Source organism: Amphibalanus amphitrite, unplaced genomic scaffold (genome assembly GCF_019059575.1).
Source record: "Amphibalanus amphitrite isolate SeventyFive unplaced genomic scaffold, NRLGWU_Aamphi_draft 000958F_arrow, whole genome shotgun sequence".
Taxonomy (NCBI): Eukaryota; Metazoa; Arthropoda; class Thecostraca; order Balanomorpha; family Balanidae; genus Amphibalanus; species Amphibalanus amphitrite.
Window position 1 is genome coordinate 1 of NW_024882452.1, and position 111361 is coordinate 111361.

At 48.4% G+C, this 111361-nt stretch overlaps 5 protein-coding genes across 13 annotated transcripts; 4 read left to right on the plus strand and 1 right to left on the minus strand.

Moving 5' to 3' along the window:
• Positions 1-37: 37 nt before the first annotated feature.
• On the plus strand, positions 38-9522 carry LOC122368575 (GMP synthase [glutamine-hydrolyzing]-like). Its single transcript, XM_043342637.1, has 12 exons — positions 38-282; positions 516-669; positions 851-994; positions 1270-1435; positions 3848-3999; positions 5538-5753; positions 6433-6612; positions 6905-7030; positions 7426-7541; positions 8224-8338; positions 8672-8860; positions 9099-9522. Exons 1-12 carry the CDS (start codon positions 38-40, stop codon positions 9198-9200), a joined length of 1905 nt encoding a protein of 634 aa, XP_043198572.1. The 3' UTR covers positions 9201-9522.
• A 333-nt stretch (positions 9523-9855) lies between these two features.
• Positions 9856-15792, plus strand: LOC122368572 (leucine-rich melanocyte differentiation-associated protein-like). Its single transcript, XM_043342627.1, has 7 exons — positions 9856-10060; positions 10387-10487; positions 11298-11421; positions 11655-11794; positions 12042-12162; positions 13027-13129; positions 14657-15792. Exons 1-7 carry the CDS (start codon positions 10019-10021, stop codon positions 14734-14736), a joined length of 711 nt encoding a protein of 236 aa, XP_043198562.1. The 5' UTR covers positions 9856-10018; the 3' UTR covers positions 14737-15792.
• Positions 15793-15995: 203 nt separating this feature from the next.
• Positions 15996-31356, minus strand: LOC122368571 (divergent protein kinase domain 2A-like). 3 transcript variants are annotated; one of them, XM_043342626.1, is made up of 6 exons: positions 31151-31356; positions 20195-21002; positions 19822-19962; positions 19300-19459; positions 18750-18874; positions 15996-18429 (listed from the first exon to the last, which is right to left on the minus strand). In XM_043342626.1, exons 2-6 carry the CDS (start codon positions 20849-20851, stop codon positions 18220-18222), a joined length of 1293 nt encoding a protein of 430 aa, XP_043198561.1. In that variant the 5' UTR covers positions 20852-21002; positions 31151-31356; the 3' UTR covers positions 15996-18219. The 3 variants fall into 3 exon arrangements, with proteins under 3 accessions (XP_043198561.1, XP_043198559.1, XP_043198560.1); XM_043342624.1 differs by having other exon boundaries at positions 30994-31352; XM_043342625.1 differs by lacking the exon at positions 31151-31356 and adding an exon at positions 27888-28108.
• Positions 31357-40624: 9268 nt separating this feature from the next.
• LOC122368573 (lysophospholipid acyltransferase 5-like) lies at positions 40625-56679 on the plus strand. 7 transcript variants are annotated; one of them, XM_043342628.1, is made up of 11 exons: positions 40625-40841; positions 45135-45235; positions 45497-45604; positions 45957-46079; positions 46434-46549; positions 47967-48125; positions 52042-52179; positions 52967-53075; positions 53517-53661; positions 54058-54205; positions 54540-56679. In XM_043342628.1, the coding sequence occupies exons 2-11, from the start codon at positions 45157-45159 to the stop codon at positions 54933-54935; spliced, it is 1521 nt and encodes a 506-aa protein (XP_043198563.1). In that variant the 5' UTR covers positions 40625-40841; positions 45135-45156; the 3' UTR covers positions 54936-56679. The 7 variants fall into 7 exon arrangements, with proteins under 7 accessions (XP_043198563.1, XP_043198564.1, XP_043198569.1 ...); XM_043342629.1 differs by having other exon boundaries at positions 40823-40910; XM_043342634.1 differs by lacking the exon at positions 40625-40841 and adding an exon at positions 41486-41549.
• A 688-nt stretch (positions 56680-57367) lies between these two features.
• On the plus strand, positions 57368-62275 carry LOC122368574 (segmentation protein paired-like). Its single transcript, XM_043342636.1, has 6 exons — positions 57368-57668; positions 58807-58978; positions 59360-59483; positions 59813-59978; positions 60273-60356; positions 60735-62275. Exons 1-6 carry the CDS (start codon positions 57581-57583, stop codon positions 61532-61534), a joined length of 1434 nt encoding a protein of 477 aa, XP_043198571.1. The 5' UTR covers positions 57368-57580; the 3' UTR covers positions 61535-62275.
• The last annotated feature ends 49086 nt before the right edge of the window (positions 62276-111361 follow it).

The window sequence follows — 111361 nt, forward strand, 5'->3', positions numbered from 1 at the left end:
ATTCACTTTCATTCACCAATGATCGCTTCGATATCCGATGTCACATGTCTCTCCTCTTCTCGCTACCAGGGCCATCATCATCTCGGGCGGACCAAGCTCGGTCAATGCCGAGGACTCGCCGCAGTATGACTCGGACATATTCCGGATCAACATCCCTGTGCTGGGCATCTGCTACGGCTTCCACATGATGAACAAGGAGTTCGGCGGCGTCGTGCAGGCCAAGGAGGAGCGTGAGGACGGACAGTTCGACATCGAGGTCGACAACCAGTGCGTCCTCTTCAAGTGAGTGGCGATGGAGAGAAGGGCGCATTTGTGGACGATCGACGCTGCGAATTGTCTTGACGTTCTTCATTCTAGTAAATAAGAGATGGTATGAGTTAGCAGTTTTATTGTGTCCAATTTAAAGAAGCGCGATGGCTGCCCATGACGCAACCTACAGCAGTGCAGTAATCTACATCTGTCTGCACTAGTCACCCGATCGACCCCCTCCTTCTGCCTCTCTTACGCCGCCGCAGGGACCTGGAGAAGACGCAACAGGTGCTCCTAACGCACGGCGACTCTGTGATTCGCGTGGCGGACAACTTCAAGGTGGTCGGCCGCTCCGGTAACTTGGTGGCCGCCATCGCTAATGACAAACTCCGGCTGTACGGTGTACAGTTCCACCCAGAGGTGGGTGATGGACCGGACTGGGATGAAGAGTGCTTAGGGAGTATCATGGGCATGTAGAGATATCCTTCAATGCATATAAACGACGTGTTTTAGGCGGACATGTTGGTACTGACCAGTTTCCGGCCTGTCTCATAAGTTTTTGAATACGCTCTATGTAAACTGACGTTCTGCTCTATGCCAGGTGGACCTGACGGAGCACGGCACAGCGATGCTGCGTAACTTCCTGTACAACGTGGCCGGTGTGACGGGATCGTTCACCCTGCGATCGCGGGAGGTCGAGTGTCTGGAGAACATCCGCACCGCCGTCGGCTCACAAAAAGTCCTGGTCAGTCGGTGATGCTTTGGCGGTCGGTTATGACAGTGTACTGGATTTGCATCTTATCGCTGACTGCGGATGTATTTGTCAGCGGATACTTGATTGAGAATAGATTCAATGCCTCGGTGAAAGTCCATACCCCACTTATTAACTTTTGCTGTTTCCTCGTCGACCCGCAAAGATCTATTGCCAAAGAGGAGATGAACCAATGAAGCCCCTCCATATTGTATCGTTCAAATGCCATTGTCGATATCGCGGTGTAACCGTCACCTCTCTGTCCACAGCTGCTGGTCAGCGGTGGTGTCGACTCCACCGTGTGTGCGGCGCTCCTGCACAAAGCGCTCAGCCAGGACCAGGTGATAGCCGTCCACATCGACAACGGGTTCATGCGAAAACACGAGAGTCTGCAGGTGGAACAGAGTCTCCGCAAGATCGGACTCAAACTCAGGGGTGCGTAGTATTTATGACGAACGAACTGCTCACATGCCTGTGTATTAGGGATGACCGAGATTTTCGAATTTGCAATTTCAGTTCGGCTCACCTTTTTTCCGATGTAAAATTGAATTTTAAGGTGGGATGTCCTCTTGCAATTTTTTGATAAAAACACTCCTTTCGTAGTAAATTTGCACATTTGTATTTAACCCTCGCCGGACCTATTGGTTTTCTATACGCACCCCGGCCGAGAATGAGAGGTTGGTACGACCCCCCTCGCCGTTTCGCCCCTAATTGAGCTAGAGCCTTGGAGAAAGAACGAGCGTGTACGCCGTTACGAGACGCAGCGATTGGTACCCGATTTTAAGGCCTGAGGTTATCTGGTGACCTCTGAGGTCAGGTCAAGTGGCGCTAGACCGGTTCGGTTTTTGGTGAATAACTTCGCTCAAAATGGTCGCAGAGCCGCAATTTTGTCAGCATCGTGTTTTGCTATATCAGGCGCGTCGAATGGTATACTTTTTGTTCGGGTGAGAGTAAGTTACGGTGTTGACCTCGGGTCAAGGTCAGGTCAGGTCCCCTCAGGCCACGGCCTTGATTAAAAGAGGTTATGTTGCATATCACTCGATTCGGCAGGTCTTTCCTGAGTCCATTCGTGACTTTGGCGACTCGCTAACTCAATTTGATCGGGAGTTATTGACGAAAAACCCATATCACCTTAGGTATTTCATACACCTTTATTTGGCTCATCACAAAACAGGATGGAATGAGGGCAAGTGGTGATATTACGTAGTTTATTCAGCATTTGCATAACTCTTTCCTCTCAGTTTGTTTCGCCCTTCCTACAGCAACTCCTTCGACTCTTCTCCAAAGCTTCTCCTGTTTGACCGTGAGACTCTTCTCCTAGATGATCACTGGACTGGAGGGCTGAATCTTGCATTGGATTTCAGTCACTGCGCCAGGATAAGCGGAATCAGCTCCTTCACGATGTCTCTCACACCAATCTTCTTTCTCGCTCTTTCTTTTCGATCATGAGCTGTTCCTGAATCAAAACTCCTCTTTGCAACACAGCCCTTACGGCTGGTACCTACCTACTTCATTCTGGATGCCGCCAGATGCCTTCCTGATGGTTCGTTTGGCCTAAGCATCCATCTACGTTTAGCTTTGGGCTATCTGCTTGAATTATGGGCCCTGATGGAATATAAAAAGGCATCAGAAGTCGCGGAACTCTTATCACTGGACTCGGATGAATGGAAACCGCCAAATCGCTAAACTTACTGATCCCATTGACATGTTTAATATTTATTTGTTCAGCTATATTCCTTCAGTGCACTTCGATGGTGATTGTTGGTAGACAATTGCAAACAAATTTGAATAAAATTGATTTAAATGATTTGTATCAGCTGAGAAGTCAATTGCATATGTTGATAGAGTTCTTTCAAACAGATTTGGGTACTAACCTTAACACCAGCATTGACATGTGCCTTTTCACTATATGTTACTGTATAGTAGGAAAAATTATTCAAGGGCATAGTTATTAGCTTGCATCCAACGAATTGATATCGCTTATATTTAGCTACCTGTAACGATATGTGTGAACAACCAATCAGTGCCGTTGTATTGTTCCTGCCGAGGGATAGGCTTTAGTTGTCAATGCCTCTGGCAAGATTCAGCAATTCTGGAAGAGTTTAACTTGATCTGAAGAGCAGCTTCACCTGTTTCGTAGGCTTTTGCATCCACCGGTATTCCATCCAACCTGATTCCTTAGACTCGTACGCCGTATGATGAGGTTTCGAAGCAAAAGACCATTCATCGATAAGAAAGAGGAGGTACGGAACTGATGTTGCAAATATGCCACTGACATCTGAAAACAGCTCCCATAAAACTGCATTTTTACTACGGAAGATGTATCCTGATCAATTTTTGTCTCATGTAAGACCCTATCTAAAATTCAATTTTACATAGGAAAAATAGTGAGCCGAAGCCGAAATATGAAATTCACCCAATTCGAAGTAATCTCGGTCAGCCCTACTGTGTATGCTGCGTGGATTTTCATTCACTTAATGAATATCAAATCTGTTTGTGTGTTATTTGACATCACTTGAAATGTATCGGCAGTTAAGTGAATTGGCTACACCCATATTTGTCATATAATTTGTAAAAATCACATTTTTCTTTGGATTATACGAGACCATGATTTGATATATGAAGATTGCTTGGAGACGGTTGTCTTCATTTATATCCTCGAAACATCAAACAAGTATAGCTTTAGTTTTACAAACAGTGCCTTTTGTTCATGCTGTTCGCTACGGTTTTCAGGAACTAAGATGACAGCCTCCAGATCCCCTATCTTTATGTTTATTTGTCTTATGTTACCAGCGCATGGTAATTGTATGCTATAAACTAAACTATCCGTCTGTGTGTCCCCGACAGTGATAAACGCGCGGCATAATTTCCTGAACGGCAGCACGACAATCCCGGAGACGGGAGCCAACGGCGTGCTTCGGAAACGTGCCACCGGTCTGCTCTGTCGTACCACGCACCCCGAGCAGAAACGGAAAATCATTGGCGACACATTCATCAAGGTGGGGAGAAGATGTATGGGGGGGGGGGGTGAGGGGAACGAGGAATACCTACGAGAAGTATAAGGACTTCGGTTCGTCGGGAATGCGATGACGCGATTGAAGGATTGTACCTGAACAGAGTATCGGTGTGGATGAATTTTGGGGGAAGTAAGATTGATATTAGATAGATTATATTCTTCTGTAGATTCGCCAAGGTGTTCCATGCATTAACCCGCGCACCGACGGGGGGGGGGGCAGATATCCGCCCCCCCCCCCTGAGGTTTTTCGCGAATAGCGGGAAAACCGCGGCGCGTAGCGCCGCGAAATTTGGTATGACTATTCCCTCATCAATTTTACATATGGTGTGCAAGTTTGAACCTCCTACCTTTCAAGGTCAGGTCACGAGGTCACTTTGAATGACCCAACCTCAAGTCACTTTTTTGCAACTTTGTCACCGTGCCAGAGCTACAGTAGATGTCGGAGGCATTTGAAAGTCGCAGGATGTTATTAGGTCATTAGTAGCTACAATTTGTATATCTCGGAATTTTGATATCGGTGACCTAAGGTCAGGTCAATTTCGCGACCTCCCCATTATAAGTCAATGGGGGAAAAATCAACTCCCTGTTTTTACCACTAAAACGGGTCGGAATGGCCCCATATACCATACATGACTTCATATACGATCAACCTTCACTACCTTGAGGTCTGTTTTGCTGTTGGGCAGCTGTGAGGTCATGTGACATCATCAAAGTTCACCAAAGGTTTTTGGCCAATAACTCCGTACAGGAACAAGATACAGACGCGTGGATGGTCTCATTGTGTTCAGCTCGTCAATCCGCATCGAATGATATACATGATGACCTCGAGGTCACGTGACCTGAGGTCAACCTTTGACCTTGACCTTTCGAGGTCAACATATATATATATATATATATATATATATATATATATATATATATATATATATATATATATATATATATATATATATATATATATATATATATATATATATATATATATATATATATCATTCGATGCGGATTGACGAGAGGATTACGATGATGCCCTTAGTTTGTTCCTATCTTGACTAATTCGAAAGTTATTCGAGAAAAACTCTCTCCATATCTAGCGCCGCCATTTTGACTTTTTCGACCCCTGTGACGTCATCTTTGACCTGACCTGAAAATGACCTAGTAAAAATTGTAGATCTTGACCGTGCGTATCCGATGCCGTTTACCGCTTGTCGCTATCTTGCTTCGTTCTCGAGATCTCAGGGGGGGGGGCGGTCATCCGCCCCCCCCCGTCGTTGCGAAGTTGGCGCAGACCCCCGTCGGTGCGCGGGTTAAGAGTTCAATATTAAATGCATTAGTGGGTGAGAATTGAGATTACTTGGAGCTGGAATGACGTAGGTCGGAAATTATCGCGAAAATGAATTATTTCGTTCCATGGCTCTGAGCTACCTACGTAGATAATGCACCCACATTGCCTAGTGGAGCTCACGGACACAGCTAAGCGTGACCGTGACCGGCGTGTCCCCCCCCCCCGTCCGTCGTCAGGTGGCCAATGACGTCATCAGCGAGCTGACGCTGCGTCCGGACGAGGTGCTGCTCGGCCAGGGTACGCTGCGACCCGACCTCATAGAGTCGGCGTCCCAGCTGGCCTCTGGCGCGGCGCAGTGTATAAAGACACACCATAACGACACCGACCTCGTCCGGGAGCTGCGGCAGCAGGGCCGCGTCGTCGAGCCGCTCAAGGACTTCCACAAGGATGAGGTTTGTGTGGGAGAGGATGGTGGTGATGGTGGTGTTAACGGTGATTGGTGACAGGACTGTGGTGATGTTATTAGTGTTCACATTGGCTGTGGCGAAGAATCTCCGTGAATTGTTGGGGAGAGTGGGGCAAAGCGGCCACCCTTCGTTTTAGCCCTCCTCAACAGCTGGCGTCAGCTCATTTATGGATGTCAATTATAATACTTCTCGTCGCGGTCGTTCGAATGAGCCAGACCTCGTTTTCCAACCCATCGCTATTTCTCCGTGACAGACAGAAAGGCAAAGACACTTAAGAGGACTTAAAAGTGTCCCAGTCATGTTTGCAAAGAAGTGTAAAATATCTTGATTGATTTATTAATGTAGAAGTGTTTTCAGTCACTTACGAAGGCACCCTGAGGTCGAAACGTCTGTCTATTTAGAATAGTTGCTTTTGTATGGACATCGGATATGAATAAACATACAAATTTCTGATATGCCACAGGTCGACAGGAAATGTCTGCGAGTTATGGGTTTTCGATTTCGAGCTTTAGAGGATATCGCATTACGTGGCTGACCTAATCAGCTATATCCGTCTCGATTGAGGAGATTAACTTTTCGTAACCCGACCGTAGCATCTTCTGGTACCAGGAGCAGCTGGTATGACCGGCTGACCTGACCGGCCTGGTGTTGTCCATGTTGCCAGGTCCGAGAGATGGGCCACGACCTGGGTCTACCGCCGGAGCTGGTACAGCGTCACCCGTTCCCCGGACCCGGCCTGGCCATCCGGGTCATCTGCGCAGAGGAGCCCTACATGAGCTCCGACTTTTCCGAGACGCAGGTGCTGCTGCGAATCATCGCCGACTACCACAGCTGCAAACAGCGGGTGAGTACTGACCACAGGCTGCTGCAAACCAGCTGAATTCAGTGCTGGAAACAGCCGGCGTGTAACTATTGAGGATAATATATAGCGTACTCACCGACCATGGCAGCTACAGAGGACGTGTGAGTCAATACTGACCACTGCTACATCCAGCGAGTGAATACTGACCACAGAGGCACCGCCGTCTCGCCATCTGCTGTTGTAACTTTACTCTGGATCTCTGTGACTCTAATTATATGCATCCCACCTCCTCTCGTCACCATTGTCTCGCTGACCCCGTGTCCCCTCCCGGCAGAGTCACGCCCTGTTGAACCGGATAGACGGCGCGACATCGGAGGAGGACCGCACCACCCTGCTGCGAATCTCGTCCAGGCACCGGCTGGCCACCACACTGCTGCCCATACAGACCGTCGGAGTTCAGGTCAGTGCGGATGCTTGTTACTTGAGGGAGGGGAGAGTCTTTAAATGGTGAGAAAGCAATGTATGCTTATATGTGTGCCAGTTGTTTGAAGATGGTATTAATATAATGTTTTTTTATGATTTGTCGTTTATTTAGGCTTTGTAGTGACATCTGGTGCATGGTGTGCCGTACTTGTAAAGGCCAAAACTGTTTGAAAGTCTATGCCATTTTTATAGTTATTCAAGATGCATGCTCATAATGATACAGGCTCATATTTTGATACTGTCCGGCTGGGAGTGGTCGACCTGTGGGCTTTCGTTGACCCCGCATTCCAGTGATCCTCTGACCCTGTCCCTGAATGACCCTAACCTGTTCCTTTGACTGCCAACTCGGTGCGCTCCATACCGTTCTCACAGGGTGACGGCCGGACATACAGCTACTGCGCCGGCCTGAGCAGCGACGCCGAGCCCGACTGGCACGACCTGATGCAGCTGGCGCGGCTCATACCACGCATCTGCCACAACATCAACAGGTACGCGGCGTTCATTATAGGCGGAGGATCGCTTCCTCCAATGACGTAATGGCAGAAATGGCGTCATCGATGGCATGTCTAGAGGGTGGCCATTTTACTATCGTAGCTCACCTAACGAAAGTCTTGGAAAACTCGACGAGTGAGAGACTGTAAAAACCTGTAGGGAGCCTACGTAAATGTGTTATACATACTTTTTTCAACTGTGTTCGTGTTTGACGCACGGGATTCAGCCTTGTCGCGAAGTCGAGGGGAAGAAAGGTGGCGTCACTGAGCCTGTGACGTCATCGATACTACCCTCGGACAGAAATTGTCGCTCCACAGAACAGCTGGCCGCGAGCAGAACACGCGGCTGCGTTATTGCTGGAGCGCACAGTCATTCAATCCATTCAGCCAATGAAAGATCAATGAATCGTCAATCACTTGGTCTCGAGTGAATTGGTTTGCCAATTGTTGGCCAAACTACACTGACGTGGTCATCCTAGGTCGTGTTGCCGAGATCATTTGAATTCGTCATGTCGTCACCGTCCAACTTAACCGCAATAATAGATAATGATAAACAAATGGATATATAATGCTAGCAGGTAGTGTTGCGAACATAGCTAATTTGCGTATGTTGCTCGCCCTGGTATCCAAACCTGAAACCTCATCGGCACTTCATGACAGCCGCCATGTTCTCCGGCAGGGTATGCTACATCTTCGGCGGCATGGTGAAGGCGCCGCTCACCTCCGTGACGCCCACGTTCCTGACTTCGGGCGTGCTCTCTCAGATCCGAGAGGCGGACTATGTGGCGCATCAGGTCAGTCGGTGTGGAGGGTCGATCGAGGGGGAGGAGTGCCAGGTCCCACAATGGGAGGGATAGTTTGCCGAAGGTAGGTGGTAGACCTGAGAGGCCGGCTATGTATTTGGGGATCAGTCGTGAGGAAGATAATTAGTGATATGAGCTGCTTCTATAATTTTAGCCTCTACATACATCCAGGCCGCTGTTTGAGAGGGAAATAAAATTAAGTTGTGTTTGTTGCATGCAATTTCATCCATGAGCTTCTGTTACCTGATTCATTCGAGAGTTTGTAACTCCGCTCCCGCTTGTATTCCTCCATTTGTAACCCCTCCGCTCCCGTGTCTCACCCAGGTGCTGTCGTCGTCGGGCTCCGCGTCGGTCATCAGCCAGATGCCGGTGGTGCTACTACCGCTGCACTTTGACCGTGACGCCACGTGCCACCAGCCGAGCTGCCAGCGCTCCGTGGTCATCCGCACCTTCATCACGCACGACTTTATGACGGGCGTGCCGGCCACGCCCGGTAAACAGCTGCCACTCGAGGTGAGGACAGCAACGGCGGGAGAAGTCGTCGGTGTGTAAGGTTTCGGGTGAATTCGGTTGTGATGGAAGCTTTCAATTTCGCAAAGGCAGTTTAATGTTTGTCAAATTTGGGGAAAAAATGGAGATAGAGATGTTATGGTTCATGGTTGATATCCTGGTTGAGAGCAGCCGCATGAGTCATTCTTGATAAGCTGTTCCGTTGCGCCCTCAGTAATGTGACGTTTACCCTCGTTTTCAGACGCTGAAGCGGATGGTGGCGGAAATCCAGAACGTCAGTGGCATCAGCCGGGTGTTGTACGACCTGACGGCCAAGCCGCCGGGTACTACAGAGTGGGAGTGAGCCGGCTGACCGGCGGACCCTCCTTCCCGTGTATCGTGTCGTATCGGGACGCGGCGCGCCTGCCGCCGCCGCTGTCAGACTTCTAGTATCTGCGGGTGGTTGTATCGTGAACGTGGTGCGCGCACAGGACGAGGAAGTCAGTGGCGCTCGCCGACGGGTCAGCGCTCGGCGAGTGGAGGGACGACGGACGTCACTTGGCGACCGCGCATGTGAAACTGTAACTTTGTTAATGATCCACTGTATGGCGCTATGCGGTCGTGGGCTGGCTGCTGAGACTCGGGCTCATCATAGGGGCGACTGAAATACATTCTGTAACACATGGGCTCTCAATTTGATGCAGTATGTCCAATGCTGATGCCTTGCAGAACAATGCCTGACAGGGATTAATAATATTTCGTACCGTTATAAGAGACGACTGCGCTTAGGAATGTTGGGATTCACGACTTTTTTGTAAGTGTGCAGAGAACCGGAGACGCAAAGCATATAAACGGGAATTGGCTGATTTGCCCTTACGTATTTGTATTTAGCTGATCTACCCAAGATTCTTTCAGATAGATCTGCCATCGATTGCAATGGCTTTTCCGGTGATGTTCTGTTTGTGTTATTACCTACAAAAAATAGCAGTAAAATAGAATGCAATTATTTCATTGACCGCATTCACGGCGCGGCAGTGACAAAACTGAATTTAACAGATATTCGTGGAGTGCGAAGAGCTCCTGCGGATTTCTATAGTTAGGTCACAATTAAAAGTAATTTGTTCTACTAAAGGATACCTATTTACATTTTCCGGTGTGCCCATCGTACCGTATTTCACGGCAATGCAAAATGAGCTCTATAACTTCATTGAGGAATCCAAAGAGGTCGGTGTTCCAATCCAGCCTTATCGTAATGTTTTGTGGCAGTGTCTGATATCCCAATATTAATGAAATATTGGCCGTGATAGTGTTCATTATTTGTCTTTTTGAGATTCTGTGTATTTTCACGATAATTTGTTGTTTGGACGCCTAAGTTTTAATAGTGTAGCTGATTTTGTTTTCTTTTAATGATAAACTGAGATGTGTTTGATCAACCTACTCATTTTGACAAACCATGCAGGATTCATGCTCACTTTGCATGCATCTACAAGGCATAAATGAACTTATCCATGTCACTGATGTCACTGATACTGACATTGGATGTTTTCCAGCTGCATGTGTTTGCTTCAGAAGGTGGCTATGTTCCGAGGGAAGTGTGTGGCTTGTTTGCCAAGGACACCATAAGGCTGAACCTCAGCTCCATACAACTCAGGTACTAGCATAGTGCTACTGGGCTCTGTTTTACAGCACCATGCTACAGCGTACTACGCGCAGCAGTGTATTTGAATTTTTTGGAAAGATCAATACACTCGGATGCTTGCAATGCTGGAATGTTAGGCCAAAATTGTCTCAAACACACCAATTCACCAATACAGCACCAATGCAGCAGCGCAGCATGGTGTTGGCAGCGCAGTATAGCATCTATACCGCTTACCGCTTAGCGGTAAGCGGTAAGCGGTATACTGCACTGCAGCATAGCAGCACTGCAGCATAGGGCACTGCAGTGTCAGGCCATGAAACGGCCTGGGTTGCTCATACCAATGTCCAATGCTGATATGTGTCAAGTCTGTCAGCGAGTATGCATATGTAAACATGAATGTTGCTTGATCTCCAGTGATTCTACAAGCAATGAGCAATGAGCAATGGGAATGCACTTTGATTAACACTTAATCCCGTTACCCTAAAGAAAATTCAATGGCTAGTTTAATATTGGTTTGCTATATCATGCAGAATGTAGATTGGAGCAGCTGATAGGTACACCAAAATGCCTGTGAAGTTCACCTTTCTTATGAAAATCAATTGCCTGTCACCAGTATGCTGATTAAGTTATTTTTTATTCCTTCTTTTGCACTGAAATAGGATCCTACTAGAAGACTATTCTCTCAGAACCAAGATTGATGATTTCAGCATATTTGAAGCTGTGCCCTCTGGCCTGTGTCTGATGCTGAAAATGCTATTGAATTCAGGTGTTACAAAGGCTGAAGGGTTGAGTTGAGAGACATTCTTGTTGCCCGATTTGCAGAACATCCAAGGGACTGGACATGTTCCCCAGGGTGGAGGAGGTGGTGCTGGACAACAACGAGCTCACCTGTCTTCAGCTGAACAGGATGCCGAGAATGCACACCCTGTCTTTGAACAAGAACAAGGTCAGAACTCAGACAAGATAGGTTTGAATAAAAGTACCTGGAGTGATGTCAGAACTTGAACACTGTTATTTGAGTTTTGTAATACATCTGACAAATTAAGTTTTTGGGCATTGAACTAGTTTTTTGTTGCCCCATTTTGCAAAATGCATTAGATATTCATCTTTACCATAAGATCTCGACCAGCCACTGCCATGACATGGCCTCTGGGTTACCCTGACTGCTGCTGTGGATAGATTGAGGAGCTGGAGCCGCTGCTGGTGACGCTGCAGAGGTGTGCCACCCGCCTGACGTACCTCAGCCTCCTGGGGAACCCGTGCAGCCCCGACCAGCTCACCGGAGACCGCTTCACGCCCGAGGACTACGCCCGACACAGGTCAGCGACTGACAGGGTCAGAGGACTGAGGACAGTGCGTGTCACCAGCAGACATGTGTTGGCAATATCTGTTGCTAGTGTGGAGGCTTAAAATCACCAGGACATTGCTAGAAAGAATACGCTCTAAGGATATGCTGTTCATGAGTTTCGCGGCGAAATTTTGTCGTTGCCACCCCTCTGAACACAAATTGTTTGTGAAATTCCATATTGAGACACACACTGAGTCGTTTTCTCTGCATCCTTTCAGACTGTATGTGCTCTACATGCTGCCCAACCTGCTGTTCCTGGACTCGATGGTCGTCTCGCGGAAGGAGCGTCTGGAGGCGAAGCGACGGGGCCAGTACTGCCGTACCGCGCGCCTCATCAGGGTGAGTGACCGAACAGACGGGTGGAAGCGAGGAAAAGAGCCTAACGCTATTGATTCCATGGATCGGCCCGACCGAATTTAAGTAGCTTGATTAGACAGCAGGCAAAAACGGTGTCAGAACCTTATCGGCGTAGTGGGTCATGTAAGCTTGCAATGTCTCATTTTTGCAATGACTCCACTTATCTCCTCCTGAGTGCATTGCTGCTGTCAACAAACAATCACGTCAACAAACGTAACTTTCAAACAGCTTCGGGAAATAACTGCAAACTTGCTGCCTCGTGACTAGCGTGACGGGGGCACATTCTTGGCGGACCACTTAAAACTCCTTCCAGTGCATGGCCGGCCGGAGTCGTTTGTATTGAACACACATCCAAGTCTGGCAGTGACAAACGGCCGAAGCTGTTCCGCGTTTTGGCGTGTCCATGACAGTTCTTTTTGTCGGCTTCTGCTGTGAAACTTTGATATTGGTCGTGTCTGCTGTGTTGACGTTTTGTCTGCCTTTTCCGCACATTGTCGCGTTATCTGGGGCCAATTTTCACTGTCATTCCAGCTGGTTTTGTTTGATCAAGTATATAGCATGCCCCATTGCAGGTCGCTTTAATGCGGGTTTGGAAAAAATACTATTAACTTAACAGAGGCTCACGAATTTCGTGCAAAGAAAACAACATATAACAGTTATCGACGGGGCAATAAGTCGTACCTTTAGTAGTCCATTTTGGCGCCGGATCTCCCGTGATAAGCCGAACATCCATGTGTTTTATGATGTATGCTAATGACTACCATTTCCTCCCTGCCACGTTATAAACCAGCCATCCAGCTGACAGACATCTCCCTTTGACCACGCTCCCTCCGGTCTGTTCCACAGTTCAGCGGTCCGACCGGCCCGGCGCGCACAGAGTGGGGAATGGACGCCCTCGACTCGGCTATCGCGCCGCCGCCGCCCCCGGTCGACCGACAGAAGCGAGGACGTGAGTATACAATACAGACGCACACTCAGACACGTGCGTGCCGACCGCGCGCGCAGAGGCTGATATTTATAAACGCACGGGCGGACATATACACAGTGAACGGTGGAAAATGGGGTCATATGTAACACGTGGGAATGGTAACGGGGGTCCACATTGCCTCATATGATGGTTTTACCTCGGTTTTTACAGACGGCTCGAAAACAGAACATGGTGTCGGCTGCGCTTTTGTGACTGGTCATGACACACGCACATTCTCTTTGCCAACTTCTGCCTCTGTTTTTTTCCGAGCTCGTTGCAATTGAGAAGGCTTTGTGTTTTATCGAGGTGTCTGACAGCTCCTGCTATCTGATCTTGTCAGACTCCCTTAGCAGCCTCTTATCTTTACGGAGTTTTAATCCAGACAACCCGATAGTACAAGACATTTTATCTCGTCTTACGTCGGTGGAACGAGCAGGTAAATTCATCCAGTTCTGCTGGATACCGAGCCATGTGGGCATAAGAGGCAACGAGCTTGCCGACGCGGCCGCAAGACGCGCGGCCGCGGCCCCCTGCCTCCGTCGTTTGCCTCTGCCGGCTCGCGATTTTTACCCAGCCGTTCGATCTTTTACGACGTTTAGCTGGCAGACAGAGTGGCGTCTCCATGGATCCGAGAAGCTACGAAAGGTGAAACCTACTCTGGAGCCCTGGCAGTCCTGCTTTCAAGGCAAAAGACACCATGAAGTGGTCCTCTGCAGACTACGGATAGGGCATACGTATGCAACGCATGGCTATCTCCTCCGTGGAGAATATGATCAACCAACATGTATCCATTGTGCCGTGCCGCTCACAGTCACTCACATTCTCTTAAGTTGCCCGCACCTCGAACCAAACCGGACACGCTGCCTCGGCCGCATTCCCCCAGGCACCACCATTCGCCACCTGCTGGGTGATAACTCACCCTGGGTTTTATCCGGCAGCATCTTTTCTTATATTCAATCCATCAGTTTTCCTGTGATATACTCGTTTTACTAGTATAACGTATCTCAAGTAGTTCTAGCCTTCTTCAGTTCGTCAGTTCTCTGTTGACATATCCGCTTTACCAGTACAGCGTTATGGGCGCAAAATGACCACCGCAGTCGACGCGCCCGTAAACCCCAATGAACGAACGAACGAACGGTAACGGGGGTCAATGATTCCCAAAGAACGATATAGGGCAGCAATATAACTAGAATGATAAGTTTACCTGTTCTTTGCAGTTTGACAGTTTTTTTATGCGTCTTCAACGTGTGATCTCGCCGAACAGCTAGCTGGTGCCCGTTTTTTTGCCTCCATGCCTATTTACGCTAATTTTGCTTCAAATGAAATAAGAGGAAGTTGTTCAAAATATTCTCTGGAATCAGTCACCCTTATTGGACCTCTAGTTCAGTAGCTAGCTAGACTTCGGACATCAACGACATAAGCTGATGTCACATCACATGGCACTTCAAAACTACCGTGCCTTCTCATCTCTCTCTCCGTGTGTGTAACCATCCCCCCGCGTTCCCACAGCGGTGTACGGCCAGCTGGCGTACCGGTACGTCGGAAAACACTCCGAGGGTAACCGGTTCATCAGGAATTCGGACCTCTAACCAGGAGGTACCGTCCGCATCAGTGGGGTCTTGAGGCACAATTCTACCTATATCCAGTGTCGCGGGGTGTCGCTGGGATCCAGACTAGTGTGTCCCGCCTGTGAGATGTGGTGGTGAGTTGTCGGTGAATTGTGAGACGACAGAGTGTCAGTATGCTGTAATACAGCGGCCACGGTAGCGTTTAATCCCATACTATGAGGCCACGCCACTGCTACCGTTACGCTGAGATGTTTATAGTGCTGTGTGGCTCCTCGTTGCGAGTTTTATTGCCTTTTATGACTGTTTATCGCAATCTTCCTGTGGTAGAGAGATGGATCGTGTGACTTAATAATTCGCCATAAAATGTGCATTGCAATGTTACCGAGGCTGTAGTTAATGGGAATGGAATTATCGGCGCAGGTTTCCTTCGACCTGCCGCGTTTCATCTTACCACTTTTATAAATGCGCATGATGTGAATGGGCATTGGGTCCCAACAACTATATGCAATATGCATCGTCTAGATTTGGGACGAGCGTGGATGTGTTGAGAAATGCGTCGTAATATGGATAAGGCTCAGTTCATTTCCCTTCTTGGTCTCATCTTTCCATGTTTTGATCATGTAAGGAACAAGGCTACTAGTGCCTTTCCCTCGCCGATGACTTATCTTGTGGGATATCCTATAGTTATTTGCATTCACATCGTATTTTTCATGCATTTATGCAGAGCTTACAACGCTATTTTTATAAACATTGTGCAATCACCGCGATGTAATTTCACGATGTGTATAATGCATGGGTCTTCGACATATCGTTTTGTAATTACGAGGTGAAAGATGCTGTTCTATTCTAGTGCTCTTAGCTGGATTTGGGTGTGATATTATCCACCGAATAACATACTGAGGTCCCCGTGCCTCAGTATGTCCCCGTGCCTGTACTGAGGTCCCCGTGCTGTGGTCAATTTTATGTAAACAGACGAGCTGCAATGTGAACCCCGGGCGAGAGTAAAACCCCACATTCCGCCAAGTGCAATTCTAGCTGAATAGGCAGCGTGAGGCAATACATTCCGAAAAATGTTTATTTCCTGTGCACCTCTACTTTCCCGGTAAGCTAGTGTGTCCAGCTCGATCGTTTCTGGCACGGGACAGTGCGGTAGCGATTTATTCCTGATTCGTGAATCGTGGAAGATGTGAAATGCTATGTCCTCTGGTCCATCACGGGGAGGTTATCCATCTGGCTTCTATTCAGGCTGAACGAACCCGGTAATCAAACGGATACATTGATAGGACGTTTCAGCGTTTATATTACGAAAACAACACATGCCACAGCCTCGATGTGTGATGAACACCTACAAAACACTGATGGATGGGGCCGGCCCCGGCGGGGGCCGACTATGAACACTGCTGCCAACCAGGCCAGAACGACCACATCGTTCGCCCGGTCGAACAACTGAGAAGACTGCCTTGTAAAGGAATTCTACCACCTACATACAGTACACACTTACGGCCGATGTGTGGCGCATGTCATGCAAACGGTACAACACGAAACGGCTACACAGCGGTGTAAAGCTCTGATACAATGCTAACACGTCTGTTCTACCGTTGAACACCGAACACGATCTATAGAGCGCTCTAGTGATCTCACAATATTTGTCGCAAGCGCTTGCGTAAGACCACTGGCTTCGTACAGGTGCACTGAAGTGAACACAATGTAAATACAATTAATTGCGTGAGTTGTGAATGTCTAACAGGTGCAATTAACTAATGCATGGACACAGATGACTTGAGTAATTCAGTATTACTGGCAGCTGTCAGGCACACACGGTTAACCCATATGACTGCTTCCAACCTACTGGATCCAATAAAACACAGACCCATCGAAGACATCCTATCACTAAGGTGTCCTGGAATAAACAATAAACATTCTCTTTGATACGTTCACGATATAAATGCAACACTTCCTCAGAACAACTCATAAAACGACTACACATCTACAGGTGAAGCCAGTAAACACATGCAAAAATAAATCATTTCTGCGCCTGCCTGCACACGTTTCTAACATCAATGTCACAACAACGATCTACGTCTAAGCTCGACACTGGAACATTTATCGCCACTGCTCGCTGGAAGCTGCGTGTAAGCGTCGTGGTAATCTACACACACAGAGACGGTCGCGTCTACGCCAATGCCCGTATAAAGCTAGGCGAGCTGTCGTGAGTGCTGCGCGGTAGCAACACAAGAGGCAAACACTGCGAACCGGTCACCTAAGTCCCAAACACCAGAGAGTCCTATGGCAGCTGCTCATACCATCAACGTGCCCGCCACCGACAGCACATGACCGGTACCTACAGTTTTTCATGGAAGCCCGTAGGCCAACGCACGCTTTAAGCATATCTCTGGGGTTGTCGAAAGTGATAGCCGATAGGTGCAAGCTATACGGCAAGAGTTGGGCGCTTTTATAGACTTTTTCCATTATAGACTTGAGACTACCCACGCCTTCTCAGTAAATCGAACGAAAACAATCGAAAGTATCGGCTACTCGGTTGAATGACGCATACTCGTATCCACCATTCCGCAGAAAACTCAATAAATAAGGCGAGAAACCCAAGTATGAAACTATGGCTAGACTGCCTTAGACAATGATAAAACCAAATAATGACAACGGCACAAATGTCATGGCTATCTAACTCATCAGGAAATCAATTGCAAAAGAGAAAGAACCACATGGAGGAAAAAAGACTAAAACCGGGAATCGAAGAAGCCTTAGAACCTATGTAGAGCAGCCAGACCTTAGCCATCCTGAAATCACTTATGTGAATTTACAGATGTACAGATGTATCGTTCGATGGCACACAATGGCTGTGATTCAAATTCTGGGCTAAAACCCCTCGATTATGTTTCGCGTAAGAAGTGCAAAAGTCGCACGTTAGAAAGCAGGCCTCCCAAAGGGGCACTAGTGGTCATGATCGGACACTTGAGGGACACGGCGTCACTCAAAATCGGCAAAGGTGGTAGAAATGGACGCAGTCACAGCGCTGTACGAACGCAGCCAAGACAAACCTAGAGCATAGAACACGGTGTGGTCTAGGCTGTTGCTCGTTCATGTCATGAGTCTATTGTATGCCCGTAATCGATCATAATATCCCGTTCCTTTACTGGAAGCCTCATTCCGAAGTATTCAGTCGGCATCATGCCATTCAGGTCATGATAAAGTTAATCCAGTCTTCTGCAACAGTTCTTCTCCCACAGAATGTCATTCCAAGAATATCCCAGTGGGTAGGGAAACTCTGAATCCAGTCCCCTGTCACCCGATGGTTCTCATAACCAGCCAGTCCTTCCCGTGTCAACGATTAGTGCTCATTACCAAATAAACATTTTCATCCTTCCCGTGCCTTAAAGTCCCAAATGTCACCTCTTGCCTCCCGTCCCGTATCCCACAATCCCACCTCCCACACCACAATCTCCCCGGCATCCAAAGCTCAAACCTACAATCCCTCTGCCCCCTCGGTCATTCAGTACTGGCCTCCTCGAGCACCTGGTTGAGCGTTCGCCGCAGCTCGGCGGCTGGCCCGAAGCGTGACCCGCCGTCGGGTCCCGGGTCGGCGCAGAGGCGCAGCCAGCGCTCCAACTCTGGGTGGGTGGAGGTCACCAGCGCCGGCACGCTGTGCAGCAGGCCGCCAGACATACCGCGACCGAACGCGTTCGGCGCCAGAAGGCCCTGTCGGCAGGACAGCGGGTGGGGTGGGGTCAGACCTGGGAAGGGTAAGGCAGGGAGCGAATGGGGACAGATGAAAGGTATCGCAACCACGTGAGAACATTTAATCGTTTTCCATTATCCGCAACCGCAACATATGAAAGATGCAGCCGTTGGTGTGAGCAAAGAACATAGATAAAATATATTCAATCAGCAAAAACAATATTAGTCGTCCTGTCTATAACCTGCGCCGCTTGTACTCTGCAGATGCTGTCACTCTGTAAGGTCACTAACCGAACCAACTCCGATCTTATCCACACCCACCTGGGCACACCAGGACCCACCTTGCAGATTGCGAAGTAGTTGTGATCGGAGATGTGGTGTCCGCACAGCTGGTCGGCCTCGTAACCCATGCAGTCGTCACAGAGGATGGGAGTGACGTGAGTCTTGTTCCAGTCTGCTGGCGCGTCTGCGTGCGGAGAAGGGGGGGGGGCGTCGTTCGACGTTCTATGTCGGTTGTGATTTTGCAAATTCATTTCGCAAGCATGCGCCGATAATAACATCGCACTAGCGTACCTAAACAATTAATATTCACCAGAGAGCGCAAAACGACTCTTACGACAAAACGACAAAACGACTTAGTCAAAACACCGGAAACAATCTGAGTATGAGCGTCCCTATTCAGTCAAGCCAATGTCATGCTGGTTTCTTTCAATCGCGATCGCTTAAAGGTTTTCCCCATCCGAAAACCATTTTCACATCGATTTAAATACGACATCTGTTACACATCACCCCAGCAGTCGTGCACGCCCGGTTAGACTGTAAAATCTATCCAACTTCTTCCTGCTGCACAGACAAATAGCGCGTTCACTGTAACCCTCCCTCACGACCAACCTTTCTCCAGCTGTTGCCGGTCCACGATGACCACGTCCTCCACGTCCACCAGGTGAACGCGTCCGTCCGCATCCACGGCCAGGTTGTCGGCAGTCACGTCCGTCATGTACAGGTTGAAGTCGCTGTCGTTTGTGGTCAGCATGTCGGCAATCTCCAGCAGCTGGGGACATACACAGCGAGTGGTGAGCGGGACGGTAGCGATGCACACTCAGTCGCAACGTGCGGGTTGGTTGCAGCGATGAACATATATTTAAGCGGATATCCGCTCCAAATGTAAAACATACAGCGGATATCCGGTCCAAGAAACATACACGGCACACAAAATATAGAAAGGGCGGCAGTTATAGCACTAGAAGCTTCGAGCATTGACTACAACACCGAGCGTAAAGAAAACACTTAACAGTGACAAGCCAAAGACATCAAGTACATATTTAGTAGCTTGCTATCCAAACCGTATTGAATCCCCACAAGTCCAACCGAACCCTCTGTGGTTGGGTTGGACTTGTGGCAGTGTCTCCCCACCTGCAGGGCCAGTTCGACCCGCTGCTGCCAGGGGGCGTCTCGGAAGTTGGCCAGCGTCGGTCCCACGTACTGTTCCATCACGAGCCGGCCGCACGCGCCCAGGTAGCGCGGAAACGGCCAGCCCTCCGACTGCGGAAACGCCTGGCGCGTGGACGGAGGAAACGGGCAACGTCATGGCAGGGTCGATAAGTGGAAGCTGATATTACAACACCCATCCTGTCTCAATGGAGGGAACACGTCATCAACAAGTGCGGTACGCTACATATATTCACAAAATAACACGAATGCAGAACGACATATCAGATAGATACAAATTGATTTCTTGGACATATAATGCACACCAGAATGTTGGTCTGCATTATCTATTACTTACCTGCAGCAGCAGCGGCTCGGCGTTGATGAGCAGCATCGTGGCAAAGTGAAGGAACTTCTCCTTGGACTCGTCGGCGAGCGCGTCAAACAGTCTGCGCATGAGTCGCTGCGAGGGACAGGTGAGGTGCTCGCGCAGGAAGCGGTCTCCGACACCGGCGGCGAGCGCCAGCGACTCGGAGCGGCCGTCGGAGATGTCGGGGAACACGCCGCGCAGCAGCCGCGTGAAGAGCCGACCGCGAGGCGTACAGCGCGCCGAGCCGTTACACACGCGACCGTCAAACTCGGCAAACTCCGAGTCGTGCGCCAGCTTCTTCAGCACGATCTCGTCACCCTTGTACTTGCCGAAGAACACGTTCTTGACGTTGATGTAGTTGAAGAGTGACACCTTGGACAGGCCGGTGAGCTTGACGACGTGCATGTTACTCGAGTGAAGCATGAAGCAGCTGGTGTGTCCGAAGCAGACGGGACACTTGTTTGTCTCCTGGAGGGTCTTGCTGTGCACCTGGTCCTCGCCGTACTGTATGAAGAGGAAGGTGACGAGCGCGCACCAGGCGATGGCTATGAGTACGCAGCACTCGAGCCGCACACGCGGGAACACGCGCATGTTGGCGATCTGGCGGTGCAGCACGGAGGGCCGAAGCAGCCGTCCGCGAGCCATCTCACTATCACTGGGTGACCCTGATGGATCACGTACACCTTTTGACCAATATTTATCAAAGGTTCTTCATGCTGGTACAGGTCTGCCTGACTTGGTGGGCATTTGATAAGCATGAGATGTTTTCTGGAAGAAGCGACCCAGCATCACCATTCTGCAAAAGGAAATACCCAATTTAATTTCACTTAATTTCACATACAACTGAAATAAGAGAAAAAACATAGCCCTCAGGTTTGTCAATCATATCTTTTTCCTGTTAAGTGCAAGCTCATCAGTGCAATGTTTGTGTATGTTTGAAATGATTGAACATGATTTGCTGAACCATCAGATTATTTCATCACCACTTGAAAATGCCTACATTATACAAATCAACAAGGGAATTGAGTTGGGTTAGCTTCCTGCTGAACTCAAGTCAAGGCTCAAGAGTACTGAATAAAAATGATCATAGACAAAGAAATAGGCCAAAAGAAAAAAAAAACAACTAGGTACACCTAACAAAATATCGACAAGGTACTGTAGCATGGATGCTGGAATTGGATAGGCCAAAAGATCTGGAATCTCGACTTTTTCTGGCTTGTGACTATATACATCAATCGATGACAATGAGGAATGGGCACTGGACAGTGCCACCATGAGTGGAGGCATAAACCCTGAACTGAACATTGTCAATATCACACAAACAGGATGTAGGTAGTGAGCAAAAACAAACTGCACAATACTTATTGCACCAGCAAATCCAAAGAGGACTTTCCCATCAGCCATGCACAATGGATGGATACTGCTTTGCTACTTTGAGCACTAGCAAAGCATTTAAGTGTCCTGAATTCTGATGTATCTGTCTGCCATTTGTTTGAAGCAATGAAATGACCATAAATGTAATACACCATTGGGAATTGGCAACAGCCTAAAAAGAAACTTAGATCAGTACCTATTGGTCATTAGGACATAAATATCAACCTGGTGCTTCCATTGACATCCATTAGCTTCCATAGCAAAATATTTTTCACAACATGAGCTGAGCATCATGATATCACAACATCATCATCAATTAATTGTCCTCTTGCTGAGATCTATGCGGCGGGCCCCACCAATAGCTTTCTGATGAAAACATACAAGGCCGGTACATTATGAGGCCACTATGCATAAACCATTTACTGTTGGTGATACCTGCCCCACCAGCCACCAATACCCACTTGCCTACCCTCAGTCCTCACTGGCAGATCCAAGGGGCGAGAGGCATTAGGGTCACTTGTCCCTCCCCAGCATACAAATGACAACATCTATTTGCCTTCCTCTCATTAAAGGGAAACTTAAAAATTTTGATAGCTTAAAATTTTCATCCATCAGCATAGCACCAAATAAGCAAGCAAACAAAAGCACCAGCAAAATCTTAGGAATTTCCAGAAAAACCAAAACAAAGGAGCTTATTGAGTCAGAGTAGAACCGCCGCAGCATCGAAAGCCGCCTTTCTGGATCCACCATGACCAGTGTCCACCCCTTGCTCATCAACAAAACCTTACCCGTGCTTATAAAGAACATTCTAATAATTCCTTACCTTACCTTACCTTACCAATACGGGAATTTTGATGGCCACTATGGCCTGTAGGGTCCCGCTCGCATCGAGCTCCTGAACTGAGGACTCTCGTGGATACTAATCTGGGATGAAGTATTTGATTCGGTTCCAGTGATCGTCCAATCTGGCCTTGAACTGGTTGAGAGTGGATGCCAGGATCACAGAAGGAGGAAGCGCATTCCAGTCATTCACAGCTCTTGTTGAAAGTGCGTGTCTTCTGACTCTTGATTGGGCCTGGGGCTTCCTCAACTTCTTGTTGTGACCTCTTGTACCAACTCCAGGGGCAGGTGTGAAGAATTTCTCAGGTTGGACATCTAAACCTCCACTGAAGATCTGGTACATGGCGATCATGTCACCCCTTCTCCTTCGGTAGTAGAGGGATGGCAGGCTCAGGCATTTGAGGCGCTCCTGGTATGGTAGGTGCTTGATGTCCTGAACAAGCTTTGTGGCTCTCCTCTGCACTCGCTCGATCAACTTTTGGTCGGCTCGGTTGAAGGGTCCCCATATCAGGTTGCCATACTCTAAGTGGGGTCTTACAAGTGTCTTGAACAGCAAGGGTAGGGTAACCCTGTCGATACAAAGAAAGGATCGCTTGATGAGAGCAAGTAACTGGTTTCCTTTTGAGGATGCTGCAGCGGCTTGCATGCGGAACTTCAGCTCATCATCAAGGAAGATTCCAAGATCTTTCTCTGCACGAGTATGCTCTAGTTCGGCTCCACCCATCTTGTAGGTATGGCAGGGGTTTCTCGGTCCCACATGAAGTGACCTGCATTTAGCATCGTTAAATGGGAGCTGCCACCTGTCAGACCATGTGATGACCGCCTCAAGATCCCTATGGAGTTCCTCTGACCCACTGCTGTGAGACACACTACGGTATATCTTTGTGTCGTCAGCAAAAATCTTGATGGCGCTGTCGACAACTCTGGGCAGGTCATTAATATATAACATAAACAGGGTAGGGCCGAGAACAGAGCCTTGAGGCACGCCGCTAGTGACTGGTGCCCATGGAGAGGAGCAGCCTCTCACCACAACCTGTTGCTGGCGATCTTGAAGGAATGAGGCGATCCATCTCTTGAGAGTTCCCGCGATGCCATAGCTCTCCAGCTTGCTCAGTAAACGCTGGTGGGGCACCGAATCAAATGCTTTTTTAAAATCAAGGTATATGGCATCGACCGGTTCTCCATTCTCTAAGCACAGAGACCAATCCTCGATCACTTCCAGGAGCTGAGAGGTGCATGAGCGCCTAGGCCTAAATCCATGCTGGTCGCTGTGCAGAAGTTGGTTGGCGGTGAGGTGAGTCATGATATGGTCTCTGATGAGTGACTCTAGTATCTTGCATGGTATGGCAGTCAGACTCACAGGACGGTAGTTGCCTGGTTCCTGCCTGCTACCCTTCTTGAAAATTGGGACAACAGTGCCAAGCTTCCAATCATCTGGTAATGACCCAGTGTCAATGGATTTCTGAAACAGAATAGTGAGGGGCCGAGCCAACTGTCCAGCTGCCTCCTTCAATATTCTCGGGTGGATTCCATCCGGGCCGGGAGAACTGGAGGTTTTCAAACCTTGCAGTAGTCTTTCAACCATGGTCTCGGTGATATTGAGATCCACAGCCTCAGCAGGTGAGCCCCCGGGAGACAAGACTGGGACAGCGGCTAGATCTTCGTCTGTGAATACTGAAGAGAAGAAGTTATTTAGAACTGTAGCCTTCATCGTGTCATCGGTGCACAGGTGACCATTTTCATCCTTCAGGTCCTCTATGCCAGGCTTGGTTTTCAGCCTCGAGTTTGCGTACTTCCAAAACACTTTTGGATTGGATTTCAGCTCAGAAGAGATTCTTTGTTCAAATTCAGCTCGAAGTTTCCTTGTGAGGCTGCGAAGCATGTTGCGACAGTGGCAGTATCGGGCATAATCGAAGGGATCTCCTGATTGTGCATAGGCTCGCCACAGAGAAGCCTTCTTCCTTTTGAGCTTCATTGCCCTGCCATTAATGTACAAGTTCTTGCGTGACCTGGGCCTTGCTGGTGGAATTGATTGTTTGATTGCATCTTGCAGGGATTCCTTGAAGAAGCTGTAGGCCTGGTGCACGTTGTTATCATGCATCCTCGACCAATCAACTTCCCCAACCAGGTCCCTCAAAAGGTTGTAGTTGCCCTTGTTGTAGTTTGGCACAGCATCAGGCGTCCGTCGTTCCGTGTAGCATGCTAATTCAAACCTCAGAGAAATGTGATCACTGTGACCCAAGCCTGGCATGTAAGTTAAGTTTCTCATCATGCCTTCTTCATTGGTGAGAAGCAAATCAAGGGTGCTTGGGGGCTGCCCTGGTCTAAATCTGGTGGGTCTTGCCACATGCTGGGTGAGGAAACAGTCCTGAACACACTTGATCAAGTAGTGAGAGTAGTGGCCTTCTGGTTCTGGAGAGAAAACATTGGCCCAGTCAATTTGGGGAACGTTGAAGTCGCCTCCAATCAGCATGTGTGACGGTTTTGAATGTGATGCTTTCTTCAATACTTCTGTAAGCTCCAGCATGCTTTGATGTCTGTTGGTTGAGGGGCTTATATATATGCAGCCTATCAGGAGTTTGTCGCTGTTCAGTAAGTCAACATTGACCCACAGATGCTCAATGGTTGCTATGGTGCCAAATGATGTTTCTGCACAGCGTAGAGTCTCTTTCACATAGATGCAGAGCCCACGATACCCACTGCAACCCAGCCTTGGTTGGGTAATTTCAAAGTTAGTGTACAAGTTGTACCCGGCAATAGCGAGAAGTGCAGGTGAAAGGGGGAGCAGTTGTGCTTTGGGGATTACCTCGGTTATCATGATGATGTCGGGCTCTGTACCTGCTATTTGCATGCACAAGTCATCACGCTTGTTCACTAGTTGATCTGCGTTTGTATAATAAACAGACAGCTCTCTTCTGTTAACAATCTTACCATGGCTTGTTCTCTGATAGCGTCAATCCTGAGAGCATGGGTTGCGTTCACTGTTTTCGGAGGCCTCCACTGCACCTCCAGTTTGGGTCGGTTCTTGACTCACTGTGACGGGGGTTCCCTGCGCAGCAGATGATCTGGTTACCTCAACCGAGGGTGGCACCTTGCCTGCCGTCTCCCCCTTTGAGGCCTTGCTTCTGCTGTTGCCAGCCTCTTTCCTCTGTCCAGAGGTTGTAGTGGAACCCTCATCTGGCACAGTCACTATCCTTCCCCTCTTGATCACAATGTTTGTCTCACCAGTTTGCCGTCGAGCAGTGAGTTCTTCCCTCAATCGCTTTCCTTCCTCCCGTTCCTTTTTGGATAAATCAGGTGTGACGTAGATCCTCTTCCAAGTAGTTAAATGCCGGAGTTGAGGTGCCATTTTCAGCAGTTCAGCCTTTGTTTCAACACTGTCCAGGGTGACAATCAGCAGTCTAGGTCTGTCTTCCAGCTTCTTCCCGACTCTGAATGATCTAGTAGGATGAACACTGAGGTTCATGCCTGCTTTGATGACATCTCTGAACAACTCCTGGTCTCTTACAGATCTTTCAGCCAGTGTTGCACAGTCGTCCTCAGGAAGGTTGTGGACCACCACATTTAGTTTCCGCTTCTCCCTGTCCATATAGCTGTCAAAGACACTGGACATCGCTCTGGTGGCCTCTGATGTGTCTTTGGCTCCAACCGTTGCTGGAAGAGTCTCAATCTTGGCACTTACTTCTTTGACCACCTTGTCGCAGGTGCCTCGGACCATATCTGCATATGTTGCTTTTTGGTTGTGCTGGTCCTTACATATTCTTTCTAGTAGTTTGGCACTGTCGGACACCACCTTTTCTTGCTCTTTCATTGACTGGGCAATGATCTTCATGTGGTCCCTGACCATGTCGCCTATGTTTTGGACCTTACCTTCAAGTGCCGTAAGATCCATTCCGTCCTTCGGGGTTGCAGGACTGATCTCAACATCATTGAGGATTTTTTTACACGTCTCACAGAGCCATGCCAGACATTTGTACTTGATCAATGCATCGTGAGCAAGCTTCGGTATGGCCTGGCATTTAATGTGAAACCACTGCTGACATCGGTCACACTGAACAGCCTTGTCTCCATTTACAACCTGGACTCCGCAGCTTGGGTTATTCGGGCCACCTCGGCAAATGGCTCCCTCACTGTTTCAGTCGGGCGCACTATGGTATCGGCAGTCCATTTATGGATACGTATCTATTAAAGGAAACGTTTCCAAATTTGGAAGGCACTTTGTTCCATTTATGGAAACGCCAGTTCCAAAATTAGAAACGCCAATTTTTAAGCAGGCATATTTCTGTATTTCTTAAGTTAATAGTAATCTTTTCAGCTGGCGTGTCTTTTCGTCGATATGTTTTCTCCCAAAACAGTAAAATCCAACAATATTTTCGTACGCAAATGGCGAATCTGATGCCCTGACGCAAACCCTTGTCAACGTTCCATTTTTGGAAACGGAAGGTTCCAAAAATGGAAACTATGAGCCAACACAGGAAAAAGCATAAGCACCATATTGTTGATATGTGGGCCTGTCTACCCCACGCCCTCTAAGTAATTGCCGAGCTATTGATGCCGGTACATGTTCCGATATGGGTGATTTCCCTTTGCATCTAAATTTCATATGAAGGGTCCTCCAATTGCTTGGGCATAGTGCCCGAAAGCCGATGTTGGTACAATAATGCTTACGAAAATGTGTCTTCTGGGGAAAGTCCCCAATTTCTAGGCACCTACATAAACCCCAGAACTGTCCAACCGTCTTGCCTACTAAGCTGCTACTGCTTACGAAACCCACATTATAACATATTTTAACTGTTGCAAGCATGCATGCGTGACTGCAGTAAGCGTCGCGATGTGCCCTGAATTGTGGTTAACAGACTCTGGCTTCCCAAGAAAAGCAAGGCTTTATAAGTAAGGTTGGAGTTAAACTTCGGCCTAATCAGGGCGGTTCAGAAGCTCCGGTTCGCATTTCATGCTGTCGGAGCATGCACCTTTTCCAACCTTCTCGTGGATTATTAGAAATGAGAAAGGCAGAAGGTGCTTCTAAAAACATTAAATGCAAATAAGAGTTGAAATACATATAACCTACTGCATCTGTGAGCTGTATGTACAACTTGAGTTAAAATTCGTCATTTGTTCCAAAAATGGAAACTGTGCTTCATAAAGCATTATTCAATGGGCCTTACACAGGCACTAACTGAAGTCCTACTGAACTAATACGGTGCAAAGTGGGCAATTAGCACAGTTTGAGCATCTCCCTATCCATAGAAATTGTTTATAACACCTTGTCATCGCTTTTTCATATAATTGAATCGTTTAAAACTGGACGACAGCTTGGATCGCTTCCGACAAGCAGTAACATATCAGACCTTAAATGCAATTATTTACATACATTCTACCAACTTCCACACATTCATAACTTAAATGGGTGCTAAGAAGTTCAGTTTGCCCACTTAGAAGCATCTGTACGAAATATTTTCCAACTTACCGCCTTCCAAAGCCGGAGAGACGATCTCCGCACGTGGTCACCAACACGCCATTCAGGGCTTGCTTTACAGCAATGTAGGATATTAATGAATACCAGACAGCAAGTCTGTCAATTAAAAAATTGCCATTCTTGTGAAAATAAAATTTTTCCACAAAAAAATGAGGTATATTTCATTAATGACACATAAAAGTTCACCTATCATGAAAAAATATATTGTTTACAAAAGGAAGTTTTTTTTTTTTTTTTTTTTTAGTGGCCCTTACTTACGTTACTGGCCTCGCGAGGAGGGCGGCGACCTAACTACGCCGCGCAAAAGAAACCGGCCGTCCTAACTAAGACCGGTGGCCACTTTTACTGCAAGACAACATGGGAAAACCCATATCCATGTACTATGCCATGAATATGGGGAAAAACCCATGAATTTACGTTAAGATACATAAATGACAGTGAGACTTACCGTTAAATTGATGTTTGTGAGAGGAGGGAAGGAGGAAGTTTGTGAATGGTAATTGGTAGGGTTACGATGTTACGATAAAAGTTGGATGATAGGAATGGTTTGAAGAGTGGAGGATATGTCGCTGCCGCTGTTGAGATCCGATTGTTGTACCCGGGCCTGTGGTCGTCCAAACCCGGCCGCTGCCGCTGTTCAGCGGCCGGGTCCGTGACTGAAGAATCCTTGGCCGCTGCTCGTCGTTGTGCAGTGGGTGAAGGGACAACCCCAGAGTATGTGGACAGTTCCTTGCGATGATAGCGAGAAGGATGAAAAAAAAAAAACGCTTTTTCGCATTCGTTCGGCGACTATATACCTATTCCTTGTAATGCGGTATGCCTAAGGCCAAGTAATGGTGCTTACTTTACAGTTTGTCGGAATAAGGTGAGTTTAAGACAAAATCAAGTACTAGATCAGTTAGTGCTGGATCATCTCCGAGAAGAGTCGGAAGATCGTTTCTGAGGCGATATTTTGTAAGGTAGTTGTTGATATGTTTTCGTTCGTTGCGGAGGGCTGTGCATCCGATTAGAATGTGTTCAACCGTAATGCGTGTGTTGCATGATTGGCACATTGGTGGGTCCGTCCTTTCGAAAAGATGACAGTGGGTGAAACGAGTATGTCCGCATCGTAGCCTTGCCAGTGTAACCTCGCGAATCCTATTTGGCTGGTTGCAAGTTGTCCAGGATGTAAGATTTTGCTTGATCGCATATAAATGAGGAGAGTGGGTTTGATTCCATTTGTTTTGTAGGTAAGTATTAAATTTTGTTCGGAGTTTGTGGCAGACGTCCCCAATCGAGAGAGGCACCCCACTAGGGTCTGCTCTCATTGCTCCTTCCTTAGCGAGGGTGTCTGCCAGCTCATTCCCTGCGATGCCACAATGACTTGGCACCCAAAGAAAAGTTATATGCTGACTTTCGTCTAGTTCTAGTAGCATTTTGTGGATATTTTGGATGCAGTAGTGGGTGACGTTATCAGTTCTTTCTAGAGCCTGAAGGGCAGATTTGGAATCGGTGCAGATTATTGCCTGTTCAATGTGAAGTGTTTGTATATGACGGACTACCGTTTGAATAGCGTGAACTTCTGCTGAAAAAATAGTGGCATGGTCTTGCAGGCGTATTTTGTATCTAATATTCGGGCCCACGGCTGCCGCGCCCGTTTGGTTTGAAAGACATGAGCCGTCAGTGTAGAAGAATGTGGAGTCTAGGTTTCTCTGTACATACTCATGGAACAGCAATTGGGCATCCATTGGCGAAATGTTAGATTTTGAATCGTTAAAAAGATATTCAATAGAAATGTCTCGCAGGAGCCAGAAGGGAAGCATAGGCGGTTTAGAGGCAACGTTTATTTGGCCAATGTTGAGTATCTCATGAGCCTGATTTATAATTTCTGGAAGGAAGCACGACCTGCGGAGAGGTTGCCGGGAAAAGGGTTTCCTGGCTTCCATCGCTGGAATTGCAGAATGGTTTGGAATACTTTTGGCGCGATAGTAGTATCGTAGGAAAAGGAGGAAACGGCGGTCTTCTAGTGCTGGCAGGTTTGCCTCCGTTCGCAGGGAGAGTGTCGGTGTTGTGCGGAACGCCCCGGTTATCATCCGTAGACAATTTGATTGTATGGCTTCGAGCCGTTTACAAAGAGTGGGCGAGAGTGTACTAAAAAGGTAACAGTTGTATTCGAGAGTAGATCGGATGAGTCCTATATAAAGCATTGACAACGTTTTTCTGTCCGCACCCCAGGTAAAACCTGAGATGCATCTTAGGGCGTTTATTCTTTTAAGACAACGTGTCCTGATGTGCTCTACGTGGAGTCGAAAAGTCAGATTTGAGTCCAGGATTATCCCCAAAAATTTGTGGGATGTGTAAAACGGGATTCTATTTCCATCAATCTGTGGCGATTCGTCCAAGGACGGTAGAGGTCCCCTTTTAAAGACCATCAGAGCTGACTTAGGAGCTGACAGAAAGAAGCCCCATTTCTTACACCATTGAACGCAGTGATCGATTACCTTTTGTATAATTGAAAAGGCTTGTTTATAGCTTTTGTGGGAGACCCATATTGCAATATCGTCGGCGAAAAGTGAGTAACGGACAGAGAGGGTAAGAAACCGTGGAAGTGATAAAAAGAGATCATTAATAGCGATTAGAAATAGGGTAGGTGACAATACACTTCCTTGGGGTACACCGTGCTCCATTCGGAAAGCGTCAGAGAGCGTGGTTTGACAACGAACTCTGAAGGTGCGAGGTTTGAGGAAATTACGAAGAAAGATGGCCAAATGGCCTCTAATGCCGATTGAATGCAGTTTGTTCAGAACCGTCGAGCTGTGAACTTTATTAAAGGGCTCCTTGCGTTTCCGAAAATAGAAACGGAGCGTTTCCATTATTGGAACAGTTGGTTTTTAGCGTTTCCATTTTTGGAACTTTCTTCCAAAAATAGAAACGTTTCTATAAATGGACTGCCGATACCATAGTGCGCCCGACTGGTTTGTATCGCTCGTGTCGCTGGATGATCGAGAGATTGAGATGTTAGCCTCACCAAATGGCTTAAATGCGCTCGTGTCCAGCTTACCTACTGCTTTGGCTCCAGCTGGTGCATGGGGAGTAGAAGCTGGTGGGTTTTTCTCACCTGATTCACCTCCCAGTCGACCTTCACTTCTATCTATCTTAGCACCACTTGCACCATCACCCGAATCATTTATAATTCCAGAACATTCAGTACCATCCCCACTCTCCACATGGTCGCGACGCTCTGAACAGCTCTGAATGCGGCGGTACTGACGCACCAGATGACTGTAGTGCTGAGCGTGTTCTTGTTTGCCTTATTTTCACCGGTGGAGTGCGTGTCATTGACATATCTTCATATGCTTTCCTCGTGAGAATTTCTTAACTTGCTGCTACCAACCAGTTTTACTTTAGAATAATATATCGGAAAACTTAAGCACTCGGTAGAGGAGTGGAGGATCAGTTGATGGATAGCGTATTTACAAATTGCAACCGAGCTCCGCCGTAGGGTATTTTATTTCCGCCGTAGTGTATTTCACTTGGGGGGTTTTCTACCATACATCTGCCTAAGCTTAGGGTAATTACAATTTGTGGGCGACGTTCAAAAATGATGCACCTTTTTTTCGCAGTATAGGATATCGCATGTGCATATTTCTGCCTTTTTGGGTGCGCTTTATCGGTTTTTCGTGAGTAACTCGCGTAAAAACCGTCCGATCGCGACGAAACTTTCAGTACCCCGATTTTATCAATTTTACACCTACCCTGAAAATTTCATGACCCTGACCCAAATGACCTTTGATCTGTGACCTATTTCTCGAGACCATGTTTGGCCCGAATCGCGATTCGGCGTATGTCGGCTCGCATTAGCCGCGCGGTTGCAGTCTTCACGTGGTTTCAAGCGTTGAAACATGTGATATGATGCTGGTCCCATGCATTAGGGTGGGTGTCAAGGTCACCTGAAGGTCAGGTCAGCTCAATGACCTTTGATGACCTCGGTTCACTTTTTCGAGTTTTACATGTTTCTAGGCTAGTTTTTGGAGCTGAGTTCGAATTTAGCAATCATTTGAACATCACAGGGGGTGTAACGAAATTATCCGGACACCTTTCTTCCCGCTGTAAAAACAAAACAATCTGGTACCTTTTCTTTGAACTGAGATTGTAGCCACCTTTCATAAAAAACACAGTTTACTCACCTCGTTTACTCACCTCGTTGGTTTCTGCATATCTTTGGAGTGGTTTCAAAGGACAGTCAGAGAGGAAATGAGGAAACCACACAGTGGCGAATGTTCTGGAGCATTTCAGCCAATGGATTCTCCAGCACACTGGCTTTGATGCGGACCAATGCCGTCTAAACCTGTGCCTGCGGTTGAGCAGTGCTTATGGCGGGTCATGGCGGGTGGCTCTTCATACACCTGCTAAACAAGAGCCCACAGGTTTTCGATTGAATTGGGATCGCGACTTTTTCCAAGTCATAAGCGTTAGCCCAGAATGATTGAAGGTTCTATCGGCATCACTTCCCGTTCTTTTAGGGACTTTAAATAGCGCGCCGCCACGCATGAAGACAGCGTGGCTTGAATCAGGCATCAGTGCGCGTTCAGAAACCATGCCCTCCTATGCCGGCTGGTTGAGCGCCCCCAATCATGCTCCACCACCTTCCCTGGAAAAGCTCCACCCTTGCCTATGGGGCAAAATATAAGGGACAAAAACACAAAACAAGACAGATAAAAACAAAGCAAAATTAACTCATTACCTAATGAAATTCAGGCTGGAGCAAAAACATAGGTAATAGATATCTATGTCAAATTAGAATGAAAGATTAAAATCAACCTGACCAACCCTTACGGTCTGACCGGGTCCTAACCACCTGACCTTACTTCGCCTAACTTGACCCAATTCAACCTAGCCTACCACAACACCTGCAGAGGTACCTTCCTGGAAAAATGACGCCCAGGGAGATGACTGTCCAACTTATTGGAATACTACCATAATTGCTTGTCAAAATGTGTGTCATCATGCTCTTGTTTGACAAGTGATGTATAATAAATGTGATATTTAATAATTATCTCCTGACTATTGACTGTTGAGTGATCAAAATATTCAAATAATCAGGGTACAATCCTGTGCATAGTGCACACTAATCATTGTTATGTTTTGGTTCGTTTCGAGTGAAAGAGCACACAATCAATGGAAAACGCGATTTATTGTACTGCGATACGTTCAGGCCGAAAGAGTGTCCAAAAGAGAAACAAGTATGGCGAGCGCCGCGCCTCGTCGCCCGCGCCAGTCTCGCCGCTCGGCGCGCACCGTCAGCTGGCGGCGGCAGAGGCGCTCACAGGCACGGAGCCGGGGCGGCCAGCGGTGGCGGCGGCAGGGGCGCGCGCAGGCGCGGCCAGCAGCCGTGCGGGGGTTGGACCATAACACAACAATCATGTTGTTTTTGTGTAGGCCCCCTGCACATTGTTGTGTGCACTGCTATGTGCACCTTAAGTAAAAAAGTGACTGGTGGTACATGACAAAAGGTTGAGCAATTGTGAAGTTCATGCCCTTGGTCTTGCTGGTGCCAAATGCCTATAGCTATATAGATCAGTGAGGGTTGTAGACATGCTACATACATTGTGCATTTAAGATATTGGCACAAAGTTCATCCGTAATTACTATGCTTAACACCTTATGTAAGAAGCGACATAAATGCCCAGATGATAAAGCTCTCTGGTCAACATCACACAAATTTATTGACAAACTTTGCAGGAACATATTTACATCCATGGCAAATACTTTCGAGTTGATTCAGAAACTAGTTGCTAGTAAGCTTGCATTTTTGTAGGTACAACAACGGCCATATATTAAATCATAAAAACCTTCTCATGGCATTCATCACATACCCTTTTACTGAACAAGTACCTTATACCTAGCTACCCTGCAATGATTCTAAAATTTGTCCGCAATCCATCTATATCTCAACTGACACAATGAATTTCAAATACCCTAACAAAACCTATAACTGTACATAAGAAGAATGCAATACTACAAGAATTATGAATTTCTGAAGTTATTCTCACATGCTGGAATGTTGAAACTCTACTTTTGTCGTCCATTTCCATGTTTGATTGAGCCATCATATAGAACTGTTTTCGTTCTTCAGTCACAAGCTTTCCCACAAATCTTGAATTTTTACACATCATCTTGAACCATGCTCCAGTCTTTCCAACAAGGTACTATGTAACATCAAAGCAATTTTGATTTGTTACAACCGCTTCAGATCATGATAGGCTTGAACCAGGTAAGATAACCAGGTAAGGTTTGTTACACTGTGGTAACCACGTGTGTCGCCGGCCGGCACGGGAGTTCCCGGCGCAGACCGATTCGCGCGTCGACTTGTGACGTCGCTACCCCGCCCCGGCGCTGGGGGGCGGCCCAGGACGTGTCTGTTCGTGAACTTTGTCCCATCACGATGCGACCGCGTGTCTGCAGCCTGCATTGCAGCAGTCTGCTGACCAATCCGCGCTCGATCCGTCGCCGCGTGGTCTCCGAGTGTTTCTGCGCATGTCTGGGGCCCAGCCCGCTGCGTCGGGCCGCGCGCTCCGCTCCCCCGACTTCTAGGCCGAGCTCTTGACCCGAGCAGACGCGTCACGTCTGGCTCCATTAGGCCCGTTCTGTCCGGGATTTAGAACTTTAGATTAGCAGGGCATTTTTGGAGCCAGACGTGACGCGTCTGCTCGGGTCAAGAGCTCGGCCTAGAAGTCGGGGGAGCGGAGCGCGCGGCCCGACGCAGCGGGCTGGGCCCCAGACATGCGCAGAAACACTCGGAGACCACGCGGCGACGGATCGAGCGCGGATTGGTCAGCAGACTGCTGCAATGCAGGCTGCAGACACGCGGTCGCATCGTGATGGGACAAAGTTCACGAACAGACACGTCCTGGGCCGCCCCCCAGCGCCGGGGCGGGGTAGCGACGTCACAAGTCGACGCGCGAATCGGTCTGCGCCGGGAACTCCCGTGCCGGCCGGCGACACACGTGGTTACCACAGTGAAGTCGCTGATGGGTGAAGGAGTGTGAAGCATGCCAGGAAGCCAAGGTGCACAGGCACACTCGTTCTCCGCCCGGTCGGTTTGACGTGCCCTCACAGCGGTTCGAAACTGTACATATAGACATAGTCGGGCCGCTGCCCCCGTCAGTACCCCACGGGCACCCCTTCACCGCGCCATTTCGTTATTTGTTGACATGCATCGATCGCGCCACGCGTTGGGTCGAGGCCGTGCCGTTGGTCTCGATCACCGCGGAAAGTGTAGCCTCTGCTTTCCTCGACACTTGGGTGTCCCGGTTCGGAGTGCCACTGCATGTTGTCACGGACCGCGGTTCCCAATTCGAATCAGAACTGTTTTCACACTTGTCTTCAATGATAGGTTTCCATCGCCTCCGAACCACTGCTTATCATCCGACATGTAATGGGATGGTGGAAAGAGTCCACCGAACGCTCAAAGCCGCCATCCGGGCGCGCAGGCAAGAGTGGCTGCGCGCGCTTCCCGTCGTTTTGCTAGGTTTGAGAGCCATGCCAGCAGAGTCGGGTTTTTCGGCATTCACTGCCGTCACAGGCGCGCAGGTGCTGTTTCCCCGCTGCGCCGTCGAGAAGGTCCCCGTCGGGACAAAGTACGTCCAAGAACTGGCAAAGCGTATGTCAGAAATCGATTTTGTCACACTCTCACAGGGCTCGAACCACGCCCGCACACCACCGACGCACGTGCCACCCGATCTCATGACATGCACACACGTGTGGGTACGCGTTGACCGCGTGCGGCACTCTCTGGAGTCCCCGTACCGCGGCCCCATGCGAGTCATCAGACGCAGCCCTAAAGTGTTCACGTTGGAGCTGCCGACTGGCGCCCACGACACTGTAAGCGTCGACAGACTCAAACCGGCACACATGCCGCCACCTGAGGACACGCTTGGTCCGAGCAGTACCGAGCCTACGGCTCCGGAGCAGCAGCCGTCACCGTCGACCTCGCTCGGGCCCCTCGCCACTGGGGCGCCCGACGAGCCGACACCGACGCCGACGACTACAAGACCGTCCAGCAAGAGGACTTCAAGACCTGGAGTGACGTCTTCCGCATCGCCGGACGAGGACGACAAGCCGTCCGCGGCTGCGCCGGTGCACACCCGCAGCGGCCGCCGCGTGCACTTCCGGCCGCAACCGGACTTCCGATACTTTTGAGTGCGCCCGCGTACGTGCGTTCGAGGACGATCCTGATCGCGTGGCGCCGACAGTGAAGTGATAACTGCGTCGCGCGGTGTAGTGATTCTTGCGTCGCGGAGGACCGTGCAGTGACAATTGCGTTGCGCCGTACCGTGTAGTGATTATTGCGTCGCGCAGTGAAGTGTCGATCACGTCGCGCACCGAGTGATGTGAAAAGTGATTGTTTTGGCTTATCGTGTATGCGCTCCGCGCTGAGGCGGTGAGTACTGTGGTAACCACGTGTGTCGCCGGCCGGCACGGGAGTTCCCGGCGCAGACCGATTCGCGCGTCGACTTGTGACGTCGCTACCCCGCCCCGGCGCTGGGGGGCGGCCCAGGACGTGTCTGTTCGTGAACTTTGTCCCATCACGATGCGACCGCGTGTCTGCAGCCTGCATTGCAGCAGTCTGCTGACCAATCCGCGCTCGATCCGTCGCCGCGTGGTCTCCGAGTGTTTCTGCGCATGTCTGGGGCCCAGCCCGCTGCGTCGGGCCGCGCGCTCCGCTCCCCCGACTTCTAGGCCGAGCTCTTGACCCGAGCAGACGCGTCACGTCTGGCTCCATTAGGCCCGTTCTGTCCGGGATTTAGAACTTTAGATTAGCAGGGCATTTTTGGCAAACTTGGATTCCATTCTCGTCTCTTCGTCACTCCACTGCATGATTCGTTGTTTCGGTTTTTGCCTTCGTTTTGGAACTTTAAATATAACAACCCGCTCTTTTAATTAATTCTTTTACTTGGGGCCGTTTGGATCGAACTGATTGAATTTTTGGAACACGCACCAGGTTGATATTTTCCATTTCTGATTACCGTAAAATCCAGTCACTGATATGTGGTGAACAGCCCCACAGCACCACATATTGGTGACCCCGACGTGATTCTTGTTCGATTTTTCCATACTTCCGGGTTGTCGCCTCCGCTCATTCCCGAATCAATTATTTTATATTATTCCCCCACATGGATTGCTATTCCGTCGCTCCACAGTGGCTTCTGCGCCACTTTTCCATGATGGTTTCTGTGCCATCTCTCCGCCGTGTGATTAGTTAGGCATTTATCTTCTCGGTGATTTTATTTTGGCGTTCCATTGGCTCTTTTGGATTTTGCACTCGGTGTTTTAAATTTTAATTGCTCGGTGCATTGCAAACACCGGCTATACTTTAACGATCATCATGACGAACGAGGGCACGATGGAACCCGCTCATGCTGAGCCGGTCCATCATGTGTCGATCAAGCCGCCGGTTTTTATGGACACCGCAGTTGACGGCTGGTTTGCTATTATAGACGCCCAATTTAACATTGCCAAAATCACCAACTCGCAGACCAAATTCTACCACGTTCTCTCTGCCCTGCCTCCGGAAACCATCTCGCACATTCCGCGTGCTGTCTTGAGCAACAAAAATTTCTCTGAGCTACAGACAGCCGTCACTGACATGTACGAAAAGACAAAGCCAGAGATGTTTGAGAAACTGATCAGCAAAACGCGTCTGACGGGCCGCCCCTCACTCTTTCTAAGCGAACTCAGAGAGGTGGCCGACAAGGTTGGTGTCGGAGACGATCTTGTTCGGCACAAATTTATCCAGTCGCTACCTACAGGCATTGCAACGGCCCTGGCTTCTCAGCGCGAGCTCTCATTGTCGCAGTTGGGCAAACTCGCGGACGAATTGATGCCTCTTGTGCAAAACTCAGCTGCTAACATGGTTCACTGTCAGGATCAGGACCCACAGTCTGACTCACAGGCGTTCCTTGTGGCTCAGCAGCACCCAAGGTACCACAGAGCCACTCAGCCGCAGAGCCGAGCCGCCACACATTCCTCTGCTCGTGGTGCTCGTGATTCAAGGGCGTCTCTCGGTCTTACGCCGTTCCACCCTGACCAGAAGCCGAAAGTATGCCGTGCTCACCTGTTTTTCGGCAGCCGAGCACGCACTTGCAAGCCATGGTGTCACTGGCCCGACAAAGCTGCTGATCTGACCATGCAGCCGTCCTCACGAGCTGCATCTCCCTCCCGTGCAGCCACAGAGTCGGGAAACGAGAGGAGCAGGCCGTAAACGCAGCCCTCGGCCTGCCGCTCCTTAGGGTCACAGCCAAGGTGAATGATCAGCCCCTGAAATTCATCGTGGATACTGGCGCTGGTGTATCCCTGGTTCCGCCCTCCTATGTGAATGGAACTCTAATTCACCCGTCCGCTGTTTCGATCACGACTGCCAGCGGGCAGCCACTGCGCGTGCATGGCGAGGCCACTCTCGATATTGTCCTCCCCACACTCAGACGCAGTTACACATGGACATTTGTAGTGGCTGAAGTGACAGAGCCACTACTCGGTAACGATTTTCTCGCTCACAACTCGTTGGTTGTCGATTGTGGTTCCCAAGTTCTCCGCGACTCCACCACTCTGCTCTCTGCTCCCGGTGTACCGACGACCGGGGAGTCCGTTCATTTGGTGATAAATGATCTCGCTCAGGTGCCTGAGGCAGTGCGGCCCATCCTAGAGGATCACCCCGCTGTTCTCAGCCCTAACCAGCCGGATTACACAGACTCGCCAATCAAAACCACTCACTTCATCGACACCGGCAGCGCTCCACCCACATTCGCCAGCCCACGCAAGCTGCCGCCCGACAAACTAACCGCAGCAAAGCAAGCACTCGATGTGCTGCTCAAAACAGGAGTGATTCGTCCGTCTAGGTCCCCGTGGGCCTCACCCATCCACATGGTTCCGAAGAGTACCCCTGGTGAGTGGCGTGTCACCGGTGATTACCGCGCGCTCAACGCCGTAACCAAACCGGACCGCTACCCACTGCCGCACATTCAGAGCCTCTCAACCAAGCTCCACAACGCTCAGTGGTTCAGCAAAATCGATCTGCTCCGTGCATATCACCAGGTGCCTATGAACCCCGCTGACTCAGAGAAGACGGCCGTCACCACGCCCTTCGGCTTGTACGAATACCACCACCATTATTTTTCACCCCTCGGCTTTTTCAACAAAAAAGAAAACATTTGCAAAAAAAAGTGTGGTATTCCGTCTCCAGACAAATCTGGAGACGGAATACCACTTTGTCGCATTTGCCAGACAAATCTCTACAAAATGTGTATCAATTTCCAAACTAAGTAATTGATCATATCAGTATTTGCAGTTTCCACACAATGTTTCATAATACTATTCTATGTTTATATAAATAAACTCAAATAATCCACAAATTGCTATTGAAACACTCCCACTTCAAGAATTCACAGCAATAACAGTAGAAGTTCAGAAGCAAACAAACATTGCGCTACATTTCGTATGAAACGCGCCATCGTCCTGAAGTTTCTACCACAGACGGTAGTTCAACCGCAGCCGTAGTGCGAAAACCCCTGCCCACCTTACCCCACGGCGGAGCTCGGTTGCAATTTGTAAATACGCTGATGGATAACAGCGCAGGTACGGTAGATAACGTTCTCGGGAGCTCGATGGCACGTCCGACCACTACGAGAGTCCGAAACCGAATCGGACTCTCGTATTCGGACTCTCGTACCGAATAATTCAAATTCAAATTTGAATTATTCTGATAATCTTCCAGGCGGAATCCAATTAGGCAGGCACAACGCATACAAAAAGCAGAAAACTAGATACGTCTCTGGTGCGTTGTATATGAAACAAAGAATGCTACCATTTTTTCCTATTCGTGATACTTTTCCTTTTTGAATCACTTTTCACTATATTTGATGTTCCCGTTTAAAAACACGGGCGCATAAATAATTTTTTACATTACGTCCCTGTGAACATTGTTCTGTTATGACTTTCTTTTATCGACAGAAAGCAAGTTCGAGCTTCCGGATGCAATATTTGTTTATAGAGATAATAACCGCCCTAAGGCATGCTGCACTCTGCACTCTGCAGAGTCGGTTACGAGAGCAAAATGAATTTTTAACATAGGCGCGGGAGCCGGGGGGGCAGTGGGGGCAGCTTGCCCCCCCAACTCTGGGGCCGTGGGGGCGGTGCCCCCACAGCTTTGAGACGGAATACCACACTTTTTTTTGCAAATGTTTTCTTTTTTGTTGAAAAAGCCGAGGGGTGAAAAATAAGTGGCCTAAAACCGGTGAGAAAACTAGATTTGGGGGTACCCTAGGTTGATCTCTATTATGGTGTGCCCCCCCAGTCGGAAAGTAGTTCCCGCGCCCCTGATTTTTAACATATAAATAAACATGTAAATCATAAACGACTGGCGCAATATTATCGCAGCATTTCTTGTTATTGCTGATTGATACGAGATGCTGCTGGGTTAATAGTATTGAACACTGAAGCATGGCGCCTATGAAGAGTCGCACTCGTTGAACGGCGAGGCGCTATAACCCCGAGGGCCGCGGGGCCCTGATCACGCCAGCGGTCGGTGATCACGCCAACATCAGCTGACCGGGAAGCCCCGCCCCGCGCCGTTGGAGCCCGCCCCTTTCCGGCCGAGCGCGCTGCCGGACCCACCGACCGGTCCGAGCCCGAGCGCCGCGCCGCCGGGGTGTGACCGAAATATACAAACAGCCGGCGGCGCGCGGCACGCGGCGGCGTCTGCAGCTGAGCCGGTGATAGTCGTTCCCAGCCGCGCGCCAGTGCAGCTGCACTCAGCGCAGCGTACGCTAACGGGCGGCGGCGGGGGCGGGCGGCGGGAGGAGTACAGACACTGTCCGAGACACCGTGCCGAGTGGGGTGGAGTGGGGTGGATCCGAGTGTTGATACCCGGGCGGAGTAGCCAGTGGTCGCCGGTTGATAAGCGTTGTGGTGAGTTTCTGAGACAGCTTAGGCTGTATAAGAGGTGGTCATAGGACAGATCAGGGAAATACCGGATAGGTGAGCAGGTTCTGTGATCAGTTGAGTACCTACCTAAACTACTGCCTTGAGTTGTAGGTATTCGTGAATCGTGACTTGACGAAAGTGTTCCTTTCAAAGAAACTTTGGAATGATCGGCTGTGCCATGCCTGGTTGATAAACATAAAACATTGTAAGTCTATAGACATGAGGCGTACCTATATAAATATATTCACGTCTTATAAGCTCGCTCCTTCCCCCAAAGCCGTGGAGCACTGCGAAGCCGCATGCGGATCGAATAACTAGGCGCACCCTACTGTGGACGTCAAACCGCGTGGGACGCGACTTTTTCGCAATAACTTTTGAATGCGTTGCCTCTCAAGAACGAAACTTCGGCAATGAACGTTTCAGACCCCGGCCTAATTTTTATTACTAAGGTTTTTCAATGTCCGATCAATATTTAGGGCACTTCCCGTTCACTCGTAATGTTAAATTTTGCTCCTGAAACTCTCTCGGTGAGCAGAGGCTACTCCACAAGGGGCGGAGCCATAGTGTGACGTTGGAGCTAAGCTCCGCCTCGGCTGGCCGTTGCCTGAGGCGCTACCTGACCCAAGACCGGTCAGTCGCGGTCCGTAGGGGTTGGTACGCGGTGCTTCCTGCCAACACACCCAGCCGCATGGCGTACGTTATTCATGCTTGTGTTGACTGTTCGCACTTCTATCAATGAAATATTTTCTTCGACTCGCTAAGAATGTCACCCAGATAGGAAGACTATACGCGTACGCCAAATATTACGATGATTTAAGAATAACAGAAAATAATTAAATGATTATTTAATAAGTTTGTCAACGTAATTACGTAAATGAGATACAAAATAATATAATATATTTACACAGTCAAGTTAATTTTTTTAATTAAAATTTTAATTTTAGTTTCTTGTAGATACCAAACCGTCAGGAACGTTAGTACACTTCCTGTTATCCTGCCAAGCCCCAATATGCCCCAACTTAAATGTTTCCGTAATGCACCGGTACGCATAGCCGGAGGGGATCCGGATCCGCCGGAGCCGTCATATTTTGCCCTGAGTGGGAGCCGGAGCCGGAGCCGTATTGCCATTTTATTCGGAGCCGGAGCCGGAGCTGGAGCTGACTCAAATGTTCAAGGCTTTGCATCCCTGCTGCTAAGTCAATAATTCGTAGTTAATTTGGTAAAGGGCCATACTGAACAATCTCGTTTTTTTCTCGGATTAAAAAACCTGGTAAAAGGCCATACTGAACAATCTCGGTTTCGAGATGTCCGCCCATCTGAGACCCGACGCACACAGCATGCAGAACCGGTTCCGAGTGATGATCGACCGACAGATGGCAGTCGTGTCTGAACGGTAGATGGCAGGGAATTCGTAGTTCGTAGGCGGGGCTTCGCGAGCAGCCTGACGATAGCCGCCATCCGGGCTGATATTTCACTTAGCATTACGAGTGAACGGGAAGTGCCCTAAATATTGATCGGACATTGAAAAACCTTAGTAATAAAAATTAGGCCGGGGTCTGAAACGTCCATTGCCGAAGTTTCGTTCTTGAGAGGCAACGTATTCAAAAGTTATTGCGAAAAAGTCGCGTCCCACACGGTTTGACGTCCACAGTAGTCCTCGAATAAACGGTGACGGCTCGTCGGCTGCTCGGTTATGCGTCGACGGTCGAACAATCTTGCTCGGTAGTTAGCACATGCAATTTTTTCTTTATTTTGCTTGTATCGCTATCATTTCGGACATCAGATAGCGTTTTTAGGCTCATTCATGATACCTATTCCGGATTCCCTCACCAACGAATTTGTGTCGAGAACGAATTCGTTAGTCGAGAACGAAAATCGAGATCTCACTGAATCCAAAGTAAATGAAGGTAAAAAAGTGGAAACACTTTTTACCTATAATCAGCTGACTGTTGGAATTGGAGGAACGTGAAAAGCTCGAGTTTCAATTTGTTTGTAAGTGGCGTACGTTTTCCTGTAAATCTCCGGTTTGAGTGCTTAAGTGGTATTCAATTTAGTACTCTTTCTTTGGTATTATCTCTGGGAAATCACATGTTAAGGTACATTTTATATTGACTTCCGGACCGTTCCATTATCTGTCTCATCTGCGTCAATATTGTTTTTATCTGCTTTAGAGCCCAATTATGATCAAGAAATGATGATCAAGAAAGCCCATAAGCTGTCAAATATGACATATAGCATCATAAGTAAAAGTTGTAATAAGATTATGATTGGGAAAACCTATTGGAAAAGCATTGCCCTACCAGCAATCCTATATGGAGTCAATGTTATGACACTTACAGAAACAGAAATCAAGCAACTACAGACTATTGAAAACGGGGTCTACAGGAAGATTCTAGGAGCACCGAAATATGCACCAAATTGCACATTAAGAGGAGAAATCGGTTCATCACTAATGAAGACAAGAATAATGAAAAGTCACCTTCAATATATAAGAACGACACTGCAAGGACGAAATGAACTACTAAAGAAAGTAATGGAAATAGAGCTTGAAAGGAAAGAAAGCAAATGGGCGAAAACAACCGAGAAGTACCTGTCATCACTGCAAATAAGATTACATGCCCTAAAAGATAAAAGCAAAAAGGATATAGACAAAGAAATAAACAAATGGGATGCAAAACAATGGATGGAAGAAATAGGAAGCAAAGTAAGCCTACAGCTATACAAAGCAAGCAAACAACGTATAAGAGAAGAGACTATCTATGACAACACCCCAGCAGCGGTCACTCTCTTTCGAGCTAGAACGAATTCGCTACCCCTACAAGAAAGAAGACGACACACCGATGAAGACACATTATGCCAACTATGTGGAGAGGAGAATGAAGACATGGAGCACTTTCTATTGAAATGTAACAGACTCATGGATGTTAGAAGTAATATCGAGTCCCTACAACGACCTCACATAGAAGACACTCAGGAGATCATGAGAGACTTTCTCTTCAATGACGAACGGGAAGAGGATGCGGAAGAGAGGAAGGAGAAGCTGCACTGTCTATGGAGAATCCGTCAAAAGCGTCTGGAAGGAACATGAGCAAATGTAGAAAGACATGCAGCCTCCATCCTCATCCTTTTCCCAGTACCCCTATAACCAAATAGGGCACCTATGGGGGAGCCGATGCAAAGGCTATTCCCCCGAAGACTCATCTGCATCATCTGCATCTGCATCCAATTCTAATATCAATATCCCTTTATTTTATGTAGATATGTAGCCTTGCCTATACCAGCATAGGGTCTAGATGTGAGCTGGGTTGCACATTGAAAAAACAGTGTAGACTAGTAAGAGCACTATGGCTGTAGCAGGCTTTCAGTACCTTTTCAGGACGTCAGATAGGTACTAGATCCAAGGTTCCTAAAAGTAAATGCATTTATATCTCACCAGTCACTTCAGTATTTGGTGTATTTGAATATGCACTTGTGTGAGCTTTACTGACTCCTGAAATAGCAAGTTTCATCCTTAATTCATTCATAATTGACTGATGGTTACGGCATATTTTACATATTTAGAAATGTTGAGTTAGGTAACTTACCTATCTGCATTTTAAGCATTATTCCACTATTTAGTTTGGATGGTGCATGGCTGGTTACAGGCCAAGGTACCTACTGAGCAGAGCTTGTTGCATAGCAGCACAGCTGCCCACTGCTGCATCATCCACCATACCTGATAAATCATTTAAATGCTTCCTTTAAACCAAACTTTCATCTTTGTATAACATGAGCTGAATTGTTACTGTTTTATTGTGCTTTACTTAATCTGCTCTGATTGTTCTGCTTCTCTTTATTGTGACATAAGATGATCAGTTAAAAACAAAACCTTCTACTTTATCTTCACAAGTTTAATAAAGTTTTACAGCTAGATTTTAGCAGGTTGGGATCTCTTTGATTATCCCATGGCTGAGACAATTGTCTCAGTATTTGCGAGAGTCTTCACCCCTGTTCTAAATACCTTTGATCATTGACAGCTGAGCTGCTCATTTTCCTGACACAAGTCAAATGTTTTCAACTTTTGTCAACACCCAGGATGTGCCCTCCTCCCCTTAAGCCCTATCCATAGCTATGGCAAAGGAAAATTGCTGGACATACACATTTTCCTTTGCACATCAGCATTTAGATAAAATCTCCTATCCAGCAGCCAGTGACCCATAGCCCATCTTTGTCTCGTTACCATCCATTGCCATTCAGCACTGCTAGTTTTGAATACTTTTCTCACTGTTCTGCCTGCAGGACTGCTCGGTAACTCTCCAAGATGGGGGTGATAGGCATGGTGGCGGGCTCCATTGGAGCAGACGAGGCCGCTCTCAGACTCATGCTCTCACTCATGTTTGGTAAGTTGATGTTGAATTGGAGTTAGGTTGAGCTTATCAGTTTTAATTTATTACTTCCTCATGTTGCAGTGGATGTTATTATTAACTGAACTTGTTCTTGATAATGCATGCTTGTTATAAGCAAAGTTAATTAAACAAATAACACCTACATTTTTGATGACACATGTTTCATTGTTGCTGGAGAAGCTGTTCAGTTTTATCAGCTTCAGTAGTTTACTTGTTCTGCAGTTGAGTAATGATCAATGCTATGACCAATTTCAGGTTACCCAGTGGCACTTGCACACAGAAAATTCCTCAGAAACCAGTCTCAGGCATTACAGCACATCTTCTTTATCTTCTCTGGCCTGGGAATGGGCTATTTTAATTTTGGTAAGTCGGAAATGATTATTTGCTTGACATGTGTAATTTAGATAGCACCTTTATCTTTCATTTCATTTTGTTTAATGCAAGTTGGTGCATAAATTGAGAACCTAATGTCAAACACTCTGTCTGGGAATGCTCAATGCTGCCTGGGAATGCAATGAACATTCAGATAATCTTGATTATTCCTGTAGCTGCTCTCCATAGCGAGCATCTATCAGTGTCTGTGGATGTAGGTATCAGTGGCCCATGCTGTGTATCCAAGGGCTTATTATATACCAAGAGCTTTGCCTGGCTGTATGTCCCACCTGCTCTAAGTTCGCTACTTGACCTGACTCGACCCCACTCTGCCTCTCCCCAGGCGTCCAGGCGCTTCACTTCGTCGCTTGCACGGCGGTGCTGTACATTACCCTGCTGGTGGCCGGTGGCACCGTCGGCTCGGTGGTCTTCTCATTCATCTTCCAAATGGGCTACCTCATCGTAGGTAAGAGCTGGTGATCAGAGCTGGGGTATAAGTGGGGTGGATGAACAGGGTTGGGACTGAAAGGTTGGTAGTGCTAATTCTAAACAGGAGGCTTGAGTCTCGTTGCAAACATCGAATGATAATGTCAAGTAGTGAATAGCTGGTCACTGTTTTACATTGGCCGCATTTCAATTGAATAGTATCACATAGCGATTCCTTGGAGCCCTTGCTCCTGGTACCTCCCTCGGTGTCACTGGTGCTCTACTCTGCCCCGTCCCGTGACCGAGCTCCCCCCCCGTCCCCCGTTGCCGCCAGGCTACGTGTTCTCTGACTACCCGGTCCCGTGACCGAGCTCCTCCCTTCCACTGCCGCCAGGCTACGTGTTCTCTCAGACGGACGGCTACGACGTCAACTGGAGCACGCCGCACTGTGTGCTGACGCTGAAGCTGATCGGCGTCGCATTCGACATGTTCGATGGCCACAAGGATAAGGTGGGTGGATGGAATGAGTGGATACAAGACGTGGTGGGGAATATTTGCAACGGCGAGAGTATGACTTTAGTGGTTGAGTTTGGCTACGTGCCCGGGAATCAACTGCTGGAACACCTTGACTTATGTTGTTGTATGTTGTAGTGGGAGTACGTAGCGAGTTCCCTAATCTGACGAACGAGTGGTAATATTCCGTTACCTGGCACCTGACAAATTCCGTTCTACCATGCCATGTCCGCAAGGATATAGCACTGGCGTGATATCAAGTGAACCAGTGCTACCATTCTGCAGGATAGTTAACATTTATCTTTCCAAAGGTCAAAATGGTAGGTATCGTATAACACCGGTTTGATTGGTAAGATTACGATCGCAATTCGCTGAGCGCCGAGCGGATGCATTTGGCTGTGCTGAGATATTGCGCGCTACACTATCCGTGTAATCGTTCTCGGATATCCAACTAGCTTGTAACAGCCTATGTGATTTGATTGTCATTCAGCCCGCCATAAACATATATAAGTGGCCTGCCAGACAATTACGATTGTTTGGCGACCATCCTCTGTTAATAGAGCCATATTGCCGTGCTATTATCTCGGTAACGCTGCGTGTAACGCGGACTATGAGGGAGCATTAATTGAGCAAAGTTCCGGTGACGGACGCGGTCTCGGCTGGGACGGGGGCCCGCGGGGATACCTTGACCCGGACCCGGAGCGGAGGGGACGTCCTGACCCGGAGACACAGAGCGCCCCGACCGGGGGGCGCGTGGGTGCGCGGGGACGGCGGCCGCCGGCGCGGTGACGGGTCAAGCGATCGATGTTCAGCGCCGGCTAGTGAGGCAGGATTGCCGCCCGATTTGGAGCGGTCGATGCCATAACAAGGCCGGCGGGCGGGCGGCGGGCCGTGCGCTGATGACGTCCGCCCGAGCTGGCCGCCGCTGCCGCCGCCGCCGCCGCCGCCGCCGCCGCCGCCGCCGCCGCCGCCATGGTCAGCCGGTCACGGGATGACGCAGGCCGCGGCCGCTCGGTTTGGTGGCTCCGGCCTGCCGTAGTGTCAAAGTACTGCCGTTATTATTATGCTAACTGGTACCTAACATGATGTTAATGGTCCTTGGAGGCGTGCTTATCATATCAACCACGCGTTATATTCGTCGATTAGAATGACCATTGCCTACCGCCTGTTAGCAAAGCTGTCAAACCATTACCTACAAATGCCTTGCCATTACCTGACCTAAAGTTATTTCGAATGGTTGCTCTGTCCTCTTACCATGCATCCTTTCTAGCCTCTGTCCATCCATCGCCACGTTCCTCTCTCTTGTACTTTCTCCACCATAAATGTAACATAATCTTTATTTACGCTCCCATGCACAGGGGACTTGAATTATCCTATGATTGACCGGTCGTTATTTTGCCCTTCCTGCCGACAGTCCGAGCTGCGCCCGGACCAGAAGGACACGGCTCTATTTTCGCGGCCGTCGCTGCTCGAAGTGGCCGGTCACGCTTTCTTCCCGTCGGCGATGATTGTGGGGCCGCAGTTCTCCCTGCGCCGCTATCAGCTGTTTACCGACGGCCAGATCAAGTACGCGGTGAGTGAGCGCGACGGGCGCCGCGGGGATGGGGGGGGAGGAGGGTAAAAGGAGGGGGTTCGGTGGTGCCGAGGTAGCTTGGTAAGGGTTAGACTGGACCAGAGGACGCTAGGCTCGTGAATCTTTATGGATATTTTTAAGAAGATGTCCTGATAATTCTGCTCACAAGGAAGTAGGAACATAGCTGCTGCTTTATAATGAAGCAAATCCAATGTTCTAGCTGGTGCGAGCTGGGGCGCGCTCAGCTAGATGGATTTATTAAGTGATTTATTTGCTTGATATTTCACATCGGGTGATAGATTTCTGTCAGAAATCCACACATTGAAAGCAATCGGGCTAGGCTTTTTAAAAAGGTTCACTCGAGAATGGTTTTTATATCTTACTGTTTGGGTCGCACTATCTCCAAACAACAAAAACATATCCCTATCTCCCTCCCAGCCCACTGATGTTCCACAAACACTGTCACGTTAGTTTACTGTGTCACGTGTCTCCCCCTCCTGGCGGGCGCCGTGTCCTCCCCCCCCCGCGGCTGCGCGCCGTTGGCTGCTGTCAGGACGCGTGCGGCCGCGGGGAGCAGCTATTTGTGACTGCTGATTTAGCGGGCGGGAGGCCACGTGACGTTTGTATCGGAGCCCCACGGGGCGGCGGCCTGCACTGCCAGCCGCTGCCAGCTGTCACCAGTCGCGTCCGCTGCTGCTGCCGCTGCCGCTGCCGCTCATACGGCCAGGCGGGGTGGTGCCGGCGGGCCAGCTGAACTGTTGCAGGGTCAAAGGTCGAGGCTAGGCGGTCAGACAGTCCAAAGTCGAAAGTCCAGACGGAGAGCTGGGGTTTTGTCGGAGAGTCCAGAGTCTGAGAGTTGAGAGGAGTCTGGAGAGTCCAGGGTCTGGCGTACCACGGTACCCCTGCGATATGGGAGATGGAGTGTCTCCCGTCTATTTCTGTGTGTTTTGGGGTAGTATCTGCGCACTCAGCGTTATCTGATGTTGTTTTGGCACACAGTCTAGCGTGCTCGGGCTGTAAATGCTTAGTCAGAATGAGCAGTTTGAAGCTTGGCTCCGGTGGAATAACCAAGCTGGCAATTTTTATGTTCTCAAATCGTTATTTAATGGATTATTTATGCATACACTTTATTACCTTTCTTTCACTTCAGCACTAATGCCACGAAATCCCGATTCCAGATTCATTCCACCGAGCCTCAGGTCCAGCCGCACAGTTCTATCCATCACCCGTCTGTGGGTTGACTCAATCTCGCCGCTTTTTCCGTTGACTTTGTGCGGACTGCGGGCCGTTCGCCACTTCACAGCTGTGCCTCAGGACCCTACCAACAGGTGCACAGGGTCATGACCCGCCAGATCCGACGACCGTCGGGTTCGCTGGCAATCTAGGTGAAATCGATCCCTCGGTGTATGCTAGCATATCCGCCGGCTAGTTACGAGGGCTGGATTTACAGAACGGCTTGGACCGGCTCTTGCTGACACGGGTCATAAAATACCGACCGGACCAACGTACAGTGGAAATACCTTAAATTTACAAAGCAGGAACAGAAAAGAATGCTGACACGACCTGCTACAAATTAACACTGCCTGACTCAAGCTGACTTGGTCTGAAACAGTTGTCTGACATCTGGCGCAGCTGACTGTTTCAAACTGAACAAACTGAAAGTTGTCACAGTCCGACGGCACACGCGGACATCGAACGACATTGACCGGGGCCGGGGAACGCCCAATAACGACGCGGTCGGTGTTTGTCTAGTTGTTTTGGCGACCGGTGATTGGATGAACGAATGGACCGGGGGCTGACGTCACCGGCCTGACATAGTAGATGAACGATGATGAACTGATGAACGATGACCGTGCTAATGGAAGCATGGCTGGTTATTGTGCACGCTAAATGCATGGCGTCATTGGGACTAGGCGGACGATGGTTCAGAGAATAAGGTGTTTATAGCGCCGTGGTCGTTTACAAACATTCTATCTTCGCTTGAGGCCTCTCACAGTATTCCGAGGGACTGACGCAGCTCGCAGAATTTTTAGACGTGTTCTTTCCCCACGACGCAATTCTGCACCACAGAGAGCAGCGTTGCATTCCTACCGCCGCTAAGTTCGCTGAGTCGATACTGAGTGGCCGTGAATGCTGACTGACGTTGAGTCATCGATGATCGCTGAATCAGCACTCTGCTGCGGGGTGCATATTGACGAGCACCTGCAGAAATGCTAAGCAGAGAGGGGCAGCTGAGCCGCATTAAACCGGACTGGGTTTAGTCAGGTGGAATTTGGATCACTGAACTCTAATATATACTGGAAGGAGCATTGGTGACTTGTTTTTGTCTATCGATTTCCGCCATGTTGTGTATACCAGAAATATAAATACGGTAGCAGAGGTGCAGTTTAGTGAGAGGTACACTACTCAAAAGTGCTGCTGCTTCATGCTTGCAGTTTGATTGCAGTGATCAACTTTTCAAGACTTTGGTATACACAACATGGCGGAAATCGTTAGACATTCTGGCCCATATACGGCCAAGGCGAGTGCCTCCCCCTGATTTGGATAGACTGTCACGGTTGGCTCGAGTAGAGTTCCGATAGCTCAGCTGCTGGGCCAGGACACAGGCAGATACTGTAAATCGGTTTTAGTCTTATTTCTTTGGTACCACTGTTCCTTTCACGGCAGTAGGTACGCGTCACACTGTCAGTGTTTATCGTTAATATTCCGTCCCCAGCCGCCTGGGCTCCCCTGTCCCGGGTCCCGCCGCCGGTATGCGGCAGACGTTGACCTTCCGTGGTGCGGGGTACTATCACGGTCATCGCGACAGGAGCACCGGGTCCATGTAAGCACAGCTGGTGGCGAGACAGACTCGGTGGCAGGCGGCGGCGGTGGCGCCAGACCACGTGACGTGGTCTATCTGTCATCTGTCAGGGCCCGTATGAGCACGTGACACTCGCGTGGCCGCATGCATATGGAAGGGTCAGCCGACTGCTCGACGACTGACAGGGGCCCGAGTCCGACCATGCGGACTCAATGTAATTTGAGTCTGTCTGCTAGTTGTTTCCGATTAGGAGTTTGTCGGTTAGTTGTTTCCGATTAGATTATCGTGGATGTTCCCACTTAACTCTTATCTGATAGCTTAAGCACTCAGACATTCTCGATGATCTAACCTGGTCAACAAATGCCTATCACGTTGTCCCATACGTATGCCATGAGTTCAGCACATTCTACTCGCATTGTAGTCTCGTATTACCCCTTTTCCCTCCACCTCACCCTTCTGCGAATCGCTTCCTTCCCTCCCCACCCGCTCCCCATTCCGTTGTTTGCTGTGCCAGCCGCTCACCCAACCACATACATATTACAGTGGGCCTGTGATGTGGCAACGGCCGGCGCCGATTGAAGTCGATATAATCGGACCGAGCACGGGTCATTTGGGTCGGGAGTGGGGGAGGGGGGGGGGGGGGCGTGAACTGGCTTGGAAACTAGTGTGTTTGCCGGACGTCTGGGAATTATGAAGTTGGAAAGGGTGGCGTTAACTTTAGACGGGAGTCACTGTGAAGGATGGGGCGTAGGAATGAGCTATTATGACTGTCGTTTTGTTCTCCAAGGAAAGAAGTTTTAGACAGCAGTGATACAGTGCAGGGTTACATTTGTCTTTTTGTAGACACGCGAACATCAACTTCCTACTTAATCTAATTTTCTTGTCGTTACTGCAGGATATGAATTATGAAGCATAAATATGTAGTAACGCGTTTGCAATACCAATCCGTTGATGTCCCCCTCTTGCTTACCTTGGCTCCTGGCTCTAAACACGAATGTTATTATTTTAGTTCTTTCATTGCAAGTTGTAGCAGTTCGGTCACACAGCACCAAGTGTTTCAGCATAACACGCCCGCTTCTAACTGTTACATTCCCTTCTTCCCTCCATCTCCAGGCTGACAAGAACGGCGAGCCGGACTCGATCGCGCCGGCGCTGGTGCGGCTGGCGCTCGGATGGGCCTACATCCTGCTGCACCAGGCTCTCTACACTCTGGTAGTGCCCGATGAGTACTTCTACAGCCAGGCGTTCCAGGTACGCACGGGAAGGGAGGAAACGAAACGGAGTGAAACGGTTAGGAACGGACAGGGAATGGGGTAACAGAGTTGCGAGACGAGTTTTGGAGATGGGATATACGAGAAGAGACCATGTAGACTGATGAGAATCGAGGAAAACTAGGAATATGTAGTAAAGGGAGACGATGGGATAACTAGACTGGGCGGTGTGCCAGGGAAGAGAAGGCGCTTTGACTCGGGAGTTGCGGTGCAGCGGCCAACATGACTGAGTGAGAACTGACAGTACTGACTGAGTCGGCCGACGGACTGCGACAGACGACGCAGGGACAGGCCCTGTGGCGTGACCGTGATCTGTTAGTCGCCGTGGGAATTCAGCCCACCGGCCCACCGGTGGGCCGAATGCCGGACCTCGTCAACTATATGGGGAGTAAAAGAAGGTTTACGTCCGTGCCCAGCCCTTCATTTGCGGAGTGGAAACGATAAGGCACGAGTCATGGCTGTCAGTCATGAAGTTTTAAGCCGAGCTCTTCTGTTTTACAGGAGACTGTTATTACTTCCTGCTTTTTAGAGTTTCATAAGCATTGTAAATGACTGATGGTATTAGGAATGTTGATAATGTAATCAGGTTATGTACTTGTGTGGAATACATTGAGATGGATCTTTTTTATGTCATGTATTGATGTTCATCCACCTTACATTTTTTGTCAAGCATTATTTTATTCTATTGTATTGACTATTGAACACTTAATGCCATTGAAGTCTCCAGCCGGTTGCTTACACGTGTCCTGTTCACGCTCGCCCCACAGGACCTGAGCTTCTGGAGCCGTATGTTCTGGATCGGCATCTGGGTCAAGGTGGTGTTCATGCGTTACATGGCGGCCTGGCTGATCGCAGAGGGAGGGTGCATCATGATTGGTGAGTCGGTGAAAGTCGGCATCATGATTGGCGAGATCGTGGAAGGCTTTACTACTTGTTTTACCTCTGTGACTTTTTTGTCTTTAAAGTCTGGATCAGTTTCTGCTGTTTTGAGGAGTCTAAGTTTGATTGTTTCATGCGTGCCTGAGTTAAGTCAAACGTATCAATTTATGAGGTCGTCGCCTTTAAGGACATTACCACAAGGTACATTTCGATGACACACTAGACACTACCACTCATATAGGAATTTATGAGGTAATGTAATGAAGGTAATCGTATCGCTCATAATCCTGTCACATATTATTATCTCACATAAATCAACGGCATGTATTGCTAGTTCATTCTATATCCACATCACACAGTCGTTGGTGCACCGTACCGGTGGCGCCACCAACTGGTCTGTGTCTGACCTCTGACACCGCTCCTCCTCCGCGCCGCCAGGTCTGACGTACAACGGGCGCGACACGAAGGGCAAGCACCTCTGGGACGGGCTGGCCAACGTGCGTATCCGCATCTACGAGAACGCCACCAAGTTCCAGGTCTACCCCTCGGCGTTCAACGTCAACACCAACGCCTGGGTGGCTAAGTGAGTCGGCGCGGCGGGGCGCACGTTGAGTCGGATTGGTGGCTTGCGCGTTTGGGGGGGGGGGGGAGGAGGTATTGAAGATGGCATGGAAGGGAGTGGAGGGATGTGGAGGAACTGGGACGTTATTGGGTTGTAGCTGGAAGCTAGTGTTTTTTGTCTTTCGGAAAGCATTAATGTTACTTTATCTAGCTGCTGGTTTCACCAAGTTTTGTTGGTGCTTCCAACCAGTCACAATATATTGTATTCATTGTGTAGTGCTTATCAACAACCCCAGTCTAGACACATAAAAAACATTTTTTCACCCACGTATTGATGTTTTTTCTTCCCATCTCCCAGCCTCCTCTGCCGTGAACCCTCACTGTCCCCGTCCCCTGACCACCACTCTTGCCTCGACAGATACGTGTACAAGCGTCTGCGTTTCCTGGGCAGTCGGTACGCGTCCCAGTTCCTGACGCTCATGTTTCTGGCGGTATGGCACGGATATCACCTGGGCTACTTCGTCCTATTCTTCATGGAGTTCGTCATCATCCTCTGGGAGCGAAAGGTGAGAGGATGTAGGATGAAAGAGGGTAGGAACGATGGAACTGGGTTTTTATGTACAGCTGTCATACTTTGTGCTCGAAGCTTGCCTTTGATATTTGGCGTGGTGGTTGTTTGTTGGTGTGACTCTCGCAATGCGGTGTTTGATATGTAATACATCCGTATGTTACTGACTAACGGTCTGTATATTTGTATGCGCACACGTGCCTTTTGTCTTTAACTTCGTTTGTGGATGTCACCGTTTTCTGACTCTGTTACTGTGAGGAGCGACTGTTGACATGTCTATCACTTGACCGTTTCCGTATCTCTAACTGAGTGTGTGCCCTCGTGTCGACCAGGTGGAGGGGGCGCTGCTGCAGTACCCGTCGTTCGTGTCACTCTGCACCGAGACGTGGCTGCGCTTCCCCGTCGAGCTGGTGCTGCGGCTCTACACGGTTGTATTCCTGGGCTACTCGTGTATCCCGTTCGTGGCCGTGGTGCGCCGGCGCTGGTGGCCCCTCTTCAAGTCAGTCTACCTGTGCGGGCACCTGTTCTTCCTCACGTGGCCGCTCATCGTGCCGGCCATCCACCACGTGATGCGACTGTGTGGCGTGAAGCGCGTGCGGCCACAGCGGGCGGCCGAGCCGGACGCGGCCAACACAGTGGCGGCGGCCGCGGAGGCGGCGGAGGCGGCCGCGCCCGGACCCTCGGCAGCGCCCACGCCGGCCGCGCCCGAGGAGAAGAAGGAGTTGTAGAGAGCCGCTCCGTCCCCTAGACGCGCGACCGACCGGCCGCCGCTGTCGGCCTCGGTCCCGCCGCTCAACCGCCCCGCCCGCGGCCGCCGCCCCCGGCGCCGCTACGTCATAATTCGCGTCAGTACTTAGGTCCGGGCGGCCCGCGGACTGCAGGCGGACAGCGCACTCACGGCGGTGCCGTCTCCAGCTAGACTTCTGCCCTATGAAGTCGTCTCTACTGTCTGGCCCATTGCCACTGGAGCTCGGTCGCCCCCACCGGGCACTGACCGCCTGCGTCAGCCGGCCGCCCGCGGCGCCGAGAGCACGCCCCAGGACGACGCGGTATCCGCGCCTGGTCACTGTCAGCTCGGCGCACCGGGCGTCCCTCTCGGCCTGCCGCCGTTTTGACTCAGCTTTATCGTGAGTAGGCCGGGGTTGACTCTGGAGTGCATTGACTGACTATAGTATCGTGTCGCCCGCGGCAGCCGGTAGGTCCCCCTGTTCAAATCACCATTCACTAGGGTCAACCGTAACGGAATGTCTATACGGTTCTGGTAGTTCAACTTTCTTATGGGCTGGGTATAACCGCCTGGTTAGGCAGAAAAGGGAGAGAGAAAAAGTAGCGGATGGCCTCTTTGAATTTGCCTCCATTTAGCCTTACAAAGATAGACTCCATGCCGGCCTGTCATTCAGGAATCCCCTGATAGGAATCAGGTTCCCGTTCTGCCTTTCTCATAGAAAGAGTTTCTCGTGACTCGCTCCCATTCGCCGTTGTAAGACAGTCGGTCCATTGCTAGTCCTTGTAAGCTAGCCGCTAGCGAGAACATTTGCTATTTCACAAAGTAGAAGTCTTCATAGAATTACCAGGAAGCTGGGAATTTCATTTAAAAAATCGGGATTAATCGAAGTCATCATTTGACATCATTATCTAGCTAGATGACTGTAAGCCATTCTGGATTGAGGCCGGCGGTCGAAAAGGCTCGCCATGTGGCTGGTTACCGGCGGTTACCAGGCTGGTTACAGCGGCTTTACCGGTCTGGCTACCTAGGGTTACCGTGCTGGCTCCTCGGTGGATGAACGGCCGGCCGGTCGGTCGGCTCGGTCCTCTGGGCGGATGGGTAGCCGGTTGTTAGCTGAGTGGTTGACTGATTGGTTTGTTTATTGGCTGGTAGGCGGTTGTGGCGTGTTTCACTGGCGGTAGTGCATATGTAGTCAAGATTGGACACAGGCTGGCGTGCTATTTATGGTTGAATGCTAGAGACACAGTAAGGCCCTTTGTCTACAAATATCTCCGTGGCCTCGGAAATGTTGCTGGTTTTCGATTCGCATGCGGGTTGTTCATGCTTATATTGCTGGTTGGCCGACGCAAATACCCCTCAGTTAGGTGTACGTCCGTCAATCGACTCATCTGTTGTGTAGGTGTTGTGCTGATTTCCTGATGATTGACTCGAGAATAGTCCAGTCTCACAAGGTGAATGATTATTGGATTCAGGGCTTTTTGCGTTAGTGAACAGTGGTGTTTTGATTGTTTATCGCTTCGGCTCCAAACTTTTTCGTCTTTTTTTTTTGTCAACAGATCATTTCGGGTACGCTACTGTTGAGTGTGGCTAATCAAAGCTGCTTTGAAGTGGCATGACATGACACGGCATAATTACCATTGTACTTAAGGCTAGGGCATCGTTAAATTAATATTTTATGGCGTAAGTGATGCTGCACAGCCATTGTGCCGCTTTCATTGTGTAACAATACAGGTTGTCTAAATCTATCATTTCGTGTGCACTATTGTTGTGGAGTTTCTGAAAGCGAACATGAATCGGTGCATTTCATTTCACTTTTTTGGCAGTTCAACCGCTATGCCATTGTTGTAACGCGTCCCATCTTCACAACCAGCTGTGAGGTCATGTATCTGTCATAATTCATTGAGTAGTCATGTCTGCTCTTTTCATTTTCGTTCATCCCACACAACAACAATCTCCATGACAGTTTAATTTCAACAAACTGGTATCACGTAAATGACATGATTCGTGGTACCGAGGACCTACCTCAGATGTGCTACATTTTATGACTATTTCATTAGTTTCCTGTCACAAAAAGCTACGGTGTCAGGTTATTTAAATCACATTTGCGGTAAATTTGTGCACATTTTGCGCCAGCTGCGATGCCTTCCTATTGATTTATCGGTCAGCCAAGCGCGACAAATCCTGGTGCGACGCGCGGCGCGGAGTGACTTGTTGGGCTTCCTTCGGGTCCGAGCGGAGGGGTGCAGGACCACACTGACTGAGCGGGCGCGGTACTGGCGGTCTGCTCTATCACCCGATTCACCACCACACACAGTATTGTGCAGTCGGCGGCCAGCGGCATCCAGTCGTTTCGTTCCCTCAGACCTCTTCAGACGTTCCCTCGCCGCTGAAGAGCCGGACACCAACCATCTGTCTGAGGCAGCTGAGAACTCTGGGGCCAGCAACCGAAAACCCTGGACTTGGGCGGCGTCAGGGGTGTGGGCGAGCGAAAGCGTGTGATCTACTCGGTGGTCCCTTCTATGGTCCCTATCGTGGTCCTCAGTGTGGTCTCTCGTCGGTCCTTTCGTGGTCCTTTCGTCCGGCCTCACTGGTCTCCTCTGTGAGTGTCTCCGAGTCTGCTGCTCTGCGCCGCTGACGGACGTCAAGATGCTGCCGTGGACATCTCGCTGCGTGGAGCTGCCGTTTCTGTCTCCGAGACCCTTCGACGCGCCCTGCGAGACACCCGATCAGTCAGGTGAGCTAGATGGCCCTTGAGACGGCCCATTTGTCTGCTATATCATGTCGGAAGCTCAATCAGTCAGGTTACATGCTGTTACAACTTGCAAGCCTATCACCCATTGCCACACTCGCGCCTATGTCTGTTACGCTCGCAAGTATTGCACTCAACCCTCGACTCGGCTCCTTGTCTCGTAGATAGCGAGACAAGGATAGCGGCGCCGTTTCACCGTTTCTTCTCACCGTTCTACCTCACATCCCGTGTGTGACTCTCCCGTTCGTTCCAATCACTCGTGTTACCTCAGTCACCACCCAGCCACCCTCCACTGCAGCCACTGGACCACACGTGCACCGTGTAGAGCTCGCAGCCGGTCCCACACGGTCTCCCGCCCCGCGCTCAGCGCTTAGGAAGCCCCGCTCTTGACCAGATTTCAGCCAATTCAATTACAGGTAAATGTAATTACGGCGACCCTCCTACCGCCTCCGCCGCCGCCGCCGCTGCCGGTCGCTGGGGCTGGGGCTGGGCGCCTTGCTAGGGCTGCTGAATGCTGTCAAACTGAAGTTGTGGAATTCAAAATGTCATATCGCATTAAATCATTCGTGTTTTTATGGAATGGTTACTCATCTACAATAGCGTTTCTTTTACAGCGTGTCATTCATTTGGCTACAAAGTAGCGGTTAACCTGGCGAAAAGGAATGTCTATTTTTTAGTTCATAGCCTAGCACAGGTGATTTCCCATTAACTTATTCCCCAAAGGTGTAACTCCTTTTCTTCATAAGAAAAAGACGGAAAAGCTATCGTACTGGCGTTACCGTACTTTATGGGGACCTATATATCAACCGCTAGATGGCACTAGTGGTAAGCGCCTAAAGGTATGCTGTGCCGCACTACAAACGCGGCCTGTTTATCGTTCTGCAGCAGATGGCGCTGGTGGCGGTGCTCGAAGTGGGCTGTGTTGTCAAGCCATAATGCTTGTTGGATGCTAATGAAAGCTTACATTGATCGAGTTTCAACTCCAAGAAGGTGCTCAGATGATGTTTTTTTAACGATAAATCGTTGATCGATCTCAAGTGGCTTGCAGCCAACAACGTACTTTTTCAACGAATTGCATCATTTAACGTTTTGACGGCATATCTATGTTCCCGTTACCTTCCAGCTCTCTGTGTCCCTGGAGCCCTGCCGACTGTCTCTGAGGAGCCGCCTCCCCGGCCCGACTGTAGCCCCGAGGGCCTGTTGGACGACCTCACCACCATCCACACGGCCAGTGGTGACGTCATCACTCTGACGTCACTGTCCGGGCCGCTGAAAAGGAAACAGCGCCGATACCGGTGAGTCGACCGGCGCCGGCCACGGGGCTGGAGTTTGGATTAGGAGAGACTTCATGGAGTGACTGGTTTTGTAAACTGAGCGACTAAATGAAACAATCAGTGTCTGAAATGGACTTTTGCAAGTCCGTTTCTGCTACCTGTCATGCCCAAACAAGGACTGAACTCTGAAAATTATCCATATTTACTTACCTGTGTGGTGTAAGGTAATTAGAACTTAGAACATCAGCTAACAACGAGACACTTTTTTGTTCAACTCCGATTCAAAACGAACTCTGCTCGATCAACTTCTATGGAAATAACTCTAGCTTTGCCCTCATGCCCCTCCGTAACCTAACCCAACGTAATCTCACCTGGTTACCTACTTAACCCCTCTGCGCACAGGACAACGTTCACCAGCCAGCAGCTGCACCAGTTGGAGCGGGCGTTTCAGGCCACCCACTACCCAGACGTGGTGCTGCGAGAGCAGATAGCCGCCAGTGCTGACCTTACAGAGGCAAGAGTGCAGGTCAGTGATGGGTGGGGAGCTCGGTGGTCGGAGGGGTCGGTGGGCATGACAGAGGGAGGTTCGGAGCGTTGATAATGCATGGCAGTGAGTTGGAAGAAGCGTAAGGTTGAAACTGGGAGAGCAGGCGTCAGGTCATTGAGTCAGGTGTCACATATTTCAGTCCGAAACCAAACGTTGCCACATTTTGGATAACTTCTGGCATATGTTGAATCTGAATCAGTCACTCAGTCGATGCTTGCATCTAAACCAGCAGATTCAAGGGAACCATGCGAATTGTTGAGCATTCTTCAAATCTCTGATTGCTCAAACTGCTCAAATATTTTTGGCAGGTATGGTTCCAGAACCGCCGCGCCAAATGGAGAAAGGGCGAGAACGTCACCTACAAGCAGCTGACGGCCTCGTCGTCAGTCTGCGCCGCGGGCGCCAGCAGCGGACCTGGCCTGTCAACCCAGGTGGCGCCACCGGAGGACCAGCGACCTCCCACCTCGGCCCCACGTAAGAACGATAGCTAAGCAGCGATAGTTTGGGTCTGAAACAGCTGGGGTGCCGGGAGTGTCCATTATATGTATTGGAAATCATTTTGAGGCAAAGGATGCCATTGATGCCATTGATGATGCCATTGCTCTCGGCTGTTTTTTTGTGATGCCTCCGAATATCTCGCTATTCGCAGGCAAAAAATGTTTGCATGAGCAATGAGCATACATTTCATATTGAACTGAACTTATTTTGCATGTAAATGGTATCTTAATGTTCATATATTAAGGTGAATGTCTGTTTGCTTGTTTCCAGTGATCAGCCTGAGTGACCTGACAAAGGACCTGATGCTACCCCTCGAGCCGACGCCGCCAGTGCTGACACCTACCATCACAATCGGTAACTACTACCCACCGCCTGTCCGATAATCTCGAGTAGGTCTAGATTTAGGGCTAGAGAGTGGATGTTCTGTGGGGGTCGATAATTCGAAGCCCGTGGGTTCACCAAGTACCAAAAGCTCTAGAACCACATCAGGTAGGTTTGAGGTCCTCTCAGTCTAGCTTTGAGACTTGCGTTCGCCCTCTGAACTCGGTTTTAGGCTCTCTTTCAGGGTACTGCTTGACAAGTACAATGCTGTCTGTGACAGCAATCTAGAGAAATGCAGTTCGTCTATGGTGTCACATTGGGAATGAATTCAATGCGCACTATGTTGTGACGTGCCTGCATCAGCTGGTGCACCATTCCCATGTGAATTGACACCCGCTGTTTCATTCCCAGGTGACGGTCTGCCGGCGCCGCTCTCCACCCTGTGTCCGGGGCTCGACTGGACCACCGCCGTGCCCTTCTCTGCTCCCGACGGCGCCGTGTTCTCCGAGCTGCTCACGGTAGCCAGCAGCCACCAATCAGCGCTCGTTACGGCGGCGGACGGCCGACACCAGCTAGTTTACACGCAGACGGACGGAACAGAGCCGCAGTCTGTGTTTGTACACCCCGAACAGACCAGCACTGAACAGACACCATACTTGAGTGCGGCAGTAGATGGACAGACGGAGTATGGTGACACTGACGAAGACGAAACCCTGCCGGTGAACAGCCCCGCTGAAGAGACGACTGATGGCGGACAGGCAGTCTGTTCAGAGCCTGTGGTGGACAGTGGGCAGCAGCTGATGTTCGCACAGTCAGCTGATCAAAGAGAACACCAAACGGCGTTTACAACAGCCGCGGCTGAAGTCATGAATCAGCAGCTATTCTTTGAATCTCCAGAGAACAGTCAACAGCTAGCTTTTCCGGAAACATGTTCAAAAGGCGACCAGGCGATCTATCAGGGATCATCCGTTGGTCTCCAGAATGCACTGTTCACCGAAACACCCGAACACACACAAACAATGCCATACCACGAGTCCGTTGAAAGCAGCCAAACACCGGTATATTCCGAGCCGGCTGTGGGCGCAGAGCAGCCGGTTTTCCCTGGCTCGTGCCACAACTCCGACGAGCTGCAGTTTTCGGACGGCGAGTCGGATCACGATCCTCTGGATGGGTGCACCTATGGCGGTGATATGAACCTATCTGGTGACTGAACTGGACGAAACTGTCCCCTAGCTAATTGCTCTCACAGGCCTTATGACTAGTTGTAATCAGAGCCGGGAATAGTCTTGTGAAGATTGGCAGGAAACTAGTCCCTGATGTCAACTGTCCGGCATCGCATTGAACTGCGACTGAATCCCGATCGAGCGGTTCTGAGTTTGAACTAAATCGCCCGGGCTAAGCTGAATGAGAACAGACTTATATGAACAACGAGTAGATTTGAGCAATCAATGCGAACGCCACAGACGAAGCCAATAATTTCACACAGGGAAAATACTGCTTCTGCTGAAAATGCTAAGGTGAGTGGTGTTTGGTGTTAAGGGAGTAACACAATTTGTGAGTGAAGGCCATATGTGTTGAGACCGTATTGTTTCCGTTTTTAGTTGCTCTCGGTTATGTTGCAATTTTGCAAGTGATATATTGCAAAAGAAGGCCACTTTAGTGGTTTTAGAGTGCCCTGTAAACCATACCGCACTAGATAGAGACGTGGCTAGTCACTGAGTCTTTCGTTGATCGACTTTACGTATGCAGTCAAGTGACATGAAACTAGGTATGTGTATATGGGTGCTTGTTTGTGTACCGAGATAAGGAAGACCGTAATTATAGGCACTGACTTGTGATTGTAAAGGCCTGGCTACACTATGCGTTTTCTGCGTGCGTTTTTTGCGAGTTTGCGTGATTTGCGGAATATCGTTCTAGAACGAAACGACATTACGTTTTTGTTATATGTTTTTCATATAAACTTTTAATTAACATAAACGTTTTATTAACTTTTATATCAATATTAAAGAAGTTAAATTAATAATAACCTTTTTTCCTGAACGATATTACGCAAAACACGCAAACTCGCAAAAAACGCACGCAGAAAACGCATAGTGTAGCCAGACCTTAATGCTTTTTAGGTTACAGTCTGTGACGCAAATTTATCGTCATTCGTTTAATGGTTAAACTAATTATTTTATATTTACGTTAGCAATGTTTGCTAAGTGACTTATGAGTCTTATTTCACATCGATAGCATTTTAGTATTTGTATTTATTTCGAGGATATTTTTATGTTCCCTTTATTCAGTCTGGCGTATCATCGATTGCTGCGTGTTCGATAGAAGTTTGCACATTTTGAAGATGCGTAGTTGAGTGTGTACCTAAACAAATGAACTGCGAAGTGCAATGCTGTTACATGCAATATAACGAACGGCAATAAAGTCAATCATACACTTATGCATTGCATGTTTGTTGCTTTCAGATCCTCTGCATCAAGTATATGCCCCTCCATCCCACCTCCCGGCACCTTCTGGGGTTGGCATGTCATTCCCGACCATCCCCTCCCCGACCAGTGCGATAACCCGGTCACCACCAATCGGTAACTGGCGTGTCCGTATCCGTGCAGACACGGGCACGGGCCGTGACCGATCGGTCCGTGTCGCGTGTCACGGGGCGCGGGGTCAGCCCGCAGTGACCGATCAGCCGTCTCTCCCTCCGTCGAGCTGCGGTGATCAACCCTCCGACGGGCGCCGGACGCTCGCCCGGGGCGAAAATTGGCCCATCTCTGATCGGACATCCCCCAGCTTCTCAGGCAGCTCCGACAAATTGTAGCCACCAGTGAAACAATGCTGGCACCGTGCCAATTACCAATTACCGACCTAGTGATGGATTCATGTCCAGCGCTAAGCTAATTTACTCGAACGGCGAGCAGTCGCGCCACGATTGCCGCGCGGTCGCGGTGCGATTGCCGCAGCGCCATATTTCTAATTTGCCTGAAGAGCTGGTGGGCGATCAATCTTGGCCGGACGATCCTCTAATCTGAGTGACAAATCGGACGGGTATCGGGCTCGACTGATTATCCGTGCCGGCCCACCTCCGGTTATTGAAACACGAGCCGCCGATCGGAGCTACGAGAGTGAGCGATGTGGCGGTGTGGGACGGGGGAGAGCACGGTGAGATGGAGAGGAAATTGAAGAAATAAGGAGAGAGAAAAAGAGAGAGAGGGGGAGGAGGGAGAGAGGGGGGAAAGAGGGCAAGGAGTTCTTACCACGCGTGAGTTATTACCTACTGGAACAACCAATTCACACATGAATCGCTAGTGTGAATATCGGGCGACCGTTCTGACCATCAGACAAGAAACATGAATATTTTTTTCCTGTGAGACAGACAGCCCTGAGCCCATCATGTCCCTGCAGTAGGTATTCGCTGCATGCCTTGGGTGACTCAGAGTTAGGCCTCCAACGCGTCCCCGAGTTCCCTCACCTCAGGCGGCATGGTAGGCCGTAGGCCTTACTTGCATTACAATCCCACACCTGACCCGCGCGGCGGCGCGCTAACCGCAGACGTGTCATCTCTGCCGTTATCCTGTGACACAGTGACACGAGCGTGACACCCCGTGACACGAGATCGACAAGAAACCGTCACTGTAACACTTGAACAAACGTCGGTCACGAACCTCACCCGTTGCGGTCGCTCTAAGCAGCTGTTTTGTCCTAAACGGAGCGAATATTACGGGTTATTGACGCGATCTGCACATGCTGGGGTGAATTTCGACGCGTGCATGTGTTAGACGGTGGCATCATCAGCAGCTGTGGCGCAGAAACGCACCTCAGCGGTGTCAAAAGTGCGCTGTGACATCTGTTTGCTTTGCGTGTATGACGCGCTGTTCGTTTTTATTTATCAAGCGATGGGTAATGGGTATGCAGTTGCGAGCTGGATCGAATAAGCGTTGCATGCTCGGCATCAAAAGTTGTATCATGTCTCTTATGCGTGTACCATTTGTTTCAGTTACCTACTGTCAGTACCATTTCTCCATTGCAGTTTGCACACTAATGACAGCATATCATCTCGCAGAAAGTGGTATTTTGTTCGCCGGGCCAAACGAGCAAACTTATCATGCTAGATAAGCCAGTTTCTTCCCACTTCCACCGGTCATTCCTTTCGCGTTTCCGTTTGTTTCGCTCCTACACTTTGGCCACCGTGGCCGTTGGCAGTGGCACCATCGCCGCCGTCTGGACCGCCACCGCTGCCGTCGCGTCGTCCGCGTCTGCGTCGCGTCGTCGTCTCTTTACCGGAGTCGGGCGGCCGTCGGCGGCCTGGTTTATCGCGTCGCCCGTCTAAAGTGACGATATCGGCGCCGGATATGGCGCGTGAAATGAGCGTCGGCGCTGCGGCGGTCGCGCGCCCGTGAAATGAGAACCACGCTGAGCCCGCCGAGCCGACAGAGTCCCAGAGCGCTCCGCAGCGCGGCCGGCGAGCAAACGGCGGCAGGCTTAGCGGCGCGGATTGGGCGCCGATTGGGTGGCAGCGACCGGCCGCCGCGGAGATTGGTGCTATATTGAGGAGGACTGTCGGGATCAGTGCCGGATCGCCGCTGGAATTGACGGGGCCGCCCGGTCGGACTCGGCGCAGAGAGATGGTTTCTGCGGGAATAGAGGTGATCCGGGTGGTAGAGGAGGGGTGCTGGGAGGAAGGAAACGTTGAGCGATGAGCGGATTGCGGAGGTGGTTACCGGCGGCAGGCCGTCTGTGGTGGAAGGAATGGTCGATAGCGCTGCTATGAGAAATGACGTCGGTATGCAACTTTACGAGCAGTGGAAGAAAGAGCGGATTATTTCAGTAGATAACGGACTGAATATTGACGGAGACACTGAGCTGAGCGCGAAGCGCCGCATGCATGGATGGAAGATGCAGTTAATTGGAAAGGGCTTACCAAATACCTACCAACTTTGAACTACTAGGTTTTACGCTATTCCGGGTGCAGTTTTATTCAGAAAAAATATGCGGTGAATTCGGAGGGTGTTAGAAACATAAATGAAAATTACAAATGATTCGCTTATAGTATGTTTCTAGGTTTCTGGTAGGTATCTCAGACCTAATTTCCTGCCGTTCTCTCATTCGTTGATGGGCTGCAGTGCTGTCGGTACTTACTTTCTACCCTTATCACGGACAACTTCAGACTATTTTTGACCTGGAGAAATAATGTCTGAGCTGTCTGACCGACTTGATGTCCTTCTCGGGACTGAAAGTAAAGTGTTCCAGTAGAGCGTCGAAATGTCGCCAACTTAATTACTTTGCGTAATACACAGGCCTGCTCTAACATTCCACATAATTGCGAAATTAGGGTGCTGAGTTGAGGGCTGCCGGAAGTTCATTAATCCGGTCTGAGACGGCTTATCAAGCGTCCGGCTAATAATCAAGCCGTGCTGGCTCTGTAGAATAGCACCGAAAGAGTCTGCAATGACGACTGCAATCTGGGACCTTCCGGTGGCCACCCGCGTTGGAGCGACCACCGGACCGGTCGACAGACCACTGCGTTTGATGAGACACAGGTGGACCCATGGTCTCTGTCATCAGGCAAGATAGGCTCGTTTTACAGGTCTCATGTAGCGGGGACTTTTGGGTCGGGACCTACCGCAGACGCATCGTTAATGCTTCTTTTTGTGTTTAGATTTTGTTACGCATTATTAAAACTGTTATAGCTGGTATGCATATAAAGGAAAATGTAAACGATGCAACCATGCCAAGAAATATATCCCGGGAACTATTCGCTGTTTTTGGTCATGACGCGTTCGTTTGATTTGTGATCTGTATTTACAGTTTTTTTTAGGACCAAAGGATTTATGGTGTATCAAAAATTCATATAATAGGTACATGTCGAACAGAATAAACATTTCGTTTTGTTTTAACAATGCAGTCAGCTTTGCCCTGCTGTGCTCAATCAGCACATTTCAAAGTGTGGGAGATCTGCTCTCTGGCAGAGTAATGGGTGATAACGAGCTCATTAAAATGACAGGAGCCAGACCCTAGGCCCCCTGTCTGGCACGTCTGGCGCCAACTCTGAACAGACCGGCCCCGAGAAGGGCGCCAACAAATCGACTCCACAAAGTGCACATTAGACAACTTCGTCGGTCGTGGTCCCGTCTTGTTGCACGTGCGAGGCATTTGTCAGTTGTCGGATTAGCGTGCCGGCTCATTGCCCGCAAAAGGAGTCCCCCGAAGTGAGAAGCATCTGGCTTTTGTTTGTTCTCATATATGTGGAAGGGAGGATCGTCACCGTTTACTGCTTGGTATCTATAAAACTGTCGATGCCACTTTCTTGGTTAGGAGCGAATTCGCTCGCTTCGGTTCGATACGTTCATTGAGCTAATAAGATCCCTGACATGTCACCATGCAGGCTTATCTCTAAAAAAATAATTTAAATGAATTTAGAAGCAGCGATCATATCTTCCTTGTTCAACAGACACTGTTTTAATTAGCTCGGCTCAAGAGGCACACTCTTACGATTGTAGCCACGAATGAATGTCTCGCCATATTTCACATAAGGACCTGTGCCGTAACTTTCACAGCATTACCGAACAATAGACCAACCCGTCTGGCATATGTAGCACCTCTATTTATGGCTGATTGCCAAATCGGGCCAAGCACCTGTAATCCAGCGTACACTATGATCGCTGTGAATAGAGCTCATCGAAGTTGCACGGCGCCAACAATGCAGCCCTGTGTGACTCCTTGTGAGCGCGCGGGGCGACCACAAAGGGCACCGCTCAGTGCCGATTAATAGGTCGCCGCGCTGCAGCCCGACCTTCTCTCTGTCGTCGCAGTAAGAGAGGTTTACGATCGTTCCTCCTTTCACATTCAACACCTTCTCAGTCGGACCACACCGCCGCTTCACAATAGGGCCAGGGTCCGGCGGCAGACGCTATTGTCAGCGCGAGACGGCGCAGGCGGTATCTCAGCAGAATTTGATGTCCGAGAATCAAATGATTTTCAGTGATAGTTATGCCGCCTTCGAGAGCCTTGCGGTTTCTTTTATCATCTAGTTACAAAGACACACACATACGACATATAAAAGCACAGATGTTTGAATAAACGTCCGTGCTCAAATTTATATGCTTTATATGTTTCCTATGTCTAATAGTTATTTTTAATTGAGTGATATGTTTATTGTTTTTTACGTCGTGAGAAGAAGCTTGAGTGGTAGATACTAACTAAGCTGGATTTTGACCGCCAAGTTTGAAGCAATCAATCATCACATTCGCACAATGCGGCTAGTGCGATCAGGGTGGATTGGTGATATTTTGCCGATCATTCTTGAGAAGGAGTAGAAAAGAAATGAAGCGCCACGCTGATGCAGTGTGGTTTGAATGGTTGTTTTGACAGTTACTCAAAGCTCCACGATCATTTTAATCTAGTTTCAACATCTCCATAAGCCGGCCAATTTAATTTGGATCACATTATTCACCCATGCGCTCTGCAGCCGACCCTTCCATCCCCATCGCCGCGAACCACACACACATACACACACAGCCTCCTAATCGCAACTTACGCTCTCAAAGCCGAGTCAGCGATAACGCCTCCCCTGCCCCGGCCCGGCCCGCGGGCTGGGACAGCCGCTGATGGACCGCTCCATAAAGTGGCCCGTTTAGTGTTCCAATAGCACGGCTCGCTGAGTCGCCGTCCCGTCGGCGGCCGACACACGGCCCGCGTCGATTGCGACGCACCCGAGCGTCGCTCTCGACGCGCCGGTGACGTGAACGGCGCGGCGGCGGCGGAAACAGCGCCGTCCGGCTCGCGGTGGGCGTGACCCCAGTTATGCAAACGGGGGGCGAGTGCAGCACGTTAGCGGCGCTAAGTGCAACTTCAAACGGCTGCCGCCGCACTCGTTGCGCAGTCGGCACAGTCGCGGCGCATTGTGTCGGCCTTGCGCAGCCTCTGTGGATTTTTCTCCGGCTCCGATTATCTCCCGCTGCCGCAAATTAGCGGCTGAAGAGAAAATACGCGGCCGGCCTCCCTTTCGGCCGGCAGTTTCGGCGAATTTCGGCTCTCCGAGTGCCCGTATAGAACGCAATACCGGAATTAGTGGCCGTCTGGGCGGCCAACAGCCTGCGAACTCTATTCAGCCACTGGTCGCGTAATAGCGCGGCGGCGCGGCGCGGCCGAATAAATCTGGCAGCCGCGGCCGGCCCGGGTGGCAGCGCGCCGCTCTGACGGCGCCGCCTTCGCCGCAGACGGCCGGCCGGCCAGCGCACTATTTACGACGCTCTCGTGGTTCATGACGGGCTATTTTGACACTATTAAGCTTATTAAATCGGCCTAACTGACCGCTTGAAAAATACGACCACTTCGGCCCCTTTCATGGTGTTACACTCTATCTATTAATGCAAGTTATGGCCGGTTAGGAGTATTGTGCCGCGCCCGAGGAACGCTGAAACAAGCTGGGCGGCTGCGGGTATTGTTTGAAGGTGCCGCCAAGTCGGAATGTAGGTAGGCAGGCATTGAGTACAGGTGCTGGGGTGTAGGGCGGGGCCGATGGGTATGAACCGTTGGCCCAAAATGGTGCTAGAAAGTATTGAGTACAGGTGTTCTAACGCCTGGGACAAGTGATGGGGCGTGAGGCAAATTGACCAAAAGCGGCACCGTCGGGTATTCAGCGCGTATGTGAGTTATGATTTGTGTACTACGGTCATAGACGGTATGTCAGGTACCGCAGTCACTATTCGGGTGTCCTGAAGCCAGTACCTGCCTATACCAGCGACATACCACGACAATTTAGTCTGAGCCAGATGTTGGCATAGGGTGAGGAGCGCCTGAGGAACGTTTTAACAGACTGGACGGCACCGAGTATCGTTTTAAGGCGCTGCCGAGTCGGAATGTTGAATTGCGTGAAGCCATGCATAATTGCATAGTTTTGGTTTGGAATGTTGGGACCTCTACTGTCCCAGACAATGTTGAAATATTGCTAATGTGTTGTTTCTACTTTACACCGCTGCTTTCGCTATCGATTAAAAAATTTGCCAATCAACATATGTAATGCACTCATGCCGTGCGGGATGAACACGACCAATTATTTAAATTCCATTCCATCTCGAGTTACCTCACCACCCCTTTGCAGACACCAAGCTCAGACAGCGGTCCCGGCACCGCCAGTTCTGAGTGACGCGCTGCTCGCAGACAGGGCGGAGTGGCCGCCGGATGAGAAATGGCACCGGGCCGGCATTATCGCGACGCCCTCTCGATCAAATGGCCACCTAATGGCCGGCTGCTTTCAGAGCCACCGTGGGGGGTCGGACGCCAGTGCAGGCTGACCTGTGGCTCCGGCACACCCGCGCATCCCTCACTGTCACAAACAATGTACACTGCACAGGCCGTAAATTATACAGACGCCTGATTTTCATGCCGCTGGTTTCTCCCTTCTCCGCTACATGGGCGAGTGGATTAGATAGGTGGTGTGCTGTCGCGAGAAACAGGCTTAAGTTCGGTATCCAGATACACATTATTGTGGCATTCGTATTCGTGGGACAAACACTTCGATAAATTTTTGATATTGCTGAGTAGTACAGCAAAGTAAATGCAATCGATGCCTGTAGGTCTAGAGTGGATTCTAATAAGGAATCAAAAAAGAATATCTATTGTGAATATGTGTACTTGCTTATATGCAACCGTTTAAATTGAAGCTGCATTGCCTTTTAACCCTCGCCGGCCGAGGGGGGGGGGGCGGGTGCCGCCCCCCCCATAGGGTTTTTTCGCGATAGCTCCGAACACGCTGGCGATAGAGAGCTGAAACTTGGCATACCTGACCTTTGATCCAAGCCGGATCTTTTGACACCAACCGCATTTTTGGGTCAGGTCAGGTCACTGACCTATGACGTCATAAGTGAACCTCTGCACGGTCTTCAGATGTCGCAACTTCGCAACGCCCTCACTGCCAGAGGAGATGTCACAGGGAAATGAAACTTGCAGGATCTAGTATCCATTATGAGTCCCACAACTTGTATATCTCGGATTTTTCCTAAAGGTCATATGAGGTCAGGTCATTTTCGTGACCTCACCATTATAAGTCAATGGGGAAAAATTCAAACTGCTATTCTGGCGCCGGGAACGATCTCCAACTATCTCAAGCACACAGAATCGTGATTTGATGCACCCCTTGCAAGGTTAGATGCGTCACTTTTGCAATGTTGACCTTGCGTGACGTCATTTATGACGTCATCAAGGTCATATTAGTTTTTCGTCAATAACTCTTGATCAAATTGAGCTAGCGAGTCGGGAAAGCCATCAATGGACTCAGGAAGACCTGCCGAATCGAATGATATGCGACATGACCTCTTTCGACCAACTTCGTGACCTGGGGGTGCTGACCTGACCTTGACCTGAGGTCAACACCCCAAGTTGACCTGACCCGGACAAAAAGTATATCATTCGACGCGCCTGAGCGAGACGAACACGATGCTGCCAAAATCGGCGCTCTGCGGCCGTTTTTTGCGAAGTTATTCACCAAAAACTGAACCGTACCTTGGGGCACTTGACCTGACCTCAGAGGTCACCGGTTGACCTAGGACCTTAAAATCGGGTACCAATCTCTGCGTCTCGTAACGGCGCACACGCTCGTTTTTTCCGCGACGCGCTAGCTCCACCAGGGGCGAAACGGCGAGGGGGGGGGGGTCGTACCCGCCCCCCCCCCCCCTCGGCCGGCGCGTATGTAGAAAACCAATAGGTCCGGCGAGGGTTAAGGCATAACATGATCAGATCCACGTTACTCAAGGAAAAGCCCAGGCCAATGGCTCTCTTTTATGTATTGACCGAATATTTGTCTACTTCATAGCATGTCAATAGCCGTTTTCACGACGGGCTATCCGGCGAATGCACCTGCTTTGACCAAATCTGCACCTAATTTCTTTTACAGCAAATATTACATATTAAACCGCGAGTAGGTAGAACAAATCTTTTAAACGTCGAGCCGATAGGCGAGACGTTCAAATGATTTTTCTACCTACGAGTGGTTTAATAATTTTATCCCGTACCGCTGATTCCTTTCAGGCGCCTAAAGGTAAAAAATACATTTTATGTAAAAATACGACACAATTCAGCAGAGCCAGAGACAAAGAGAAGCAGAGACAGATAAAGATTTGAAAAAACGATCCAGACAATGTGATCGGTCTGGAATTGACAGGTTCATTGAAGCTCAAGTCTAGTATGATGCGACAGAAAGAACATACCTAGATATAAATACAAGTATAGCTAATTAAACTAAATATAGCCTGTGAAGGGCAACTTTCACACGCCTAAGATATTTGACAGATAAATTTCAAGTTTGCATCACCACTCATTAGTCAGCGCCTGCCGCTGGACTAAACTTTAGGGAACTTTGTGACCAGCGTGGTGCCTGCCCGATAATCTTCGTCGACGCAGTGTTATGAATATCCAGGACTAGAAAATTGCCTAGAAACCTAAAATACTCGCTGGTTTCAAATTTATTAGCTCTTAAATGGTCAATAAGTGTCAAATCGTACAATAGGATGATGGATAAGCTGAGCAATGAATCAACGCAACTTCCCTGCAATTTGCCAGTTACAAAGTGCGCAGGTCCGTTGGTCAGCCCGGAAGGCCCGAACGCAGCGCCGGGGGCTCGGAAACTCAGATGGTGACGAGAGAGGACCACCGGGGTTCCGGGTGCCGCGGGGTGCAGTTTGGGGTGCAGTGTGGGTGCAGTACTGGAGCGTGGCGGGCAATGGCTGAGGCTTCCTCCGGTCACCTGGTCATTAGGCCAGCTAAAGGCCGCCGTCCACTGCGACGGAATTCCGTCCGGAGTCCGTCCGGAATGTCGCCGTACGCTGGCCGCATCCGGTCCGGATGCGGTCCGGATGCGGTCCGGATGCGGAGAGCTAATAAATGTTTCCTATCAGTTATTACCAAATAAAATATTGCAAGTAACCAGCAGCGAATACTCTTGCCATTCTAAGGAAATAATTTTTACTTACTTCATGATGATCGAGTTCCAATTCTTCGTACAATTCACAATGTTTGCCTCCGATACGGCCCCAAACCACGTCTGTTCCGGACGTTCCGGATGCGTTTTCCGCAGAAAAGTTCAACGCGTCGGACATCACTCTTCCGTCTCCGTAGCAACCGCATCCGAAACGCATGCGGAGAGCTGACGGAAAATCAACAGCTGATTGCCGTTCGGATGCGGTCCGGACGGAGCGCACACGATTTCCGTACGGACCGGATGCGCCCATAGGGTTCTGTGTTAAATTCCGTACGGACCGCACGCGTTCCGCACAGTGGACGGCGGCCTTAACGCAACCAGCAATTACTCACCCAGTCAGGCAGTTTATGGGCAACGTTGGACAGATGCTTCTGAACGATACGCAAAAAGTCAATGAATTGTTGGTAGTTAACAAAAGACAGACGTTGTAACACCACAAACTATTGCAAGTATGTAAATTAATAGCATTTCAGGCTGTACACATGTCAGAACCGTTGGCAGACTGCTCATTGAAGTTTGTCAGATCCAGATGTTGACATTGCTCAGCAAACATCGGCAGGCAGCAGGGGCGTCGCCACGGTCCCCAAACTTGTACGGACACATTCCGTAGGCCATCACACTCGTCAAAGGCGTTAGCGCATCCAACGATATTGTAATTTACATGTCTCCGAAACATCTTGCCTTTTGCATGTTGTACCCAAAGGGAAATCAAATTCAAAAGAAAAATAGTCAAAATAAACGACATAAGGCTGTTAAAAAAATAAAGTCAACTGAGAAAATATGCAGTCGCCCCTGAAACAGTGGTTCGACGCCTAAAAATCGCTTGTTTACTTATGCCTGGATCTGAGTGTGTTGAATGACGTAACCCACGCCTGACAGGAACTGTTTTTGTCACACATCTTTATGCTTTTTCTGCACATGTTGTTAGAAGTTTCAGACCCCGATCGCTCGAGGTCAGGCCACCAAGTCACGTCAAATGACATTTCCACGAGAACAATGATGAATTGCTCGCCATGGTTACGTCGACTGAACGATCGCTTGCAATTTTCAGCGATTAAAGGGACTATCCCACCTTTAACATGGGGTTTGAGTTGAGATAGCCAAGTTTGCGGCGAGGTTCAGAAACCACTATCTATCTAGGTTGCAACCCCCGCGGCTTCTTGGTGTTGAAGAAATTCGTTCCCTTCATTTGAAAATGGGCCTTGTGCAAGGCCCTATCTTCAACATGGAGCGACCGTTAGTGTGACGTCACCTCGTTTAGTCATTCTGATTTAAATGGGTTTGTTCGTTGAAAAATCGCTTAAAACTTGGTCTGAACTTTGTTGTGGTGCCTACAGAGTAAAAAGAATCAGCTTTATGACAGTAATGTGGCTTGGGGAAGGAGGTAATTTTGGGCTGTGACGTCACATATTTGAAAGTTTGTGTTTGGAATATGGGAAGCCTAAGATGTTTAATGAAAAATAAATGCCAGAACCGTGTTCCTGGTCATCCAATCTATAAAGTCGGGCACAATTTAACTGGTTTTAACAACATTTTAGAAGGTGGGATAGTCCCTTTAATGATAGCAAAAGTAGCCTATGTAGGCATGTATAAAACATTCTCTTGGGATTATGATATCGGTGACATAGGGTTTGAAGTTTGAACTGCGCTTCTTTTGGACGAAATGCATAATAAGTAATAACACTAACACATCGGGGAACATGTAAACATGGCACAATTAATCGAAAAATGCACCCGTGACCCTCATTTATGCCTCTGAGATCAGCTCAGGTCAAGAATGCTTTTCATGTTTTTTTTTACAATAACTATAGACAAACATGCTAAAGCGATGAAAATAATTCTACGATGTGTTCAGCTCAGCGATACGAATCGCCTGATGTGCATCATGACCTTATCCGGCCATGTCAAGAGTCAACACTTTGGGCCTTGGCTTTATGTCAAAGTTTTAAAATTACTTTTTTGACGTCAAATTAAGGGGACCCTTCCACCTTCAAAAACATTAACCCTCGCCCCGCTGGGGGGGGGGGGCAATTTGGCCCCCTGTGGTTTTTCCTTAATAGCAAGAAAACGGCGGCGCACAGCGCTGCCTAATTTTCAGTACCTTTCCGTCCATCAATTTGACACCTTCACACCAAATTTCAAGTCTTAGGTCACCTTAGGTCAGGAGTTATTGAGGTCAAACTGAGGTCCTGTTTGAGCAAAAATGAGCAAAAAACATGAAATCGTGAAACGCTCACAAAAGCTACAGTTACCAAGCAATTTCAAAGTTCTTTATATGGTCATGTAGAAAAAAGATAGCGCTACAAAACTGCTATCTCGGATGCTCATTTTTTTTTAATTTTGACCCCCAAAAATAAAAAAAATCATCGATACCTCCTTTTTTGGCCAAGTTATAGCGAAAAAAAACTGTTCAAAATTTATAACGTCATATTTCTAAACTCAATTTGTAGCAATTCTAGACCACGTAGCGCAAAACAAAAACCACCATTGAACTCCCCGTGACGAGCTGCATCGAATCGATACCTATTTTATCCAAAAATATCAACTTTGAAATTTGACCCAATTTGACCTGACCTTGACCTGACCTTCACCGAAACATAATCTAAACTGACCCTAAAGACTGCCTGACCCACATAATCGTATTTGGCATATGAAATGGACCATAAAACATGCATCACATGATATTTTCATAATGTGACCCTCAGTGACCTGACCTCTGTGACCTGACCTGGTATCAGTGACCTGGTATCAGTGACCTGAATTGGCATGGAAGTGATGTTGCTCGATTCAGAAAGAGCGAAAACGAATATCTACCAAATTTCATCGAAAAATATTCGCCGGTTTTTAAGATATTTGACTTTTACTTTATTTACTTTTTGGAATCTCCGCTGTTTCTAACGACTTTATTTGGAAGCAGTTTGGCATCTGAAGGTGCGGCACTTATTGCGCGCAAAGCAGCATATACCACCGCGTGCTGCCAAACGTTCTAGTAAAAGATTTAAAATCGTTAGATCTGCGCTGACGTCACACATTCAATTGCATTAGCCCCTCTGAATCCGAAGTGCTGCAACATTGAAATGAGATATTTTCGAGTTGAGGCATTTCTCGATGTTGTGAGTGCTCAAACCGGTAAGTGCAAGCCAGGGATCCCATTTTGGCGATTTTAACTCAAAACTGTAACTTTAAGGACGATAAAGGCACTTTCATTATGTTTCCTTCATTGTTTCGGTTTCCTCGTATTAAAATGCCATCCCACGTCCATTGGGTCCTTTGAATAACTGAGAAACACGTATGTCCTGCTAATGGTGAGACTCCAGACTCCTTCAGACAAGAACGAATGCGATATTTGTATGACCCCTTAGAGCGGTACCTATCGGGTATTCTATCCCTTCATATGCGTCATGGTATATGCACGGTGACTATAAATATGATTATATGATATGATTCATATGATTGGTATATGATTCATGTGAGGGTATATGATTCAGCCCGCTCTCAGGGATGTAACCATGTTGATCGTATGCTTTGCGTCCCTGTCTTCCTTAGCCTGAGTTCGAGCCTGTCCTTCCCTGTGCCCTGCTCTGTGACCTGCATTATGTGTGTTCCCTGTGCTGTCCCCCGTCCTGTGAGAGCGACTTCACTCAAGGTGGCACGATCCTCCGGAATCGGTATCTGATATACTATACAGTTTGAAAGAGATGTGCATCGAAAAACGCGATAAGACCGCTGTCTTCCTCGTCAAAAATTGAAACGTCTTGAGTACTTTTCCGGAAATCTAGCATTATTGATAACACTTTTGCGGCATTTATGTCATTTTGCGGCATTTATGTCATTATGCCGGTCCCGTAGCTCAGTTGGTAGAGCGTTGGACTCCGCGTGGTGAGAGCACGCGTTCCCGGTTATAACAGTCCGGGTTCGAAGCGCGACGGGCGCTTGACATTTATGGGCCTCCTGACAGGTATGGTTGCGGTTGGTGGCAGGCCGTAGCCAGGCGAAGTCAGTGAGGGGACCGGCCGTGCGCGGGCTATGTGCGCACGTTAAACTTTGGACTCTAAATTCTGCCATAGAACTGGAATTGCGCGATCGGAGGGTAGAGGGCAGGGTCACCGCAACAAGCTTCGCTTAGCGGTGGCTCTGTCCTTGTGAATCCCTCCCATCAAAAGGTTCGGACTAAATTTATAAAAAAAAAATAATTGCAAAGCTCGTTTTCGGTCGTCTTAACTTGTACAGACATTCCGTACAAGTTTTCGGACCTTTCAAAACTTGTACGGACACTGTCCGTAGTGTCTGTAGTGGTGGCGACGCCCATGGCAGGCAGCTCAGTACAGCTCAACAGACATCTTCAGAAAGTTCAGCAGTCATTGACATGCATCTCAGCACAGCACAGCAGACACTCAACAGAAGGCTCAGCACATCCCAGCAGATATTGACAGGCAGCTCAGCACAGCTCAGCACATATTGACAGGCAGCTCAGCACATGTCAGCAGACATTGACAGGCAACTCAGCACAGCCCAGCAGACATTGGCAGGCAGCTCAGCACAGCTCATCACATATTGACAGGCAGCTCAGCACAGTCCAGAAGACATTGACAAGCAGCTCAGCACACCTCAGCAGGCATCCGTGACGACTGCCAATGTCCTTCACCACAGCGCCAGATAAATGGCATAATTCAACTGTAATTGGGCACCTCTAGAGCCTAATTTTCTCATCTCATTGCGGCCCAGCTAATAAATTAGCATTCAATATCCGAACTAGCAAGTATCGCTAATTGCAAATAATTGGCGGCGACGATGGTTGCAGCAGCGGCCGGCGCCTTTGAAGCGGCGGCAAGATGCAAGGCGGCGTGTTTAGCCTGGCACGCCATTAATTATATCCGTATTAACACGTTTCGGTGTAATACACATGTAAATAATTGGCGAGATAACAGGACGCCGCCTAGGTGGTCTGCCGCGCGGAGACTGTGATATTATTAAATGCCGGCTGACCGCAGCCCACCCTCTGCTCTCGCCCGGCGGTCCGGAGGCGCGCCTCTCCGCGCCGCTGCTCGCCCAGACGCGCCGCTCCTCGCCGCAGCAGCCGCGAGAGCTATGTGCCAGAAAACGGCCCCTAGCGGCCCTGAATGCAGGCAGATATGTAATTTGATGGAATTTATTTGCTTGATATAAATATGCGGTAATTCGTACTTCCCAGAAAAACTATGTATATGTGTAAATATCAATTATTAACAGAATATTCAATTATGCATTTAAGTCCTAAGTAGCCTACTCAACTTGCTTTTGAAATTATCAAATAAGAATTCCGAACCACTGCTGATATCAACGTAAGTTATATCCAATTTTGGCTTACAACTTTGTTAACGTTGTATCTCAAGCTGTCAAAAGGTTCACTTTTTTCCTAATTTTGAGCGGATGTTGTTAGTAGAGCACTTACATACATACAAGATACCTATTTTCTAGTGTATGTAGAATAAGAATATTCAACATCATAGTAGAATAACATTGCAGCGCGCTGCACGCACGAGCTCCATCAGAACCAGTTGCTGACTGGTGCTCCTGCCTCCTGGCCAAGCCCAAGGCTATATCACGAGAGCTTTTCAGAGCCGGAAGGATGACTAAGAAATTAGGGGTAAACATTGGTTTGGGCAGCTACCCTGGTGCGGATCAGGGAGTTAAAGGCGTGCTGAGGATGTGAAAGCCGGAACGGTGCAAAGTTCCTGAAGCCACAGAGTTCACCACGGACCCACGGTCCGATAGTTGGAGGTCGAGGAGTTGTAGGAGAGAAAGCCCTTTCGAGACGTCACCTTACACGTGGCGTATTCGATATAAAGCGAACAATTTCTAAATTCCAATTGATGGAACTTGTGTATTGCAAAAGCGTATCTCATTTCGGTGCTTTATGCAAGAAACTCAATTATATTGCTAGTAGTTTTGTATTTTCCTATGCAGCATAAGGAAGAACATCTGGATTTACAAATTTTACTTTTTTTTGTTTCGATACGTAACACTATTTTTTGTTAACTTTACACTCACCGATTGAAGTCAATGAGCGTTAAATAAACTTATTCGTTTCGAACAATAAATAACAAATAGGAATAGTTTTTGTTTTCGTGGAAATCCCATAGGTGAAAGAGCAGGAGAGCCACGAATGATATGAAGGACGAAAGCCCAACTTCTGGGTCTCACGCTGTGGTTCTATTAGAATACCTACTACTTAGAATAAGTGCCGTTTAAAATATTTTCAAACAAGAGTTTCAGGAATCGGTGAATAAACGAGTTTCTAGTTCTCCAGCGTGTTCCACCATTCCACGCACCTGTCGATCTCTGTGGCCGCCAGTTCCCCGAGCTGCTCCTTTGCGCCCGGCGGCGCAGTTCCGGCGGCCGGTGCGTGAGATCCTCCCCGCTCAGCACCTCTCCTCGCCGACAAATTGGCCCAGCCGAGAGGCGCCTCTCGAGCGGGCCGGCCGCTCACGCCTCCGAGCCGAGCCAAGTGGCTCTCCTGTCGCGGCGCGCGGCCGCAGCGCGTCAGATTAGTAGCCGGTGCGCCGCTAATCACAGCACCGGCCGGCTAATGACCGATCGGGCGCTTTGTGCGCCGCGGTGCCGCCGCCGCCAGCGGCTCCTCTAATTCAATGGTGGTGGCGGCCGGCGGCGGCCGACGCGTCCACTAACAAGGTGGGCCCGCCCCCCGCGCGGGGGGTCGAACCAAGAGAAGGAGAGGGGTGGGAAGCTGACGAGCCGCAGACGGACAGGCGTCAGTGGGGTAGGACGGGTCAAAGCTAAGTAACAGGGTGTGTGGGAACTGGGGAGGAATCCACTGAATGTCTGAAATGTGCCGATTCGAGAGAGGCCCAGGGTCACCGTCAGCTCAGCGCAACTGAGACGGGGAACGAGAGGGACAACATGAGCACAATACAAATTTTATTTTCAAATGCGCATATTCTGAGACACCCGTAATCTCTAGAGGCTCGCTACCGACCTTATGTCGAAGAAACGCACGCTGTTACTCATATGGTTGCTTAGGTGTTTGCACTTGATTGACATGCAACGGGAAATCCCGTGAAATTCATAGTATGTTGACATTACAGTCGTTTTGTCGAATGCTCATCCATTTAATCCACTGGTGGATCCAGGAAGGCGGTCTTGGACGCTGCGGGGGGCATACCTAAAAAACTTCTTCAAATTCCAAAAACTCATCAGATTTCGATTCCTTAGTCCTTACGCACTGCTGTGCAGTTTAAAACAAACTTTTCCCCATAAAGATTATTCAGTTTCATTTTATTAAAAAAGTCGCAAACTTTCGTTGATTTCGGGCGCTGCGGGGGTTATTTGGGGTGCATTTGCCTCAAATACCCTCCAGATCTGCCAGTGATCTAATCTTGATTTAATACAGTCCGAACAATACCTAATGCTAAGGCAAAAAAAAAGTGACATTACCTTCGGAGGACAGGAGAAGTGATCTAGATGCACGCTTCACTTGATGTAATCTTTGCGTCATCCTGTTGCTCTATGTATGTAGTTACTCGAGTAGCTACTTGATTCCATGACTAATCCATGAGCAAAACACTCTACAGAGCTCAGCATGCACCCCAGTACTAATGCCATTCATACAGCGTGGGCGCCAGCTTCGTGTGTGGCATCAAAGTACCGCCCTGGTGAGAGCGCCGCATTCCGCGGACTACTGTTATCATTTAACTCCCCCCTAATGTCGCATCGCGGTCTCTGATTACCGAATGCAGCGGCGCGACTGAGGCCGCTAGTTTTCACATTTGGACCGCGGCTCTGCAGCCTGAAATAGCTGGCCGCGCCGTGTGTGGCGCGCCAGTGCGCCGCGAACACCGCTGCTCGATGATGTTCCCACGCTGACCGCTCATCTTCAGCCCATGATGGACGGCGAGACGTCTCATTCTGCACGCCACACATTGTGGTAGCAATCAGCCTTTACGGTGCAGTGCCCGGCAGAGATGGGGGTGTTAGCATTGTTCATAATAATTCACACGTTTCGCGTAAACATTCATTTTCTAGCTGGACGTCAGTTTTAGGCCACTGCTCTTCATTAGATGCACCCGTTCCATACCAACGACCCGTTTCACATGATAAGCCAGAACAGAATCCGGTGGGGCGATCTGTCCGGTATGTGGCGCACCTGGCGCGCCTGATACACTCCCGGCGCGCCGCCACACGCCGCGCGCGCCACATGCGTCTCAGCTGCGCTGTTTGTGTATCATCATTACCAATTAACCGGCGCTGGGTGCGGCGCCTTTTTACCTCACCTCCGACCAGGAGAGGGCAGCGGAGGCGCGCGCCGGTCTATACCCTCTGATGGTGCCGCTCCAGCTGGAGGATCACCTCGGTCCATACCAGCACGTGTGGTATGCGTCCCCCGCTGTGTGGCACGGGTCAGAGCGGTCTACCGGCCCCGGGCGCTGGGCCACCGGCCTCCGGCGGCCGAACACCGAGCGGGCGGGACAAACGGCCGGATAACACAGCACAGTTTGAGGCCGGTAATCGCACCAGGTTTTGTGAGGCAGTGTTTAGATGATCGTGTTTTTACCGGCCAGTAACGGTCGGAATACCCATGTGATGGGCCGTGATGGGATGCGTTGTGCCAGGCGTCGTTTCTAGATCTGTGGTGTCACTTCCATTATAGGGTTTACAGTGGGGGCATTACGGTCATTATCATTTGGTCAGGACATTAGGCCGTTACATTGCATTTTGGCACACATCATTATACGAATGCATTCATACAAAGCGAAGTTCACAGTAAGCGATAGGCAGGTAGGTTAGTTATATGATTTTGATAAGCTTGCAGTTAGGTATGTCATAGTTGCGAGGATGGCAATTATATCTAGCGGTTTTTTGTCGTATTTTCTCGCATTGTCACTGATGCTCGATGCTATGGCGTAGTGCTCGCGGCCCTCCAGGCTGTCCACCCTTCGAGATGTTCGGCGAGATCGGTGCCTGCTTAGTTTAGTTTGCATTAAGTTCAGCCATTTTTTTTAATTCTGAAGTTATTGACATATATAGGAACACAAGCACCGGTTAGTTTTAAAGTGCCTCTCCAATAGCGGAGACAGAAAAAAAAACATTACCTACCTTAAGGTTAATCGAAAGAAAGGAAACATTATACATAGATGAATAGATGACTAAATTTGTGACGGATGCTGCATCAAGGCACGCCGACTCGCCCATTAAAGGGAATAGTCCACTTTCCTGAAATTAGTTGTTTGTAATGGATTAATGCTTTGTTATGCTCAAAATGATGAGAAAATAAAATAAAACCTTCTTAAAAAAAGGATTATTTTCTATATTTTAGTAAAGGAAGAAGTCCAGAGGTGCGGAGCCGGAGCCGGAGCTGGAGCCGGAGCCACCGGAGCCGGCACATTTTGCCCGGAGCCGGAGCCGGAGCCGCCATGACAATTCACCCGGAGTCGAAGCCGGGGCCGGAGCCGGAGCTGTCTAAAACTTCCACGGCTCCGCATCCCTGCGCATAGGGGATGTACTGAGTCGGAGCCGGAGCCGGAGCCGGAGCCTCCGGAGCCGGACCATTTTACTCCGAGCCGGAGCCGGAGCCGCCATGACATTTCACCCGGAGCCGGAGCCGGAGCTGGAGCCGATTTTTTTTTCTCAGGAGCCGGAGCCGAGGGGCAGCCGTCCGAATTTTTCACGGCTCCGAATCCCTGGGAAGATTAATATTTTATGTAAAATGATGTACGACGCGGAAGCTTATTACGCGTTGACCAATCATATTGCGTAGCTCAAACCTACGCATGCTGCATTGGCTGTGGGTAACATGGTGATTGGCTGACGATGACGTGGCTGCATTCCTCAGCAAGGCACGAATTCCTCTACAAGGCACTCTTAACGGAACGAAAAACGGAACATCTTCGTCTAGGATTATCGTTCGGCTGTAAAAGCTCCTGATTTGTGCTAGCCTCAGCTCAAGCTACGAAACTGCTATTCCAGTTCAAAATCCCATGTTGAAAGCGAACTATTTCCTTTAAATTTGTACGAACACGAAAAATGCATATCGTGAATGAACTTTAGACATACATACCTGCGACCACGTGTTTTTGCTAACGTCCGTTGGTTTTCGAGAAAAATTCTTCGAAAGACTGAGGAACACAATCAAAATGGGTGTAAGAGCTGCCAATGCCTAAAACCACGGAGCTGCAATTGATTTCATTGTTTGAAAAATAACACGCAGGACTTCCCGTAGATTGCAATCTGCTGTGAGTTACGATACATTTGATATCGCTGCACCAGCGAGGGAGTGAAACTCAGCCGCTATAATGCCAAACAGCCGACATTGGAGTTAACAGCATCGATGCGCATGTTCGAGCATGAATAGTCCCTAAACACATATGCTGGGGACATTTTTGTTGAATCATACCCCACTCAAACTTTGCAGAAAATGCCGCAGGGAAACGGACAATCGTCCTCTCTAAGTGCTGGTTACCCGAGTCAATTGAATAATTCCCAGCGACATGGCACAGCTTTATCACACCCAAAGGTGAATACGTGGCTCGTCCTGCGGTCCCGCTGCGCCGCTTTGGCCGCCCTGGGGCCGTCGTAAAATAGATCGGCCGGCCATTCCATTGTCGGGCGGCGGCTGGCAGTGGCCACTCCATCCCATTACTGGGGGAGCGCGCGCCGTTTTCCGGCCCGGCGCGCCACGTTCGGCCCAATCACAACCCATCCGCCGCGCCACTCATCTAGGCAAATGTGTCCAAACGTCACTCAATTAGGCGCACGGACGACACATAATCCTGAAAGGCCGCCTTTTTATTGAGTCCTCTATCGGCTCCCCAATGTGATTTGTGGCAATTTTGCCGGCTAATTTTTCGGTAAACCGATTTCGGGCGACCGACGCGTTTCGGTAAGTGGATTTGGCGGTCACCTATGTCCGAGCTGGGCGTCCGAAGATGTCACTTACGCCGCAGCTGGCGGCTGCCAGACTGTCCGGCCATTGCTGCCAGATTACCGCCAACGAGTGCCGACTGACAGAGGGAACGGGTGCTCGGGCGCCGCCGAACGAGAGGGGCGACCGGAAAAATACCGACCATCCGAAAACACCGGGGAGCTTTGTTTAACCAGCCATGCATATATATTGTGTTTGATATCATTTACTTTCATTCGTTTACTATACGAATTTTCATAACTTTTCTATAATTTCCGTTTCATCCAGGCTTCCGCATTAGATAGAATAAAGCGTCTTTTTCGACTTGTTCTCTACATTGTTATCTTATTTTCTCTCAGCGCTGCGTTTATAAGGAGACTAGCCTTGTCACCAGTCGGCAGTTAGCATATTTTGGAGTAAGGTATCATGCCTTCGTATTGATGTTACCTACAAAACGCGTTGTATCTTCACAGTGATTATAAAATGTACCATTGTAAATCCATCTTCTGTGGATTTCTATCAAATAGAGCTTTAATAGGCGTGCAGCTGGTGAGTTGTTCGAGCGATGCAGTCTCCACCGCCTCACTGCAAGCTCTGCATAAAGGTGGTGCAAACTTCTCAGCTCATTTGTTGAAAGCACTGCGGTTTTGAAATGTGACATTATCAGAGTGTCGTCTCAAAAGCTGTTTTAGTTTTGTGTGCCTCCAAATTTAAATAGGTACCTACACAAATTGTAAATAAGAAGACAAATATCGCGTGGTTTACTGAAGACGGCCTGAAGAAAGTAAAGCCAAACCGAACCATAAATTGAAGGCATCCTGTCCCAGTGTACAGTATCTGCTTCACATTTCAGCAGATCGACGGTACAGTTGACGGAGGTTCCACCGTCAGATTGGTGCCGTCGGACAGGACCAAGGACGATCAGCAGAGCGGCCGGCCATCCATCCGTCCCGGCCGGCAATCACACATGTCGCGGTGCTAATCGCGTTTTGCGGTGGCGCTGCGCCGCTCCCCTGGGGCACACCGGCCATCCGTCACGACCGGACGTCCAGCGGCAGCGGCCACTGCTCAATTAGGACGTCCGCCGCCCGCGGCCGCCCGCCCCCGCCCCCGCCCGCGCCCGCTCGCGGTGACATCAAACGTCCCTCTGACGACGACCCGGCCGCTGGGCGCCGGACCGTGCTGAGCGACAGAGCCACACCGCGCGCAGCCAGCCGTTTGTCACAGCTAATTTGTGACGTCATAATTAATTTTGGACTGTACATACTGGGATATTCATCACCGCAGTGCGCCTACTTCCTTGCGGTAATTGCTAAATTGCATGGAATTATTTTCTGTATCGCATCCTTATTTATCCCGGAGATTTATTGGCTAAAAACGGACGGAGCACATGGACCAAAGCCAGACCGCGTGATATGCCAGATGACGGCAGCCAATGAACGCATTGCAAGACCTGCATTCTGCGTAATATGTTTAGGTCATTGGCTACGCAATGGCTATGTAAACGCCTATACCTAAATACCTCCATGTAAAAAATGTTATTTTCATTTTTTATGCGTTTCTGAGGACTTTCCCTCCGTCTCTGTCTCTGTCTCTTACTCTGTTTCTGACTACATCACTTTTCCTCTCTTTCTATTTATATTTTATTCTTTCTTTTCTATAGAATGTTTCGTAGCCTAAAGTTATGGTGTACCTATAGTGCAGTGGTCATTTTCAAACTTCGCGGCGGAGACTGCAGTCTAGGCTGTCTAGGCCCAAAAGTTTCAGAAATAAAAATTATTGCTCACATTGCTAGAAGCACAGGTAGGTATATGAATACCTATTTTTGCATGACGAAATGGTTTGAATTAAGTGAAATAAATCTCCCATTCGATAATTGACTTCTCACAAGCCACATAAAAGACCATTCTATCCCAAAATTCAAAAGTTTATATTTAAAAAGAAATGTAGGTTAGTGTAAACGGGCGTCACAAAAAGTGTTACCACCGTCTGACTTCAAACAACCCTTAGAGCGAGATCCTAAGGCTTATCAGATTTCCAGGTGAATGCCGAAAATTCCGGTGATAACAGCGCAGTAAACTCGCGACACGACCGAACTAGGCTTCACAAAAACGGGGGCGACACGCACGACACTTCTGCCGTCCGCATTAACATAAACTAATGGGTCGTTTCCAAATTCCGTCCACCATCAGATAACCGTAAGAGGGTTCAGCAGGTACTTTCTCCACATCATCGGCCGGCTAAACAACAAATTGTCATACGACGGAATTATTTATGAATTCCAGCTGGGCACGCTTTACACATTCAAGATACTGTGATAAGGTATTGTCAGCTAAGAACGTATCGGGAAGATCTTCAGCATCTTGACGTCGCATCTCCGTTCGAGCCCTCCCGCCCCGTGACAAAGATGGCGCTGAACTCGTATGCTGCGCCACTTCAGCCTCACAGCGGCAGAACTGACGCCGCCATTTGTCGGGTGTTGAGCCGTAGTGTGGCGTTTACCATGATATTTATTGGTGCTCCACTTCAGTAGTTTTTGTCATACATAGAAAAGATGGAGTGTTATAGGTTTTGAATGTCATATCAATCAGACAGTTTTGGCTTTTTACCATTACATCGAGGCCAGGAAGCAATAGGTAAATCGTCTTTTCGGAACGTGCATAGTCAGTACATGCGAACAAAAAAAAAAAGGGGAAGAAAATGACACAATGAAAGAATAACGACACATAAGGAGGGTGTTTCAAAACAAACATGTCCTACTATGTATTAACGTCTTTATTGATTACGAGCGAGCGAGCGTAGCGAGCGAAGCGAAGTCTTTTCAATATAACGGAAAAATCTCAGTATGAGCGGCCCGGCCCGGCCCGGCCCAGCCCGGCCCGGCCCGGCCTGTAACGCTTTTGAGAGGCTTATATCTCAGCAACCGCCGGACCGATTGGCCTGCGGTCTTTTTTGCTGGGTAGCCTCATCCCTTCTACCCCGTAATTGACTACTTTTGATACATCTCAGTGACCGTCGTGGCACGTGCCACGTGAAAAGCCAGGGGTGTTCAAGCTGTTTTGCAAAAGTAGTGATTTTGAGAGGCTCATATCTCAGCAGCCGCTTGGGCTATTGTCTTGCGGTAATTTTTGTAGGATAGCTGCCTCCCTTCTACCAAAGGTCGGATACTCTTGATCTATGTGAGTGACCCCCACTGCACGTGCAAAATACCAAAAGAAGAGGTGCCAAATTTGTTCCCATTTCAGTAACTCGGTAATTACTGGGGCGATTTCGCTGAAACTTGGCATACAGGTAGGCACCCACCAGGCAATGCATTCCCATGTGTTGCGGTTAGGGTGCTACTGCACGTGCGCACGTGCAGGGGGCGTTTCCAGATCTCGAGAACGGTTGGGCCGATTGCGTTCAAATTTGGCACACCGCTAGCGACCGGTTATAAGGGTGCTTTGCACAAGTCCGTTGGAAGTACCCTCTCGCCCTTCCGCACGTGCAGGGCTCACTATCTCGCTCGCTCGTTCTTCGCCCAAAAGGCGTTTTACTGGTACTAATGAACTATACAACAGTGCAGTCGTAACTTGCAGAGCAGAAAAATTTATTCTCCTTTTCCACCTTGTCGAGAAATGCATGCGGGAACAATGGCCATGGAAACATGATTATTTCCTCGTGGGTCATACGAGAAATGCACGAGGATACAGCAGCCCCGGAAACACGATTATTTCCTCGTGGGTCATACGTACCTTCACGTAGCATACGTACCTGGGTCACCTTCAATTAAGGGGGGTCACTGCCGACTTTTGGTCCCATTCTTTCCATGCAACGTCCATAGGGCTAATGTTAACCCGGCAGTTGCTGGGGTATTTCGCCACCCACCGTTTGCTGGGGGGGGGGGGGGGGCGTTAAACGCCCCCAGCCGATAACTCGAGAACCAATAGGCGCAGCGAAACGCACGAGGCGGCAAACGAAAGAGCGCGACGAGACGCTTCAGATGAGTACTTTAAAGTTGAATTTTGAGGTCACAGGTCGGGTCAAGGTCAGGTCAAACACCTGAAATCGGGCTTTCAGTAGCATGGACTTCAGGACTTCGCAATGGGCGCCTCTCGCCATAAACTCTGTCAAAACGGTGCACAATCCACCCTATAAGGCCTACAAGAGTGTCAGCTCCATATAGGGGTCAGTCAAGCATAGGTCAGGGTCAAGGTCAGGTCAACCGGGTAGGCACATATCCCCGAAAATCAAAACTGATATTCGCAGCCTGTGACACTTGTTTTATGGGTAATTTGGGGCATAGAACACGCTGGTGACACTCATTTTATCATATGTGTACGTGTTTGGCTCAAAAACTTCAATTTAAGAAATTCATGTATCATGGTCGTGAAGTAGTCACGAAAAATTGCCAAGATTCAGTTCAAGATTTTGGAAAATGTGGAACAATAATCAATAATCGAAGATAGCCATCTGATTGATCATGGTATTGGCAGTCTAATGGCGTTTACGGCATGTCTGTATGTCTATTCTGTGATTTTATATGATTTTTTGAACATATGCCGTTTTTGGTCGAAAACTCAGAAATCATGACGTCACTAAAACCTCGATATCTCAAAAATTTTCCGACTGATTTTTTTGAAACTTTGTCACAATAAACTTCAATCAATTCCCTACAGGTACCCAAAATTTGGCGCGCCTGCGGCGCGCCGTTTTTATGCTATGGCCCGGCGGAAAAAGTGGGGGCGTTTAACGCCCCCCCCAGCAACTCGCGGGTTAAAAGGCCAAAATCAAAGGGGGGCACGGTGCCCCGGTGTCCTCCCCGCTCCGCCGCCTATGGTATCCTGCATGTTCGTTATTGATTTTTGATGTGCTTCACATATCAATTCAATCAATTCACAAATCAATCAAACAAACAACCGTCTCACGACCCTGTACTTACTCAATGTCAGTATGTAAGTATTTCTGTTATAGGTGTCCCTAATACAATGTAAATGATGTAAATGATGTAAATGATGTAAATGATGAAATATGGAAGTGAGTCCGTTGCATTTAGAAAATTAGAGATCTCAACAGCACAGACCCGCATCTGGAAGACGTGAGAAAGCCAGTCCCCAGAGCCGCGCTCAGTATTTACAGCGTCAAAGCGATAATGACCAGCGATCTTTATCTCATCTCCAGGGTAGGAAAGGTATCGCTTCAACATATGTCGCACCGCCGTCGCTGCGCCGCACGACGCGACGCGACCGCCGCCGCTGCCGACACCCCGCTGTTCACCCCAGTGACGTCACCAAGATGGATGACATTCAGCTGACTGGCGTCCAGGTGGCAGCACGGTGTTGTGGTGCGGCGTTCACGGCGCGCCGCCACGATCGCCGCCAGATAAGCCGGCTGTGAATAAAACGAGAATCGGCCGCGCCGGGAGGCTGCGAGCGGCCGAACAACACCAACTCGCCGCGCGGTTGATATATTCAGCGGAGATGCGGCGATATCCGGCGCGAAAAATACGGTGTCAAAGGTCCAGATAGGATCGGCGGCTGAGCAGAGGACTGCCCCCACCGGGTGTGAGCCGGCGTGTTTGAAATAATTGCGCGGCGGGTGCTGCGCTGGGCGGTGAGGTGGCTGGAGGCTTCACTGGAACTGGTGACATCCGACCCGCACCGGTCCAGCGCCAGCAGACAGGACATTAATTCATCTTATTAACTACACCACACAGGCAGTGATGAGTAAGGAATCCTTGGAACCACTAGAGCATCTGATCAACTATTCCTTTGTTTTTGTGTCACACATCAATGTCATCGTCTATGAAGAACATCCTTTGCAGTTTGCACGAGTGGACTTTTCCTGTGGCAGAAGTTCAATCAACGAATAGAAAATTCACCTCCCGGCTGTCAAACGTTAAATATCCTTATTACGGAGCGAGCGAAGCGAGCGGAGTCTTTCCTTAGATTAGGGGAGAGTGGGGCAAAGCGGCCACCCTAACGCTTCTCACGCTGCCAACAGTGGCGGATCTACGTTGGGGCAAAATGGGCAATTGCCCCCCCTAAACGGAAAACCTCTGGGCAAACATATCTTTTTGCCCCCCCTAAAAAAACTACAACTTGAATACTAAAAATATGGTGTTTGAAAAGAAAATGTGAAATAAATGGAGGACTAGAAGGTCGTCATATTCGTGATATTAAGTTGTGAGATGATAAAAAGTCCTCCGCCCCATGAATGTCAGTCCATCATCCATCAGCAGTGCTACTACTGCTACTGCTACCAAAAAAAAAAAATAAAAAATAACGCGATTTATTGAAACCTTGAACCAAGTAAACAAACCGTCAACAGCAGACCGCCAGACGCCAGTGGGGTCAGGGGTCACCACACTGGTGAGCGGTTGGAAAGTGGTGGGTTTGCATGGGTATATAAGAAGTGTTTGCATAATATTTTATTGCTAGATAGCATGGGTGTAGGAGCTGAAAAAATATTGGTGGGTCTAAATATCCATTAGTACCTAGCATTTCCACTGTGGCTACATTAGTTATGTCCAGAGGCGGATACAGCCATCATGAAAAAGCCATCGCGGCTTTTTCATGAGCCATACCGTTATCTAACGGGGACAAACACAGAAAGGCTCAGTCAGAGCTTTTGGTTTGCGTGGTGTTGGAGAAGCTCAGTATGTTGTGGGAACTTAACGCTGTTCAGTGTGATTCCGTTGGCTGTTGCGCTGTGGTCCTATGTAGTCTGTAGAAGCATCGTATATCTCCTCTCGAAAGTAACACTTATTGTATAATTTTGCTAGCTCGCGAAATTTAGTCCCAAAGTTAAGGAATGTTCATTGTAATTGCATCAATAAATGCAGGACCGAAAACAAATGCGCTGTTCTTCGTCTATTTCTTGTTGGGATTCTTAATCGACTGATCTCATTTTCCATTACCGGAAACAACTGTTAATACGTTTAACTACGTGGCAACCCTGACTGCGTATAGTATCGCAGGTACGCTGATGTGGCCTTTGGTCGTTACACATGAACCTGCTGCTGCGACCCTTATCGGTCTCCGGATACAGAAGCCCTTGAGAACCGGCGCGGGCGGACCTTTCGGACGAGGTCTTGCCGAGGTGATGCGGGAGGTAGAGGACAGACCGTCCATAGCGCCGGTGAGCTATTCTCTAACTATCTCCCGGAGTCAGGGTGGCTGCAATTTTTTTTGCGCTGCCCTGGCTTGGCCGGACTGACAAAAATGTAAAAAATCAAAAAAAAATTCCCGAAATCCGAGGAGAAAAATAGGGGTAGCTCGTTTTTTTTTGTTCCTAAGACTGGACGTTTGAAATTTTCGCCGACTTGCCTGGCGGCGCAATGTTTGCCCCCCCTAAACTCAAATCCTAGATCCGCCACTGGCTGCCAACGCTTGATTTTTAAACTTGGAAAGATCCTTTCTATACCAATGTGATCCCTATTAGGTTGCCTTTTATTTCAACTGCGTTTTATTTCCAAAGGCGTTCGCATATGGAAGATATTGACAAAACTTTAAACCTATGCATATTGGCCACTTTGCCCCATACCCTGGGGCAAAGCGGCCACCGGCGTCTTCTCAAGTCCGGATATGAGGAACAAAATATTTGCCTCATGTACGACTAGGGTATTTAATGGTGACAAGGTTTAAGCGAGGATGGATGTTTACTTTATCATCTTCCACCTGTAGGTAAACAAAGAAAGGATTTTCATGAAAAAAAAAAACATTTAATTGCATTATATGGTAACTCATGCAACTGAAAAGTGGCCAAGATGAATGCATGAGGACACATTTGAATATAAATAATGTTGTTTATCCAGATGGAAACAACTTATGGCAAATTGGGGGTGGCCACTTTGCCCCGGCCACTTTGCCCCGCGCATACCGTCCGAGACAAAAATATTCCAGCTTAGCTTTTAGTGGAGTAAAAAACATTAAAATTGGTAGAATACATATACGATAACCATGCAATGCATGGACCAGAGCTCTTATAAAAATTCCAAACGGTTATGGAATAACATAACATTTAAAAATTGTAAACATAGTTGGTAACCTGGTAAGAAAGGCTTTTCTGTGTTTCACAGAACAATGGTGATGGGCCTGAAACCCCGGTCTGGCTCATTCGAACGACCGTGAAGAGAAGTATAATTTGAAACCATAAATTGGAACTGACGCCAGCTATGAAGGGCTAAAACGATGGGTGGCCGCTTTGCCCCGGGTGGCCGCTTTGCCCCACTCTCCCCTAACGGAAATTTCTGAGTATGAGCGGCCGGCCGGCCGGCCGGCCGGCCGTGCGGACGCTTTTGCGAGGCTTATATCTCAGTAACCACTTGACCGATTTACACGCGGTAATTTTTGTAGGGTAGCTTCATTCCTTCTACCAAGTATTGGACTATTCCCGATGCATGTGGGTGACCCCTTATGCACGTGCCACGTGCAAAACGAAGAGGTGTCACTTTTGTAATTGTTGCAATATCTCGGTAACTACTCGGCCGATTGCGCTGAAAGTTGGCATGTAGGTAGGCACTAGTGATGTCATTTTCCAAAAAAATGTCTGACCGATACCGACCGAAACCAAAATTTAGGAAAATTTTCCGACCGAATACCGACCGATAACATCCCAAGCCAAAATTTGACCGAAATTTGACCGAAATTCTATTTGCTAGGTATTACTCTACCCCAAAATTTAAATATTTGGTAAATTCTGATGGAAAATAATGGGAAATGGCATTTCAGTCCAAGTTCAGTCAATTCTTAGCCACTGCAAAATACATTTTGTGGTAGAAGTTACATTGCTGAGGGTAGCAACACATGGACCTCAGCATTTCACAGATTTGGTTAATTAGAATTGTCAAGAAAAGAATCTACTGTGGTCTATGTAAGGAAGAATGCTCATTCATGTTGCAAAAGCACGATCAATTAGTAAGTCAAATCAGTGGCGGCGGATTCGATTTTGGCGTGGGGGGGCAAGATCCCAGTCGAGATGATGTCATAGGCGGATCCAGAAAGACGTTTTCGACGCTGTAGGGGACATACCCCCCCCCCCCAAGTGCAAAGACGAAGCATTTCCAACCAAGCTTCAGCCTAGTGTGGGCGCCTCAGGTGGCTTTAATTACAGTTGCACATACCAAACGACCTCAGTGCAGCCAGTCTGTCGCCGAAACCATTCGGAACAGACTTCAACGAAAAGTGAGACAAGGTTAGTGCTATCGTTATTCGTTAAGTGCCATTATAGACTTGGACCCCGTTGGCTTGACCCACTGGAAGGTGGTAGTTATCGGACGCTGCGGGGCATACTCATTTTTCCAAAATGCCTTAGATTTTGCTTTCGTGTTCGATGCTCTGTATTGTATTCTATAGCCAGCCTTTAGCCAGAGGGGGCCCCACTAATGATCAGTGCCCTAACCCTCAAAAGTTTCCAACGTTAATTTTTACTTATTTAATAGTGAATACTGAAATAAAGCGGATACTGAACTGTGAACATCCAGTTTTTACACTGGCCCCACACAAGCCTCCGAATGCCCAAAACAGATCTCTGATGACTGGCCTTTGAGTGTCATACCGTGCATTGGTCAATGTGGTCAATGTGTACGACCTCGGCGTTTACCATTTTACTTGCACTGGAAACTGTTGCGCTCGAAAAAATCAGGGGAGTGGCTTATTACGAGCGCTCATCAGTCCTAACTACCCACAAGCGAATGGCTAGCCCTTCCGTCTCCGCTAGCTTGCGATTTGGCATTCATGTAGGTACAAAATAGCGGCAAACGACCACTGAGGGTGTGAGTTGCGTCTCTTGCACACTAAAAATATCTCCAAATCGAATCTGAAAAGACAAAAAATGCTATAAAGCGGAAATGGTTAGCATTTACACATATTCAAAAGGCACCGTTGGGAAAACTGTAAGAGCGCATAGCTGCAATATCAGGCTATGGAAATTTTCCTCATGTTTAGGGCACAAATTATGGAGGGGCAAGAATATACGTTTGTCCCTCCTCCAGAAGTTTCTTAGGGAACGATGCCTCCTCTGCCGCTCCGTATCCGTCGCCCCTGTAAGCGGTCACTGAAGGCCTGGGTTGCCGCTGCGTCACGTTGACGCTTATAATGTCTCCAAAACTAGGTTGAAGAGAGGAAAACTTGAATTGAACGCGAACACTTATCATTTAAGAAAGGCAACGTATGATAGTGTATATGGGCATCTGGTTACATATATAAGTTTTCTGATTATTCCGATGATCGAACGGAATAATCAGGTATATGTTTCTTGTCTAAGTTTTGTCACAAATTATGGGGGGGGGGGCAAAAAGATACTTTTTCCCCCCCTCGAGTTTGTTAGGGGGGGGGGGCAGCTGCCCCCCCGCCCCCCGAATCCGCCGCCCCTGAGTCAAATGGTTGGTACTAATAGGTATGTTCATGACAACATTCCCTAGGAGAAAAGGCGGAATCAAAACACCACAAAACACATCAAAACTGCTTGGAAACTTGCCTTGAGTCTTGAGATGTGGTCTGAGATGCTCTACAAAGAATTTGACACTGAAAATCCAGCTGAAAAGGCAGGTATTAGGTAGCTCTGAGCCTGAATTTCGCCCCAAAAATGATATGAAAATTCATTAAACAGACACTTTGTCTTACCTCTTGTTTGTCTTATCTTTACAAGAGAACAAAATATGCAGTCAAAACTAATACAAAGTGGCGCCAAAGTGGCGCAAAAAGTAATAGAAGAACCAAGGATTGACTTTTAATCCTCTCTTCCCTAACAAAAGGATGTATGATGATGACGTAATATTTATTTATATGCCCTTTTGGTCGAATTATTGAAGGGAAATTAATTTTCTTGTAGTGAATTACACTCACAATGTTGATTTCATTAGAATTCAATATCGTGTTGGATAATTTACATCAATGAATGAAATAATTCACGAGGCAGCATGTAACAATCCGAAACTTTTTTTGCAGCAACTTAACCAGCTGGTTTAAAGTCTCTGTTATGGCGCATCTGTTTCGAAATCCTTCCTTGTGTTTGGAATGTGGAAGATTCCAGAAATCGGACATGGGCCGAATCTTTGGTTTTTTCAAGATTCCTATGTTTTTATGTTGTGGTCATCTAGAGTTCAAACATTTGGTTGGTACCAGCAATATTTAAGGAGAATGTGGAATAATAGAACACCTGTGAAATGTAAATGTGATCACTGCTTAGTGCTAAGTGCTAACTGTCCAGTCTTCAGAAACCCATTTCAGTAATTCAAGTTATTTTTGTCCTTGCATTTTTGATGACTGTATAATGATTTTTGTAGGCAATACTTCTTTGATTACGGGTGAAATTTTAACAGTTAGACTGGAATAGAGTTTCAAAATTGTGTGTACTTGTGGGGCCAACTGAGTCAAAATCAGCCTGCTTGTAGTTGTGGTTGGACAATGGGTGGCTGCTGCCTGCTGGGTGGGATGGCTAATGAAGTTGCCAAAATGTGGCATTTGGCATTTGGGGGAAATTTTACAACTCTATCATTAACATCCCAATAAATTTCATTTTAACTAGGCAAAAATGGAATACTTTCTCTTTTAAAAAATGGTTTCACTGGCAGGGTGACCGAAAGTGTCCGATTTTTGGGGGGCCTGACCGACCAATTACCAAATCGGTCAGCATATCTTTTCGGTAACCGAATTTTTCGGTAACCGATTGACACCACTAGTAGGCACCCACTATGCAATGCATATCCATGTGCCAGAGTTGAGGTGCTGCTGCACGTGCGCACGTGCAGGGGTCGATTCCAGATCTCGAGAACGGCTGGACCGATGGCGCTCAAATTTGGTACATGGTTAGGGACCGGTTAGTAGGGTGCCGTGCAAAAGTCAGTTGGGACCCATTTTGCACGTGCGCACGTGCAGGGTGCCGCTTCCAGATATCGAGAACGGCTGGGCCGATTGTGCTCAAATTTGGCACATCGCTAGAGACCGGTTAGTAGGGTGCCGTGCACATCTCAGTTGGAGGTACCCCCTCGTAATTTCGCACGTGCAAGGCTCACCCTCTCGCTCGCTCCGTTAGTCGCCCCAAAAGGCGTTATACTGGTTTCACCAAATCAGGACATCGAAATGCACATCATTTGCAGATATCAAAAGGCGCTACCGTTCTTCAAAACGGTAGCTCCCGTTCTTTTTATCGTGCTTCCCTTGTTCGGAAACATTTCTGGACATGTTGGCCTATTCCGTGACAGAAAAGTGCAATTTAAATATTTCTCAATTACGCTGATCTATTACCGCTCTTGTGTCCTTACCCTCAAAAGTAGGTATCAATTCAATCAGTTTTCTCAGATATATCTCTACTCTAAGTTACTGCAGTCATATGAAAAATCCATGCTTGTAATGAGCCTCTGATTTGTTTATGAATGCATGGTATCCAAGCTATTTGCACTTTATTTTTTTACGATAAGCATAAGCGGCTATTAGGTATAGTACCTAGTAGTCACATATAATACTACATATATAATACCCATATATAATATAATACCCACATTTATTTTATGTGGGTAAGTGACGATTACTCAACCACAGATAACAGTAGTACTACTGTTATCTGTGCCTCAACCTATCGGCATTAGCTTTGTCTAGCATTTCATTTGTTTACGACGGGGCTGGAGGAAGCTCTGAGTTCTGACGTCTGAACTCAACTGACGAACCACGAGCAAAGCCCATGACGCAAATCACCCAGGGCCCTAAAGGTAGCTTAACCCTCGCATGTGTGCGGCGTTTTCCAGCTTCTAATGTGTAGGGGGGGGGGGGGTCGGTTGGACCCCTCCCCTTGCCGTTTGGCCCCTGATCGAGCTAGAGCTTCGCGGAAAAAACGAGCGTGTTGCCCGTGACGAGAGGAAGCCGATGATACCCAATTTTAAGGTCCTAGGTCATTGGTTGACCTTCCAGGTCAGGTCAATGACCCAAAGTCGGGAAAATCGGGACCTATTAGAAAGTCGTAAAGTGTGGCTGCTAAGGGGTTTTTCGGGGTCCTGATCACGAATATCGTGTTAGTTTTGATCACAGATGATGTCTTTAAGCATTTAGACCATGTCGGGTCAGGTCAGGTCAGGTCAACCAGTAGGGGTTGTGACGGGTATTCGTAGTACGTGTCAACCGCCTCTGACAGCTTCGTAACATGTTACGAAGGCACCAAAACTACTTCGTAAATGTTCAAATGGTTGCTAAATTCGAATTCAGCTCCAAAAACTAGCCTAGAAACATGTAAAACTCGAAAAAGTGAACCGAGGTCACCCGAGGTCACCAAAGGTCAATGACCTGACCTGACCTTCAGGTGACCTTGACACCCATTCTAATGCATGGGAGCAACATCAAATCACATGTTTGAACGTTTGAAACCACGAAAAGCTTGCAAACGCGCGGCAAATGCGAGCCGACATACGCGGAATCGCGATTCCGGCCAAACATGGTCTCGGAAAAGAGGTCACAGGTCAAAGGTCATTTGGGTCAGGGTCATGAAATTTTCAGGGTAGGTGTAAAATTGATCAATGAGAGGGTACTGAAAGTTTCGTCGCGATCGGCCGCTTTTTACGCGAGTTATTCGCGAAAAACCATGGGGGGTCCATCCGACCCCCCCCTACACATGCGAGGGTTAAACTGGTATGTGACCCATGATGGCAGCTTGAAAGCATCGTAAAAGATGGCTTTGAAAGCTTTCGTAAAAAGCTTACATAACCAAGTTCTAGGGAAGGGTTATATAATGAATGGTTACTGAAATGCAATAAGCATGCAGCCAAATGCAATTTGGAAGTGCGCATAGATATTGGGAAGATATTGCAAATCATTTGTTGCTATTGTTCAGTTATGTTCTCCATTGTTGCAATTTATCATATTGTCCCGGTTATGATAAGGGAGAATAAGGAAAAAAACCAATCACCTCTTCTAATAGAAATTGACATACCAAGCCACCCCACACATTCATAGCTGAGAAAAGGGCCTCCTATCAGAGATGACCTTGTTTCCGAGCGGTGCTGTCACGTCGGCACACATTCTTCCATTGGGGCCGGCCCAGACGGCGGGGCGCCCCGGTCTGACTCTGGCCTGACGCAGTCCCTTAGCCGACCCGGTACCGGCTCATCGATACGGCACCGGTAAAAACGAGCGACGCAGGTGAACATACCTGCCAGTTCGCGGGTGGGTCCGGGTCCCTCTCCCGCCTCTCCACTCTGCTCTCCTCCGCCCCTCTCCCCACTGCAGTGGTGGAGAGGTGGTAGCGCGCGACTCCCCGTGGGGAGCCACCCCCACACCATTCTCAGCCGGCGCTGACCCGAAAAATGTACAATAAAAACAAAGGCTGGGCGCGCGAGATGCGACGGCGATAGTGGCGGTGAATCATGCGTCACAAGGCTCCAGTATGAGTGGTATTTGTCGCCCGGCACGCTGCTACCCGGTGGTCCCCGCTATCGCGCCGAAATCGCCGCCGCGCGCTTTTTCCGATGCGCCAGAACTGTCCTTTCCGCCTTTGTTCGTGCCTAACGGATGGTCAATATTTTTCAATTGCTGAGTATTTGTGCTGAGGTGGGTTGACAAATTGCGCGTTTGGATAGTGTGGGTAGTGTTTTCAGTCGGGGTCGCCGGCCGCCCGCATCGCGGCACTCCCGGTGGGCCTGTGACGATTGAGACGCGGTAGCGCGGCGGGATACCGTGGGGAGAAGGCGGCTCCGGACACCAATTCAGGACATCAGAAGGATGGAGCGGTAGCCCATTCTTTCATTGCGGATCGGTATTTTTTTTTTAATATCCGTTTCGTTCAGTGAAACCGTTTTCATCGATAGACCGCGAGGACGATTGCCGAAATCTATAACAATCAAGAGGAAGAGTCGCAAATCGTTAATGGCGCACTGCACAGTGCACAAGCACACAATGCACATCAGTGAATCATGATACCCAATCCGAATCAATGTATAATCAGACCACATTTTAAGACCACTTTGCAATTTTGAACGAGACTCTTGGGCTAGAGGCAAACTTGCCATTTTCCCCCTCGAAGCACTAATATTCAACAATTTCCCTTTCCCACTTTATCCATTTGGCTTCATATGATTTGATTATTTGATTTGCTGCTGACTTGCACATATGCAGCGCTGCGCCGGCTGTGCGCAGGTTACCATTATTAATGTGCGCGGTGTGCGCCGCTGGGTCCCCTGGGCAATGGAAAGACGAAGAAACGATAGCCGCGTGTCAGCCCTCCCCCGCCCCACCGACACCCCTCATCGCATCAGCGGGCAGGTAATCTTTTAATGCGCAGGGAGCGGCCGGGATCAATTTTCCGTCCCGAACGCCGGAGGCGCGCTGATTAAAAATTCACCGCAGAATTAGGCCTGGCGTGACAGTTGCCACGCACAAGACTTTCGTGACATTTTTCCGTGACGGCCGCGACCAATCAGTGGCCGAGGCGGCGGCGACGCAGCTTACCGCGCCATTATGGTAATGAGAGCGCCGTGATCGTCACACGGCTCGCGTGCCGGAAGAGGGCACCGCTGTCCTCGCTATCTGGTGGACCTCCGCGCGACCCGCCCGCAGAGGGGCCACGCCGGCCGATTTGGGGTGTCACACGACGCGCGGCGGATTTGTGGACAGGAGGTGGTCCTCGCGCCACTCTCGTCGCGGTCACAATCAGCCAAATTTGGCGGCACTCCATTTTGGCGCGTTGGCCGCTGAATGGGGTGTTGTGGTGGCGGACGTTAGGAGCCAATTACGGTCGTATTGTCGCGCCCGGGTGGCCATTAACAGTGGCGCGGCCGCTCCGATTGTGGCCGTGAGTCGGCGCATTGTCGGCCAATCTGGCGCACTTGTGGCAGATGACACCGACAGATGACGGCGGCTGTCACAGCGCGCCGTTTAGCGCCGCTCGCGGCCGGCGCGCGCGCTAATTGGCGCGACCTGAGGCCGCGCCGCGCCTCGCACAATGTCCGCCAGATAAGCCATTGAAAGGCGCCGCTCTGCGCTGCTCCCCCCTGCGTGCGTCCGATCTGCTGACTCGCCTGCTGACCGTTTTTTTTCGTAGCACCCTTTTTGTGAGGGACTATAATATGGCCTGGTAAAACCCAGAAATCTGCACATTCCGGTGTTCTGGTTGGGGCATTACACGTGTTGAGAACCCATGAGAACGGGCTGAAAATCGAGCCAGAGGTCAGTCTGGGATGATAGCTGGCGTGATGATAACCACTTCTGTCGAGTGCGCCTGGAATAGAATTGGGGAAGAAGGCCAAATCTAGTTGTCAATTCCTCAATGTGCCTCAAAATTTAAATTCCATGAAAACTAACACTAAGACACATTGATCTTTTTGGTATAAACGACTTTACATCAGGCTATCTTTCACCATCGATCGAGCGCGTTTTTATTTGTAGGGGACAATTATCCAATGCAGTTTCATAGACATTGGGAGTACCCTAACGACTAACGAGACCGACCACCATCAAAAGGTCGCAGTTTTACATCGGCAGACGATGCCAGCTGTCACCGCATCTCCAGTAACTGTCACTTTCCAACCGCGCTTACCGGCCACACCGAAACCAGCCGGCTTCCAAAACGTCGTCAGACAATAAATAAATCACTCTCAATTTGCTAGGCATTCCAGCGTTTTATGCTGACAGGCATTGAGCGAGTCAAACAGCCAGAGAAGCGTTCACCGCCGTTTGCCAACATTTAACTAACTGTAAATTATTAGGCTGAAGGCCTGACCACCGGAACAAGATCACGGTAGACATTCACGGCCGTTTAAAAGTCGTCGCTCCCATCTTCGCCGGATCTTAACTGCGCCGCCGCCGAGGAGGTTACGGTACATGAGGTCCTGCTAACGATCGGTCCATGTCTGGGCAGTGCTAAACGCGCCGGGGGGCTGCCGGACACTGTTTGTTTGGGTCGACCCCCGCCGACGCTTTGTCCTCCAGCTGGGAGTCCGAACCGCTCTATCGTAGCAGGAATCGCGCCGGCTAGAGGCTGAAGCGGGAACGGAATTCGTGGAGTGCGGTTGGGAGTTTGGTTTCATATTCAAAAGAAAGCTTCAGCTAATACAGCCAGCACAGACACTAAATATGATGTCGCATGCACTTTTAAGCTCTATCGCTTGCCAGCGACGATCGCTTGTCGATCAATCGTCATAAAAAATCCGACATTCAAGGCGCGTTTTCGTCACTAAAGCTGGCCAAAAGGATTCAAAGGACATCAGAACAAAACTACGTCGAGTCGAGCTACAATGCTGAATTAACTATAGTGAATTCCAAGTAGAAGGCAAGCGTCAAGCATGCATAATGAACATAGGTACAATGTGGTGTGCTCATTATTCGCTTTAATCAGAACCAACACCTCACTGCCTATAATAGTTCATACGTTTCAATGTTCGTACGTATGTAGGCATTGCACGCACCTATGCTATTAATGCGTCATATGGATGAAAATGGGATATTGGAGAATGGAAGTTTATTAGACTGTGCCGCAATACACGCACGCATCGCGGCGCAGTCTACCTATTGTCTTCATCAAGCTGGCTGCTGGTTAGTGGGACGAGTGGAATTGAGTGGCGTTATATCAGATGGGGCAGCCGGCGAAACAACCCAAATGCGCGCGCGTGAGTTTGTATCCTCCGGGACTTTCTTCGACATACCTTCTGGAAGAGTGGTATGTGCGTAATATTTTCCTTCATTTCTCTTTTCTGACTTGAGTGTCAAATTGAAATGAAACCACCACCGAAGATTGCAAATGCTGGTTGCAAAATTATCAAACACATTCGATGTCGCTGTAGAGCTTTTGTTATTAGGCTTAGGTTTATAGTTACGGAGCGAGCGAAGCGAGCGGAGTCTTTCCTTAGATTAACGGAAATTTCTGAGTATGAGCGGCCGGCCGGCCGGCCGTGGTCACGCTTTTGCGAGGCTTATATCTCAGCAACCACTTGACCGATTTACACGCGGTAATTTTTGTAGGGTAGCTTCATTCCTTCTACCAAGTATTGGACTATTCCTGATGCATGTGGGTGACCCCTTATGCACGTGCCACGTGCAAAACGAAGAGGTGTCCGTTTTGTAATTGTTGCAATATCTCGGTAACTACTTGGCCGATTGCGCTGAAAGTTGGCATGTAGGTAGGCACCCACTAGGCACTACATATCCATGTGCCAGAGTTGGGGTGCTGCTGCGCGTGCGCACGTGCAGGGGTCGTTTCCAGATCTCGAGAACGGCTCGACCGATTGCGCTCAAATTTGGTACACAGTTAGGGACCGGTTAGTAGGGTGCCGTGCACAAGTCAGTTGGGACCCATTTTGCACGTGCGCACGTGCAGGGTGCCGCTTCCAGATCTCGAGAACGGCTGGGCCGATTGTGCCCAAATTTGGCACGTCGCTAGAGACCGGTTAGTAGGGTGCCGTGCACAAGTTAGTTGGAGGTAACCCCTCGCACTTTCGCACGTGCAAGGCCCACCCTCTCGCTTGCTCCGTTAGTCGCCCCAAAAGGCGTTATACTGGTTTTATAGCATAGTTGATTTGCTAAAAATAAATTACACATAAATTGCACCGCAGTTATATCAAGGCCATTTAAAATCATGAAACATCTGGAAATATTTAACCATCATCTTTTTAGGACGATGTTATATCGTTTACACGTTAGCATAAAACCAGTCTACCCACAGCCCTATCAGGTCTTTGTTCTGAGGCGATAGACTCGCTGATCAGTTGGTCGTTTGCTCGGTCGCCCGCCTGTCCCTGCGGGCCACGCGGCTGGCATCGCGCCCCAGTCCGATTAAATTAGCCTCCTAATGCCGCGGGGAGCGCCGAACAGGGGTCCCACACTGATTGTCCCTGCGCCGATCGCCCTCAGCGACTAACGATTATCCTACAGTGATAGCGTCCAGATGGAAATTTGGCGTCCACAGATTGTGAAAAAATGCTTAGAGCAGAACAAGAAGAACAGAACGGGCTAAGAACAGAGATACGAAAGGAAAGGGATGCAGGAAGGTGATATGAATCGCTGTATTTAGTGGGTGAATCAGCGCCGCTGGCATTTAAAACATGCATATTTTCTGCTCTGTCTTCATGTTCCCTATTTTCACTTGCATATAAAAATTCACTGTTCAAGACACTGGATTTGAACAGCAAACTCTCCGTTACCTTTGAACTTTGGTGTAATGAATAAAGCATAAGCAGATATAAAACTCTGGATTGACTCGACCTGCTAAGCCGTTCAGCATAAGCTCTCAAAACAAAAACCCACGTCAAGCGTAACAAAACCAGCCGATCAGGCTGTCAGTCGTGTTTCAGAGGAGCCTCTGTCTAATCAGACACGCGCCGGGCCATCCAGGTGGCGGTCTGATGAGGCCCGGCAGCTGCGTTGGTATTGTCTCACCGGCGCCAGATGGGCGGCTGTCCTGCCGCGCGCCGATATTGTACCGCTGCGCCAGAACCGCCACCCAGCAGCGCGGCGCGTGCTGCTCTGCTCTCCGCGTGAGATGAGTAGATGAGAAGTCAGCTTAGTGGGTGATTGGCTTTACCTTGTCTGGGCTGCCTAACAGACTTAATCAGTCGACATGGTTTAGGGATTGGGAGTCTTATGCTCAGAATGCTTGGTGTGTTTTTCTAGCTGTGTCAGGGCTTTTGATGAAATATTTTAAACGTTCGTCTGCCCATAGTTATAACTTTCCACTGGTAGGGCTGGTCATTTCGTTTTAAAGGTAGTGTGCCAGCTTTCCTGGACCGTATGGAGTTAATGGCCCAGATAAGGAGAACCGGATTTTTAGAACTTATCCCTACCTTCAAAACTCATGGAAACGTCTTAAATTCTTCAAATTTTGAGTACCCCAGTGCGAAATTCGCCCCGACGGGTTATCGGTCGTACCCCAACCACATTTCACACCACTATGAACAATAAATGCACACACTGAAATCGCTATTACCGATATGCTCATCCAATCAAGTTTCGATAAACCCGTTCATCATCATCTCCTGCGGTTTCGAACACGCCTGTTAGGTGGTGCGGTAGACCGCGCCCAAAGCCAGGGCTCCGGTAACGTGAGGTAGCCGAGTCGGGGCAGCGTGCGCTGACCCAAGCCGGGGCCGCGCGTCCTCCCGGTGTCATGTGATAGCCCGGGGGGATGCGGTAGACCGCGCCCAAAGCTGCGGCCCCGGCTTGGGTCAGCGCACGCTGCACCGACTCGGCTACCTCACGTTACCGGGGCCCTGGCTTTGGGCGCGGCTTCTGCTCATACTTTGTGGTGCGGTGGTGGTGCGTCGGGCCGCGCGCTCTGACTTCGGCCAAGAAAAATGCGTCAGCTGATCATTGTCATTTCTGCCACTTGCGTGTGGTGAAATGGGGTCATAACTTAAGAGACGGCTTTTTCATATCAATTATTTTACATAAAATCATATTTCAAACCATAAATAATGTTCGACAGCCAAATAAAAGAAACAATACCAATACACTAATACAGGCTTACAGTTTAAGGCTCGACATTGTGTTGTCTACGATTAGACAGCTGATAACTCATTCCCGTACGTCGTAACTCTATAATGACCTTTGCTTATTGTCACATGTGCGCCGCATTCGCGATTGTTGCCGACGCCTGTTTGCAGCTCAGCCCACTACAGTTGTTATACATATAGAAAAACCGATAAACTTTTAGGCGAAAAAGGCACTATTCCAGGCCCATTTTTGATTTTTGTTGCGATATTAGGTAAAAACAGAAGCTTCTTTTCCTAGGAAAAATAAAATGGGAAATCTTTCAAAGGTGGCACACTACCTTTAATAACATGCTCGTGAGATAAAAAGTAGTCGCTTATTCCAACACTAATGAATCTATGATCTTTAGTATCTATGATTATCTTTAGTATCTATGTAGTATTTAGTACACTATGATCTATGATTCGATCATTATGAATCTATGATCTTTCGAAATGTGTCGTGTTTTTTCATGTTTATGAGGCTAAAGCGCACTGAAATTAAGTGACATAAATGGTAAGCCAAATATCTAGCCGATAAGGATGGGAATGCGTTTTTTATGCAAACGTTGGACGTCTAAAAAAGCTACTTAACAAGCCTTTTGAGGGCCCACTTTGCATCGCGTATGCAATGTCGGCTATCCTTGCTTTCAATGACAGATTACGTGAACGACTTTGAACCGTCTTTTCGAGCCCAATAAATGTCGATTTTTTAGCCTGACGTTCCCGAGCTGATTTTTTTTTCTTCAACTAATCGCAGTAATTTTGAGCTAGGCATAGGAAGGTAGGCATTAAACGCTCCTTAATCCTGCTCGTCATATCTTCCTTCCATCTAGCAAACTTTTACAGCTTCAGACTGCCAGGATTAGTCCCAATCCAGCATATCTGTTTGAAATCCGACGTATACCTCTCCACTGAGGCATATCTAGCGGCGGTATCCTCAGACACGCCCTCGGAACACCTTATCGATCTGCCGACGCACCTTCATAACGGGCACCCGTGCCAACGACTGATGGCCAATTTAGGAATTTTAATAAAGTCGTGCCCCCGAATTTATTTTGCGCCGGGACGGCTCTCTTTATTTGAGCTTATACCGGCGGCAAACTTATGTGGTCGTTCATCACGCCACCTATTCAATAAGGACGACAAAAAGACGTATGCGTTGCGGCGGCGGCGGATGGTGGCGCCTGTGGGACAAAGGTGGCTCGCCGCACACCGCTGGCCGTCAGCCATCGAGGCCGTCAGCCGCCTCCGAGCCCCCTCCAGACCAACTAACGATTTGTTTATAGTCGCTTGATGGAGGCGACATCTATATAAATGGCGCGTTGACTTGTGATTGCTTGATGATGGGCTACGCCCCTCCCACCGGAGGCGGGAGATCGGCGGCCCAGGCTCCTCCCTCATGTTATGCAGTTAATCTGCTGAAATGATCGTGGTGAGGTGCGGATGGGGACGTCCCGGCGGTCGGTGTTGGCCGATAGAGCTGTGGATTGTCACATGTCTCAGGCAGCTAGCCCCCGTGGGCTCTGTTGAGATGGGCGAGCAGCCGCTGTATTTATCTTCACAGGGTTACACCCAGTTACACCACGCTCAGTGAATAAAAATGATTGTCGTTACTCGTTTGTGTACAATGTATGTGCAGTTTTACGATAAACACGCACCTCCAGCATGACCATAATCATCTCAATTCAGTTACCAGTAGGAATCGGGAGGGACAGGCCAGATCAATGCTTGCCTATGCTCATTTAGACCTCTATAGTCAATTTTACACCTTTATTCTTTTCAACTCTGGAAGAAGTTACATTGAACGTTAAAAAGGTAAATGGTAATGTCTAGATCTTCAGGAGCTTAGCTTTTGCTAGTTCCTGATCTAGGGTCGCATTCCAGTGTTTTGTAAAATAGAAATGAGGTATCATTCACAGACCTTTAAGTCCTAAGCAGCTTAGCACCAGTTTTAATAACTTGAATTCTTGATTTTTCTAGCCTATAATTTTACACGAGAGCCATGAAAAAATTGTTGCTTTTAACGCTGGGACATGTTTTCTCAAGACGACACGCACACATATACCTACCTATTGCAGAGAGACTGCAGCAAATGAGGCGTAAGGCTGCACAAGACGTCAGAGTTGGGTAGTTATCATGTTAATTAAGTGTTTACTCATCATCAAGGCTGCAATAGAGTCGAAGCGTCTTGTAACTTAGCTTTCGGACGTTAAAGATATGGAAAATATAACAACGCAGGACTTACTTATGAAGAAAGCAGACCTGCTAGACGGTGCTAAACGTATACGACTTTTAAATGCTTTTCTTGTCCCTTGTCGCCCAGCCTTTCACTCGTTGTGATTAAATGGTTGGATAGTTTCGAAAACTTTAAACTACGCGTCCACTTTCGACAATTCCAAATGTCAAGAGAGAAAGAAAAAAAAGAGCAGTTAGGGCATTTTTAAAGGTATGATGATGTGATAAATCTTAAGACCGCGCCCCTCTGGGGTGGGGTGGGGTGGGATGAGGAAGGGGACCAGAATCTGTCCCTCTCGTGTTTCGCTTCAAAAACCTGAAAAGTTCAAGCACCACTAACACTTTTATTTTTAAGGAAACAAGACGTAACAGAAGTATTTATGCTATTCTACTTTGTCTTCCGAATGGTCAGCTCTATTTTGGTGTTGAATATTTTGAATTCTGAATCATTTTATTGAATTACTGATTTGTTTAGAGAAAGAGCCATGATATCTAAAGTTTTTTTTTTAATTTGAATTCATGGAGGGAGAAAAAACGGAACCTATGTCAGAGACCTAGGTACTAAGAGAACTCATTCCAATTTTAGACAAAGTGGTACAAAAGTGTGGGAGTTATTGATAGTTAAGTGACATCAAGACACTCAACAATTTAAAAAAATGTGTTTTGCATGTTTTAGACCTCGAACAGGAAGAGAAACAGCACAACTCGCTTAGTCGTGAGAACTGCACCAGCCAGACATCAATAGTACCTACTTACAACCAATTTCAAAATTTGACCTCACTTGACTTGACATTGACCTGACTTCGACCTAAACATCATCCAGATATGGTCCATGTAACTAATGAGTATGCTCATGGAGTTCTATGAGTAGAAGGACTTCTAAACATATGCCGCACATAGGTACCTATTATATGTAATATTTCGGTTTTGGTGACCTGAACTGACCTTGAATTTGACCTTTGAATGGCATCTTGTGCAATGCCTCTTGCCTCGGTAGCAGGGTTGTATACCAATCAAGTCGATTGAATTGATTGATTTGATTCAACGCGTATTTTGAGTTGATTGGATTGAGTCGATTGACTTTTCGAGATGACTGGTTGACTGACTCGTTTGACTTTAGCGACTGGTTGACTGATTTGATTCCCGAAAATTAGAGTGACTCGTATGATTGAGTCGATTGAATGGAAAGTTCAAATAAGTTTTAGTTGACGAAAAATAATGACACCAATTGATGACATCAAAGATCACAAAACTACACTGAAAACTGCTTGTCATCACAACTGCAATATGGGGTAGATGGCCAAATAAAGAACAGGGCCTAAACATGAAGAGCCAACTTTGACTTTCAACTGCAATAACTGCTCCAATCCTGGTGATAGAACCTGGCGATGCACCTACCTACCTTTCTGCACTCAGCAGGAAACGTTTTTTTAATCCAGATGATAAAGTGCAAGGCCCTATATACTAATAAAGTGTGATTAATTAATAATTCACATCTCCACATCTCCTCAGAAACAACCCACTGAACTCTATAAATATCTGAAACCCCTACAAAAATAACTGAAACAAAAGCGTCGTTTTCGTCTCGCTAAATTTGCTGCATTGTTTAATTTACAGCAGAACGTTTGTTGATCCTTTTCTCCTGAGAGCCTAAGCATAACATATTTAATATATTTCATTTTCCCTAAAATATTTTACCGAATATTATAAAGTGGTTTTATTTCAAATGAAATAATAATTAAAACGAAATTGGTGTTTTACAACCGATTTATTTTATGATAATCTTCCATAGGTACTACAAGATTATCAATGACGTCATCTTACCAAAAAATCAAAGACGTAGAATAAGCATTTATAAAAGCTTAGCATACTTGTTGGCAAAACGTTTTCTTTGTTTTTTCGCACTCGCACCGTGCCGTTTTCGCGTTTTAATTTTCCAATTGTTCCTACTTCCTTTGTCCTTAACTTATCCTGTGGTTCCAGAGTCCCTGTCCTCTCCATTTCCTTTTAAACATATTTTTAATCCTCATCCCTATCCCCCAGTCCTAACAGTTTCAAATTGTATTGCAATAAAATGTTTTGAATTCTTCACATATAACCTATCTACCTTCGTTGGTAATGTTGGTAGCCAGTGACACATCTAGGCAGGTAAGTAGGTACCTACCTGCTTTCCTGCTGTCTTCATAAAGCATACCTAATGAAGTTGTCAAATTTGTAGCACATTTTCAACACTTTCATATTGATATGGTGTCAGTGTGGCATGAAACCTAGCTAGGTTCATTATGTTTAGGGTTCATTTCAGAAGAGCTCCGCATAACTCACATAAGAGACAGACAGGGGCTTTACATGGGGTAGATGGCCTGATGACTTAGCTGGAATATGGCCAAAATTAAAATGACAACTTTTAGGTGAAAGGTGGTGATTTGGGTTAAGGGGCGAGTCAACTACTGGGTTATTTTGCACCCATTAAATGAAACTTCTGCTCCAATTCTACCCATCGAACCTCAATATCATGATCCACCTGTCCATCACTAGGTATCCTTCCTTATTACATAGAATCTTTGAATGGCATGGCAATTTATAATTTTAAATGACAATATTTTTATGTTTCTTCTGTAGGTAGGTAGGTAGGTAGGTACACCAGACTGCTATGGACACTTTTCCAAGTTGGTGGGGCAAAAAACCTAATGTATGTCTTGGTTTGAGTCGTTTGATTGAGTTGATTGATTCCTTTCATTGTCGCGTTTGAGTCGATTGAATCAATTCCCGAAAACTGCTCTGACTTGATTGATTTGATTGGTTTCCCAAATTTGTCGTGATTGAATTGATTGCTATTGATTGAGTCGTATACAACCCTGCTCGGTAGCCTAATACTGCGTTTTGAGTGATCATTCTGAATCCATTTTCTCCAGCTGGGCTCCAAAGCTAATAATGTACGAACTTGAAATGTTACCTTTGACCTGATATTGACCTGTGCTGTGACATTCTTATGCAACTTGTGTTACTCCAAAAATTTGTCTTGTTGAGATCTCCCGATGGCCGTTTTTCTTGTCTTTCTACAACCATCCGTTCGGAAGTTAGACATGGGGCAGAATTTGCCTCCCAAGCGAGGCGCGTTAGGCTGAATTCCCCAACAGCGCGCGGGTTAAACATTGATGTCAGACCATTTAACTTTAAAGACATTTAAGATGTTTCAAAAAGTGACACAAGGCTGACATGATAAAAGTAAAATACCTAAGTTTGTGAACACTTACGTGCTTATGTCAAAAGTGACCCAAATCAAACTGATTCATCTGCAGTCCCCTTGCGCCAATAGGTTTTCAGTTCTCCTTACCATAAAATTTAACCCTCGCCCGCACATGCCATTTTCCCATCCTAGAACGCACATGGGGGGGGGGGGGTGGTTGCCACCCCCCCCGCGCCATTTCGTTCCTGTTGGAGATAGAGCTTAGCAGTAAAGACCAAAAGATTCTTTGGGAAGAGACGAATCCAATGATACCCAGTTTTACCTTCTCAGGTCAGTCATTGACCTTCCAGGTCAGGTCAAACTAAAAAATGTTGCTGTTTTGGGTCACCGTTGGATATCAAGTGCGCTGCTTATCAAATACCGATGACGATGCTGTTTTCTGGTGCCAAGCAAGCTAGAACCTCTTTGTCACACTATCCGACCAGAATTTTGCTGCTGAGGTCATTTCAGGTCAAGTTAGGTCAAGGTCAATTATATGTGTTTGTATGTCTGTGTGTGTCTGTGTGTATACTGATGTGTGCACCGATTGTTTTTGGGTCCATATCACATGAAATCATGATCTTGGAAGCTTTTACCAAAAATGCAGTCAAAAAACTTCACAAAAAGTAAATTCAGCTTGCCTAAAACGCAATTATCTTAGATGACCTAGGTTGACCTTGACCCTGACCTTGACCCCTGTACATCGTCGAACAACATGTTCCATGATAGGTGGGAGGTAAAACTGGCAAAAAAGGCCGAAATCAGGGTGTCAAAAGCTCACAAGGCCCATGGCAAACGCAAGATGTTGAGAATTGGCCATTTGGGTCATGACATGACCTGAAAAACAAGGTCATATCTCCGAAACCAAAAATCGCAGAAACTTGAAATTTTCAGTGGACATTAAGAAAGGATAGACGAGCAGCTATACGAAAAATCAGCCTTCTAGCTCTAAAAATGTTGAGTGCAGAGCAGAAAGACTGCCTGGGGGGGTGGCAACCACCCCCCCCCATGTGCGGGCGAGGGTTAAAATGATGGGCGAATGAAATAATTAATTCAATCACCCATCATTTGGTATTTTATTGTAAGGAGGCCATTTAAAAGTATATTTTCTCAAAGTTATTATTACTATTAACGTTTACAAATAAACATTAACGCTCTCGGTGTGTGGGTAGGTATGCATTACACCGATAAAAAAAACACTTTGCAAAACTAAAATGAAATCGGTAGGTACATAACCAATTTGTTTAACCCACGCCCCACTGGGGTCTGCGTATAACACGCCCTACTGGGGGGGGGGGGCTATTCTAGCCCCCCCCTCCTAACTCCGAAACTACTGGGCCGATCGTCAAAATTCAAACGGCGTCTGATAGCCCCGGAAAAACTGTCGAGCGAAACCTAATTTCATTGACCTCGAGGTCACCGATGACGCCACAGGTCAGGTCAAAGTAAAAATTATTAGCATTTTGGCTTCTTCACGTTTTGGGCTCTGGCCGCCGTCTTACAAGTCAGATCAGGCTCATTTTTGGGTCACACACTCGTGAACAGATGCTCTAGATACTCTGAGGGTACCAAACCTGTACTTTGATTTTCAGGTCAAGGTCAGGTCATCACAGGTCACGAAAATATTATATCATCCGTCGGTCACGTGACACATGTTTTATGGTCCATTTAGGCCAAACATTTCGAATTTGATGTCGTCTGTGTCATTCGAGGTCATTTTGAGTCAAATTTAGCTTAGGTCAGGTCACTTTCAGGTCAAAAAAGGTCAAGTTTTGAAGTTAAAATTTTTCAACAAAAAAGGTGTCTATTGGATGCAGTTTGAGCTCAGAAACACGATGGCGCTATTTATTTTGGCGTACGATGTCAAATTCGTGCTGAAAAATTGATTTTAAAAATTAACAATTGTGAATTTTTTGCAATAATGCGTATAACTTGGCCATTTTTGAAGATATTTATCTAAAACTTGCTAGAGTTAGTCATAATAATGCGTTCTATCACATATATTCCGTTTTTTTTCGAAAAGTCAAAAATATTTTGAAAAAATGTAAAAATATAAATTTTGAATTATATTATATAAAATTTTCGAAATTTTCAAAATTTCGAAAATCCGAGATAGCAGTTTGATAGCGCAGTCTATTCTGAGTCCTCTCATGCAAAGAAATTGGACCTAGCTTAAAAACTGAGCTCTTGGGAGCGATTGCCGTGGTTCAATGTTTTGCGTCGAAATCGGCCGAACATGACGTCACTCTGACGTCATTTCCGGCCAACCTATGGTAGGTACGAAGTT

Bases quoted from the DNA above. Each gene is read 5' to 3' on its own strand.
- LOC122368575 (XM_043342637.1), top strand. From the start codon at position 38: ATGTCACATGTCTCTCCTCTTCTCGCTACCAGGGCCATCATCATCTCG. The intron at 4,000-5,537 runs GTGGGGAGAAGA...GTCCGTCGTCAG, and splicing joins TTGGCGACACATTCATCAAG to GTGGCCAATGACGTCATCAG. The intron at 7,031-7,425 runs GTCAGTGCGGAT...CCGTTCTCACAG, and splicing joins TACAGACCGTCGGAGTTCAG to GGTGACGGCCGGACATACAG.
- LOC122368572 (XM_043342627.1), top strand. From the start codon at position 10,019: ATGCAAAATGAGCTCTATAACTTCATTGAGGAATCCAAAGAG. The intron at 11,422-11,654 runs GTCAGAACTCAG...TGCTGTGGATAG, and splicing joins TGTCTTTGAACAAGAACAAG to ATTGAGGAGCTGGAGCCGCT. The intron at 12,163-13,026 runs GTGAGTGACCGA...TCTGTTCCACAG, and splicing joins GTACCGCGCGCCTCATCAGG to TTCAGCGGTCCGACCGGCCC.
- LOC122368571 (XM_043342626.1), bottom strand. From the start codon at position 20,851: ATGGCTCGCGGACGGCTGCTTCGGCCCTCCGTGCTGCACCGCCAGATC. The intron at 19,460-19,821 runs GTGGGGAGACAC...GTATGTCCCCAG, and splicing joins GGGTCGAACTGGCCCTGCAG to CTGCTGGAGATTGCCGACAT. The intron at 18,875-19,299 runs GTTGGTCGTGAG...CTCCGCACGCAG, and splicing joins CCGGCAACAGCTGGAGAAAG to ACGCGCCAGCAGACTGGAAC.
- LOC122368573 (XM_043342628.1), top strand. From the start codon at position 45,157: ATGGGGGTGATAGGCATGGTGGCGGGCTCCATTGGAGCAGACGAGGCC. The intron at 52,180-52,966 runs GTACGCACGGGA...CTCGCCCCACAG, and splicing joins TCTACAGCCAGGCGTTCCAG to GACCTGAGCTTCTGGAGCCG. The intron at 53,076-53,516 runs GTGAGTCGGTGA...CCGCGCCGCCAG, and splicing joins GGGAGGGTGCATCATGATTG to GTCTGACGTACAACGGGCGC.
- LOC122368574 (XM_043342636.1), top strand. From the start codon at position 57,581: ATGCTGCCGTGGACATCTCGCTGCGTGGAGCTGCCGTTTCTGTCTCCG. The intron at 57,669-58,806 runs GTGAGCTAGATG...GTTACCTTCCAG, and splicing joins CGAGACACCCGATCAGTCAG to CTCTCTGTGTCCCTGGAGCC. The intron at 59,484-59,812 runs GTCAGTGATGGG...TATTTTTGGCAG, and splicing joins TTACAGAGGCAAGAGTGCAG to GTATGGTTCCAGAACCGCCG.